The sequence below is a fragment of the Phacochoerus africanus genome, chromosome 4 (genome assembly GCF_016906955.1).
Source record: "Phacochoerus africanus isolate WHEZ1 chromosome 4, ROS_Pafr_v1, whole genome shotgun sequence".
Classification (NCBI taxonomy): Eukaryota; Metazoa; Chordata; class Mammalia; order Artiodactyla; family Suidae; genus Phacochoerus; species Phacochoerus africanus.
This window is the reverse complement of record NC_062547.1, coordinates 16,318,938-16,422,458: the sequence shown is the minus strand read 5'-3', so window position 1 is coordinate 16,422,458 and position 103,521 is coordinate 16,318,938. Positions and strand designations below refer to the sequence as shown.

The 103,521-nt window shown below is 41.8% G+C and overlaps 2 protein-coding genes and 2 non-coding genes across 5 annotated transcripts; 1 reads left to right on the top strand and 3 right to left on the bottom strand.

The window, feature by feature from the left end:
- Nucleotides 1-689: 689 nt before the first annotated feature.
- On the bottom strand, nt 690-36,576 carry FNBP4 (formin binding protein 4). Of its 2 annotated transcripts, none has more exons than XM_047775713.1 (17): nt 36,269-36,576; nt 35,196-35,288; nt 31,424-31,560; nt 30,940-31,123; nt 29,399-29,546; nt 29,166-29,286; nt 27,632-27,967; nt 24,892-25,102; nt 21,690-21,814; nt 20,703-20,807; nt 19,241-19,374; nt 18,075-18,259; nt 12,274-12,584; nt 12,007-12,151; nt 11,261-11,604; nt 3,038-3,195; nt 690-1,762 (listed from the first exon to the last, which is right to left on the bottom strand). In XM_047775713.1, the coding sequence occupies exons 1-17, from the start codon at nt 36,498-36,500 to the stop codon at nt 1,672-1,674; spliced, it is 3,060 nt and encodes a 1,019-aa protein (XP_047631669.1). In that variant the 5' UTR covers nt 36,501-36,576; the 3' UTR covers nt 690-1,671. The 2 variants fall into 2 exon arrangements, with proteins under 2 accessions (XP_047631669.1, XP_047631670.1); XM_047775714.1 differs by having other exon boundaries at nt 29,166-29,208.
- Nucleotides 36,577-42,016: 5,440 nt separating this feature from the next.
- Nucleotides 42,017-91,338, bottom strand: NUP160 (nucleoporin 160). The gene is made up of 36 exons (XM_047775712.1): nt 91,092-91,338; nt 90,714-90,825; nt 85,868-86,078; nt 84,296-84,518; nt 82,921-82,999; nt 82,043-82,157; nt 80,792-80,950; nt 75,746-75,823; nt 75,365-75,462; nt 71,928-72,012; nt 69,875-69,943; nt 67,605-67,688; nt 67,171-67,341; nt 66,483-66,582; nt 66,041-66,206; nt 65,197-65,324; nt 64,951-65,111; nt 62,455-62,588; nt 61,738-61,808; nt 60,335-60,494; nt 59,367-59,436; nt 58,298-58,396; nt 57,410-57,529; nt 55,456-55,551; nt 55,265-55,359; nt 55,070-55,166; nt 54,872-54,977; nt 52,351-52,511; nt 51,311-51,371; nt 50,209-50,319; nt 49,909-50,032; nt 48,729-48,830; nt 47,730-47,871; nt 45,930-46,055; nt 43,847-43,951; nt 42,017-42,441 (listed from the first exon to the last, which is right to left on the bottom strand). The coding sequence occupies exons 1-36, from the start codon at nt 91,189-91,191 to the stop codon at nt 42,352-42,354; spliced, it is 4,209 nt and encodes a 1,402-aa protein (XP_047631668.1). The 5' UTR covers nt 91,192-91,338; the 3' UTR covers nt 42,017-42,351.
- LOC125126619 (U2 spliceosomal RNA) lies at nt 64,108-64,298 on the top strand. The gene has a single exon (XR_007134721.1). It is a non-coding gene; the product is annotated as a U2 spliceosomal RNA (small nuclear RNA).
- LOC125126595 (small nucleolar RNA SNORA20) lies at nt 76,600-76,729 on the bottom strand. The gene has a single exon (XR_007134700.1). It is a non-coding gene; the product is annotated as a small nucleolar RNA SNORA20 (small nucleolar RNA).
- Nucleotides 91,339-103,521: the final 12,183 nt, after the last annotated feature.

Genomic DNA, 103,521 nt, shown 5'->3' with positions numbered 1-103,521 from the left:
AATCAGAGAAGAGCTCCCAAAAGTGCTCCATTCTAGTAGGATAGAGACAAGTATGTACTCTGCAGCAATTCTTGGAAGTTTGGAAAACTGTTAGGCAAAGCAAAAGCTTTAATGGCTAGTTGATAGCCTTTATTTTCAGAAATTTGCTCTCTGCAAATTGCAAGAAAAACAATTTATATACAAAATGGTCACCCTAATATTTGCATAATGGTAAATAAAAAACAACACACTAGCATACACAACACTGATCCGACAACTACATGCATATAAATATATTGGAATAAAATTCTAACTATTGTCTTTGGTTAACTTGGTATGACTATAACTGTTAAGTATTACTTTTGAAATCAGAGGAAAAAATATAAAGCACTTTTTTTTTTTCAAACTATTAGCCACATTACATCATTTCCAAGATTTAAGTAGGCCAAATATCAGTTAATATTACAGAGTACAAGATCCAAAATTGAAGTCATACAGTACCTTCTGGTACTAGAGGACTGTTTTTCTAATCCTGTCCCCAACTCCTGAACAAGATCTAGACATTCTTGACAAGATCTTGACATTCTTTTTTCCTGACAGGACATGTCTGCACATGCCTTATACTGTAGTTGATTATAAAAAAATTGACTTAAGTCTTGGTTAACATAATCATGGAGTAATAATCAAAACAGGAGCAAAAGGATAACCAATCAGAAGTATAAAAAAAGCTTTATTAGTGCATATGTACAAATTTACAAGGTCAGAAACTGGAGAAATACAAACAGCTTTAAAACACAATTTGCTTTTTCTTCAGTTTAAAGTGACTTTTACCTGATTGTGATACAATAGAAAGTACAGAAGAGTAAACTGCTTTTTAAATACTGGAATTTTATGGAGAATACATTCACACATAAAAGGGAGGTGAACTTTGGACCAAGTCAAGAAAATGGAGACACATTAATACATGGAGTGGCTCTTATTACGTTTACTGCCACATATGTAAGGGGGAAATTCTCATAATCAAAGACATGAACACCTGCTGCCGCTGCTGCCTATATTAAAATTTAAATATGTCACCTAGTATGTGAAATGACTGAGCTATAAGTTCTAGAATCTGTGGGAAAGAATACTCTGAAGAGTGTGGCCATCTGTTAGTACCAGGTGAACAACCTGCTATACTCAGTACTTCAGGCATGGCAGACTAGAGGAAGAGGTCAGAAAGAGATTCCTATAATCCCAGTTAAGCAAGGTAGAATACAGAGCTGCCTTCTTAATTGCACTTGTTCTGAAGAAGTTAATGAGAGAGAGCGCCACACTAGGAAATACATAGCCTCTACTGGGCAGGAAAATCATTCTTTCTTAGTGGGTCCTCTACAGAGGTGTCATACTCATGAGCCATATGTTCAGACTGATGAGGTTAATGGCTCTAACATGCTGAATTTGCCAGTGTAAGAATAAAGGCAGCCAGGTCAAAGCATTCAGTCACCTCACCTTTCAGCAAAATAGAGAAATTACACTTCACGAATGTGGGAATTTTGTATGTGTATGCTCTTACCCAGGAAATGCATATGCTCTCCCTCATAACATTTTAGTTCACTGACAACAGTAAAACTGGTTAAGACTCTGAACTGAATATATATATATATATATAAAAAAAAATCAATAATAAAAATTTAAAAAGAAATTAAGAAACTATGTGTTTGGAGCCATTTTCCTCCTCTTCAGTCTTGCTCGCCAATCTTCAGGAAGGGCTTCAAAATTTGCATTTCTCTCTGCCATGCCACTGTGAAAACAATATACAAATTACTTCACTAAGAAAAAAAAGAATGGAACTGTTCATTTCCTAGCAAATAAAAACTAACTGAAACCTAAAAGCTGACCTATAACATCTAAGCTTATGAAAATATCTCAAGATTCTCAGCTACGTAGCAACATACTCTTCATCAAATATCTTAATTCAAACAGGTCAACCAAACATAAAACACTCTTTCTGTTTAGTTTCACTCATGTTAGTGCTTATTTACTTTTCTATCTCCCCAGTAACAAAGCCATACTGAAGGAATACAACACATTCTTTTTTTCTTTCTTTTTAGGGCCTCGCCTGTGGCATATAGAAGTTTCTAGGCTAGGGGTCAAAGTGAAGCTGCAGCTATTGGTTAGAGCCACAGCTCTGATCCAAGCCCCATCTGTAACTGTGGCAACTCTGGATCCTTAACCCACTGAGTGAGGCCAGGGATCAAATCTTCATCCTCATGGATACTAGTAGGGTTCTTCACCAGCTGAGCCACATGAGAACTCCACATAACACATTCTTGTAAAAGTCTTTCTTGGCCCCTAGGAGTTATGATTCTCTGTCACTGATACATTTTAACTCACAGGAAGATATATCTAACCTTCAACATACCTATCATAAATAACCCACTGTGCCAAGGTGGAAACTCCAGACCTAATGTTTTTCAGATTCTCTTTCGATCAGTTGTAAATACGACTGATCATTTATGGCTTATTCAATCATTTAAAAACTGAGTAAAACTCAGATTCTAAGAGGTCCCATTGTGTCCTCAAAGATGTGGGTTTGATCTTTGGCCTTACTCAGTGGGTTAAGGATCCTGTGTTGCTGCAAGCTGCAGCCTAAGTTGCAGATGTGGCCCAGATTTGGTGTTGCCATGGCTATGGCACAGGTGTGCAGCTACAGCTCCAATTTGGCCCCTGGCCTGGTAACTTCCATAGGCGGAACATGTGACCATAAAGAGAAAAAAAAAAAAGAAAAAACTGAACAACTCAGATTCTACCTTGCAGTTACCAGAATGGACACTTTGGACCCTTTTATAAATCTAAAATAACCTACGGTAATGACAGGATCTTTGTAACTTCCCATCATCTTGAAATAATTTTCTATTTCATCACTGTAGCCTGTGCTACACCTGCAGCAATGCCGGATCCTCAACCCACTGCACCACAAGGGGACCTCTATTTATTTTAAATGTCTATAAATTTGTAAAATTTATCTAGCTACGACCACCACAACCTGCTCCATCTGTGGTCTCTTTTCTTTTACCTGACCAGCTGCTGCTGTTTCCATTCTTCAATTCGCTTCTGTGCGGTTGATTCCCGGTCTTCCTCACTGGAGCTGGAGTTCTCCTCTTCATCTAACTCACGCTGGATACTCTGCCACTTCTTTACCAGAGATGGCATTTTGGTTTTACTCTTCTTTGACTGTAACAAAGGTTAAAGGTCAGAGATGGAATATAATAAATAAAACAATGCAATGAATCCTGCAAATGAGATCAGGAGATTTCCTTAGTTCTAAGGAATAACTGAACTTTAAAATCAAAGGAAGAGTGGAGTTTCCATTGTGGCTCAGTGGTTAACAAATCCGACTAGGAACCATGAGGTTGCGGGTTCGATTCCTGGCCTTGTTCAGTGAGTTCAGGATCCGGCGTTGCTGTGGCTGTGGTGTAGGCCGGTGGCTACAGCTCCAATTAGACCCCTAGCCAAGAACCTCCATGTGCCGTTGGTGTGGCCCTAAAAAGCAAAATAAAATAAAATAAAATAAAATAAAATAAATAGTAATAGCACAGGGAACTATATCCAATCACTTGAGATAGAACATGATGGAAAAGAAGGTATGTGTGTGTTTTGTGTCTGTGTGAATACATGAATTACTGGGTCACTATGCTCTACAGCAGAAACTGATAAAACATTGTAAATTAACTATGCTTTGATAAAAAAAATTTTAAAAAAATCAAAGGAACATAAACACCAGAAATAAATACCATTCCAAGTTCTTGCCAAAAATTCCTAAGGACTATACACTTAAAAACTGATTAAAAATTAAAAAGTGTAAATGTAGTATTTTATAAAATCAGGTTAGAAAAATTTCCTTTGGCCTCATTCTATGGAATTCAAAACTGTTGCCCTTATCTCCTCAGAATTAAGAGTGTACAATTCTGAATGGACAGTGTTCATATAAAACGAAAAACAGCACTGAAAAGAAATGACCAGCTCTTCTGAAAAGAGCAACAAAGTCAAAGACAACTATTAAATATGAAAAAAGCAAAGAGGCATATCAAAACATTAATGATGAAATTAGTTCTATGGAGATAGATTAAATTTTGTTTTTCTTCTGTTGGTTTACCTTCATTTTCTAAATTGCCTATAATAAACACATAATTTTGTACTATTTACTACATATTCAACATGGCTTGCTCTATCGCTATCTTCAGACTTCTGATCAACGGCCCTCTAGCAAAGACACCTTCCCTGACCACCTTATATGAAACAGTACTATCTTCCAAAGGCCTCTTTCTGTCCTCTTTCACTGCCTTTTTTTTTTTTTTTGCCTTTTTAGGGCTGCTCCTGTGGCATACGGAGGTTCCCAGGTTAGGGTCGAATTGGAGCTAGAGCCGCCAGCCTATACCATAGCCACAGCAACACCAGATCTGAGCCTTGTCTGCAACCTACACCACAGCTCATGGCAACAATGGATCCCTACCACACTGAGCAAGGCCAGGGATCCAACACATAACCTCATGGTTCCTAGTCGGATCTGTTTCCGCTGTACCATGACGAGAACTCCTCACTTCCCCCCCCCCTTTGTCTTTTGCCATTTCTCGAGCTGCTCCTGCAGCATATGGAGGTTCCCAGACTAGGGTCTAATCGGAGCTGTAGCCACTGGTCGACGCCAGAGCCACAGCAATGTGGAACCTGAGCCACGTCTGTGACCCACACCACAGCTCACGGCAACGCCGGATCCTTAACGAACTGAGCAAGGGCAGGGATCGAACCTGCAACCTCATGGCTCCTAGTTAGATTTGTTAACCACTGCGTCACCACGGGAACTCCCTCACTGCTTTTTTTAAAACTGCATTTTTTTTTGGTCTTTTTTTTTTTTTTGCTATTTCTTGGGCCACTCCCGTGGCATATGGAGGTTCCCAGGCTAGGGGTCGAATCGGAGCTGTGGCCACTGGCCTGCGCCAGAGCCACAGCAATGCAGGATCCGAGCCGCGTCTGCAACCTACACCACAGCTCACGGCAACGCCGGATCGTTAACCCACTGAGCAAGGGCAGGGATCGAACCCGCAACCTCATGGTTCCTAGTCGGATTCGTTAACCACTGCGCCACGATGGGAACTCCTAAAACTGCACTTTTAAACAATGAACATATATTTGTTTATCTGTATCTGTAACTGAGTTCCCCCTCCACTCTCTCCAGGCCCACCAGCAAAGCTCTACAAAAGCAGAGGTTGTGTTTCATTCACCATTAAATATGAATCACCTAGAGAGAATGCCTGACAAATAATATGTATTTAAAATATAGTTGCTGATATATCTGATTAGTTCTTTGAAATTAGAGAGCCACTGTATTAGTCATTGATAAAAACCATTTTTTTGGAGTTCCCTTGTGGCACAGTGGATTAAGGAGCCAGCAATGTCACAGCAGCTCAGGTTCCATCTCTGACCCAGGACTTCCACATGCCACGGATGTAGCCAAAAGAAAAAAAACCAACCACCCATTTTTAATCCCTGTATTCTGTTTTTGTTTTGTTTTGTTTTTGCTTTTTCAGGGCTGCACCTATACTATATGGGAAGTTCCCAGGCTAGGGAATCGGAGCTATAACTGCTGGCCTAGGCCACAGCCACAGCAATGTGGGATCCAAGCCGTGTCTGCAACCTACACCACAGCTCACTCATGGCAATGCCAGATCCCTGACCCACTCACTAAAGCTAGGGATCGAACCTGCATTCTCATGGATACTAGTCAGATTTGTTCCCACTGCGCCACAACAGTAACTCCTATCGCTGTTTTGAAGACCTGGCCAAGTCACACTATAAGCATGACCAGCAGGCACTCAGGAGTCAGATGTGACTGAGTGCTGTGCTCCTATGAGGACTGAGTCTAGGGGCCCAAGCTGTTTTTCCCACTTGCACTTGAGACAAACACATTTCTTAAGTCCCCAAAGAGTCTCAAGTTTAATATTTTCAGTCTTTTAAATTACTTGGGGGAAGTTCCCTGGTGGTTCAGCGGGTTAAGGATATGGTGTTGTTACAGCTTTGATCCCTGGCCCTGAACTTTCACATGCTGCAGGTGCAGCCAAAACAGAAAACAAAGTGTATTTGGCTCCCTGCTCAAAACCCTATTTTGACTGTCATTGTTGACAGTTTTTAACTTTCTGGGGAAATGAATATCCATCTACCATGCTTAGATCTTCTGCTCCATACACCTTCCCACATTCTATTCTGTCATTTCACCTGTGGTACACCTGACCCACTGTATACACACCCTTCCAAAAGGCTCCCAACACAACTTGCTCTGAGTTAGCAGGAACCAACTGAGTAAAAAGTAGCATGAATTAATAATGGTCACCTGTGCACAGAGGGCTTAACCAAACTTTTGCAATTAGGAATAAAAAACACAGATCTAAGTAGAGTTATGATACTCCTGAATACATAATCCATTTTTTAATAGGGGAATACTTCAGTTGGAGGAATAAAGATTAAATGGCTAGAATTCTTTTTTCTGGTTTTGTTTTCCAGAAAACTGCACATAAAATGATTAGGAAATATATATGTTAAATGTAAATATTGGTCTCAAATATTCTTTTCCTTTTTATGGCCACAGCAGGGATTGAACTGGAGCTGCAGCTGGGGTCCAAGCCACAGCAACAGTCGATTCAAGCTGCATCTACAACCTACACCGCAGTTTATGGCAATGCTGGATCCTTACACACTGAGTGAGGCCAGCTATGGAACCCACATCTTCATAGCAACAACATAGGGTCCTTAATCCACTGATCCACAACGAGAACTCCCTCAAATATTCCTGAACATTAGAGGTATTAAGTATAAATTTTACAGTCTTTAAAAATGGCCCTGCAGTTCCTGTTGTGGCTCAGCAGTAACAAACCTGACTAGTATCCATGAGGATGCGGTTTGATCCCTGGCCTCGCTCAGCAGGTTAAGGATCCGGTGTTGCTGTGATTTCAGATGAAGCTCAGATTTCGCATCGCTATGGCTGTGGTGTAGGCCAGCAGCTATAGTTCCAATTGAACCCCTAGCCTGGGAACTTCTACATGCCTCAGGTGTGGCCCTAAAAAAAAAAAAAAACAACAAAAACCTCTGGGAATTCCCTTGTGGCACAGCAGGTTAAGGATCCACTGCTGTCACTGCAGCAGTCTGGGTTGCTGCTGCGGCCAGTGTTCGATCCTTGGACCAGGAATTTCCATCAGCTGCAGGTGTGTGCAAAAGAAAAAAAGAGGCCTGTAACAATAAAAAAACTGAGTCGCTGTTTTCAGATACTAGATATGTAAAACTGATATATTAACATAGAATCCTGGATTTCAAAATGATTATTTATGAGACTATAAATGCATGACTGGCTAAAAAATTACTTGTTTGAACATGAAGTTCCCATCATGGCTCAGTGGTAATGAACCCAACTATTATCCATGAGTACATGGGTCTGATCCCTGGCCTTACTCAGTGGGTCAAGGATCTAGCATTGCTGTGGGTGTGGCATAGGCCGGCAGCTGTAACTCCAATTCCACCCCTAGCCTGGGACTTCCATATGCCACTGGTGCTGCCCTTAAAAAAAAAAAAAAAAAGAAAAAAAAAAAAGAAAAGGAGTTCCCGTTGTGGCTCAGTGGTTAACAAATCCAACTAGGAACCACGAAGTTGTGGGTTTGATCCCTGGCCTTGCTCAGTGGGTTAAGGATCTGGCATTGCCATGAGCTGTGGTGTAGGATGCAGACGCAGCTTGGATCCCACATTGCTGTGGCTGTGGCGTAGGCTGAAGGCTACAGCTCCGATTAGACTCCTAGCCTGGGAACCTCCATATGCCACAGGAGCAGCCCTAATAAAGGCAAAAAAAAAGACGAAAAAAGACAAAAAAAAAAACCCAAAATACAAAAAAAAACCACCCCAAGACATATTTCAAAAAAGGAATAGTAAACCTTCCTGTATCAGTAAGTACTACAGTAACTTATTAATTATTAACGTAAATGGATTAAACTCTACAATTAAAAGACCCATAACGGAAGAATGAATTAAAAAAGCAGAATCCAACTGATCATGTCTATAAGAAATTAATCTTATATCTAAGGACATATACAAGTTTAAAGTGAAGGGACAGGAGTTTCCATTGTGGTTGAGTGGTTAATGAACCCAACTAGCATCCATGAGGACGCAGGTTTGATCCCTGGTCTTGCTCAATAGGTTAACGATCCAGCGTTGCTGTGGCTCTGGCATAGGCTGGCAGGTACAGCTTCGATTGGACCCCTAGCCTGGGAACCTCCATATGCTGCAGGTGTGGCCCTAAAAAGTAAAAAAAAAGTGAAGGGACAAAAATCCCCCACATTCCGTGAAAATAGTAACCAGAAGAAAGAAGGGATAAACAGATTAAATGAAGACAAAAATACATTTTATTTCTTGCTTTTTTTTTTAGGCTGCACTGGTGGCACACGGAGGTTCCCAGGCTAGGGGTCAAATCCGAGCTGTAGCTGCTGGCCTACACCACAGCCATGGCAACGCCAGATCTGAGCCCTGTCTGCAACCTATACTGCAGCTCACAGAAATGCTGGCTACTTAACCCACTGAGCGAGGCTAGGGGTCGAACCTGCTTCCTCATGGATGCTAGTCAGATTTGTTTCTGCTGAGCCACGATGGGAACACCCCCAAAATATATTTTAAGTGAAAAAAACAAACAAACAAACAAACCAGTTAAAAGAGATAAAGAACATTACATAATGATAAAAGGATAAACCGTACCACTTATAACAGCATGAAGAATAAAATACCTAAGAATAAATTTATCCAAAGGGGTGAGAGCTGCACAATGAAAAGTACAAAACATTGCTGAAAGAAATTAAAGACCTAAACAAATGGAAAGGAATCTTGTGCTAATAGACTGAAAGATTCAATATTGTTAAATAGGTAATATGGCTCAAACAATCTACAGATTAAATGTGATTAAAATTCCACTGGCCTTTTAATGTAGAATTGAAAAAACTGAACTATAAATTTATATGAAATCACAAGACAGCCTGAATAGCCAATACTGAAAAAGAAGCACTAAGTCAGAGACTCATACTTCTCAAATTCAAAACATAACACAAAGATATAGTAATCAAAATGGTGTGGTGATGACATAAAGAACAATGCAATCAACCCACATTTCTATAGTGAATTGATTTTAGATAAGGTCTCCCATTCAATGGGGAAAGAAATGGTCTTTTCAACAAATGGTGCTGGGATATGATATCCACACTCAAGAGAATGAAGCTTGATCTCTACCTGACACCATACAAAAATTACCTGAAAATGGACCAACATCTTAAATGCGAACAAGACTATAAAACTCTTATAAGAAAAAACAACTCACAGGATGGGAGAAAATCATTTAAAGATCATGGATCTTATAATGGACTTGTATCTAGAATACATAGATGGAACTCTTAACAATTCAGCAACAAAAAAACCCCAGTTGAAAAACAAGACAAATTGGGAACTATGTCTAGTCACTTATGATGGAGCATAATGTGTGAAAATAGAATGTGTACATGTATGTGTAACTGGGTTACCATGCTGTACAGTAGGGAAAAAACTGTATTTGGGAAGTAACTATTAAAAAATAATAATAAAATGAAAAAAAAGTATAATAAAAAATAAAAGTAAAGAAGAAGAAGAAAAAAAAAAAGAAAAACAAGACAAATGGAGTTCCTGTTGAGGCCCAGTAGGTTAAGGATCTGACTGCAGAGGCACAGATTTGATACCTGGCCTGGTGAAGTGGGTTAAGGATTGAGTGCTGCCACAAGTGCAGCTCAGATTAGATCCTGGCCTGGGAACTTCTATATGCTGCTTGTGCAGCCAAAACACAAAACAAAAACAATGCCCTAAAACAGACCACAAAGACTTGAGTAGACATTTCTTCAAAGAAGATAAACATATGAGACAAAAAACAAATGAAAAGGTACAACATTTTGACTCACTAGAGAAGGCTAAATGAGATACCACTCCATTCCTGCCAAGCCTGATATACTAATAATTTTGGGGGGGAGGGTGCATCTGTAGCATGCAGAAGCTCCCAGGACAAGGATCAAGCCCAAGCGACAGCAGTGACAACCAGGCACCCCAATAATAATTTCTAAAAGAAAATGTACAATAATAATGGTTGGTGAGCATTTGGAAATATCAGAACCCTTGTACACTTCTGGTGGTAATATAAAATAGTTCAGCCACTGGGGAAAAACTCTGACAGTTTCTCAAAAACTTATACAGAATTACCATATGAGCCAATAATTCCACTCTTAAAATATATACATACCCCAAAGAAATGAAAACAAGCACTCAATATGCATGTTCCCATAGACTGTTCATAATAGCCAAAAGAAATAAAACAATACAAATGCCCATCAACAGATGAATGGATAAACAAATTGTATATACACACATGGAAAATTATTCAGCCATAAAAAAGGAGGTCCTGGTACACATTACAATATGGATGAACCTGGAGATTAAGTGCTAAGTGAAAGAACTCAGATGCAAAAATTCACATACACACGATTCTAGAGCAGGTATACTGGTGAAAACAGAAAGCTGACCAGTAGTTCCCAGGGACTAGGGGAAGGAGTTAATGAGGAGTGACTGCTCTTTTGGAGTTAGGAAAATGTTATGTAACCAGAAAGAGGTGGTGGTTGCACCACACTATGAATATACTAAATGCTACTGAATTGTCTACTTTAAATATTACTTTGATAACACAAACCTTGTCTTTTTTTTTTTTTGTCTTTTGTTGTTGTTGTTGTTGTTATTGTTGTTGTTGTTGCTATTTCTTGGGCCGCTCCCACGGCATATGGAGGTTCCCAGGCTAGGGATAGAATTGGAACTGCAGCCAGAGGCCTACACCACTGCCACACCAGATCTGAGCCGCGTCTGAGCTCAGAGCAACGCCGGATTCTTAACCTAATAACACAAATTTTAAATAAAAATTTGGGAGTTCCCGTTGTGGCGCAGTGGTTAACGAATCCGACTAGGAACCATGAGGTTGCGGGTTCGGTCCCTGCCCTTGCTCAGTGGGTTAACGATCCGGCGTTGCCGTGAGCTGTGGTGTAGGTTGCAGACGCGGCTCGGATCCTGCGTTGCTGTGGCTCTGGCGTAGGCCGGTGGCTCCAGCTCCGATTCGACCCCTAGCCTGGGAACCTCCATATGCCGCGGGAGCGGCCCAAAGAAATAGAAAAAAAAAAAAAAATTAAATAAAAATTTAAAGAGAGATTTACCATACCTTATCTTTCTTTCCTTTTTTGGTCTTCTCAGGTGGTGGCACTTTGGGGGCTGGTGGTGGTGGTGGTGGAGGAGGAGGAGGAGGAGGAGGTGGTGGTTCTATAATGGCAGTGGTAGGCACAGCACTCCGGGCCTGAACTGGCTGCAATGTGGGGGCAGTTACTGCCAATGGGACAGAACATTCAGCATAGCTCATAATTGCAGGAGCTGATGCCAGTCCTAGATAATTTGATTGTAGATTCATTCCCCTGGCCTGATGACCCATTCCTGTTGCTGGATGGCTAACTGCTATTGTTTGGTGTCCAATTCCTGTGGTCTGGTGTCCAATCCCTGTTGCCTGGTGACCTAACAGAAAATACATGAAAAGGAACTATAAAAAGCACATTGTGAAAAAGCCAAAAACAAGGAAAAGAAAGAAAAGGAAATTGAGGGTTAGAACACCCACAAAATGATTCTAATACATCTTTTCCTCAAAAAACATAGCCACATATTCTGGTGGCAAACTATTAATTTCTGAACATTTTAACATTAAAATACTTAAACATCAAGATCACTGATGTTAGGTAAATATACAGAAAACAACATGGAAGGATATATGCCAAGCTCTTAAGAGTGGTTTTTAGTAACTGAAAGAAACACACACACAGTCTTTGTAGTGAAACACATTCAGTGTTTCTTCAATGCCTATCTTATTCTGGAAACAAAGATAATGCACTGATGAAATTACCTTGTAAACACAATGCTTACCTGTAGCCATACTTGACTGGCTGTAGAGGACTGGAGAACTACCTATGGTAGCTGATCTCTGAACTACTGCAGTACTCATTTCTGTAGCTTTTCTCTTTATTGCTTTAGTGGAAGGAGAACTAGAGATGGTAGAATCAGCTGAACTCTGAAAAGGAGAGATTCTAGTTAGTGGCTCAAGATCTGGTTAAATACCCTCTAAAATAAAACATGGTGTCAGTCATCCCCAGGTCCCCAAGACTCTTCAGAATGCCACATGGCCTTTCTCACCTGGCTAGTGACAACTGGGGTTTGTGCTGAAGGTTTCAATGGCGTATCCTCCTCTGTTCCTGGGGCAGGAGGCTCCTCACTTCCCTCATCCTCCATCTCTACTTCCTGAATCTCACCATCTTCTACTGGAGGAGGAGGGGGGGGAGGGGGAGGAGGGGATTCTGGAGGTGGAGGTGGAGGTGGTGGCATTTCCAAAGGTAATGGAGGTTGAAGCACAGGCACATTTGACTGAAGGAGGGTCCAGAATGGAGTAAGTGGCATGAGTGACGAAGAAGAAACTTGACCAGAAAAGGATTCTTTACAAAGGGAACCTATGAAAACAAACAGGAGTCAGGGGAAAAAAAAACAAGCCTAAAACTTAAATGTTCAATTGGTGAGACACAATCTGTCCCACACACATGTATTCTACACTGACGTCACTGAAATATTAAACTCAGTTCAAAAATGACTTCCACGAAAGATAAATTTATAGAATTTACAGTTAGCACTGGCCTTAGCTGTGTTGTATCAGTCTTGTTTTGGGGGGGGGGTCCAGGTTTCATGGATGAGTAAATGAAGCACATCACATTAACTCAGTAAAAAATTCAGTCATTTGAACCTGAAGTTTTTTATTTCAAAGTATACAACCAGAAGGCAACACTTGGGATCTTTTTTATGTCAAAAGTGAAGGAGTGAACGATGTGCATTTTCCATACTGATTCCATGTGTTTATTCTTCAGTGAGCGAGCTAAGTGATTAGGGATGATCCAGAGAAGTACCCCTTCAAAACACTCAAGCAAATTCTACCCATTTTAATTAATTTGGGTTACTAAGTTTAAAAAATCCATTTGCAAGGTGATATTGTCAACTCTATCATTTCTTCACACCTTTGTGTGAATTATTCACTTGCTAAATCACAGTAACAAATTAAGGAGGGTAATTTTTTATTTCTGTGATGAGAAAAGGGAAACTCATTGAAGAGAATGAATCTTCAAGGTAAACGATAATGATAAATGGTAACACACCAAAGAGGTATTTGAAGATACAGAGGACTTGAAATGGCTGTTGAAGTTAAGAAATTAATAATTAATTACTGTCCTTTCTTTGCTGGGAAAAGCTCTAAAAATTAGAGAAAATAGGAAGATATACTTACTTGTAGCCTTCCCCATCCCTCTTTATCGTCAATAGGGAAGTTTCACAATATCTGGGACTATTAGATATATATCCCAGGAATGTTGAAGGGGATTTTCTCCCTAAAATCATAGAATTTAGGAGTAGAAGAAACATGAGAAATCATCTAATTTAACCCTCTCATTTTTAAGGTAATGAAACCCAGGAGGGAAATGATTTGCCCAAGATCACACAGCTCTTAATGGCCAGTCTGACTCCTAGACTAGTACTATTTTAACAAGATGTCCTCATGAAACATCAAGGAGTCCAAGAGCTTTAGAAATTTCAAATAAATTTAACTTCTCATGGAGAAGAGATCCAGATGCAGTCACCAATCAAATTTCTTGGTCAAAGCAGGAAATTAATTAAGGTCTCTATTATAAAAGGCTCTAGGACAAGGATAAGGCTTTTCATCTTACTGTGCTCAAAATATATCACGCTGGAACTCAACAATGTAAAACCAAAGCAACCATGAACCATTTGGCTTTTACAACAGCTTTACTTTTTAGAAACAGATGAATGACACATTATGCAAAAGACTTTAAGAACATGATTCACATGGTTACTCTAATTTTTTTTTTTTAAGGCCATACCTGCAGCACATGAAGTTCCTGGGCTAGAGGTTGAATCGGAGCTACAGCTACCGGCCTACGCCACCACCTCAGCAGCATGGGATCCGAGCTGCATCTGCAACCTACACCACACACAGCTCATGGCAACGCCAGATCCTTAACTAAAGCAAGGCCAGGGATCGAACCCGTGTTCTCATGGATACTAGTTGGGTTCGTTACCGCTGAGCCACAACAGGAATCCCAACTCTAATTATTTTGAGAAATGCTTACTATCAAGTAAAAGAGCACTGAAAAAAAAATTCATCAGAAAACAAGATTGCAATTTTCTAGCTAAAAGAATTCAAATATCTCATTAAACTTTTGTATTTGGTCATATCTAATATGAATCTATACACTAACTTTTAGACAGTCTGGGTATGGTAGGCAGTCTACTATATTATATACTAGTATGTCAAAATTATATCAGAATGAAGGTAACAAACATCGAAGATTAATAACTTATTAAACTTCCTTTTACTGAACCAACCACAATATACAGTAGGTAAATAAATTCGTCAGATTTTATATACTGGTAAGTTTCTTTATCTAGAAGCATAAAGCAATACTGGTATAGTTATGATGGTGAGAAATTGCTATGCAAAATAAAATCAAGGAAACAGAGTAGGTTTAGGTTAATAATGTGGTTTACAACCTTCCACAAAGTTAACCAAAATTAATACTTTAGATAAATTAGACTTGATAAATTAAGATCACACACAGAATACTTTTAGAGTTAGTATCTGAATCCCAAACTAAATTTACTCAAAATACAAAAGCTGTGCCTTAACATTGATAATTATCTTCTTTAGCTTATTTTTCTCTTTTCTTTCTTTTTTTTTAAGGGCTGCACCCACCGCATATGGAGGTTTCCAGGCTAGGGGTCAAAATGAATTGGAGCTGTAGCCTCTGGCCTATGCCACAGCAGCGCCAGATGTGAGCCACATTTGCGAACTATGCCACAGCTCACAGCAACACCAGATCCTTAACCTACTGAACGAGGCCAGGGATCAAACCCGCGTCCTCATGTATACTAGTCAGATTGGTTTCCAATAAGCCACAATGGGAACTCCTCCTTTAGCTTAAATACTAAGAATTTTAAGAAATCTTAGCTTGAAGATCCATAGATGTCTATTAAACAGCATTTTTCTTAATTTCTAAATTTCATGCCACTTTTCTTCATTTCTAAATTTAATCCATTTGGTGTATTTTGCCATTTAAGTCTGAAGTCTAAGGAAAGGTTAAAATGGTATATACATAGCTTTTACTACATGTTAGTATTTTTTGTTTATTTTGGCCACACACACAGCATGCCGAAGTTCCTGGGCAGGGACTGAACCCATGTGACAGCAGCAACTCAAGCTGCTATAGTTACAACACTGGATCCTTAACTAGCTGAGCAACAAAAGAACTCCTACACTAATAAATTTTAAAAAGCACAAGCTTAAAGACAGAATATTGTGGTGATATAAATTTTGAACTCTCCGAGAACATACTTTTTACATGCATCTTGATTTTATTTTATTTTAAATTTAGTGCAGCATTTACAGCATACGGAAGTTCCCAGGCTAGAGATCGATTCAGAGCTGTAGCTGCAGGTGTATACCACAGCACAGCAACTTGGGATCTGAGCCGTGTCTGAGACCTACACCACAACTCACAACAATGCTGGATCTTTTAACCCACTGAGTGAGGCTGGGGATCAAACCCTCATCCTCACAGATACTAGTCGGGCTCCCACCCCTCTGAGCCACAATGGGAACTCCCTGGATCTTTATTTCTATAACATAGAAAAGCAGGCTTGCTTTCCTACAAGGGCAGGCTTTATTGTTTTCCTGTATTCTCCCCAAAAATATTATTGCTTAGTATTTTGAGCCAAGAGGCCAGTTTATCAGTTTAAATTAAGAAGTTATTATACAAATGATAGTTCCACAGAAACTTGGAAAAGCAGCTAAATTTAACCTGACAGATGTCCAACAAGACAGATACGTTGGAAATCTTGAAATATCACTTATCTTTAGAGATACAATGTTAAATTCAAACACTGAACAATGATCAAAAATGAATGGAACTTTGAAACTTCCTTGTTCTTCAGTGTAGTTTTTCTTCTTTAAAAGATGTTTTTTACCACTGTGGGACTGGTATACATCACAAACTGTCTTTTTTTTTTAAAATTATAGTTGATTTACAACACTGTCAATTTCACAAACTTTTTTTTTTTGGCCGTACCCATGGGATGCAGAAGTTCCCAGGCCAGGGAGTGAACTTAAGCCACAGCACCAACACTGAATCCTTAACTGCTAGGCCACCAGGGGAACACCACAAACTTTCTTTATAGGCTTAAAATAGTGATTGGTATTGGTCTTCATTCCAAAGACCCTAGTACAAGATTCGGATTTTACTTGGATCAAGTTTATCACATGGTTTTAGTAGCTCTCAATAAAGAGGCTTATAAAAAGAATATGGCAATAAAGAGGATATAAGCTGGTTTACCAGTGGCTTTTTCCTTGACCAGATGGTACTAACTTATGTATCATGAACAAAGAGAGAAAACAGTATTTACTCTAAGGTGTTCACACAACACTTACAAAACCAACTTACTATACATATCTACCAATGCTACCCAAAGAATGAGCAAGTAATCTAAAGAAAATCTCTTCATGAAAATGGTACATACAACCTGTAACTTAAGAAAACATTTTCCTGAAATATTAAGTAGAAAGCCACCTTTTTGCTATTTCCTAAAATTATCACTGTAGTCACTGTTGCTTTTTTATTTTGAGTGACGTGATAATGATTCCCAGACTATTTAAGAGGTTAACAAAATAACTGCCACATAACCCATTTTATTTGGTACATTATCAAAACTTTACTATTGAGACTGGGGAGCCAGTAGAATATGAAACATCATTTTTGGTAACTAGAGGACGAAAAAAATTCAACTATTTCATATATGACAAAAAAAATATTTCATCTTTTTATCCTCAAAGATTTATGACTTCGTTTTTTAAAATTTGAAATATTGTTGATTTACAATGTTGTGTTTGTTTCTGGTATACAGCAAAGTGATTCAGTTATACCTATATACCTATTCTTTTTCAGATTCTTTTCTTTATAGTATATTACAAGATACTGAATATATTTCACAAAAGTTTATGATGTTGCAGACTCTTACCTTCATATGCTATCATTTAAACAAATATCTACCAGGTTTTTTTAGATCAAAATGTTGTCTGTTCATCATAGTCTTGACTTTGCTTCACTATCCACTTATGTTTGTCATTTTGAGAAAGAGATGGGCTTGGGGGGTGGGAGATATCTTTTTCCATAATGTGGAAATCAACCATGGCTCTTCAGATTCTCAGAGTAACTGAGGAGCTATGAATGCTTTTTGTTTCTTTTTTAAATTTATAAAACAAAACTGAAGTTCTCTAAGAATATTTTAACTAGATTGAGCCACCTTAATTGTTTTATACTAGAATATTGTTGGTGATTTGCAACTATCAATTATTTGCTTCTCTGAAACAAGTATGGTCTTAGTTTCACAGCATTTATTCAGGTCATTTTGGTTCATAATAATCATTCTTCTTATCACACTACTGGAATGGAAAAATGAGGTTGCAAAATCAAGACTACTAAGTGTTCTATACAAACACAGAACAAATCTATTACTCCACACAGATACTGACAATTTAAGTCTCTGGTTCCTTAACATTAATTCCTGTTGTTAAAAAGCCACAGCTTTGTCTATGGCATGACATAGTGATTATAGGACAATCTTTTACAATCAAATATAATAGCTTTTCGTTTTATTTTTTAGCAGAGTCTGGTATCAATAGCATATTTATTTTCAACTAGCCATTGTTTTAGTTTTCTTCAACACAACCCCTGCATTCATTCTTTCTTTTTTATTAGGGCAAGCCCCTATTTTTCAGTTAGAAATTTATGTGATTAAGATTTAAATTCTTTTATATATCAATACAAGTTTGTTTTTCTTCCTCTAAAATAACTTCTCTCCAAGTAACCCAGAGTAAATCATCCCACCTGTGGAATTTTCAGAAGATTCTGTAGAATTTGAGTCAGTGCCAGTTTTGTCTTTTAAGGTCTGTTTCGACGTCTCGTCTCTACTCTCCTGTGCTTGGCTTTCTTCCTCTTCCTCCTCACCATCTGGGAACTCCCACTGAGACTCTCCCGACTGTTCGTTTACATAGAAATACCGTCTATGATCCCTAGATTACAAGAAAGAAAACACAAGTTTCAAGACCCATTCTCCTATAAAGACACTTGCATTTGGTCCTGTCCCAGGACAGCAGTCTGCTCTCACAGGGACGAACCTCTTCTTAATGGACTGCTATTCACAAAGGCAACAAAGAGCTTTGACAATTCAGGATAGAGAACCAAGGATAATTCAAAGCTATTTGCACTGCCAGCAGCTCTGTGAATACAGCCCTGAGCCCTCTTAGTACAACAGATGACTTAGAAAACACCTCTCACATCTTTTTTTTGTTTGCCAATGCTTAACAGGGTTTCAAGTTTCATTAGCAAAGGGACTCGATCTCCTAGAACACTAATTTCCCTTCCAAAGAAGAGAACAACGAAGTTTGCGAAAGGTGACTCTTCCCCTCTTCAACCGTGGAATTCACATTTCATACTCTTGATATCAAACACAGTGAAAGCTAAAGAGAGGGAGAGGATCTGGGAGCTGAAAAATAAAAGAGCAAAGATTTCAAATAACGAAAAAAAAAAAATCAAGAAAAGCCAAATATAAAAAGAAATATTTTCATCTGACCTGCTGGCAGAAGATAGTAATCTTGTTCTTCATTCACATCTTCAGCCACGAAGCTTTCCTTAACTTCACCGAGGTTAATCAGGAGTAGTTGCTTCCAGAGGTCCTGTAAAGCGCACAGAGCTCTCGCATGCGCTTAACCCCCAAGCCCGCCCTACTCCGTGCAACAACACTCTGGAGTAAAAACCAGCTTTGTCCAATCTTGGGAAAAAATCCGTTACATGGAACACTTTAAACATTGCTTTTTGTTTCTCCAACGAGTGGCTGGCTCAAACTCTGTGCGTGCGGTGCTCTGCCTGCCCAGCACCGCTAATGCAGCTGCTCTCAGTCTCCAGACAGGCTGTCAGGTCGTCAGGTGGTGGTGATCACAAATCATGTCTGAGATGTCAAAGGTGAAAGGTGAAAAGGGGAGAAGAGTGCGTACCTGTCCCAGTGGCAGGACCAGCCTTTGGGAGTGGCGTTTATTTCATACTGTTTTAGTTGTTCTGCTGCATCCTGAAGTTTTCGTTTAAGGTAGTTTCCATTAAGAGCCCCTTCCCGCCAATCTGCAATCCGTGTCTAAAATCAACAAAGCAGTAAGTTAAAGACTTATTATTATATCAAGGACTTATTTATTATGTGCCTTTTATTCTGTGAAAAGGACATAAGTCTTCTGGTCCAAGACAGTATACTCTGGCAGGAAAGTAAGACCAAAGTGGAAAAGAAATTCTATCTTAAGTTCATAAAAAATCTTGTTTGCTCTTCAGAGTTCTGAAAAATGAAACTGCCATTACTGCCAAATCTCCAGTATCCGTGAAAATGAGCAGCAGTAGTTTTGGTTTTCCCTTTAGACTACATTAAGACATTTCCTCATTTATTTTACTTTTTAGGTTCATTCAATCTAGTACTGCCGTTAATCAATATTAAAGTTGTAGTTTTTAGGAAAATCAGTTAACTTCCTACAGGGATTCCTTACCTAATCCTACCCTGTTGTTTGTCGTAAAATAAACAGGTTAAAAAGGATTCAGGATCACAAAAAGGATTTTTTTTTTTAGGGCCGCAGGTGCGACATATGAAAGTTCCTAGACTACAGGTCAAATCAGAGCTACGGCTGCCAGCCTACGCCACAGCGATGCCAGATCTGAGCTGCGTCTGTGACCTAAACCACAGCTCATGGCAATGCCAGATCCTTAACCCACTGAGTGGGGCCAGGGATCGAACCCGTAACCTCATGAATACTAGTCAGGTTCATTTCTGCTGAGCCACAGTGAGAACTCCTGATTCAGAACTTTTCAAACAGGTTTATAATGCTTTAATACTTACAAATTATTTTCAACACTATGTGGTATCATTATCATGAATAGAACTTTCATAGTTTTATTTCCTGAGTTGGTGGTTCAAGTATGTATCAAGATTAAAAATTTAAATTTTTTCTTGTCTTTTTAGGGCCGTACCCATAGCATATGGAGGTTCCCCGGCTAGGGGTCTAGTCAGAGATGTTGCCTCTGGCCTATACCAGAGCCACAGCAACACTGGACCCGAGCCGCAACTGTGACCCACACCACAGCTCATGGCAACGTCAGATCCTTAACCCACTAAGTAAGGCCAGGGATCGAACCCGCAACCTCATGGTTCCTAGTTGAATTCATTTCCGCTGTGCCTATACCAGAGCCACAGTAGCACTGGATCCGAGCCGCAACTGTGACCTACACCACAGCTCGTGGCAACGTCAGATCCTTAAGCAAGGCCAGGGATCGAACCCGCAACCTCATGGTTCCTAGTTGAATTCATTTCTGCTGTGCTACAATGGGAACTCCCAAAAATTTAAATTTTAGATTAAAACATTCCTCACAGACACAGCATTTCAGTCAAACATTGACCGTTTACACTAAAAATGGCTAAATTACCTCAGTCTGTAAAAGCAGCACATGAAAGTTGGAGATGGACTGTCTATTAATGCCTAAGAATTCAAATTTACTTGTCAGGGTATTTGCCAGTTCTCCAATCTGAAACTGTAATTCAGGACAGAAAAAAGGAAAAATAAAAATAGAGTCAATAATATTTTCTTTATAATGTATTTATCATTACAGATACTACAAAATGAGTCTGCCTATAAATAGCCTTTCCCAAATACTGCATCCAGTTATGGAGAAAATAAAATTCTAATTTATAGTAAAATAATTCACGTAATAAAGTGATATATAACTATGTCAAGTCTAGTAGATGCATTATCTACTCTAACACAACATGGAAGGTGAAAACAGATCCTAAATCACAAACTTCCAATACTGTCCAAACCATCATTTATCAATTACTAATTGCTTATACTAGCCACACACTGAACAAAATTAATTCTTCCAGTCCCACCCCTACATAGCTGTAGACTAGTTGGTGACCGGATAAACTCCTTCGAATCAAGAGAATATGTTAAGTGGTTTTTCCAACAGACCACACTTAAATGAAATTGGAACTAACTATGCCTTTGCCTAAGGACACATAGTTCATGGCGGAATTAAATTTTACTCTCATTAGTACTTCCGAATAAGAGAAGCCTCTATTTGATGAACTACTGCTTTACAATGGAAATTTATAAAAAAGTAATTAAGCACTTAGAATTTATTTTTAGATAATTTCTCTACATCAAGGCAGTCTTGCATGTTGGTTTTTTGTTTTGGCCACGCACAAGGCATGCAAAAGTTCCCAGCCAGGGAAGTCAATCTTATAAACTCCTTATTTCAGCCTTAGATGTAACTTCCACCTAACCAAATAAATGATTTACATTTAGATAGTAAGGAGTACTTCTTACTACTTGCTAAAAGAAAAAGAAGGTAGGTTAATGCTGGCCAATTTAAAAAAATAGTTATTTGTCAAGTTTCATTAGGTAATATACATACTTTCAAATCCTGTTCTTCTTCAGCTTTAGGTGCTGTTTGTACTTTTAGCTTTTCTGGAGATTCTTCAACTTCCATTTCTTTGTCTGAATTTTCATCTACTTTTTCTGAATTTTCAGCACCAACTGCTGCAAAAGAAAACACATGAATTTAAATCAAAAGGACCAATATTAACAGAACACCAAATACATTTTCTTAGCCCTGTAGTGGGGATATCTGAAGGTTATTAGTGCTCTCCTTTGCCTGTGTTTCCCTACTTGTTAAGGAAGACCTAACAACTTGTCAACTTGTCTTTATAAGGCCAAAAAACTTAATCCTTTATAATTATGCTTCTCAAAAATGCATCTACATATATGCTTTACCCAAAAGTTTCTGCTTTCCCTTTCTCCTTCCTCTATTTTCTAATCCCTTCCAGAAAACCATGGCTTCAATTACCTACAAAAGCTAGGTATCAAACCTGGAACATGTAAGGGTTCTTTATCATGTGGGTTTTGGGGGAAAAAAAAAAAAAAAAAAGCTTTCTTTTGTGTGTGTGTATTTTTGACTTTTCCAGGGCTGCTCCCTCGGCATATGGAGGTTCCCAGGATAAGGGTCTAATCAGAGCTGTAGCCGCTGACCTACGTCACAGCCACAGCCACGCCAGATCCTTAACCCACTGAGCAAGGCCAGGGATCGAACCCGCAACCTCATGGTTCCTAGTTGGATTCGTTAACCACTGAGCCACAATGGGAACTCCAAAAAAAAAGGCTTTCAAAATCAAAGCAGCTCATCAAACTACCAAATAAGTTCCTTGCTGAGCTGGTTAAGACCTGTAGACAAACATTACTGGATCTGCCAACTCTTCCGGTTGGTGTTGTCTGTTGGTAGTGGAAATCTCCAAAAGAGAATAGGTTTACCTCAAACTTAAATGGACTAAAAGATATGAACTCTGGGAGTTCCCGACATGGCTCAGTGGTTAACAAATTGGACTAGGAACCATGAGGTTGCGGGTTTGATCCCAGGCTTTGCTCAGTGGGTTAAGGAGCCAGCGTTGCTGTGAGCTGTGGTGTAGGCCAGTGGCAACAGCTCCAATTAGACCCCTAGCCTGGGAACCTCCATATGCTGTGGGTGCGGCCCAAGAAATGGCAAAAAAAGATATGAACTTTGTGTTATGTTTGCTTGATACTTGCTTACTCAACTAAAACATTTACATAATGTTAATCAATCTCTCAGGAAGATCACAGGTTAAAAAAAAAAAAAGGTTTGAGTACCTTTCGTTAGCTCTGGTTAATCTCTGATGTAAAAAAGAAATGTAACTTTAACATCACTTTAAATGATTTTTCTTTTTTTTTCTTTTTCCACTATGCCCATGGCATAAAGAAGTTCCTACACCAGGGACTGAATCTGAGCCAAACTTGTGACGAGATCCTTAACCCACTGACACACAATAGAAACTCCTCCTTAGCTTTTATTAGTCTAAAATCTTGTTTTGGGTTTTTTTTGGGGGTGCTTTTTAGGGCCTCACCCGGGGCATATGGAGGTTCCCAGGTTAGGGGTCTAATCAGAGGTGTAGCCAATGGCCTACACCACAGCAATGCCGGATCCTTAACTCACTGAACGAGACCAGGGATCGAACCTGAAACCTCATGGTTCCTAGTGGGAATTGTTTCTGCTGCGCCATGATGGGAACTCCCTAAAATTCTGTATTAAGTATTCAGCCTTATAATAACTTTGATCTTTTTATTTGGTGATTAACATTCCTTTTGCATTTTCAAATTGTCTAAAACCAAATCTTTATTTTCTTACTTGTTTATAATTCATTTGGTTGTTAGCAGACTTTTTTTTTTTGCACCTCCACTCAGAGGTTTCTGGGCCAGGGATTGAACCCACACCACAGCAGTGACAATGCCAGATCCTTAACTGCTAGGCCACCAGAAAATTCCTAGACATCTCACATTTGGTGCAAGGTTTAAGAATTAATAACTTTAGAAGTTCCTGTCGTGGCGCAGTGGTTAACGAATCCGACTAGGAACCATGAGGTTGCGGGTTCGGTCCCTGCCCTTGCTCAGTGGGTTAACGATCCGGCGTTGCTGTGAGCTGTGGTGTAGGTTGCAGACGGGGCTCGGATCCCGCATTGCTGTGGCTCTGGCGTAGGCTGGTGGCTCCAGCTCCGATTCGACCCCTAGCCTGGGAACCTCCATATGCCGTGGGAGCGGCCCAAGAAATAGCTAAAAAGACAAAAAAAAAAAGAATAATTTTAGGCACTGCTAGAGCTCTAAGACTTGATTATTTTGGAGGACAATTAGGCAGGATCTATCAAATTAAAATGGGGTGTTCCCTGGTGGCTCAGTGGGTTAAGGATCTGGAATTGTCACTGCTATGGCTTGGGTCACTGCTGTGGAGTAAGATCAATCCCTGTGCGGGGGGGTGGAGAAAAGAGATCTTACACTGTTTGTGGGAAGAGAAACTGCTGGTGCCATAATGGAAAGAAAACAGTATAGAGTCTCCTCAAAAACTAAAAACTGAGAGTTCCCATTGTGGTACAGCAGAATTGAATCTGACTAGTATCCATGATGATGCAGGTTTGATCCCTGGCTTCACTCAGTGGGTCGGGAATCCGGCATTGCCATGAGCTGTGGTGTAGGTCACAGCTGTGGCTCGGATCCCATGTTGTTGTGGCCATGGCTGGCAGGTAGAGCTCCGATTCGACCCCTAGCCTAGGAACCTCCATATGCCGTGGTGCAGCTAAGGAGAACCCACGGTCTTTACACAGATATCAAGACAATTATGGCCTCACTCAATGGGTTAAGGATCTGGCATTGCTGTTAGCCGTGGTGTAGGCTGGCATCTGTAGCTCCTATTTGATCCCTAGCCTGGGAACTTCCATATGCTGTGAGTGCAGCCCTAAAAGGCAAAAACTAAAAACAAAACAAAAAAAATTATGGTGGCAAGTGACCAAAAATGGGAGAGAAAGGACTCAATCTCATTTTTCTCTTTTTGAGGGAGAAGAAATCCCCAATCAGTAGTGAATACACAATCCAATAGATTCCAGCAGCCTCTCAGATTCTTTCTCCTCCACCAGAGTGGAGCAGGAATAGAAGCTTCTTTCCCAGAATTTCCCAAAAGAGTAACAGTGCTGTCTCCCTCTATTTGCTGAAGAAGAAACAAAAAAAAGTTAAGAAAGATTTCTCTTCTATCTTTCAAGTATGATTAAAGCACAAATTACCAGTTTCTCCATTTTCTGGAGTCTCTCGTCCAGTTTTGCTAGAACTCCGGCTGGTAGATTCTGGACTGGTAGCGCGAACAAACATCTTCCACTTTCCTCTTTTAGACATAAGTCTACGCATTCCATCTTGAGATGTTGGCTGGCTAATATCAGAACGTGGACTAGACCCTGACATACTACCATCTCCTTCCTCCAAGGCTCGCAACTCTGCCTACATCAAACATGAAAATAAAGTTATCAACATTATTTTGAGTAGCAAGAATTATAACAATGTATTTTTGGAATTTAAATCCTTTAAGAACAAGTATTTCTTAATACACTTTTTAAGGGCTGCACCTGCAGCATATAGATTCTCAGTTAGGAGTCAAATCGGAGCTGTAGCCTCAGCCACAGCAACATGCGATCTGAGCCTTGTCTGTGACCTATACCACAGCTCATGGCAATGCAAGATCCTTAACCCACTGAGTGAGGCCAGGGATCAAACCTGTATCCTCGACGATGCTAGTCAGATTCACTTCCACTGAGCCACGATGGGAACTCCTCTTAATATATTTTTGGCCGTGCCCACGGCATGCAAAAATTTTTGTGCAGGAAATCGAACCTGTGCCACAGCAAGCAACCTAAGCCACTGCAGTGACAATGCTGGATCTGTAAGCTGCTCCTCTTTATTTTTTTAATGGCCACACTTGCAGCATATGCAAGTTTCCAGGCTAGGGGCTGAATCAGAGCTACAGCTGCTGGCCTATGCCACAGCCATACAAGATCCGAGGCAATGCTAGATCCTGAACCCACTGAGGGAGGCCAGGGATCAAAGATGCATCCTCATGGATACTAGTTGTGTTCGTTTCTGTTGAGCACACAATACGAACTTCTTAATCCGCTCCTCTTAACACATTTTTCATCAAGACCAACTGAGCATTATTCTCCATATCCTGTTGTTATTCAACAAATGCTTACGCACGACTATAGTTAGTAAATATTTACTTGAGGAATAGGTTCTAAAGATCCACTAACACATTTGCCATTATAGGAGTTCCCCGTGCCATAGCAGGTTAAGGATCTGGCATTGTACTGCTATGGTGTGATCCCTGGTCTGGGAACTTCTGCATGATGTGGAAATCATGCCCCCACCCCGGCACCCGCCCAAGTTTCCCATACATGTACACAAAAGAGGAAGCTTAACTCAGCTGGTCCCTTGCCACAGCTTCACATTTTTTAAACGGCAGAAGTTTCAAGGTGACACTAATTACTGTTATAACACCTGTTAAGACTTTGATTCAGGAGTTCCCACTGCGGCACAGTGGGTTATGAATCTTACTGCAGTGGTTTAGGTTGAAGCAAAGGCATGGGTCTGATCCCCAGCCAGTGCAGTGGTTGAAGGATCTGGTATTGCCACAACTGAGACATAGGTTGTAGCAGTGGCTCAGATTCAATCCCTTATCCAGGAACTTCCATAGGCGGTGGGTGAGGCCATTAAACAAACAAACAAAAAGATTTTACTTCTACCCAGCAGCAGATAAAACTGTTTCAAGAAAAATCAGGGCAGGAGTTCCCGTCATGGTGCAGTGGAAATGAATCCAACTAGGAACCATAAGGTTTTGAGTTCAATCCCTGGCCTTGCTCAGTGGGTTAAGGATCTGGCATTGCCGAGAGCTATGGTGTAGGTTGCAGACGCAGCTCAGATCTGGTGTTGCTGTGGCTGTGGCGGAGGCCGGTGACTATAACTCTGACTAGACCCCTAACCTGGGAACCTCCATATGCTGTAGGTGCGGCCCTAAAAGGGACAAAAGACAAAAAAGACAAAAAAAACAAAAAACAAAAAAAACCACCCCCCCAAAACATCAGGGCATAAAATAGGTAAAAATCAATTTCTCAACCATTTTTCTTATATGGAAAAGTACACAAGGAGTTCCCAACGTGGCTCAGCAGTAATGAACCCAACTAGTATCCATTAGGATGCGGATTCAATCCCTGGCCTCGCTCAATGGGTTAAGGATCCGGTGTTACTGTGAGCTGTGGGGTAGATTGCAGACATGGTCAGGAACCAGCATGGCTGAGGCTGTGGCGCAGGCTGACAGCTACAGCTCTGATTCGACCCTAGCCTGGGAATCTCCATATGCCATGGGTTTGGCCCTAAAAAGACAAAAAAAAAAGAGTACATAAACTAATGGGGTTCCTCTTAATTCTTTTGTTATCTTACAAGGCCCACTAACTCTTCAAATAATGCCATAGCTGGTCACTAGAAGTCAACTTGTACTTTAATTGTTGGCTTAAAAACCAAATTATCATAGGAATTTGCAATGCTTATTTGTTAAGAAGCTATATACACTACTGTAACTATCCTTAAATCACAACAATGTTAGCCTATGGGGGTGGGGGAGGCCTGCACCCATAGCATATGAAAGTTCCCAGGCCAGGGATAGAAGCCTTGCCACAGCTTCGGCCTGAGCTACAGCAATGACAAAACCAGATTCTTAAACTACTATGCTGCCAGGGAAGTCCGTAACATTAGTCTTTTTTGGGTGTCAACTACCAAAAGCAGCATCATCACAGCATCATCAGGGACCCAAAGAACTATAACTCCATAGTTCAAGTTTTGATTACATAGGTTTAAACATGTCTAGATGAAAGGATAAGAAAAACAAAAGTCCAATAACAGCTGTCAATTGAGCACAATGTTCCCAGCGTGTGATAACATTGAAAGAAGAAAATATATTTAACAAAAACTTCAAATACTTACTTTTTTCCTTTCCAAAACCAACTCCAGCTCAAGGGTATCTTGCTCTTCTTCCTCTTCACTTTCTCCAGATTGAACAACACTGCAAAGATCCTCCTGAGTAGGGTCTTCCATATTGTCCAACAAAATTTCCTGTGGCTTTACTATCGTTGATTCTTCTGTTGTATTTGTTTCTTTCTCTTCTGAAACTGGCTCTACTTCTTTACAAATTACTTTTCTTCTCCATCTCTCTTCTTCCTCTTTTATTCCCTCAGGCAACAAAGGAGCAAGCAGTGATGCTGCCACTCCCTTTTTCTCCTCCTCATTATTTGAAAGAGCCTGAATTCCTTCATTTACTTCCTGTAAAGAATAAAATAACCTCAATTTTCAAAGAAATTTCATCTGAATATACAACATATTTAATTGTCCAGGTTAAAGATGAGCATAATTTTTAGTTACTGGATATTCTTAAAAAACCAGACTCCCATCGGATTAATATATGTTTGTATCATTTCCTTATATATCTATAATGGAGACATTTCTAGTTTAAGAAGGAAGTCATTTGAATTAAAATGTAATTCTGGGTAGGACTCAAAATATCTTCCTCCTATTCTCTGTACATCAAAAGGCAGACTAGTAACATGCAGAGGCAGATTTAAATAAGATCAGAATTTTGTCAGTTCAACGTTAAGACTGGATAAATCGCCTTGGTCTTCTGTCTGATGAGATAACTTTATATATATGTTATGATGGTGATTTAGAGAAAAGTAATATATTTCTAAACTGAAATGTGTGATTATATAAGTGTTTATTTCCTCCATCTGGATATTTATTCTACCTCCTTTAGCACTGTAAAGATTAACTTACTCTATAAAAGCACTTTTCATATATCTCACCATGGTTTAAAAATTCAAGATAAATTAAAATTCAACACACACACTCTGTAGAGGACAACTTACTTTTCTTACTGACCAGGCTATAAAAATGCTCAAGTTTCACTGTTACTTTACAATTTTTAAGGTGGCTAATTTTTTTATTAAAAAAAAAAAAAAAATCCCCAAACCTAGAGTTCCCTTGTGGTACAGTAGGTCAAGGATCTGGCATTGTCACCACAGCAGCTCGGGCTGCAGCTGTGGAGCCATCCCTGGCCTGGAGGAACTTCCATGTGCCATGGGCGCAACCAAAACAAAACAAAACTCAAGTGGAACCTCAAAATACAATTCTGAGGGAGAGACAGGGATGTGAAGCCTTGCCTGCTTGACTGTTCCCATGTACTTCACAATGAGCCACGATGTCTCTATGGTACCCTGATGCTTCAGAGAATCAATGAACTGGGTAACTGCTATAAATGCCACATAATAAACAGAAACAGTAAGTAAAATTTAAGAAACAAAATTTATTCTCTTTCGCATCTACATTGTAAAATATTAACAGAAAAAAAACAAGAAACCCCAAAAGAACAAAAATACTAACAGAAGCCCTTTACACCCCTGCCAGAGTAACATTCAAAGTTGTTTAGATATGAAAATAAGCATATGAGGTAGGTTTTAACACTGACCTTTTTAACTTCTCGCTTGGCTATGACTGGTCCACTTTTACTACTGGAAACAGAAATATTTTTCTCCTTAGTATACATGTCTGTATTTACCACAAAACTAGCTTCAGTACCTGTTACAGAACTAAAAAAAAAAAAAAAAAAAGTACTTAGGAGAAACAGAAGGCAAACATTATTAGCAAAAGGCATGATTCTAATTTCCTTTTAGGTGATTTCTCTTCCTACTCTATTCTTACCTGGGCTGGTAATGTTGCAATCCCTGTACCTGGGTGGCAAGATACTGGGGTAACTCCCAAGTCACTTCATTTGTTTGTGTATTCCAATAATAATAACAGCCTGTGTTCTCATCCCAGACCTCCTGCCAATCTCCCATCTCAATTCCAACTAGAAGAAAATAAAACAAACTTTAAGAAGCACATATTGCTGTACCAGTATGCTGATCTTATATCCCAAGTCAACTCCAAAGCCATAACAATCTAACACAGGGTTTCTCAACGTTAGCAGTTAACACTGGGCAGACAGTTCTTTGTTGAGGGGAGGCAGCAGTTCTCTGCAGTGTTCAGAGGTGTCCTGGCCTCTACCCACCAATGCATAACAATCGCCCTCTGTTGCAACAACCAAAAATCTCTCCAGACACTGTCAAACATCCCCTGGGGAGGCAACTCCACCCTCCTGAATCATGTTTGTAAACATGGTTTAAAAGCGCAGTTTAATAGCTGAAAAATGTATTTTGAACCTCCCCCCAATTTAAAAATAATGGCTTTTACTATTTACTATGCAAAATCTACTACTGGTTAAAAAGCAAACAATTATCCTTCCATAGGTAAAAATATACTCCAGTAGTTCTCATTTTCCAAATATAGCATTAAGAAGTCAGAACCCTGGGGAGTTCCCGTCGTGGCGCAGTGGTTAACGAACCCGACTAGGAACCATGAGGTTGGGGGTTCGGTCCCTGGCCTTGCTCAGTGGGTTAAGGATCCGGCGTTGCCATGAGCTGTGGTGTAGGTTGCAGACGTGGCTTGGATCCCGAGTTGCTGTGGCTCTGGTGTAGGCTAGTGGCTACAGCTCCAATTAGACCCCTAGCCTGGGCACCTCCACATGCCGAGGGAGTGGCCCAAGAAATAGCAAAAAGACAAAAAAAAAAAAGTCAGAACCCTGGAGTTCCCATTGTGGCTCAGCAATAACAAACCAACTACTATCCATGAGGATGCGTGTTTGAGCCTTGGCTCCAATCAGTGGGTTAAGGATCAGGCATTGCCGGGAGCTATGGTGTAGGTTGTAGATGCAGCTTGGATCCTGTATTGCCATGGCTGTGGCGCAGGCCAGCGGTTGCAGCTCCAACTCAACCCCTAGCCTGGGAACTTGCACACCCCACAGGTGCGGCCCTTAAAAGGGAAAAAAAAAAAAAAAAAAAAAAAAGGCCAGAATCCTAGAGTCTGGAACTAGAGTAGATGAGCTTTCATCTTTGGGACCCTCAATGCCTAGGTCACCTTTAAGAACTGCACTTTATTTATTTATTATTTATCTTTTGAGGGCCGCACCCAGAACACATGGAGGTTCCCAGGCTAGGGGTCTAATCAGAGCTGTAGCCTCCGGCCTACACCACAGCCACAGCAACGAAGGATCTGAGTCATGCTTATGGCAACGCCGGATCCTTAATCCACTGAGGTCAGGGGTCAAACCCAAAACCTCATAGTTCTTAGTTGGATTCGCTTCCGCTGTGCCATGACAGGCCCTATACTTTATAACTTTTTGAAATTCAAAGGACCCAGCTCACCTCCTGCCAGTGAACACTGAGTATCATACTGCCACCCTGCAGTCTGGGCTGAGTCTGTTCCATTTGGAGTAGTGGAAGAAAGGGCAGATGTTGATTCCTTTGGCTCTGGCCTAGGTGGAGTTGGAGGTGGAGCAGAAGCTCCCACGGGAGCTGTAGGCTGAGGAGCTGTTATAGCATCAATCTCCTTTAGAAGGAAAATAGTAACAAATGAATTAATCTCATTAAACCAGAAAACTGAGAAAATGGTAATCACCCAAAAAATCCTACAAGCTCAGTTCTCAACTTCTCAAGTCAAAACTTTCCTCTTCCCCATTTTTCTCCTCATATAACTGTTACAAAAAAGTGAAAAGGAAGAGAGATGGGGAGGGAGAAAGGAAGAGAGGTAGGGAGGGAGACACAGATTGACAAGTTGACTAACCACCCGAAATTCAGGTCACAAAGTGCCTTCACTAACTGAAAACCCAAACAAAAGCACCACACTCACTGCTAGGAAGTTGGCTAATGTACTATCAATATCAGTTGACTGGTTTCCATTTGCTTCCTTAGATTGTGCTGGTTTTTCTGAAGCGTCACTTTCTTCATCATCACTGTCAGCATATGCTCCAAGTAAGCACAGACCTCCTAGAAACAAAAAGGTAAACAATATAACAAAATGCCAACAAGTCCTAGGAAGTATCCATGAGAAAATGAGACTTTTCAGCCATTTAGTTTCCTTACAGAACATAACCTCAAAAAATCTTTAATGAGAAATAAGAGAGGTATAAATTATGCACTTAGAGCTAATCAATCTGTGTAGTAATTTGATGTCCTTTTCAAACTATATGCACAATTATTTAACCTTATACTCCCCCTGTCAAAGTAACACATGGTATATCTCAATTTTAGAATTTGTTGATTTAGGTGTCCGTCTCAAACAAGCAAAACAGTCAGGGTTTAGTAAATGAAACAAGATTTTCAAAGTGATAAACAAAGTTCCTTTGCAATGATTTTTCCCCCTCAAAAAGGAAGTAATGAATTAGGAATTCCCTGGTGTGGGAGCTCTGGTTGTGGCTCACTGGAAATGAATCTGACTCGCATCCATGAGGATACAGCCTCCACCCCTGGCCTCGCTCAGTGGGTTAATGATTTGGCGTTGCCATGAGCTGGGTGTAGGTTGCAGATGTGGCTCGGATCTGGCATTGCTATGACTGTGGCACAGGCCAGTAGCTACAGCTCTGCTATGACCCCTAGCTGAGGGTTTAGCCCTTAAAAAAAAAAAGGAGTTCCCCAGTGGCCTAGAGATTAAGGATCCAGCAATGTCACTGCTATGGCAGAGGTCACTTGCTGTGGCAGGGGTTTGATCTTTGGCTCAGGAACTTCCACATACCATGGGCTTGTCAAAAACAGTAACAACAACCACCCCAGCTAAAACCCAAACTCACACTCAAGTGGTGTTAGGTATGTCATCTATAACGCTGCAATGCCATTTCCTGTTTTTAAAAAACTGGAAATCACATTTTATTACCTGATTAACATTTATGCCATTTCCTTTTGTAGCACTTGTGTCTGCACAGGTGTAGCACAATTAAGTTAGTAGGTATACCCTCTTTATGCGTCATTTTATTATAACAGGTACATAATTTAAGTCTAGCTAGACTTTTCAGCTATTAATATGAATTTCCCAGTGCCTAGCAAAATAAATTATTTGGTAACTGAACAGATTTATCAGGAGGTAAAATCTAGTTTTCTTCATCATAATTGCATATATGATTTCATGGATTCACCTAAAAGTAAACCTAAGTTGCTTTATTATACAAGAGTTCACATTAAACCCTTAGATAAATCTTCATTATTTTTTTAGCAATGGCTAAATTGTTAAACTATCAATGTCCAAAATATTAAGCTGATTAGATTTTCTGTTGTTGTTTTAAGGGCCACACATACAGCATATGGGAGTTCTCAGGCTAGGGGTTGAATCAGAACTGTAGCTGCAGGCCTATGCCACAGCCATAGCAATGCCACACCCAAGCTGTGTCTGTGATCTACACCATAGCTCACAGTGAAGCCAGATCCTCAACCAACTGAGCAAGGATCCAACCCACATCCTCATGGATACCAGACGCATCCTCATGGATACTAGTCATATTAGTTGGTTCCTTACTGCTGAGGCACAACAGGAACTCCCTGATTAGATTTTAAGTGGATATTTATTTGACAGTGTTTTCATTTTCTAGTTACCAAATAAATAATATTTGAAGTGGGGGAGCATACCAGACAATTTCTCACATTTTCTGAAACAGATATAAGGGTAGAATGATATGACATTTCGGTACAGAAAAAAAATCTACACTTTAGTATTCAGCACTGATGGGTTTTTTTTTAGGGGGGGAAGAGGATGGGAAATTAGTTTTATTTCTACATAAAAACACTTCTTACTTTAGAGACAATCATAATCATTGGCCTTAATTCTACACCCTTTGGTAAAATGTTCCAATTAGGTAAGCCACATGGAATTCTGATGACAAAATTCCCAAGCAAGGGTAATCCCCCAGGCTTAGAGTGGGTCTCACAAGCAAAAGGTTCAGACAAGGCACCACCTAGTCCTTTCCTCTTCAGCTCAGAGCTTTTCAGAGTACACACCTACAACTTCCTCCAAGCTCCTAACAACCTGACGACTATTAAACAGCAAAAGTAAATGAAAATAACTAAACCCAGAATTTGGAGGAAAGACATATACTTAATATTGTTAGAGACACCATAAATGAATTCAATATTTACTAAGAACAATCTGTAACATATACCAGCAACTACAAAACTCCAATTTTCTTTTAGCTAGATAATCTCATCTTTGCGAATATAACCGTAAGAAATGATTTAAAATTTTTTTCATATAAAGCTTCTAGGAGTATTGTTTAAATAAATGACAATTGTAAACAATCAAATATTCTCAAACAAGCAAATTTCATCACAGTTTCAGATGCAGGATCACTTTACAATGAACTACATCATTTTGGGATGATATAAAATGATGTTAAGGAGGCAAAAAGAAATGCTAAAGGAAAAAAAGATAAGAAAATCAAGCCATAAAAGGATATAAGTTCTAATTACACCTCTGAAAATTTAGTCCATACACATTAATAAAAACAGGCATGCATTTTGAGTAACACTAAAAAAATTTCACAATATTGCATAATCTTAGAAAAACAAAAAGCCTCATGGGACCAGGCTTCTACACCACTATTGAGGAGCTGTTACTACTTGAAACCAAAGGAAGCAAGGCCATTCTTCAGAGCCACCGACTCCTCAAACCTCGACAGGCTTACCTCTAATGGACGGTGCCACACCATTTGCAAATCAGCTAATGATATCTGGCAATAAAGTATAAACACCATATTTTCCTGATAAGCTTCAAATGGTAACCGTCATACCTCTAGAATCTCTATCATTTCCTCATGACATTGTCTGAACATTGATTTTTAAATTCTTCTGGTCACAGTAACTTATCAAAATGACAAAAGCCATGGACCCTCTCCCAGGAAAACACAGTTGAGTGTGCAATTTCAGGGGATTCACAGTCCTCTAATACTCATCTATGGAACCACATTAAATTACTTTTTCGAGAATATGATTAAATACTGTTTACTATTACAGTGGTCTATTGACCTAATGTAATCTTTCAAGATACTAATAGAGAAAACTAGTATCTTGGCACATGCTGTGTGTCAGAAATTTATATGTATTGTTCAATTTTATCAAAATAACTCAGGCATAAGATTCATTTCACAGATAAATGCTGTCCTGAGGTCTTAGTATGAGTGCTGGAGTGATGATTTGAACCTAGGTTTGTTTACAAAATCGTTGTTGCAAATATTCCTTCATGCTTGAAAAATAATGATTAAGAGCAAATTTCAGCTGTGCAAACATTTGCTAAACAAAAGAGTGTGTTAGGAAAGAAACATAATGAAAAAATATTCGTTTGGTGCCCCCAGGAAGGCCAAGATAGTGAGGGAAGCTAGTAAACTAGCTACAAAATAGCATTAGAAGAAAAAGCAGTACAGAATAACTTGGGTACAGAGAAAAAGGAACAACAAATTTTAGTTAAAGTGTATATACCAGCAAGACCTCACAAAGACTTTAAAATTTCCATTTTATTCGAGAAATATAAATTAGCAACACTGAAGCATTTATCAAAACACTCTGTATACAAACCCAATTTGATCTTATTGAAAGATATTGCAGAAAAGATGGAAAAACCAACAACAATCCCCCCCCAGTACCTGTTGCTTTAACCGCAGTGGGCCTGGTGGTCATGACTGGTTTGGGAGGATTTTGAACAACTCTGGGCACCTCCACCACCACTTCCTGTTCATCTAGATTTTAAAAAACGAACAAAAGAAAACTATAGTCAAACGATGGGTCAAAGAAAACACTGCAGGTGACAAAACAATCTTTGATTTGATCTTTCAAATCTAGATTTCACCAATTTAAAAACAGGATGGCTATAATCCATCACTGACACAAATAAATGGGAGACTGGAAACGAGAAACAAGGATAGCTAGAATCTTCCATTTGCCGAGTGACTTAAACATTAAGAATCTGAACACTGTACATAAAAATTACATCTGAAATAATCCAACATCCAAACACACAAACACACACTCTTCTCGCGGCTACCATAGGGCTTTCACAATAGGCATAACTAGAGCATTTTTTTTCGCATGAGTTCCCCAATATGATTTTATTTTTTTTTTAACAGCCGAAGTGGAAGGGACTTTTCCGGCCCCGATAGTAGTATTGTCCGGTTACTCTTAACGCAGATAAACACAAGTAGTTGGGAACTCACAAGCTCCACCTCTCCAAGAATATGGAGGAAACCCGACAGCTGGCGATTGCTTATGCTTTGGCTGGCATAAGGATGGTACGCTCACTTCTAAAAGGTCGCTCCCACTTCCAACAAAAAGGAAAGGAAAAGTAACACGACATGTAGGAAAAGGGCAGGTTCCACCGTCACCAAGCCTGGGACGCGGAAACGCATACTCTCATATTTACCCGGTAAGTTATACAAAACCGAGAGCAGACGTTGAGCAGACTGGGTGGCCGGGCCAAGCCCTGCACCAGAAATGGCGCCTCTGGGTCGGCTCCGGCCGGGCGCACACGGCTCTGCCGACCCTTCCGCCGCCTAGGGGCCCACAGCCGTCCTCCCCAATGGCCCCGTGCGGCAGGCCTCGGATACAAACGCCACCAGCCCGGGTTTCTCTTCCTCCTTAGGGACCTGCTCGAGAGGCCTAGGCCCCAAGCTCCGAGCTCGTGTTTCCGACGTTCCACCTAAGGGCCCTCGTGCACGCTTACCTTCCGAAGGCGAGTCGTCCGGGGCCGCGGCGGTAGTCACCACGGCCGTCGTCTGCGGCGCTGTCGCCGCCACCGCCGCCGGGGCTGGCTGGCTGGTCGCCGCAGCCGTCGTGTCCGGCTCGGTGTCGGGTTCCGGCTCCGGGTCCCGGCCAGGCGTGCTGCTCCTGGGACCCGGCGGAGAGAGCTGCAGGATGGGCCTACGGCCGGGTACCGCCCGGGACTTCTTCCCCATCGCGAGCGCTAGCGCGAGCCGCGAGCGTCGGGAAGCCGAGAGGGGCGGGCGTTCGGCGCGGCGCTGCGTAATCAATATTCATACACTGCGACACCGCCTCCTGCAAGGATCCGCTTTTAACCGGTGGAGGGCCCGCCCGCGCAAGCGCCTGGGGCCTCTTACGCTTTTCAGGCTCCTCCCCCCATGGATGGAGGGCGGGCTTTACCCACAGGGCTAGGCTATTGGCTGTTTTAACGCACAGAAGGAGCTGGTAGCCAATGGAAAAGGAAAAAGAATGAGCGTCAAGCCAATAGTGAGGAAGGGTCTCAGTTTAGAATAGCTTCCAATTACGTCAGGCTCCGCCCATACGTTTTTTGCAGTCTTTTCTCTACCGCCTTGTCCTCCATTTTGTGTCCGTTCTTGTGTATCCGTTTGTCGTTTGCTATGTAGGGAACTTGCTGTTTTCCAGGTCTTTACCCAAGTTTCACCCAACTTATCTTGGCTTACTTTCGGTATAACACTGAATGTTAAGTAGAATAGTGAGTCTTTTAATGGTTTAGTAAATTTTTTCCTAGAGCATAAAGATGACCTCCTTGTTTATTGGCTGGAAAAAAATTACTAGACTTACTGGCATTGGAGGAAAGAACCTAAATTGTTAGGATGGGATAAGGGAGCCATCCTTATCTGGCCTTCCCAACCTGCTTTATTTATCTTCTTTTAGCACTGTCCTCTCCCCTGTCCCCTTCTGCAGCCAGCTGCTGGGAGCAGTTGTCTCACTTCCATCCTTCACACAAGCTGGAATAACCATTGCACCACGTGGGAAAAATGTTTTTTTCGAGACCCATGCAAGCTTTACATCTCAACCTTTTATGTCAATGCTGAGCCCCTCCCCAGCACTTGATTTTCCATTGATAGCTGTCTCCTCCATTGTAAATAGAGTAAGAAATCCAGTGATGGGAGTTTCCTGTGGCCCAGTAGGTTAAGGATCCCTGGTGGCCTAGGAACTTTTATATGCCAAGGGGTGGGAAGCTGTTTACATTATTTTTTTTTAAATTTATTTTATTTTTAATTTAATTTTTTTATTTTCCCACTGTACAGCAAGGGGGTCAGGTGATCCTTACATGTATACATTACATTTTTTTCCCCCCACTCTTTACATTATTTTTAATGCTTAAGCCAAGGTGCCAGCCTACACCACAGACACAGCAATGCGGGATCCAAGCTATGTTGGTGACCTACATCACAGCTCACAACAATGCCAGATCCTTAACCCACTAGTAGAGGCCAGGGATTGAACCTATGTCCTCATAGATACTCGTCGGTTGGTTACCCTATGAGCCAGAATGGGAATGCAAGAAATCTTATTTTAATAGAGTTGGAAAGTTCTCTGGTGGCTCAGCAGGTGAAAGATCCAGTGTTGTCACCGCTATGGTACAGGTTCAATCCTTGGCCTTAGAACTTTGCATGTGTGGGTGTGACCCCCCCACCCCCAAAAAAGTTGGGAAACCAGAGCGGCCAGGCAGCTCTCCCGCCCTGTGAAGATAGCAGAGCCCAATAGGAAGAGATTCCTCTTCTTTCCTGGGAAGGACTCAGCCAATGAAAAGCCACGTGCTATTTACTACAGCTCTTCCAACTTCCTCTTCCTTTCTGTAAAAGCAGTTCCTTTCTTTGCCACGTGGGTACTTGTGGGTACCTGGTTTGCCTTGGTAGCCAACCTTGAATTGCAATTCTTTGATGATTCCGAATAAACCCACCTCTGCTGGAGAAATAACTGGCAGTACATTTGTTTTAGGTCACAATCATTTATCGTCTCACGCCCAACTGCGTATACTTTGATCAATTCGATTCTGACCATAACCCCCAGGAGTTGACATCAGACACTTTAAGTTCAAGGGCTCAGTCCTCCACAGAACTGTCTTTACTTCATTAGCCAGCTCCCAAGTGAGGACCCCACCCCATTCACACTTCTGGCTATGAAATCAGGGGTCCCTGGAGTTCCTTTTGTTATCGTGGGTTAAGGCTCTGATGTAAGCCACTGCAGTTAGTGGCTTGGGCCACTGCTGTAGCTTGGACTTGACCTCTAGCCCAGGAACTTCCACATATCATGGGTGAGGCCAAAAAAAGGGGGTTCCCACCTCCTCAAATTCTATAATTCTCTAGAACCATTCACAGAACCCAGGAAAGCACTATTCTTAGGACTCCAGCTTTATCATAAAGGATACAAGGTGAGGTCTAGGAGGGAGCACTGAGCTCACACTGCCTGTGGAGTTGGCATGGGTCCTCCCAACACATCCATGTGTGTTCTCCAGCCAAAAGCTCTCTTCAGCCCTGGTCTTTTTTTACTGGACTTCATTACATAGGTGTGGTTGATGGACTCACTGGCCACTGTGACTATGATTGGGCTCAGTCTCAAGGCCCTTGCCAGATCCTCCCAGAGGTTGGACTGGCGCAAAGGTCTAACTGTAACATTCACCACCCCAAGGTGAGTCTTCCTAGAGAGACTGCCCCATTCAGAAGCTAAGGCCCTGGCCAAGAGCCACCTCTTTAGCATACAAAGACTTACTTCACTCAGGAAATCACCTGGGTTTTATGAGCTCTGTCAGTAAATCAGGGAAAAGACCATATGTATTCTTTATTATACCATATAATTTGACTTTGTGTGTTTTATAGAAGTTCATTTAAATAATGAGCCCCCATTTACTAGAAGAAATACCGACTTTTTTTTTTTTTTTTTGCTGTGTCTGCAGCATGAAGAAATTCCTGAGTCAGGAATTAAACCTGTGCCACAGCAGTAACCAGAGCCACAGTAGTGACAATACTGGATTCTTAACCTGCTAAGGTATCAAGGAACTCCAGAAATACCCACTCTTATTCCATAGAGACTGGCATAGGTCATTTTAACAATAAATTGGAACAATAAATTGGTTTTTGGATGATGGAGTTCTATGTAGACACATAAATGGCTTGGGAGTTCCCATCATGGCTCAGTGGTTAATGAATCTGACTAGGAACCGTGAGGTTGCAGGTTCGATCCCTGGCCTTGTTCAGTGGGTTAAGGATCCGGTGCTGCCGTGAGCTGTGGTGTAGGTCACAGATGCGGCTTGGATCCCACGTTGCTGTGGCTTTGGCGTAGGCTGGCGGCTACAGCTCCAATTAGACCCCTAGCCTGGGAACCTCCATGTGCTGCGGGAGTGGCCCTAGAAAAGATGAAAAGACCAACCGGAAAAAAAAAAAAAAAAAAAGAAATGGCTTGTGGTTAATAAGCTACTGATTATATTTAAAAAATAATCCAGGACTATCTTTGTTTTTAGGTAACAAAATTGGAAAGAGCTGTGAAAATCAAAATAAACTTTAGAAATTTCTGTAATATATATACTATGTACTAGTAGAAAAAAAGTATCAGGTTGAGTAAATTAGGTTAATTCTGACACCTACGATGTGTTCACTAATAGCTTTGAAGAATAAGCTTTCTTAGATCACAAAAATCATAAACTTAGTAAGAATTGTCAATATGAGACTCTTTATGCCATAAATTCTATTATTAATAGAAATGATACCGACTTTTATTGTCACAGGCTAGTAAGGTAGGAAAATATCAGTTACATTTTGTTAAATTATTTAAGAGCTGGGAAGTTTTCCTCTAATAAAAGTCACACCTTATTTTAATGGTTGTTAAGTACTAAAAAAGAAGGGAGCCATTTTAATAACAATTTATAATAAAAAAACTGCCAGAGTTGGGGGGAAAAAAAAAAGATGTTGCTATTATGGACTATTAAAATATCACATGGTCCATAAAACAAAAATACAGACCCAAAGTGGTGAGAAAAGTGAAAGAATATGGGGACCTTCTGCTCTGGTTGGAAATCAAAGTGAGGAAGGTGGAAAAAATGGATCGAAAATCTGGGTTAGGTTTGAGGTCTTGAACCAAAACAGTGAGGACAGGAAAAGCTGTTCAGTGTCTTAAGAACTGCCACCATGAAAATCTTTTTTTTTTTTTTTTTTCTTTAGGGCTGAATCTATGGCATATGGAAGTTCCCAGGTTAGGGGTGGAATCAGAGCTGCAGCTGAGCCCTTAAGCCAGAGCCATAGCAATGTCAGATCTGAGCTGTGCTGCAACTTGGGCAGCTTGCAGCAACATTGGATCCTTAACACACTTGAGTGAGGCCAGAGGTCGGACCCATGCCCTTATGAATACTAGTTAGATTCTTAACCCACAATGGGAACTCTGAAAACCACTTCTTTGATCAACAATGCAAATGAATAGGTTTTTGGAACAGGGCCAGTTTTGAGCTATTTCTTGTCCTCCAGAAATAGCTGCAATAGGGTTTGACATTTTTCAGGTTATGATCCATTAGTCACTCATGAAAACACAGTAAGTGAGGATACACATTTTGTGAAAGCTTTCTCTTGGTTATACATGTGTATACAAGTCAAAGTCTATTTCTTGCTATATTGGAGGCCACAGGTTTATGGAGCTGGGAGGGCAAGGGGTCTTGCAATACCTAATTGTACCAAACACTTCACAATAATCATGGCAGAGCTAAAATGAAAACAGAATCATATACCTTAATATCTATCTATAATAGTACCACAGGGAAACTCACATTGTTATTTAAAATATATAATGTAAATGTGGCATTGACAGTATAAAAATTAAATAATTATGAAAACCTCAAGACAGGTCAAAGGGCATACAAGCAAGTACTGTACAGATTGCTTCCTTAAAAGATAAGTTTTAATATACAGAATAAAATTCAAGAGTTTATTTTTTCACTTTCCCCCAAATTTGTGATCACAAATGCCTCTGAATCTGACCAGGAAAGTTAATATTTTGGTCCAATACATTATTAGATTACCTGTATGATCAAGTCCAGCTTGATAATTATAAATCATAGAAGTTAATGGAATTTACTTTGAAAATCTCTTACTTTTATAGATGATAAATTTTCAAGTTTTTCTTAGCTAAGAGTTTACTTCACTTTAGCCTCAGAACCAGATTCAAGATATCTTTTTTTTTTTTTTTTGGCTTCTTTAGGTCTGCACCCTTGGCATACGGAGGTTCCCAGGCAAGGGGCTGAATCAGAGCTATAGCTGCTGGCCTACACCACAGCCACAGCAATGTCGGATCCAAGCCTTGTCTGCAACCTACACCAGAGCTCACGGCAATGCTGCATCCTTTAATGTACTGAGCAAGGCCAGGGATCAAACCCGTGTCCTCATGGATATACTAGTCGGGTTTGTTAACCACTGAGCTAGGATGGGACCTTCCAAGATAAAGATATCTTCCTTAACAGCTGGTCATCGTGTTAGGCTTAATCTAGGCAAATTATTTAATACTTTATTGAAGATCATAAAAAAATTCCACAATAAATAATGAAGAGTATGCAAAATCATTAGCCTCTGTTTGCAATACAGAAAATACATGTCAGTTCTGGACCAAAATAATTCCATTGAAATACAAAAAGTGATAGGAAGAATGAAAGGATTTGCAGTGACTGCTTTTGGTGGTCAGCTACAACAAACCAACAGCCATCAGCTATTTTGGACAGTGAAAGTGGGTTTTAATTTGCAGATAAAGAATGTCTTCGGTAGTTTAAAAAAATATAAACTCTAAAAAAGCTTGTGAATCATATACAAAAGCAGCTGTTTGAGACCAAGTTTGAAAACCAGAAATTGTGTGTTAGCACCACCAGCAAGCACAGGTCCTGTGACTCATCTCCCCTTCTCTCTTGTGCAGAATGCAGACTTGACTGTCGCACACATCATTTACTGGTATAAAAATTGGCCTGGAGTACAGGTTTCCTGTAGGGTAAATAAAGTCTTAAGCCCTAAGAGGCACCAAGCGGTTACAAAGGCTGGGCAACCATCCAGATCACAAGAGCCGACGATGTAATAAATCCCTTGTTGCCTTATCAACTTTTTGCTGGTAGTCCTCCAATTTGTCAAGTATTTTCTGGGACAGCTATAGGAGAAAAGACGGGAATCATTAAAGAATAGGTCAAGGACTGAAAAAGACTAAAGTTATCAATCACTCTGACTTTGTCAACCAGATTTCCCTTGATAAAGTTGTTAGGCTGTGCTTCATTTAATCACCATTCAATTCAGTACAGAAGTCTGCTTTGTGACTCCACTGATAAAGCCAGACTTTTCTGTTATACACAATACTCTGACACTGTTTTCCTAATGAATTTTCTAAATATGCAAAAGACACCAGTAGTTGTAAATTAATTAATTAATTATGACTGAGCCTGTAACATGCAGAGGTTCCAGGGCCAGGGATTGAACTGGACCCACAGCAGTGACAAAGCTGAATCTTTAACTGTTAGGCAATCAGGGAACTCTCACACCAGTACTTTTAATTATTTTTTTATTTCTAGGGCCACACCTTTGGCATATGGAAGTTCCTGGGCTAGGGGTTGAATCAGAGCAGCAGCACCGGCCCACACCATAGCAATGCCAGATCCAAGTTGCTGCTGCAGCCTATGGCACAGCTTGTGACAACACCCGATCCTTAATCCACTGAGCAAGGCCAGGGGTTGAACCCACATCCTCTTGGATACCAGCTGGATTCCTAACCTGCTGAGCCACAAGGGGAAGTACCCACACCAGTATTTTGTTTTTGCCTTTTGTCTTTTTAGGGCCGCATCCGAGGCATGTGGAGGTTCCCAGGCTAAGGAGTCTAATTGGAGCTGTAGCTGCCAGCCTACGCCACAACCACAGCAAGGCCAGATCCGAGCTGCATCTGTGACCTACACCACAGCTCACGGCAGTGCCGGATCCCTGACCGGCTAAGCGAGGCCAGGGATCAAACCCACAACCTCATGTTTCCTAGTCGAATTTGTTTCCACTGCGCCATGATGGGAACTCCCCACCCCAGTATTTTTTTTTTTTTGTCTTTTTGCCATTTCTTTGGGCCGCTCCCGCGGCATATGGAGGTTCCCAGGCTAGGAGTCGAATTGGAGCCGTAGCCACTGGCCTATGCCAGAGCCACAGCAACGCGGGATCCGAGCCGCGTCTGCAACCTACACCACAGCTCACGGCAACGCCGGATCATCAACCCACTGAGCAAGGGCAGGGACCGAACCCGCAACCTCATGGTTCCTAGTCGGATTCGTTAACCACTGCGCCATGATGGGAACTCCCCCACCCCAGTATTTTTAATAAAAACTTTATTAGCTACCTTCCCCAAGTCAGAGCTGTTATATCTGATTTAATTAATCATTTCATAAAGAGATTGGGGCGGCATGTGAAGGGCAATAAATGGCTTCTGCCCTCCCCTTAATCCTTGAGAACCAGAAGAGCAACCTTGAGGGTGTAATTGCTAGTGCAAGGGCTTGCGAAGATGGCTCAGGAAAGGATTTACTCACTGCAATGTTGTGACTGTTGGCGCTGTTCTCTCCCAGAGCCTGGAGAAGTTGATCAATAGAAGAATATGGGAGCCACACCATTGGAGCTGTTGCAGACAGTGGAAACTGAAAGCAAACATATTATTTGAAGGAAATCTGAAAAGTGCACCAGTTCTTCTGGGTAGTTAGTTATCGTAGGACTCAATAACATGAAATGCCTTACCTTTTTTTCACAACCAGAAATTGTGTATGCATGCATACACACAGGTACACAAGCGGAAACACCTCCCCCCACCCCCCGGTCTTTTTTTACCAAGGAACTGGTCCTTTTCTTAGTTAAATCAAATGTATTTTTTTTTAAGGCTGCACCCCATATGGAAGTTCCCAGGCCATGGACTGGATTTGAGCTGTAGCTGCGATTTCCTTTTACTCACTGCCCTGGAGCTGGGGATCAAACCTGGGCCTCTGCAGCAACTACAGTCAGAATCTTAACCCACTGTGCCACACTGGGAGCTCCAAATCAAATGTATTTTAAAATACATTTTAAATTCATATCTTTTGTGTGTGTGTTGTGTGTGTGTGTGTTTAGGGCCACGCCTTTGGCATATGGAGGTTCCCAGGCTAGGGGTGGAATCAATTGTAGCTGCCAGCCTATGCCACAGCCACAGCAATGCCAGATCCAAGCCGTGTCTGCGACCTACACCACAGCTCACAGCAACACCAGATCCTTGACCTGCTGCGTGAGGCCAGGGATTGAACCTGCAACCTCATGGTTCCTAGTCATTCGTTTCCGCTGCACCACGATGGGAACTCTAATTCATATCATCTTTGATGTTAAAGTAGCCCTAAGGCTGATTAATGATAAACACACTCAACAAAACTCTTCTATAAATTCTCAATGAATAATATTATTTCCAGTCTGAAATTTAGATTCAAATTATCTGGAAAAACCTTTTTTTTTTGGTCTTTTTGCTATTTCTTTGGGCCGCTCCCGCAGCATATGGAGGTTCCCAAGCTAGGGGTTGAATCGGAGCTGTAGCCACCGGCCTACGCCAGAGCCACAGCAACTCGGGATCTGAGCCGCGTCTGCAACCTACACCACAGCTCACGGCAAGGCTGGATCGTTAACCCACTGAGCAAGGGCAGGGACCGAACCCGCAACCTCATGGTTCCTAGTCGGATTCGTTAACCACTGCGCCACGACGGGAACTCCTGGAAAAAACCTTTGTTAAAGTTAAGTTTAGGAGTTCCCCTCATGGCTCAGTGGTTAACAAATCCGAGGAGGAACCATGAGGTTGTGGGTTCGATCCCTAGCCTTGCTCAGTGGGTTAGGGATCCGGCATTGCCGTGAGCTGTGGTGTAGGTTGCAGACTCGGCTTGGATCCCGAGTTGCTGTGGCTCTGGCATAGGCCGGCAGCTACAGCTCTGATTCAACCCCAAGCCTGGGAACCTCCATATGCCGCACGAGCGGCCCAAGAAATAGCAAAAAGACCAAAAAAAAAAAGTTAAGTTTAACATTTGAAGTTCTGAATATTTTCCTGAGAGTTTAAGAGCTTGGGTCTAAGTTAACTAGATCTGGATTTTTTTTGGCCATGGGAGGATCCCTCCAGGGATCAAACCTGTGCCACAGCAGTGACAACAACAATGGATCTTTAACCCGCTAAGCCTCCAGGGAACTTCAGCACCTGGAGTTTTAATTTATCTTTTGTGTGAGCCTTGGCAACTTGACCTCTGAGTCCCTTTTTCCTCATGGGCAACAACAAAAAAAAGAACAGTCCCTTATAGGCTGTTATAAGGATTAAGTGAGAAAACACAGACTCAGCCCAGTCTTCAGCACACACAAAATACCATTTTGTTCTTACTTCCCTCACTCTTCCAAATACTACCTAAAACCACATTCCTTTAAAGGAGAATGAGATGTATTTCCCTTTGATAAGCAGGAAACTGGAAATACTTAGAGTGCCAGTCCCTGCTCTTGGAGAAAACTAGTTGTGTAACTACCCTCAGTAAAGGTTAAACCTACTATTCTACAGTTCAATTTACTTTCATATCCTGACTTGACCCAGTGTGATAATATAGAATACATACAGGTATTCGAGCCTACCTCAATTCCAAAGTACTGATGTCCTTTTCCCAAGACAGCATCCACATATTCAGACACCAAGTCCACAGCTTCTTCTAAAAGGTCGTAGTTTAAGTATAGACGGAGCAACTCAGCTGCATCAACCTTCTGTAAAAAGTCAGTGATTAAGAACATTTACTTTTTTCCATCCTACCTAGGCACCGACCAAAGGATGCTGTCTGATTCCCTGGCATTTATACTTTTCACGATAAGTAAACAAGTGCCTTGGTTTACTTATCTTGGGATGAAGGTTGGATTCCCAAGAGCCAGTTACCTCTAGGCACCTCGTAAGCCCCTTTCTGTTAAGTGGCCTTACTACCTGTTTCCGGATCTAAGACACATTTTAATTCTTTCCTATTTCAGCTTCCATAGTAGTAAAAAGTCAACGACCCTTCCCCAAATGCTGAGTACAAGAGATAACATATTCACATTAATTCTCAGCAATATATGAATGACAAGTGCAAAAGAAGTTAAAGGAATCACCAACTTGAAATGCTTGAATTATATTTGTACCTAACTCAGGGTGAGAGGAAAGGAAAGTGACCACAGCCTTTGTTTGGAACAGCTCTCCTAATTAATGTCAGTTATGCTTTCCATATTCTGATTTGATCACAATCTTAACCTCTACCATCTTAGTTGCTTTCTCTACTTTCAAACTCAAAAAACAATAGAACTTTCTTGATTTTAAGCTTTAAATTATTTTCCTATTGTGCCCAGTATATTTCAGATATAGTAGTTCTCACACTTAGTCACAGATCAAATCAAATTAGGATCTTGTTAAGATATAGATTGTGGATCCTAATTCCAGATAATTTGATTCTATAAGTCTGAGACGAAGCCTAGGCATCTATATTTTGAAGAAGCCCACCACCCAAATAATTTTTCTTTCTTTCTTTTTTGCTTTTTAGGGCCACAACCAAAGCTTACTGGAAGTTCCCAGGCTAGGGGTTGAAATGGACCTACAGCTGCTGGCCTATGCAACAGCCACAGCAACGACAGATCCAAGCCCTGTCTGCCACCTACACCACAGCTCACGGCAATGCCAGATCTTTAACCCACTGATCGAGGGATTGAACCCGCATCCTCATGGATACTAGTTAGGTTCTCATGGATACTAGCTGAGCCACAATGGGAACTCCCACCCAAATAATTTTGATACGGGTGGCCCAAGAAACTAATTTTGAAAAAAAAATTGAAACACTATTATAGTAACTACTCCACCCAATCCTGTGAATTTTTTGAGTAATGAAAAGTAAATGCTAGAGTTCCCGTTGTGGCTCAGTGGTTAACGAATCCGACCAGGAACCATGAGGTTGCGGGTTCGATCCCTGGCCTTGCTCAGTGGGTTAAGGATCTGGTGTTGCTGTGAGCTGTGGTGTGGGTCGAAGATGTGGTTTGGATCCCGAGTTGCTGTGGCTCTGGCGCAGGCCAGCGGCTATAGCTCCGATTAGACCCCTAGGCTGGGAAACTCCATATGCCAAGGGTTCGGCCCCAGAAGAAAAAAAAAAAAGGAAATGCTGTGTCACACAGATCAAATTGTTCTAAATGCATGCTTGTGGTTCAGTAAGCACACAAGCCTGCATTAACATAATCAACCCAGAGAACTTTAAACACCCAGTACTTCACCGGGACTGTTTTTAGCTAAGATTGAGGTATTAAGAACATAAGTCAGTATATGTCTATAAATTATCATTCTGTCTTTTCCTTTTTAATCATCTCATAAAGTTGTTCAGGATGATAAAGACCAGGTTCTCACTCTCTACAAGTTAAGAGAACACTTACCTTGTAACTGTTTATAAGCCAATTAGGCAGAGGCACTCCATGAGACAAGAGCTTGTTAATGACACAGTGGTGATATAAATTATTCTGGACTTTGTATCTTTCCAGGTAAGTTGATAACAGTCGCCATGCTTCATCTGTAGCACTTGATAAAAGCAGAAAGGACTAATGAGTTCCAGATTCTTAATGAACAATGATAATACCATTCAAAGAATGTATTTAAAAGGAGAGCATTTTTAGAAGCTCACAACTGAACTGATAATCTAGCTAAATGACAGATAGTATTAGGGCCAATGTGACTTAGGAGTGGTACTCGAAACTAAATGACTTGGATTCTTGTATTTTTTAACTGAAGCATACAATTCATTTAATGTCTTTGTTCCAGATTTCTAAAATAATAAGGAAATCGGCTCAGATCAGTTTCTAAACCTGAACAAGTAATCATACAGAAATTCTCATTTAGAAGACTAGAGTGTTATCTTATAAAGTGTATTTTAATAATAATTTTTTAAAGATTTCTAGGGCCGCACCTGAGGCATATGGAAGTTCCCAGGCTAGGGGTTGAATTGGAGCTGCAGCTGCTGGCCTATGTCACAGCCATAGCCACACCAGATCCAAGTTGCGTCTGAGACCTACAGTGCAGCTCATGGCAATGCCAGATCCTTAACCCACTGAGTGGGGCCAGGGATCAAAGCTACATCCTCATGGATACTGGTAGGGCTCATTACTGCTTGAGCCACAATGGGAACTCCTAATAATAATTCTGATGTGCTAATTTAGGGGTTGAAAAATAATGTTAGAGGACCTCAAAATTCTAAAGTGTTAACCTGAATAATACAAACTGTAAATGCAATTCAGAGAAAGCAAGTTTACTGAGGGTTAGGGTTGTCAGAGAAGGATTCTGGAGACACTGAGGTACATTCAGGCAGCCGCTACTGGGTGCACTGGGCAAGGACATGGAGGGGGAGCCCCAGCAGGGTGGGATGAAGACTGGGGCTGTACCTAGACTCCTTAGTGGTGATGACTGATGACAGCTGGTTGGCTGCTAGCCAGGCCCAGGCTTCTGCTTGTGCTGGTTCTCCTCCAAACTGCAATTTGATACATCTGCAACGAAAATGGTTCCATACACAGTAAACTAATCTGTGGAAAAGCACTACCTTATTTTGTTACTAAAAATGGAGATGACAAAGTTGGCTCTAGTCTTTGGGTGACTTCATTACTACGCTCTTCCTTCTCACAGCAACACAACTAAGTGGATGACCCACAAGGCCATTAATAAGAGTTAAAAGACGGGGGAAAAAAAAAAAAAAACAGTGAAGTGTTCCTTTGTGGTTCAGCGGGTTAAGGATTTAGTGTTGTCACTGTGGAGGCTCAGGTCCCTGCTGTGGCATGGTTTTGATCCTTGGCCCAGGTACATGCCACAAGTGTGGCTAAAAGAGAAAAAAAAATTGCAACTTACAAACCACTTGACTATTATTTAGGTATCATATAGCTTCAATAAGAAGTACTTTTGGGGGGGGGGGTCGTCTTTTTAGGGCCACACCTGTGGCATATGGAGGTTCCCAGGCTAGGGGTTGAATCGGAGCTGTAGCCACTGGCCTAAGCCACAGCCACAGCCACACCACAGCTCACAGCAATGCCAGATCCTTAACCCACTGATAGAGGCCAGAGATCGAACCTGCAACCTCATGGTTCATAGTTGGATTTGTTTCCGCTGCCCCACGACGGGAATTCCAAGAAGTACAGGGGCCTGCATGGACACCACTCTTTATCCCAGGTTATAGACTGTCATGTGGGCATGTGGGCTTGGGAATGCCAGTTCTGATTTCTCAAAAAAAGCTATAAATCAAGATGAGACACATTAAAAATCAAAATCGACTACAAACAAACAAAAAACAACCCCAAAACACTGCGTAGACCACACAAAAACACTTTTTTAAAGTTGACTTATAAGCAAGTTCCCTTATGATGCAGCAGGTTAAGGATCCTGAAGCGCCACCACTGTGGCACAGGTTCCTTTCCTGCTCCAGGAACGTCCACGTGCTGAGGGTGTCCCTCCCTCAGAAAAGTTGGCTTATAGGATACTGGCTCATGTGACACTGCTTCACACCAAGCAACTAATAAGCAAGTATGATATCTCTGCATTAGAAAATTAAGACTATAAAAAGAATTTCATACGTACTTGAAAGCAAGTCCCTCAAAGACTGGCGTTAAGGGAAGCTTAAAGGTTTGACAGAGTGATATGGCAGTGTCAAAAAGGCCGGCCTGAACCAAGAGAGTGACCATCTCCTCTGCCGACGAACTCCCTGTGGGAATGGAAAAGAGCTACTTAGGGCAACCAATGGTATATACACATGAACCGAACCCAAAGACTGTTTTGTTGAGAATATCTCAGAATAACAGACACGCTTTATGCCCACCTAGTATACTACGTCCAGTGCCTAAAATGCGCTGTTGGTACTGACAGACCGCTAATGCCTACCTGCCACTGCGACTGCTGAGGGATCATGCTGAGCCAGGGTGAGGCGAATGCGAGCCAAGGAACACTCTTTCTCCAGATCTTCTAGTTCCAGGATTTCAATTTGTCTATTTGCTATATGCCAGAGAAAAACATTTTCAATTTCCAAAGTACAAAGGAAGCACCTATTAGACTAATTCAACCTGTCAATTTCCACTAAACATTAAGTAACCTTTGGTTTCATTTCATGCCACAGGCATGAAGATGGGGAGAAAACAAGGGGCTCAATAAAAGCTAAATGAAAAATAAAGCAACAGCCCTGCTTCATGCTACAGCTGAGTCAAATCAATGTATTCCAATAACAACAGCTGCAGACGGGGAGGTGCCTGCAAGGCATTTCATGTATAACTTCAATTAACCATTACAACTGTGAACTACTACCATCTGTATCAGTAAGAAAGGAATGTGCCCAAAGCGAGAGAGGCCGGATTAAAACTAAGTGTGTCCAAAGCAAGAGCCCAGGCTCTGTTAGGAAAGGGACCATGCCTCTGTGGTGGTCATACCAAAGGAGCCTGATAAAACAAGACATTTGGTTACTAAGCTGATTTAAACACAAGCAACAAAAAAAAAACACACTGCACTTTTTTTTTTCTTTTTCTTTTAGAGCCGCACCCGTGGCATATGGAGGTTCCTAGGCGAGGGGTTGAATTGGAGCTACAGCTGCTGGCCTACATCAGACAGCAACGCCAGATGCAAGCCATGCCTGTGACCTACACCACAGATCATGGCAACCCACTGAGCGAGGCCAGGGATAGAACCCAAAACCTCATAGTTCCTAGTCAGATTCGTTTCCACTGCGCCATGACGGGAACTCCTACACACGCTCTTTTTTAAGCATTTCCATTTCTCACACAGGCATAAAAAGGTTTTCAAAGGACTACCAGACAACCTTTCGCAAAACAATGAAAATAACAAGAAGGAACTTTACAAAATTTTGATAACTCCCATACATGTATAATACACTGAAATACAATTATAACTACCATATAAAAATATAAATAATAGTACTATAATGGACAATATAATTACAATTCAGCAAAGAATAAGCCTGAGATCCTTGACTCACTTGGGGCAGCTGTGCATTCTCCATCATGATTCCTCTTAGGGGAAGCTCCAGGGCGATCATACTGAGAAGACAAAACAAGTGATTATGAAAAATTAGTATTTTATTTTAATATCATTAACAATGATCCAGGAGCTTTCATGCTTAAATTTTCTCAACATAAATTACGTTTATTTCAAATAGCACAAACAATCTCATAAGGTCGACATTATTATTATTATCCTATTCTATGCAAGAGGTTAACTGGACAGTAAAAGATGAAGTAATCTGTCTGAAGTTAGGTTGTTTAATGATAAAACACTCTGCAATACTTGTTCCTTCAATAATTCTGAACTTGGAAACTAAAGGGAGTAACATACAACAATGAAATGCTGCAAAAATAGATTAAGTTCACAAATATCCCAGTGGAAATTTTATTTCTTATTTGTTTTGCTTTCTAGGGCTATACTGCAGCACATGGAAGCTCCTAGGCTAGGGGTCAAATCAGAGCTACCGTTGCCAGCCTACCCCACAGCCACAGGGGATCCAAGCTGCGCCTGTGACCTACACCCCAGCTCACAGCAACGCTGGATCCTCAACCCACTAATCGAGGTCTGGGATCAAAACCTTATCACAATGGATCCTAGTCAGATTAGTTACCGATGAGCCACAGCGGAAACTCCATCCCAGTGGAAATTTTTTTTTTTTTTGGTCTTTTTAGGGCCACACCTGAGGCATATGGAAGTTCCCAAGCTAGGGGTCAGATTGGAGCTACAGCTGCTGGCCTACACCATAGCCACAGCAATATCTGATCCAAGCCGCGTCTGTAACCTACACGGCAATTGCTCACGGCAATGCTGGATCCTTAACCCACTGATCAAACCTGGCCAGGGACCAAACCTGTGTTCTCATGAATGCCAGTCAGATTTGTTTCCACTGAGCAATGCAGAAATTCCCCAGTGGAAATTTTAAATGAAATGAGGCAAAATGAGGTAATAGTTTTAAAAGGACCAAACCAAATAAATTAAATGATTCCCCAATTCCAGGATGGAAGGTTCTCATACCACTGCACCAGATGCTGGCTGAACAATCCATGCGTATTCTGGGCGAATAAGTCGTAAACAATTAATAGCAGCCAGATAACAGTTGCCTTGCTTCTCAAGTCCCCGCAGAGTTCGAACTTCTCTGCCAAGGCGCATTCCATACTCAAACATGACTGTGCCAGCTACGAGGCAATAATAAATATTAGAATTTCAAAAATGTGTCTCTTTTGGGATTACATGGAGAGAATTTGTTACACTTCTCAGATATCAAAACTTAAAACAAAATTGAGTTTAACTTATAACTACAAAAAAACCATGTGCTGGTAAGAATGCGGAAAAATTAGAACCCTTGTTTAGTGCTGGAGGGAATGTAAACTGGTATAGTCACTATGGAAAACAATATGGCTGTTCTTCAAAAAAATAAAATAAAATTACCTTATGATTCACCAATTCCACTTTTGAGTATATAACCCCTAAACCAAAGAATTACTTGTGTATCCTTGTTCATGGCAGTATTATTCACAATAGGCAAAACATGGAAGCAATCCAAGTGTCCACTGATGAATGGACAAACAAAATGGGATACAGTCATACAGTGGAATATTATAAATTCTGACACATGCTACCACATGGATGAACCTTGAAGACATACGAAGTGAAAGAAGCCAGTCACAGAAAGACAAATACTGTGATTCTAGTAGCCAAATTTATAGAGAGAGAGCAGAATGGTGGTTGCTGGGGCTGGGGGGAGGAGGGAATGGGAAGTTGTTTAAGCAGAGTATATAGTTTCCATTTTGCAAGATGAAGAGTTCTGAAGATTGGTTAAATAGTAATGGGAAGGTTACACAGTAACCACAGGTACTGCTAAAAAGTGGTTAAGGTAATAAAGTTTACATTATGTGTAACTTTACCATCTCTATAAAGGCCAAAATCCAAAAAAATGTAGTAATACCCCAAACATCTCAAAGGTTATTTTTATGTTTTATTCCTTTGGCTGCAACCATGGGCATATAGAAGTTCCCAGGCCAGGGATCAAAACCAGGCCACAGCTATAATCACAGCCACAGCAGTGACAAGTCTGGATCCTTAACCCGCTGCACCACCAGGGAACTCTAAGTTGATGTTTAGATACTACATTCATGGACGGTATAGAACACTATCTTAGAGAACCTGTCTCAGCCATATTTGTTCCCTATCCCCACCCAAGTTTTTGAGACTAAGAAATGTTTGAGTGCTCTGTTCAAGAACATAGACTCTTATTTTTATAATACTTTAGTGATACAGATTGAATGAAATATTGAAAAAACACTGTTCTGAGCCAGCATGGGACTCCAGAAACTGAACAGCATTTAATAATTCTCTCAGTTTTCAAATCCAACTACTTTTCATTCCCAAGAAATATTTGTGAGTGCCTGCAATATGTAAGACAAAATGTCAGAAAAACAGCCTTGCTCCAGAAAAGATCTGAACACTGACCTAGCTAAGCTGTCTTTTATTATTATTATTATTGTTATTTTTAATGGCTATAACCACAGCATATGGAAGTTCCTGGGACTGGGATTGAATCCAAGCCACAGCTGTGACTTATGCCACAGGTGAGACAGTGCCAGATCCTTAACCTGCTGCACCACAGCATGAACTTCTGGCTAAGCTGGTCTTAATCAGGATGTAATGGGTGACGTCACTATGAAAGCACTGAGAGATCTTGAGTCACATAAATGACTCAAGAAAATAAATATGCAAACATATTTTACCATAGGAATGTTAAGAACATGCCTAACAAATTACTTCCACCCATTTTTCCCTGAGAAAATCAGTAAGAAACCTAATGAAAAAATCTGAGGGAAAATGGTATAAAAGCATTAGAAGTTCCAAAGGGAAACCACAATGGTTATCTTGTAAAATATGATCTTAAACAGACAAGTAATCCCTTCATCTTAGTTGACTTGAAAAAGACTTCATTAGTCATAAAAATCCAAATTAATAAACATTCTATAGGAGTTCCCCTTGTGGCTCATTGGTAATGAACTGACAAATATCCACAAGGACTCCGCTTCGATCCCTAGCCTTGCTCATTGCATTAAGGATCCGGTGTTGCCGTGAGCTGTGGTAGGGTTACAGACACAGCTGGTATCCTGTGTTGCTGTGGCTGTGGTGTAGGCTGGCAGCTGCAGCTCTGATTCAAATCCTAGTCTGTGAATTTCCATATGATGTGAGTGTGGCCCTAAAAAGACAAAAAAAAAAAAAAAGACTGTCCTGTTCTCTTCAAAAATATCAATGTCATCAAAGGCAAAGTAAGGCTAAAAGAATGCTCCAGATTAAAGGAAACTAAACAGAAAGGACAATTACATGCAAGATGTGATCCTAGATCATGGGCTAAAAACAGTATGGGGGAACATACTGCTAAAAAAATGCTTGTAGAGAACACCTGTCTAATGGTAAAAATAAGGCATAATTACATTAAATCAAACACATATTTTTGTAAAACAGGATAAAACTGGTAAGGCTGCCTCCACAGAGACTGTCTGCTTCAACTGCTCACCCTTTCGGTAATTGTGACGATAGATGTGAAAGGCGTACAGAAGCTCATAGTAATTGTGAGTCATAAGGTCCACAGCTCTTGCACGTGATTCAATTATTCCCACAACCTAACGAGGGAAAGCAATCAGATACCAAAGTTAGTAGCCATCATGACAAGCACCACAGTTGTGCCTGGGCATCAGTGGCTAAATAAAATTACCTCATTGTGCAGATTCACATAGGGAAACTCTACAAGATCCTGAAGCTGTGAGCGTTCACAAAGAACTACCACCAGCTGCCGTAAACAATCTAACTGCCTAGAAGGAAAAGAAAGGGATACGAAAGTAAGTGGTCACCATGGATTACAAAGATCTGGTAAACTGCCTTCTCTAAATAAGACTGTAAGATTGACTACCTGCTAGAATCAGGAATTTGGGTTAAGGCTTCGTATGCTTGGCTATTGTGACCCAAATCCAAATGATGTTTGAAAATGCATGTCCTTAAAGTAGCCTAAATAGCAAACAAAGGAGAAAAAAAGAACAGCAGAAATTAAAATGCCGCATCCATGACAAACCTCAATGGAAATAACTAGATGACAGTTCTTACCTGACTTTTCCAGTCATCACCCGCTTCAGTTATTGCTGACGTAGCCAATTGAATAACCAGTTCAGGCAAACCAACCACATCTAGCAGACGCAAAACCTAAGGGAAAGAGAAGAAATGTCCATTAACATGGTGTAGAACACTCAGATTCAAGTATGACTTGAAATCACTTAGCGGGAGTTCCTGTCATGGCTCAATGGTAACGAACCCGACTAGTATCCATGAGGACGCAGGTTCCATCCCGGGCCTCGCTCTCTGGGTTAAGGATCTCGTGTTGCCTTGAGCTGTGGTGTAGGTCGAAGACTCGGCTCAGATCCCGTGTTGCTGTGGCTGTGGTATATAGACCAGCAGCTATAGCTCGGATTTGATCCCTAGCCTGGGAACTTCCATATGCTGTGGGTAAAACCCTAAAAAAAAGACACCCCCCCCAAATCAATTAGAAAGATAACCAGGTAAGACAAAGATTAAATCAAAGGTGCTGACTACAAGACGGACAAGATTATTTTGTTAATATTTAACATTTTCCTTTAGAGTCTATTGTTAAGTAAGACACTTGATGTAAAATTCTCTATTGGTCTTATTACATTTTCCTTTTTTTAGGGCTGCACCTGTGGCACATGGAAGTTCCAGGCTCAGTGTCAATTCAGGGCTATAGCTGAGGTCTCTGCCACAGCAACACTGGATCCAAGCCACATCTGTAACCCATGGGAAAACTTCTGACAACTCCAAGATCCTTAACCCTTCTCATTAGTAGGATGGTAGGGGGTTATTAAGAGATACAAAGTTATTTCCATAAAATTTCATTTATCTCTCTCTTTTTTTTTTGGTCTATTCCATGAAATCACAAATTATGGCATGTGGAAATTCCTGGGCCAGGGATCAAACCCACCCTACAGTTGCAACCAGAGACACAGCAGTGACAATGCTGGATTCTTAACCCATTGAGCCACAAGGGAACTTCTCATTTATCTCTTTAACAGGTAATGAACAGGAGTGCCTGCTGTGGTGCAATGGGATCAGAAGTGTCTTGGAAGTGCTGAAACTCAAGTTCAATCTCTGACCTGGCTCAGTGGGTTAAGGATCCAGTATTGCCACAGCTGTGGCATAGGTCACAACTGCGGCTCAGATCTGATCCCTGGCCTGGGAGTTCCAAGTGCCAAGGGGCAGCCAAAAATGGAAACAAACAAAACAAAAACAAACAAACAAAAAATCAAGTAATGAACAAACCAGCGAAGGCTCGTTTGTTGCACTGACTTTTTGGTAGGAAATCTAGATACCAAATAACATGGATATCTAAAATATAACACCAAGCTCGATTACATGTCATACAGAAGAATAAAGTGGGGTAAGGGGAGACTGCCCACAGTGCCTCACTCTGTATGCAAAGGGGAGAGGGAGCAGGTGTGCACAAGCGCATGTGCCCGACAGCTCTCTGCATAGGGAAAGGTGGTGGAACTCTCAGGAGGTGACACGGAAGCAGAGGCCTGAATGAGGGCCTGAGAAATCCAACTATCTGGAGGAAGAGCTTTCTAGGCTTGGGCACCTAGAAAGGAGGAGGAAGGTCCTCAAGAGAAGTGAGTATGTGTTTGGCTTGCATGAGACAGTAAGAAGGCCACTATCATTACTACTGAGTGAGTAACTAGAGGAAAGAGGAGAAGGGAAAAAAGGTCAGGAGGGGTCCCCAGGGACAAATCATAAACTAAGGCTAAATACAGCAATCCAAGGTAATTCTTTGATATGCTGGCAAGCAATAAAATTCTATGATGATAGAGCTAATAAAATGATATGATGGAACTGCAAATTCATTTCCCTCTTTACCTGGAAGTTCAGAGAATGATTAAATTTTTGTTATTTCTCTCTCCAAATACCACAGCAATGTATTTCAGAGTTTTTTTTTTTTTTTTTTTTTTTTTAACATAGGGTGGTAAAAGAAGGAGCGAACCATGACACAATATACCTTATCATAATACTGCAGCCTGGGGGTGGACACAATCTCCCCATCCTCTGATCGGATCAAGCGATCTAAGAATTCCTCTTTGCCCACTTCAGATGCTGCCTGGCAGAAACATTCCAGAGCCTGGAGAAATGGAAGAATACCAAATGACTTATGATAGACTGTTCCTCTTCTAGGTGATGTAAGTCAAGGGTTCCTGTACCATGGAAAGCCAAAAAAGAAAGAAAATCATTTAAGATATTGACTGCATTTACCATTTCTGCCATACCTATATTCTCAGTTTTCGTCGTATCTAAATTCTTTCTGATATTTAATATTTCTTTTAAATTTATCTTTGTAACTTAAGTGCTGTTAATTCAAAAGTAAACTTTAATAAGATAATTGATGGATAAATACGTAATACAGCAACAGTGGCAACTGTTAACATTTACAGAACTTAAGTGGGGGGTATATGACTGTTTAGCATAAAAGTCTTTAAACTTTCCTGTATGTATGAAAATTTATGTAACAGGATGTCAGGAAAAATCAGAAATGTAAACTACCAAAAATGAGAAGGAAACCAGCATTAAAAAAAAAAAAGGACATAATAAATACAACGCAATTGGGAAATCAGTTCTATTCATAAAAATCCATCCCTAAAAACACCTGCAGAGGGGCAGGAGGGTCTTAACATTTTCCTCTTATTTCCCATGTCCTTAGTCATCTGCAAAGTACACGAAACTGAACAGTTCCCACAGGTATATCATACCCCTTGTTGGCACTATGAGGCGTCTCCCTTCCTTATCTGGGGGTGGGGGGGCGGTGGTTTCTATGCCTCTCATCCCCTCCCTTAGATGGAAACTAAGTGTCCTCTTTGCACTGAAGTTTGTTCATCTTTCAAATACAGTTTACCTTCTGTCCCTCTCCGGTCACCAGGTAACACCGTCCCAGCATAAATCGACAGGAACCAACATTGACTTGGCACCAAGGATGTAGCAGCTGAATATAATCCTGGAAGGCATAAAAGGTGCTTTCTGATTTGAGGATAAATATTACTTCAGAAGATACTCATTTCCAAGTTCTTCACCGAGGGAGAGAAGATAGTGGTCAATTAACACAAGTTTTATTTCCAAAAGTAATCCAGAGATTAAAGACTAATCCTGTTAGTCTATTCTTATATTAGGTTATTCACTTTAAGAAGGCAAAGGAGTTCCCATTGTGGCTCAGTGGGTTAAGAACCCAACTAGCATCGACGGGAGGATGAAGGTTTGATCCCTGGCCTTGCTCAGAGGATTAAGGATCTGGCATTGCTGTGGCTGTGCTGTAGGCTGGCAGCTACAGCTCCAACTCAGCCCCTAGCCTGGGAACTGCCATATGCCGCAGGTGTGACCCGTTTAAAAAAAAAAAAAAAGTTAGGAATGATATGTTAAAAGTCCTAGTAAAGAAAACCTCCGGGAGGAGTTCCCGTCGTGGCACAGTGGAAATGAATCCGACTAGGAACCATGAGGTTTCGGGTTCCATCACTGGCCTCACTAAAAAGACCAAAAAAAAAAAAAAAAGAGAAGAGAAAAGAAAATCTCTGGAATGTGTTTCAGTGTAATCAAGTAAAAATTATTGTGGTTCTTCTTATCGCCCAATTAAAATGAAGGAAATGTTTACAAAGAAAATGTTCCAGAAATCCCATTTTTTTAAAAAAGTCTTTTTGTCTTTTTAGGGCTGCACCTGTGGCCTATGGTTCCCAGGCTAGGGGTTGAATTGAAGCTGCAGCCTCCGGCCTATGCCTATGTGGTGTAGGTGTCTTTGACCTACATCACAGCTCATGGCAACGCTAGATCCTTAACCCACTGAGCGAGGCCAGGGATCAAACCTGAGTCCTCACAGATGCTAGTCGGGTTTGTCAACCAATGAGCCACGATGGGAACTCCCAGAAACCCCATTCTTTATTAAGAATGATTACCCTGAAACATTCAACAGTACTCACCTGCAATTGTACATACTGACAATTTCCCATCAAACATTCTAGAAAGAGACAACCAGGATTGCTAGGCCATCTAGTCATTGGTTAAGGAGATTATTCACTGTTCTGGCAAAATTTAAATATACACCTTGGGCATCAGACTCCATGACATGGCTTAATTTTTAAGAAGAAAAAATTTAAAAGATGATAAAGAGAAGGTGGCAGGGCACACGTTCTTTCTACATATCTATATAACTTCCATATTAGACACAGCGAAAAGGTTATTATATACTAGGAGTCTAGTTATCTAGGTTAGAACTCAGTTGACAATGGGCTTAAGCCAGTATTCCATCCCTGGGTGGTTATTTCAAATTCTAGCTAGTATTTTGCACAAGCGTACTGTACTAATGGACATCCAGCACCTAACACAGTGCCTGGCATATAGAGCCATTCAATAAGTATTTGATGAATGTAGTTTTAAAAAGAGATCTAGGTATTAAATGTGTGAGCACCAATAAAATCTGGCTCAACTCCAGGGCAAAGATAAATAATACATAATAATATAAAAATTGGGATCATATCTGAAAATAAATACTATCATCTCTTTTTGAGAGGATATGCACCCAACTTCATTAAAAATCTTTATCAGGGAGTTCCCGTCGTGGCGCAGTGGTTAATGAATCCGACTAGGAACCATGAGGTTGCGGGTTCAGTCCCTGCCCTTGCTCAGTGGGTTAATGATCCGGCGTTGCCGTGAGCTGTGGTGTAGGTTGCAGACACGGCTCGGATCCTACGTTGCTGTGGCTCTGGCGTAGGCCGGCAGCTACAGCTCCGATTCGACCCCTAGCCTGGGAACCTCCATATGCCGCAGGAGCGGCCCAAGAAATAGCAAAAAAAAAAAAAAAAAAAAACTTTATCACACTGGCAGAATAAGAGCCTTAGACTATTTGGATAGAAGAAAACTTTCAACTGGCTTTTAAATAAAAGGATACAAAAGCTGCAATAAATAACTGGTAATTGCAGTAATCATCTCAGGCCAATTCAATCCAGTTTGGCTTAGAGGTGCCTTTGGTTGAGAGAAGAGATGAGATATAATGTGTTTTCTTGCAACTTCTTGGAAGAATAATTCCACAATTGTCTGAGGGCTAGATACTTAAAAATAAAGTTATGACAATTACCAACTTGTGAGAGTAGTATCAACTTTCAATTAAGACAGTTTATCAATTCATTCTATGCCTATAACAGAGAACATTTACTATTTCAAAATGTAAAATGCATTGCTGGTATACTCAGTGGCAATATAAATAAAAGCAAACTATAAACTATGAAGGCACTACACAAATAGAATAAAAAAGCCACTTTAGTCAACACTGTAGTCATTCCATTTCTTTAAGTGTTTACAATAAATACAGTCCAAAGGTTCTAAGTTTTATACTAAAACAATACAAAAGAAATTCTCCAGAATGGTTAAGCATGAGATAGGGCTCCTTTGGAATATTTGTTAAGACAAGATTACAAAAGCTACATAAACTTAGTAAATTAAAAAAATAAGGAGTTTCCATGGAGGTCCCTTCGTGGCTCAGCGGTTAATGAACCTGACTAGGATCCATGAGGAACTGGGTTTGATCCCTGGCCTCATTGAGTGGGCTAAGGATCTGACATTGCCATGAGCTGTGGTGTAGGTCACAGACGAGGCTCAGATCCTGAGATGCTGTGGCTCTGGTGTAGGCCGGCAGCTGCAGCTCTGACTGGCCCTCTAGCCTGGGAACCTCCATATGCCTCAGTTACGGCCCTAAAGACAAAAAAAAAAAAAAAAAAAAGGAGTTCCTGTTGTGGTTCAGCGGTAATGAATCTGACTAGCATCCATGAGGCCACAGGTTCGATCCCTGGCCTCGCTCAGTGGATTAAGGATCCGGTGCTGCCATGAACTGTGGTTTAGGTCAGAGATGTGCCTTAGATCTGATGCTGCTATGGCCTGTGGCGCAGGCCAGCGGCTACAGCTCCGATTCAAACCCTATCCTGGGAACCTCCATATACTGTGGGTTCGGCCCTAAAAAGACAAAAAAAAAAAAAAAAAAAGATTTTGTTGAATTAATCACTGAATTATCAATATACAATGGAAAAGTGGCAGTGTGTGTGTGCATAGGTAAATATATATATATGCATATACACATACATATAACATTCTTCACTTATGCCTGATCTTAGGGCTACAGTTTCAACAGAAAAATCCTTTTCAGAACCAGAGGTCAGGAGGCAGCATGCTTATACTCTTTCAAAGTTAGAGCATAGCCTAGCCAACCTTTCCAAAGTGAAGGTGGCAAAAGACCACTTTAATGAAAATGCAGTAAATGCCAAACTTAAAAATCAAATGCATACACAGTCCAGTCCTTACCGAACTTATTTGCTGTTAAAGTCCCAGAGTCAGTTAGTTCCAGTACCGATAAATGCTGAAGATTAGACTCTCTGTGAGGAAAGGGGGGAAAAACCCAGCTGACTAAGTTCTCTTAGGCCAAACATTACCCCAACAAGTTATCCAATCAAGAACACTTTTAATTTTATTAATACATTACACAGGAAAGCTCCACTGAAAGCACAAAAAAAATCTGAAAAACAAGACATGGTGTAGATTGTTCCCTGTATCATTCAGTGATCCTTCAGTGAGAAGCCAGAGCAGAAATTTCTCTTTGACCCCAAGGCCATGAAAAGCCTTCCCTTGCCAGAAAAAAGTAAAATGGCTTATCTAATGGAAATATAAGATTTATAGTTATATATTGATTTTTTTCTTTTTTTTTGGTTAAGAATCTCAGCCTACCTTAAATAACTACATGTTTTTGTGTGTGGTCTAATTTTCCCTGTGACCTTCTCTTATTATTTTGCCTTCGACAGGATTTGTCTTTATATTTTATATACATATATAATAATAAAAACACACTATTTTCACTCTTATAAGTTGCCTTTAGCCTTTAGAAGATGGAATATCTCAAAGCTCTGAGTTTTAAAGGCTAATCATTCTATGGCATAATATTTAGATTTTTTTTCTTTAAGACAGTGGAAAAAATAAATTACTCTCACAATTTGCTTTAAAAATAATTAGAATAATGAAACTCACAGTGTGTCAACTGGAACATCAGTTGCTAAACACTGACTTCCCCACTTAATGAGGTAATAGGATAAGAGTAGGGGAGCTGTTCGGTGTAGTAGGTCTTGCTGAGCTTGAAAGAGCTGACCAGCTCCCAAAATCACCTGTACATGATGGGTGGGTGGGTGGGTGAAACAGTAAACAGCAATTAGCAATGGCAATTCTTAGGGTTAGGTATAGATAAAATAAAAAAACACAGTTAAAAAGGGCATTCATAAAAGCAACATACCTACAAGCATACACAAAAGCAACACACCTATTACATTTTGGGGTGGCAGATGGCAAAAACATCTACCCGTTTAGCAGTACAAAACAATCAGAAAAAGCTCACAAGGTCATGTGAGCTGATGGTGAAACAGAACAACAACAACATCAAGCTTAACTTTCATTAAATCTGTAAGTCCAGAACTCAAGAAGGGTAATAAGGAAATCTAAGTCCTTTCTGAAGCCTCTGGTCTTGGGTAAAAATAGATATTACCATCAGAGGAAAATTTGATAAGACAACCAAAGCCTCAAACATGTGGGTAACTTGGGACCAATCAATTCTAGTTCTTGGAATTCATCCTGGGGACATAGTCAAAGGAGTAAAGAAAGTTCTATCAATAAGAGGAAAACTGGCCACAACCTGGATGGCCACAGGATTGGTTGAATAAATTAAAATTGTACTAGGCAATTATTAAAAATAATGTTGTACAAGAATACTTGCTAACACGTGAATGTGCTGGTGAGATTTGTAAAGCGAAGGAATAAAAATAACCAGATTACAAAAACGTACTATATGGCATATCCAAATTTTGTAATTAAAATTTAGAAACTATCTGCAGAGAAAATGAGGGTATATACGAAAATGTAAATAGTGGCTAAACGGTTACAGATGAATTTTTATTTTCTTTTTGTTTATAAATACAGGATTACCTATAAAGATTCTACAATGAATATCTATTTCGTGTTTAGAAAACACTGACAAAGATTATAATTAAAAACAAAACAGAACAAAACCCAAACCTGAAGAAATGGAAGAGTCTACAAAGACTGAAAAGAACTAAGCAAGGGCTGCCCTGAGTGAGACTCTCAGGAAGCTTCCTGTTTCTCCCTGGTTGTCCTAAACAGATCATCTTCCTAACTGTTTTGTCCTTACTTTTACTTGAAATCCTGCCACCAGCAAGGTATTTGAGTAAATATATTCTGACTTGAAAAGTATATATACGTCTTGGGCTCCAAAAGCCTATCAGTTATTTATATATTAACATGAATTAGTTTAATCAGATTGCTTCCTTATGAGGCTTGGATAAAATTACTGAGTGAGAGACAAATGGGCCTTCTGCCGGTGGGCAGAAAGGGACATTTTTTTTTTTTTTGTCTTTTTGCTATTTCTTGGGCCGCTCCCGCGGCATATGGAGGTTTCCAGGCTAGGGGTCCAATCGGAGCTGTAGCCACCGGCCTACACCAGAGCCACAGCAACACGGGATCTGAGCCGCGTCTGCACCCTACACCACAGCTCAAGGCAACGCCAGATCGTTAACCCACTGAGCAAGGGCAGGGACCGAACCCGCAACCTCATGGTTCCTAGTCAGATTCGTTAACCACTGTGTCATGGGACATTTTTTTGAACATAAAACATTCATCGCTACTTGGCCTGTTGGCTAAGATCAAGTGTAGTATCTGTTCTTATCAGTTTAATATCTGATACGTCCTCTATCTGAGGACAATATATTAAATGGATTTTGGGGGCTTGGAATTGGAACAGGAGCTTGCTCCATCCACTCTACGCATCGACCTGGTATTGTAGTACTTCCAGGAACGGTGCACCCCCTCTGGGTGGTGGTGGGGGGGAATTCAGCAGGGTGGGAAAGGACAGGAGGAAGGCAACAAGAATCTGGTGGCCTTAGAAGAGGATGGAAAGGAAGCACAGAAAGGAGCTAGGAGGACCCCTAAAACAGACTGTCATCTCAAAACTTCTTAGGGTAAATCCTATACTGCAGAAATAGAGTTTTTTTTCTTCTTCCTTTCTTTTCTATACCAACATCCAACGTTGAACTAATAACACTAAACTTGGGAGCTCCCTAGTGGCTCAGTGGGCTAAGGACCCGGCATTGTCACTGCAGGTTCGATCCCTGGCCCAGGAACATCCGCATGCCACAGGTGTGGCAGAACAAACAAACAAAAAAAACCCCCCTAAATCTGCACAGAGCCGACCTAGGAAAATTTCTCACTATTATACATACAAAGATTAAGAGTAAAACAACCTGCTTCATAGATGTTCTTACTCTGTAATTGTAGGTTATTATGCGTACTCATTCTTAATTCGACATGCATTTTATACAGTACTCACTATGGGCCAAGCCTGGGGGAGAGAGCAGTGAACAGAGACAGAAGTCTATGCACAAAAAGCTGGCATTCTGCTATTGTGCCCATAGGTCTCGATGGGATTTAGATTTCACAAGCTCTCCCCTGAGTAGTACTTACTGCATCTCCCAGTCTCATTAGTAGCTGCTGTAAGATCAACAGATCTCGGCAGATGAGGAAGCGAGTACTGGCAATCTTACACACATTTCTGCACACAATATACCCAGCTGTGCTACTACCATAGAGCTGGGAAAGATTCATTCGAATATTCAAAGGCTGAGCTGTAATTCAAAAAGAAAAAGTTAAATGTATTACTGTTTTCTCTAAATCAAATGAAAAAGGCATGTTTGTTGTTTTGTCATTTACCTGGATTGAATCCCTTTTCCATTTCCACTTCTGTTTCATAATCCATTTCCCGTATAACAAGTCCAATGGCATGGATTGGGTTCCGAATCTCTTGCAGTTTACTGCAAATATCCTCCATCACATTGTCTCTATGAGGAAATGAGAAAACTCCTATTACTACTGAGACCACATAAGACAGATTCTACACATCCTGTAAGCTAAATGCTCTACGAGACAGGAAAACCAACCACATAATAAAAGAGTGGAAATAATCACGATAGCACACAACATATTTTACTCCATGTAGCTAATTTTCCCTCTATTTTTCAGAAATGACAAACAAAATCAATGTGAGAAAAATGTTTTAAAGTTTACAGCTTAGTTAATAGCCAGGCCATAACTTATGGGTCTATTTCCAGACCCAAATTAATGTGTGAGACTTTCTGGTTAAAAGCTGCAACACTGGAGTTCCTGCTGTGTCTCAGCAGATTAAGAACCCAACTAGAATCTGTGAAGATATGGGTTCCATCCCTGGCCTCAATCAATGGGTTAAGGATCTGGTGTTGCCAAAACTGAGGTGCAGGCCACAGATGCGTCTCAGACCTGGCACTGCTGTGGCTATGGCATAGGCCAGTGGCCACAACTCCAATTTAACCCCCAGCCTGGGAATTTCCATGTGCAGTGGGTGTGGCCCTAAAAAAAAAAAAAAAAAAAAGCTGAAGCACCTACTTAGAATCACAGCAACTCATTTTAACTTTAAGCCACTACTTTGTACCCACTTGAATGTACATTAAAAACCTGATTTTAGCACTAAAAACTGCTAAATTTCCATTAGGAAATGGACTTTACCCTAAATTCTCCTTACACATCAATAGTGATCAAATCTTCCAGAATCTGTTCTGCAGCCTTTTCTGGAGACTGTAGGTTGTAACAACTCATTTCCATCATGACAGACATATCCATAGTTACTGACTCTCCAATCAGTCGAAGGCATTTTATAAGACAAATGACATCCCGAGCAACATCCACATCTATAAGTAAAAGAAAGCTGACATTTAAGTCTCAAGCGAATGAAGAGTTAGTGATTAACATTATATTAAAATAACATATTAATAACTAAATGCCAGTATCTATCTGAGGTCTTAGAGACACTTAGGCCTCTTCAGTTTTCCTAAAAAAATATCCACAATGAGGAAAATTGACCAGGAGAGGTCACAGTGGCAATCATGTTTTTTGCATCCATTTGAAAGCAAGCCTAGAGTTCATGCATGAAGAGGCTTAAATATGGACATAACAATTGCTGTTACCATCAGATATGGTTGTCTCATCCTCTGTCAAAAGGTTCTCATCAGGCAGGAGATACAAATGATCCACTAAGGAGGAAGGCACAAGGAAAGACAGGTACCCCTGGAAACACAAATCTTCCAGTGAATATTTAAAGGTTTAGAATAGCTGAGAGCTGAATCTCATCATGAGAAAACACTAGACAAATTGAGGGACATTCTACCAGACAACAGGTAGTCTTCAAAAAAATGTCAGTGCTGGAGTTCCCACTGTGGCTCAGTGGAGACAAGCCTGACTACTATCCATGAGGACGTGGGTTTGAATGCTGGCCTCGATCAGTGGGTTAAGGATCCAGCATCGCCATGAGCTGTGGTGTAGGTCGAAGACACAGTTAGGATTCCAAATTGCTGTGGCTATGGCTGTGGTGTAGGCCAGCAGTTGTGGCTCTGATCCGACCCCTAGCCTAGGAAAGTCCATATGCTGTAGGTGCGGCCCTAAAAAAAAAAAAAAAAAAAGATGCAAAAAAGTATACATAATGCAGTAGACTATCTAAATATCTAAATACAAATGAATTATAACTATAGGAACCCTCCTCTCTCGCCACACAAAAACTCTACCAATGTCCTAAAAACTAACCACAATATGCAATAGATACATCCTAAAAGGCCCACTGAACCATCTAAAGAAATTCTGCATGCTGCAGTCCCTTACTTTTTTCAGCAGGCACACCATGTTTGTGTGTGGATTTAAATGGAGGGCAAGAGGATGAGAAAGAGCTTCTTGGTACTGAAGACAACAGGCATAGAACTTGCACCAGAATTCCTGTTGTAAATTTCGAAACTCCTCCGGGGAGAATTCATACTCTGTTACACTTCCTTGGAGCTGGCAAAGAAAAAAAAAGAAACTCTTGATAATACCATTTGGGATCTTTCTCCCCCCAAAATGTAACTGCCTAACATCATTTTACTATAACTACAGGAATATAATGAATTTTCCTTATATATATCTAAGTTTCTAGTTAAAAGATTTAAATATGAAGACCTCCTGCTTACAAGGCCAGTGAACAATTTGAACAATTTCTCAATACCAATCTGCCCTATATTGAGGTGGAAGAAATTATCATTCTTTCTTTACCCAAACCATACCTCACTTTCAACAGCTAAAGTAACTTCTCTCTTTAGCTCACTCCAGGAAAGATCTAAATTCCTCTCAGTTCCTCGACAGAAAATCTAAAAATAAAAGAAACATTTTAAAGTATCATATAATACCAAAAACTGAATGAAAAAACACTCCAGTTCAAAGACACTGAGGCAATATACAACTATACAGTAGAGACTGGACATGCCATAAATATATATACATTTACCTTTAACACCCTGCGAATAATTTCTGAATATGAAACCACAGCAAGCTGAGGCAGTTTCTATAGACTATAATAAACTATAGAAATTCACGAATCTGAAAGAATCATAATAGGGTACATTTGGATGATTACACAAAGCAAAAGGAGGCCTCAGTGCTACTGCTCAGCTGGAAGGAAGATAGAGGATGATGCCAAAAATACACATCCTGAGACTGGCACAAAGGTGAGCTAGAGAGGTGGTGGGGACAGATCACCCCACTAATGGAGAGCATGTGATAAATGCCTTGCTGACTATTCAGTATCTCAGTGTGCAAGAGATTCTATGAGAAGCCATACTTAAAAAAACATATATCTAGTTGATTTATAATATAATGTTGTGCAAGAAATCATACTTTTGATCACTGTTAAAAGACGGGCTGATGAAAGAAATAATGTATGAGGAGAAAGTGACCGTGTCATCCTTGAGTTTTATTAGAGAGAAAGCAGAAAACATGGAAGAGTCAGATATTCAAGAATGTACCTAGAATGGATATTTTTATATGTATGGCTGATTCAGTTTGCTGTACACCTGAAACTAAAACAACACTGTAAGTCAACTATATTCCAATAAAATAAATTAAAAAAAAAAAAAAAAAGAATGTACCTAGAAGAAAAGTCAAGAATCTGGAAACTGTAACACCTGAGAGAAAGTTAAGGAACCGCATGTGTTTAGCCGGAGAAAGGTAACATGGAAAAAGTTCTTAAAATATTTGAAGGGTTGTTTTATAGAAAAGAGACATGTTCTATGAAGTTTCAAAAGAAAGATGCCACCTAAAAGATGGAGGTTAAACCTGATCCAATACTGAGAAGAACTTTTAAATGAAGTTTGGAACAACAAGTCTTAGAAGAGCTGATGAGAAATCTGTCATGGAGGCAGAAACAACTAGATAGCTATCTGTCAGAGAAGCCTCAGAAGATACTTTTGCTTTGTGTGGGAGGTCAGATCAGAATCTAAGGAACCTGTCAATTCCATGGTGACTGTTCCATTTTAAAAATGAAGCTGGGGAGTTCCCATCATGGCTCAGTGGTTAATGAATCCGACTAGGAACCATGAGGTTGCAGGTTCGATCCCTGGCCTTGCTCAGTGGGTTAAGGATCTGGCGTTGCTGTGAAGCTGTGGTGTAGGTTGCAGACGCGGCTTGGAACCCGCGTTGCTATGGCTGTGGTGTAGGGTGGCAGCTACAGCTCCAATTAGACCCCTAGCCTAGAAACCTCCATATGCTGCGGGAGCAGCCCTAGAAAAGGCAAAAAGACAAAAAAAAAAAGCAGCTAGGGAGTTCCTGTTGTGGTGCAGTAGTTAACGAATCTGACTAGGAACCATGAGGTTGCAGGTTCAATCCCTGGCCTCGCTCAGCAGGTTAAGGATCTGGCATTGCTGTGGCTGTGGTGTAGGCCTGCAGCTACAGCTCCAATTAGACCTCTAGCCTGGGAACCTCCATATGCTGTGAGACAGGCCCTAGAAGAGGCAAAAAGCCAAAAAGCCAAAAAAAAAAAAGAAGCTAAGTGGTAATTTAAGGAAACCTAAGTGACTTTAAAGAATCCCTTTGGAAAGCATTAAGCACCTCTAAAACCACTGGCTTTGAAGGCTTCGCCTGAACCTGATCCAAGTCAGATCTTCACTATACTAACAAAAGAGTTAAAACACAGTACCATTAAAACTATCCAAGAAAACATTTAAAATTTCTTTCATGTATAGAGATTATATGGGGTGTAGCATGGTATCTTTTTACAATGGTGTAGGCACAGGTTTTTCTTTTTTCTACTGGCATGCTTCACTAGTCATTGGAAAAGTGCCCCCAATCTTATCTCCTTGCTGGGAGTCTGATTTTAATGGACAGAACATTAAAAAAAACCTTACAATCATATCTATAAACACATGTACATGCAATTGCAAAAATGTGTGGTGTTTAGTATATGCAAAACAATAAAAATTAACAGTAATCATGGGTTATGTAATTATAGTAATAAAATAAGAGATAGTCTTAAATAAATACTAAATATTTTCTTATTTACCTGTAAAGCTTTACATAAAGCTGCATTTGTGAATCGTCCTGGTGTAAAAAGACTATGCAAATACATTTCCTGTTAGAACATTGAAGTAAGAATTAGTATCATTCTAAAAAAATAAAATTTGGAAAAACCCAAGAAAGAATTCAACACGTTAGCACCGAAGCCTGCATTTCTATTACATGAACATGGGAATTTTGACCTGTTGCATTTGAGCAGCAAGTGGTAGAGCAGTCATATTTTCATGCTGAGAGTGAAGCCTCCAGTGTCTTTGAATCAACCAGATGTACTACACTGAAAATTGTGTGTTTCTCATGGAGCACTTCAATGGGTTCCACTGGAAAACACAATTTGTCAAATGCCAATCTACTGGTGAATCTAGTTTATAGCTGATAAACAAGAGAATAATTAAACTAAGCTGGGTCTACACCGTCCACAAAAGAACTCATTTTATGGTTCACATATAAGGAGTACCCCATTGTGGCTCAGTGGAAATGAACCCGACTAATATCCATGAGGACATGGGTTTGATCCCTGGCTCAGAGGGTTAAAGGATCTTGTGTTACTTTGAGCTGTGGTGTAGGTAGAAGACGTGGTGTAGGCAGAAAAACAAGAATTTATTAATTAGCATTCGGTTTTGGCTTTTAAACAAAAGTATCAATAAACTCTTGGGATTAAGTTTAGTAATATTCAAATGGAGTATAACCTTTAGAAATTACAGATCATTATGTTGTATACCTGAAATTTATGATATTATACATAAATGTATTTCTTTCATTTATCTTAAGGATGTCCCTAAAAAACTGGGAGATTGGCCTGTTTTGCTATTTACTGTATTATCTTACAAAGTTATGCTCTTCACAGCACATACCTCTATCAGAATTTATCTGATCTCTAGTTTACATGCGTGTACTCCCACGGGTGGTATACTGTCGTGCCTGGCCAGAATCCACTTCCCCTTTGTTATTATTAGCAAATCCCTCAACTCTCTCCGGAGAATCATTCCTCCCCTACCCATACTCAACTGACTTCACCCTCCACAATAGTAAAGCCCAGGCTGGACATGTTTCTCATGTCAAACCAGAATATTCTATTCCTTCTGACCAGAGGGACTATGTCAGGAATTAGCACTTGATCAAGCCAGGCCAGTGTCAACTCCAGGACTTAGGACAGAAGTGTTCTCTTTCCCCCGGGGCCGCTAAGTTCACAGAAGGCAAGTTCCCTTGGACAATAAACCCAACAAGGAGGAAAGCAGGAGAAAAGGAGAGATCAGGCCCCAAAGGCACTGTTCCAGCCTTGGCTGGAAACAGGTAACTGAATTTCTCAGCTGCACAGGCCAATACGTTCTCCTTTTAAGCTTAAGTCAGTTTGGCATTCCCACTGTGGTGGAGGGGAAACGAATCCGGCTAGTATCCTTGAGGATTCAGGTTTGTTCCCTGGCCTGGCTTAATGGGTCAGGGTTCCAGTGTTGCCATGAGCTGTGGTATAGGTCGCAGCTGTGGCTCGGATTCCAGGTTGCTGTGGCTGTGGCTGGCAGCTATAGCTCCAATTCGACCCCTAGCCTGGGAATTTCCATATGCCAAGTGTGGCCCTAAAAAAAAAAACAAACTTAAGTCAGTTTGAGATGGGTTTCTTTTATCTGAAGCTGAAAGAGTTCTGCTAATTTAACTGGTTCTTTTCAAAGTAATGATCAGGGTAGATCACCCTCCTTAACGTAAGATCCTTACATAAGACTTGAGCACTGCTGAGTTCCTGTTGTGGCTTGGGGCGGGGGCGGCGGGGGGGGGGGGGGCGGTGAAGAACATGACTAGTATCCACAAGGATGTGGGTTTGATCCCTGGCCTGGCTCAGTAGGTTGAGAATCTGGCGTTGCCGCAAGCTGCAGCACAGGTTGCAGATGTGACTTGGATCTGGCGCTGCTGTGGCTGTGGAGTGGCCGGGCAGTTATAGCTCTGATGCCACCTTAGCCTGGGAACCTCCATTTGCTGTAGGTTCAGCCCTAAAACAAACAAACAAACAACAAACCCTCCAAAACATGAAAGTCTTGAGCATTGCTTACTCTGGGGTCTTGATCATCTCTGATAATGATTTCTTCCTCTGGCAGAGGCTGTATAAAAACTGGATTCCACTGACCTGCAACATTACTACAGAGAGAAAAAAAGCCATCAGTCTACTGAAAGATGATGAATAAAAACGAAGCTTCTATTGTTGACAGTATCTGGGCAAGGAGGGTCCCACCACTGAATCTCTGCAACTATTGCTTGGTCAATTCTATTACAAATGTTTCCGGGAGTTTCCGTTGTGGCACAGTGGTTAACGAATCCAACTAGGAACCATGAGGTTGCGGGTTCGGTCCCTGCCCTTGCTCAGTGGATTAAGGATCTGGCGTTGCCGTGAGCTGTGGTGTAGGTCACAGACGCGGCTCGGATCCCGCGTTGCTGTGGCTCTGGCGTAGGCCAGGGGCTACAGCTCCGATTCGACCCCTAGCCTGGGAACCTCCATATGCTGTGGGAGCGGCCCAAGAAATAACAAAAAGACAAAACAAACAAACAAACAAACAAACAAAACCAAAAAACAAATGTTTCCGAATTCCCTGGTGGTTCAGTGGGTTAAGGAACCAGCATTGTTACTGCCTTGGCTTGGGTTTGATGCCTGGCTTGAGAACTTCGGCATGCCGTGAGCAAGCCCCACCCTCCTAAAAACAAACAAGATCTTGGATTACAGAAGCACTCTCACCTCTTCTAATAGGTACCCTGAAATTAAAACTCTAAATAAAAATCTACAAATAAAAAATCTTCATTCTGCATTTACTATATACTGGACATTACACTAGGTGCAGTTCTGGATATTACCCACGTGTGCCTTAGGATAATTCTTTAAAGGATGCATGACCACATTTCAAAGATATGGAAAGTGAGGTTTAGGGTCTCATAACTAGTAAGTTGTACAATCAGGATTCAAACTCTCACTTGATCTCAGATTCTTTTTTTTTTTCTTTAAAAAAAAAAAAAAAAACCCACTTTGCTTGAATGCCATCTACAAGGAGTACTCTGTTTTCTAAGGTGTGGCTCAGGGCCAATGTGGGAACAACCATTTTTTTTTTTTTCTTTTTAGGGCCACACCCACGGCATATGGAGGTTCCTAGGGCAGGGGTAGAATCAGAGCTGTAACTACTGACCTTCGCCATAGCAACGCAGGATCCGAGCCACATTTGCGACCTACACCACAGCTCATGGCAACACCGGATCCTTAACCCACTGAACAAGGTCAAGGATTGAAACTGTGTCCTCAAGGATGCTAGTCAGATTCTTAACTGCTGAGTCATGACAGGAACTCCATATTCCTACAATTTTATTCTAGAATATAGGGTCATGAGGGACCCTTGGGTTCAATTAGTTTACTGCTGACTCTTGAAAAATTCGGGGTCAGGGATGCCGAGCCTCTGTGCAGTTGAAAATCCATATACAACTTTTACTTGGCCTTCTTCTACCTGAAGATTTAAGCAACCACATAACCAAATAGTAACGTTAATACTTCCTATTGAAAAAAACCTGGAAGTTCCCGTCGTGGCACAATGGTTAATGAATCCAACTAGGAACCATGAGGTTGCAGGTTCGATCCCCGGCCTCGCTCAGTGGGTTACCGGCATTGCCGCGAGCTGTGGTGTAGGCTATAGACGCAGCTCGGATCCCAAGTTGCTGTGGCCCTGGCATAGGTTGGCGGCTACAACTCTGACTAGACCCCTAGCCTGGGAACCTCCACATGCTGAGGGTGTGGCCCTAGAAAAGGCAAAAAGACAAAAAAAAAAGAAAGAAAAAGAAAAAACCCTGTTTATTAAGAGGACTCATGCAGTTCAAACCCATGTTGTTCATGTGATGGTCAACTGCAGTTGCAGAGATGTCAAGCTTTGTTCCAGGTAATATTCCACAGGTGTTTCAGGGATTATGCAAGTGTTTGATTCAAAATTGATTTTTTTCTTTTTTTTGTCTTTTTGCTATTTCTTGGGCCGCTCCCACGGCATATGGAGGTTCCCAGGCTAGGGGTCGAATCGGAGCTGTAGCCGCCGGCCTACACCAGAGGCGCAACAACGTGGGATCCGAGCTGCATCTGCAACCTATACCACAGCTCACAGCAACGCCAGATCGTTAACCTACCGAGCAAGGGCAGGGATTGAACCCGCAACCTCATGGTTCCTAGTTGGATTCGTTAACCACTGCGCCACAACGGGAACTCCCAAAATTGATTTTTAAAATATATTTTGTAACTATTAAAGTTTTTAAATGGGAAGTTCTCGTGTGGGTTAAGGATCCCACATTGCTGCAGCTGCGATGCAGGTCACAGGTGTGGCATGGGTTTGATCCCTGGCCCAAGAACTTTCACATGCTATGGGTGTGGCCAAAAAAGAAAAAAAATTTAAAATACCATGCATGTTATAAAAATCAGATACCAAGTATAGCTAATATTAGAGATTACCAACATGTTAAACTGTTATCATTTTATTATTTATTTATTTATTGTCTTTTCTAGGGCTGCACCCGCCACATATGGAGGTTCCCAGGCTAGGGGTATGTAGCCACCAGCCTACACCAGAGCCACAGCAACGCCAGATCCAAGCTGAATCTGCGACCTACACCACAGCTCACAGCAATGCCAGATCCTTAACCCAGTGAGTGAGGCCAGGTATCGAACCCAAAACCTCATGGTTCCTAGTTGAATTCATTAACCACTGAGCCATGATAGGAACTCCGTGATATTGTTCTAAACTAATAAAATGTTGAGTTTGTTACATATTAGAGTTGATTATCTTTTAGAAAAAAGGGTTTCCTGCCCCCCACCTTTTATGGTCTTTTTAGGGCCAAACTTGAGGCATATGGAGGTTCCCAGTTAGGGGTCCAATTGGAGCTGTAGCCATTGGCCTACACCACAGCCACAGCAACAGGGGATCTGAGCCACTCTGAGACCTACACCACAGCTCATGGCAAAGCCAGATCCTTAACCCACTGATGGAGGCCAGGGCTTGAACCCACATCCTCATGGATGCTAGCTGGGTTTGCTAAATGCTGAGCCATGACAGGAACTCCAGTGTTCTGCTTTTAAAAAAAGTTTGAAAAGCATGTTACTCGTCCATCTATTTCTTATGATGAGGAAATTGAGACCCAAAAGGGGCTACAGTATTCTATGGAAGTTGTGGGTGCCAGAATCAGTCTTTGCTCAGAAGCAAACACACAGATTAGTAGTATTTTGTATATGTGCTATCTCTCCCAAGAAATACGGTATTTTTTTGACCTCATTCCAACTCTAAGAATCCTTACTTTGTCTTAACACCGTAAGATAACAACACAATGCAAAGGAAGGTTTGTCAGAAAAAAGGCAAGCCAGGGGCTGAATCTTTCAAATGAGAACATTTGACCTTGGTTCTACATAAAGAGCGCTACTGTTTTCTAAGTATGACACTGCCTGGGGTAAGGTAGGATGACAGAGGTAAGGGACCCTTACTGTTCAAAGTTGATGTATTTCACAATTGTTTGGTTCTCAGCATCATGCCACAGGGCCCAGATATCCGTAGAGGTTAAGGCAAAGTCAATCAGTGTCTCCTAGAAGGAAATGTGGAGGGTGGGGGCGGGGGTGAACAAATAAACAGGTAAAAATAAGAGAAGGTACTAATTTATGGTGACCTAAATTTTTGTCAGTAGGAAAGGTAAGAAGCATGAAAACAAAAGATAGTACATGAACTTGGTACAATCCAAATGAAATTTTGTTTGCATGAAATTTCATTACATGTTCCATCTTCAGATTTCGATCCCACTACAACATACATCAGTCAGCCAATGCTTCTTTCTTGTACTTGTGTGATATGCAAAGGATGATTCAACCTACCTGAGAAGTGAAAAGTGAGGAAATGTGATCTAGACTATAGCGGCTGTTCTCAGTGCTCACCAACTGGAAAACGCAGAACTGTTAAAACAAGAGATAATTTAGTACTTGAAATAACCAACATGCTATTTTCCTAAGCAAGACTCATCAGCATTCAGAAATCAATTTTGGTAAAATATTTGTTGCATTTACCATCTTCATCATTTTTAAGTGTACCATTTAGTAGGACTAGGTACAGCCATACTGTTGTGTGACCGATCTCCAAAACTGTTTTCATTTTTCAAAACAGACATTTTCTGTTCTGACAGTGGAATTAAATACTAAACATGAATTATTTTATGGAGTTTATTATTATTTTTTGTCTTTTTAGGGCCGTACCCACAGCATATAGAGATTCCCAGGCTGGGGGTCAAATGATAGCCACTGGCCTACACATGCCACAGCCACAGCAATGTCAGATCCAAGCTGCACCTGTGACCTACAACACAGCTCATAGCAATGATGGATGCTTAACCCACTAAGCGAGGCCAGGGATTGAACCTGCATCCTCATGGATGCTAGTCAGATTTGTTTCTGCTGAGCCATGACGGGAACTGGCCTCATTCAAGGTTCTAAGGATTTGGCATTGCAGTGAGCTGTGCTGCAGGCCACAGGCATGGCTTGGATTACAGCTCCAATTTGACCCCCAGTCTGGGAACCTCCATATGCTCTACGTGTAGCCCCTAAAAAGTAAAAATAAACAAAAACATATCAAACTCAAAAACAGTATTTTTTAAATCAATACTTTAATAAGTCCACATAGAAATTCACTCACTGCCTTGATTAAATCCTTCTTATGTAGGATATTTAGACAGAAGCAATGTCTAGACCATGCAAAATAGATGAAACAGTTACTCCATCTCAAGTTACAATGATCCAATGTTATTTTATCCCATGCGTATAACTGCTCATGTCACTGAAAGACCATAGCAGCAAATAAATGGGAAGAAAAGAATAACATTTGATAGATAATATTAAAAAAAAATTGGGGGGGGGGTGCCCACAGCATGTGGAAATTTCCAGGCCAGGTATTGAACCCAAGCCACAATAGTGACCTGAGCTGCTGCAGTGACAATGGTGAGCCCTTAATCTGCTGCACCATGAGAGAATTCCTCAAATAATTTTTTGAAAAAGTAAATGCAGGAGTTCCCGTCGTGGCGCAGTGGTTAACGAATCCGACTAGGAACCATGAGGTTGCGGGTTCCATCCCTGGCCTTGCTCAGTGCGTTAAGGATCCGGCGTTGCTGTGAGCTGTGGTGTAGGTTGCAGACACGGCTCGGATCCCACACTGCTGTGGCTCTGGCGTAGGCTGGTGGCTACAGCTCCGATTCGACCCCTGGCCTGGGAACCTCCATATGCTGCAGGAGCAGCCCAAGAAATGGCAAAAAATAAATAAATAAATAAAATAAATGCACAATAAATTGATAAAAATGATGATGAGTCTGTCCTTATAACGTAAGCAACTATTCACAAGGAAGTACTAAAAGAAAAATATACAGTGAGAATCCTTTTGAGAGAAAAATAGGCGTGTATAAAATATGAGATATACATGTAGTTCTCATATTCATCCTAGCCTAGGCTAGAGCTCTATGTTACAAGCTGCATATCTCAACCAGTAAGTGGAACATCAATCAATTTACCACAATGGGAACTCCTCTTTTAATTGCTAATCTGTTCCAGACTGATACTTATGCAGGATCCGAGCTGTGTCTGCGACCTATACCACACAGCTCAAGGCAACGCTGGATCCTTAACACACTGGGTTAGGTAAGGGATTGAACCCGCATCTTCATGGGTACTAGTCAGGTTCGTTAACCACTGAGCCATGATGGGAACTCCCAGACTGACACTTTTATAAAATACAGAAACCTTGCATATGGATGTATGTGGCAATGTCAAGTCACTATAAAAGCAGGGGGTCAGTGAGGTGAAAACTCTTTTCGTAATAATACTACACTATTTGCTCTTTTCACTGTGTTAATATTTGCACTGATAATGCAAAACCAATGGTGGTAAAATTATCGGTGTCTTAATGTGAATTGAAGCAGTGGCACCAAACTGCATACTCTTTCGTGATAAAAACACTCAACAAACCAAGGATAGAGAACTCCCTCAAAACAACAAAGGGCATTAATGAAAAATGCACAGCTAACAGCACACTCCATGGTGAAACACGAAGAGCTTTCTCTCTTAGATCAGGAACAAGATAGGATGTCAACTCTTTTCCCTTCTATTCAACACTGTACTGGAGGATCTATCCAAGCCAATTAAAAAAAAAAAAAAAAAAAGCCATCCAGATTGGAAAGTATGTAGTAAAAACTATCTTTATTTGTATGTGATAGTGGCCTGTAAATAGAAGGTCCCAAGGATCCCACTATAACACTGTTAGAACTAATAAAAGAGTTCAGTAGGGTTGCAGGAATCGAGTCAGTGTAAAAAAAATTAATTACATTTCTATAGACCCCCAATGAGCAACCTGAAGTGAAATTAAGAACATAACTTCATTTACAATAGTATCAAAAGGAATAAAATACATAGGAATAAAAAACCTGCAAAACTTATACTCTGGAGTTCCCGTTGTAGCTCAGTGGTTAACAAATCTGAATACCACCCATGACATTGTGGGTTCAATCCCTGGCCTCACTCAGTGGGTTAAGGATCTGGCGTTGCCATAAAAAGCAAATAAATAAATAAATAATAAAAAATTAAAAAAAAATAAAGGCAATCTAAATAAATGGAAAAGCATCCCATGTTCATGGACCAGAAAACAATATTGACAAGATGCGGGAGTTCCTGTCGGGCTCAGCAGAAACGAATCTGACTAGCATCCATGAGAACAGAGGTTTGATCCCTGGCCTCACTCAGTGGGTTAAGGATCTGGTATTGCTATGAGATGTGGTGTTGGCCAGTGGCTACAGCTCTGATTCGACCCCTAGCCTGGGAACCTCCATATGCCTCGGGTGCAGCCCTAAAAAGACAGATACACACACACACACATTTGTCTTTAAGATGGCAATATTCCAATATGATTTACAGAGCCAACAAATATCTATCAGAATCTGTGAAGTAATAATGTATGTATATATTGGCCTCTGGCTCCTGACACTGAGCTCCTAAAACTCTTGCAGTCTCCTGAGTGATAGGGGTGCCATGATCATCTTTTGTTCTAATACTTGGTCTTTGACCCTGGTTCCTGACATAGAGCTCCTAAGTCCCTCTGATTTCCCTGGGTGACAGGAATGCTTTTTATTCCAATGAGGTGACTCCAGAAGAGCTTCAGGATGGGGGCTGGTTACCAGAAACACTAAGCCTGATTAGACGTTCGAACATTTCAGCCCTCGCCTCGTCCTTTGGAAAGTGAAGAAAGGTCAGAAACTTAGTTAAAACCCTTCATGCCTATGTGATGACGCCTCCGCAAAAAGCCCTATGGTATGGGGCTTGGAGAGCTTCTAGATTGGTGAACACAGCCCCATGCTGGGAGGGTGGTGTGCCTTGACACCACGGGACACCTCTGGACCTTGCCCTACGTACCTCTTCATCATTTATCACACAGTAAACCAGTAAATGGAAGTGACGGTTTCTCTGAGTTCCATGGGCCATTCTAACGAATTACTGAGCCCAAGGAAGGGGTTGTGGAATGGACCAAGAACCCAAGGTGAGAAGTGTCTCCATGTTTGGGAATAGCCTGGCTTAGGGTAACGAGCATGAGCAGGGTGGGTGGGTATCCACACACACAGAAGGTCTGGTGCAGTGTGAAAACTCAAGCAAGATGAGGAGTGTCCAACAGAGTGGCAGCCTGCACTGGGACTAGAGTCCAAGTAGGTAGGGGGCGGGGGGTGGGGGGGTGTCCACTGCATGGTGGTGGACTCAAGCAGACTGAGCCCAAACAGCGCAAGGAGAGCATCCCATGTGGAAGGGCAACCTGAAGTGGAAAGCCCAACAGGAGTGAGGAAGGCACCCAAACAAGCAGTACCCAGCACGGGGAATCAGAGCCCCCACAGGTGAGGACAAACCCTACCTCAGTGGAATGCTATTAGGATTTTCTTTTTGGTAATAGCTACGCTCACAATGTATGGAAGGTCCCAGGCCAAGGACAAATATAATACAGCTGACCTACAATACAGCTGTAGCAACACTGGACCTTAACCCACTGCAACACACCAGGGATCCAACCAATGCCACCACAGAAACAATGGCAGATCCTTAATCCACTGCGTCACGGCAGGAACTCTAGAATGTTATTAGGAGTAAATGGATGATATGTGTAGTGTGTGAACCCAGAGTAAGCATAGTTCAAGTCTTTGCTATTAAGGTACAAAAAAAGGCCTGCCACTGTGCCAGAGACACAACAAATGGCTGTGTCTTAGACAATGTGCCATTATACTGTATTCTAAATACCTCATTGACAAACAACAGCTAGTGTTTGGATGATGAGCAAAATCTTTTCTAAATGTCCCCTCCACCACTACATTAACACCTACATTCCTTTCACAACTCCATTCTTTCACCCAGACTTTCAAATTGGCTTGTTCTTGTTTAGTTCTGATTAAACTTTCCCTTCATATTCTTTTAACTCTCTACTTTCTTTCATCCTGACTTTTATTTTTCTTTTTTGTCTTTTGTCTTTTTAGGGCCGCACCCGCAGCATATGGAGGTTCCCAGGCTAGGGGTCTAATCGGAGCTGCTGCCACTGGCCTACACCAGGGCCACAGCAATGCCAAATCCGAGCCGCATCTGCGACGGCAACGCCAGATCCTTAACCCACTGAGCAAGGCCAGGAATTGAACCTGCAACCTCATGGTTCCTAGTCAGATTCGTTTTCGATGTGCCACGATGGGAACTCCATCCTGACTTTTGGTTCAAGTTCTTTAAAATCACATATTAGCACAAAACCTATCACCTCCTGGGAAACAACACAGGAAGAGCTTAAGGAGACTCAGGGAGTCTATGGCTACTTCCCCACATCACTACACACAGAACAACTTGACACGTGTCTTATTTGTTTCATACCTGTCCTCGCTTTGGTGCATGCATGTATATCCCTAGGTAGAGGCCCATGGAAGGGGAATAAGCCAGTCGCAATTTGTGTCCGGTCCCAGCAGTGAGCCGAAGATCTTTATTCACAGGGACATACTCCAGCATGTCAGCTACCATCAGGCACATCTGGTCCTGCCCAAGAAAAGAATTAATAAGTAGTGCTAAAGAACATTCAGGATAGAAAAACAAACTCCTTCCCTTTTTATTTATTTTTTGGGGTGTGAGCACGTCTACAACATACAGAAGTTCCTAGGCCAGGGACTGAACCTGTGCCACAGCAGTGACAATGTCGGATCCTTAACCCACTGAGCCAGTGGTACAGCCATTATACCTAGCACTGAAGGGCTATTCTATATGGGTTTTTTTTAAGGGCTGAGATGAATCCGATGAATCTCTTGAATCTGATAGGTAAAATTGCTATTTTGTTGGTGAATCTTGAGAACTATTTTATCAACTCGCATTTTAAAAACAATTTGTTCCTCAGTGAAGAGTATACTTTGTACCACTTTCCTTTCCTAAAAAAATCATATAATTTTCTTTCTTTTTCTCTTTTTAGGGCCACATCTGCAGCATATGGAAGTTCCCAGACTAGGGGTCAAATTGGAGCAGCCATAGCAATGCAGGATCCAAGCCGCATCTGTGACCTACATTGCAGCTTGCAGCAACACCAGATCCTTAACCCACTGAGCAAGGCCAGGGATTGAACCCTCATTCCCATGGACACTATGTCAGGTTTTTTTTTTTGTCTTTTGTCTTTACAGGGCTACACCCGAAGCATATGGAGGTTCCCAGGCTAGGGGTTTAATCAGAGCTGTTGTTGCTGGTCTACGCCACAGCCACAGCAGATCTGAGCCGTGTCTGCAACCTACACTACAGTGCACGGCAATGCCGGATCCTTAACCCACTGAGCGAGGCCAGGGATGGAACCTGAAACCTCATGGTTCCTAGTCAGATTCGTTTCCACTGTGCCATGACAGGAACTCCTACGTCAGGTTCTTAACCCCCTAGGCCACGATGGGAACTCCAGGACTCATAATTTTCAAAATAAAAATACAGAAAGGGGAGAAATATATGAAAAATATGTTAAATCAATCTGTCTGAACCAGTTTGATCTGGTTTCCAAACTAAGGGATCTGATAATCAAGAGGAAGCAAGATTTACTTTAAATCTCTTATAATTCACAATCCTATTTTAACTTACAGTAATTATAAAGGTACCATTTACCTTATAAGACCACATTCGTAGTTTATGATCTTGACACAGAGCAAAGATGAAGGCGTCGTGCTCGACACAGTGAACAGCAAGACTCAGGGGACGATCTGAAGGCCCCTGATCACCTCTAAAAACATAAGGCCAACTTTCAGTCTTACTGTTGCAAGTTATCTGATCATTTGAATTTACAATTTAAGAAATAAAACAAAATTACAAATGCACACTCTTAACAGAAAGAGTGCGGCTTTTTTAGGGCCACACTTGTAAGCATTTGGAAGTTCCCAGGCCAGGGATCGAATAAGAGCTGCAGTTGCTAACCTACACCGCAGCCACAGCAATGCAGGATCTGAGCCGCCTCTGCAAGCTACACCACAGCTCATAGCAACACCAGATCTTTAACCCACCGATCAAGGCCAGGGATCAAACCCACATCCTCATAGATACTAGTTGGGCTCTTGACCTGCTGAGCCACAATAGGAAATTCCCAGGAGCAGGAGTTTATAGGCTGTATAACTACTATATTTTGATTCTGATTTATAACCAATTACTACGATAAACTTTAAAAGACTACATATACATCAATGGAATACTATTCTAGTCATCAAACTTTCTGCTTATAGTATTACATGAAATTGGGTGTGGTAAGTGAGAGCAGAGCACTCAACCTGGACATTGTGAGAGAAGTACAGTAAGCCAGTTTCTGTGGTCAAGATGTCTAGTCCCAAACAAAGTGGGCTCTTCTCAGATGGAATGTGATGTTGGGAAGACCCTTCTCCTTTCCAACACGGTTTATCTGCCCTGGCATAAGACTGGAAGCACTTTTAGGTGCTGATCAGTGCAAAAAGATTAAATTACCAGGCCCTCTGATTTAGTGACCAGAGACCACTCACCTGATAGCTGTTGGCATCCAGCCTATAAGCAGCCGCTGCATTACTGAACTCTGTTTCAGCTCTACAACTGACACCATTCCTATAAGATTGAAAACAGACCAATGTTCTCCAAGACAACTCTTGATCACACTTAGTGAAACCCAAAGGCAAGAAGGATGCAACCATGAACACGGAATTTATGACAGGTGACAGGTTTCTACATTTCTAAAGTAAAGAAGTCTTAGGCTGTATCTCTCCACATATTAACACACTGAAAACATTTTGAATCATTATGGATCAGTAAAAACAGCATTTTTCTATTTGTCAGGGAAATTTTTGCTATTTACAAACTATAATTCATATTTGCTGCTCGGAAGAATCACTTCATTCCTTCTGAAAGAAACACTGGGTACCTTTCATGTGCTAGGCACAGTTCTAGGTGCTGTAGACACAGCAGTAAATGCAGCAAATTAAAACACTCCTGTCTTCATGGAACTTGCATTGCATTGGGAGGAAGGGCGAAGCAGAGATAGTTAACAAATTAAGTGGAATGTCAATAAGTAGAGAAAAATAAAAGACAAGAAAGTGTACAGTGAATGTTGGGCCAGGGCAGGGGGGTTGTTGCAATTTTTAGAAAGAGGTCAGGGAAGGCCCCAGTGAAGCGACAGTGAGTAAGGACATAAAGGAGTTGAGAGAATGAGCCACACTGCTAGCCGGGGAAAGACTATTCCCTGCAAAAGCCCTGGGGTAGATGTGCCCGCTATGTTCAAAGAACTGCAAGGAGGCATGTGGTTGGTTCAGAGAAGCAGAGGGGAAAGAATAAGAAGATGAGGTTAGAGAAGCAGCAGGGTGTCACCATAAGGACTTGAGATTTATTTGGAGTGAGATGAAGAACAGCTCTGATTTGAGGGCTTTGAGCAGTGGTTTAAATGTATTGGTCTACTCAAGAAGTTTCTGCAGGAGGATAAGGACAGATCTGGGGAGATGTTTAGGAAGCAGATGTAATAACCCAGGTAAGAGGAGTGGTGACCTGGAACAGGGTATCAGCACTGAACTTCCTTGGTTGAGTTAACTTTTTTAAGTTAACAGTACCTCAGGCTAAAGGCAGATAACAAGTCAACTCATCTCTACTAAGGCCTTAGCACAGGCTGTCTTACAGTTACCTGTTTTCCCATATTCAATAAGCTATACAGTTCCTCATCCACTGTGTGAAATCCCACCCTCTTGGAAAAAAAACAGGGACTTGGTAAACTATCAGGGACTCACTAGGCAAGCACTAATGAATGACCACTTTAGGGTGGTACAGAAGCAGTTTCTGCCTTGGACTTCTAACATCTGTTTTAATGTCAATATTCCTTTGTTTAAAATTAAAGCCAAGCTCAGTTCCCATTCTTACCAGGTACGTCATAAGGAGGTAGTTTAAGCACAAAGATTCCCCCCGAAGCAGACGGGAGAGCAAACAGAGCCTCCCCATCATTGCTAAGCCAGGCTGCAGATGTGGTGGAATTAGGAGAGAGTCCAGGTGCTGCTGGAATTAACTGATAGTTGTATGGATCCCTGAAATCAAATTTTCCGATGTCGGTGAATACTGACTGCATCTGACTTTCAATTACCAACTCCTGTGGAGTGATTATAAAGAAAAATCTGTTAAACCAAAATAATGAGCTGTATTTTACTCAGTTCCTCTCAACTGCTACAAGTTTTTAAAGCAAAAAAAATTGTTGAGCTTAAAAAGAAAGCTATTCTTTTTTTTTTTTTTTTTGTCTTTTTAGGGCCAAGTCCCCAGGCTAGGGATAGAATTGGAGCTGTAGCTGTTGACCTAAGCCACAGCCACAGCCATAGCCACGTGGGATCCAAGGGATCCAAGCGGTGTCTGTGACCTACACCAAAGCTCACCACAACACCAGATCCTTAACCCACTGAGTGAGGCCAAGGATGGAACCCTCGTTCTGCGTGGCTACTAGTCAGATTCATTTTCTGTTGAGCCACAATGGGAACTCCAAGAAAGCTATTCTTTTTAATGAAAACTGTTTTTTCAACTTAAAATGGGCCCGATTATTTTATTTAATTAATTAATTAATTATTTTTTCATTTGTGGCCACCCCGAGGCATATGGATTCCCCAGGCCAGGGATCATATCCAAGCCAGTCTCAACCAATGGCAGATCCCCAGCTCACTGTAATGGGTTGGGGATCAAACCCACGTCCCAGTGCTCCCAAGATGCTGCCAATCCTGATGCACCACAGTGGAAACTCCTGTCCGATTATTTTAAATAGTAACTATGAAAGGATACTTGGTTAGTGCTAGCAAGGAATCCAAGTTTCTTTCAATTCCAAAGGACACTGCTCTAGGAGTTCCCGTAGTGGCTCAGCAGGTTATGAACTCGACTAGTATCCACGAGGATAAGGGTTTGATCCCTGGCCTGGCTCAGTGGGTTAAGGATCTGGCTTTGCCGTGTGCTACAGTGTAGGTCAGAGATGTGGCTGTTCAGATCCCACTGCCTAGGCCAGCAGCTGCAGCTCTGACTCGACCCCTAGCCTGGGAACTTCCACATGTCGTACATGCAGCCCTAAAAAGCAAATAAAAATAAAAAATAAAATAAAATAAATAAGTAGGAGTTCCCATCGTGGTGCAGTGGAAACGAATCCAACTAAGAACCTTGAGGTTGTGGGTTTGATCCCTGGCCTTGCTCAGTGGTTTAAGGTTCTGGCGTTGCCATGAGCTGTGGTATAGGTAACAGATGCAGCTCGGATCTGGCATTGCTGTGGCTGTTGCGTTGTCCAGCAGCTGTAGCTCTGATTCGACCCCTAGCCTGGGAATCTCCATATGCTGTGGGTGTGGCCCTAAAAAGACAAGACCAAAAATAAATAAATAAAATAAAATAAAACAAAGGACACTGCTCTAGCACTAAATTTGTGACCATCAGAGTTAACTTGGAAATAGAAGACATTCTACTTAACCAACTTACACTCCTATACATCCGGGAAGGGTGTGGCAAAAGTAACCTGTGCACTGTTTGATTGGTTAATATCAAGAGTATCACATGATTCTGAGTCTCAGCGACATGAACCCCTCCGGGTAAGAGGCTGCAATTTTGGAATTTGAGGCGAACTGCATTATTTAACAGATTTACGTCCAGTGACTCTTCTACCAGCTCCAGTGTATCTCCAGAGGTCTTCCTATTAAAAAAAATAATAAAAAAAAATTTTTTAAACATTTGTTTAAAAAGTTTATGCCTTTCTTTCTGATTATTGCATTGATATGTTTTGCAATAGTTTCCAGGGGAACTCTCCCAACTTAGAAACTACTGGAGTTCCTGTAGTGGCGCAGTGGTAAACGAATCCGACTAGGAACCATGAGGTTGTGGGTTCAATCCCTGCCCTTGCTCAGTGGGTTAATGATCCGGCGTTGCCGTGAGCTGTGGTGTAGGTTGCAGATGCGGCTCAGATCCCGCGTTGCTGTGGCTCTGGTGTAGGCCAGTGGCTACAGCTCCGATTGGACCCCTAGCCTGGGAACTCCACATGCTGCGAGAGCGGCCCAAGAAAATGGCAAAAAGACAAAAATAAAATAAAAATTAAAAAAGAAAAAAAAAAACAACTACTGAACAAACTCAGACCAATTTTGACATTCCAAACCATCAAACTATATAGTATACAAAACACAGCATTATACAAAATTCAAATTATATGATTCCCTGTTAAACAGAGCCATTTCCAAACTTGATAGACCTTTCTTTTTTGTCTTTTTAGGGCGGCACCCATAGTAAATGGAGGTTCCCAGGCTAGGGTTCTAATTGGAGCTACAGCTGCTGGCCTACACCACACAGCAACACCAGATCCAAGGTATGTCTACAACCTACACTGCAGCTCATGGCAATGGTGGATCCCCAACCCACTGAGCGAGGCCAGGGATTGAACCTTATGGATACTAGTCAGATTCATTTCCACTGAGCCACAATGGGAACCCCATGATAAACTACTTTTTAAGAACTAATTAAACTGTAATGAAAATTCACCCACACACTCTCATTACTTACGGTATAATGTGGCCTCCATGTATTGTCAAACAACAGTGACCTTAATATAAGTGGGCATTTCCCCTTCTATAGCTTCTTCCTGATAGGATGCAGGGCAGACTCTTCTTCGGGCACAGCTCTGCCATGTGGTGGCTTTGGAATCATAGAAAGCACCATGCTGGGCAGACCCTAACTTCCCATCACCTCATCTACCATACGACCTGAATTCATTTTCTCGGTGATCTCCTTCAATATGACAGCTTTTTTTTCTTCTTCTCCAATTTCTATGGCCAAACCCTTGGTATGTGGAAATTCCTGGGCCAGGGACTGAATTCGAGCTGCAGCTGGATTCGCAGCTGTGGCAACATTGGATTCTTTAACCCACTGTGTCAGGCCAGGGATTGAACCTATGTTCCCAGCGCTACTGGAGCCACTGCAGTCAGATTCTTAACCCACTGAGCCACAGCGGGAATTCCAGAACACCAGCTTTAAATGCCGTCTAATGCCAGTGATTCCTCAAACTAAACCTGCCCAAAACAGAATTCCTAGACACAGCAAACCCGGCGGGGGGGAGGGGGGGAGTATGAAGTACCTGCTTCATCTGCATTCTTTTCCAACTTTTTAATAGCATCTCTATACCTTCCATTTGTTTTTTATATTCTCTCCCCCCACCCTTTAGGGCTATACCTGTGGCATATGGAAGTTCCTGAGCTAGGGGTCAAATTGGAGCTACAGCTGCCGACCTACACCACAGTCACAGTAATTCCAGATCTGAGCTGCATCTGCAACCTACCCTGGAACCTTAACCCTCTGAGTGGTCAGGGATCAAACCTACATCCTCCTGGATATCAGCTGGGTTCTTAACCCACTGAGCCACAACAGGAACTCCTATACCTTCCATTTGTTTAAGCCAAAAACCTGGGGCTCACCCTTGCATCTTCTCTTTCTATATACCCTACATCCGATCCAACAGTAAATTCTAACAAATTCTCCTTTAAAAACATATCCACAATCAGAACATTTCTCACTGCCTCTACCAATACCAACCCCAGTCTAAGCCATTTTTTGTCTGGATTGTGACACCAACCTCCAATTGGTCTCCTGCTCCCGTCTTTACCTGCTACACTGTTCTCAACACAGCAGCCAAGCAACCTTTTAAAAACACAGTTTAGGAGTTCCCATTGTGGCTCATGGGTTAAGAATCTAACACAGGCTCTGTGAGGATGCAGATTCGATCCCTGACCTTGTTCAGTAGGATAAAGATCTGGCATTGCCGCAAGCTGTGGTTCAGATCTAGTGGCTGTGGCTGGATGTGGCTGTGGCATATGCTGGCGGTTTCAGCTCTGATCTGACCCCTAGCCTAAGAACTTCCATATGATGCAGGTGTGGCTATAAAAAGAAAAAAAAAAATTACAGCTTATACCATGCCATTTCTGTATTTAAAACCCTCCGACCTCACTCAGAGTAAAAGTCAAAAACCTTAAAATAGCTGACAAAGCCCTAATCCGGCCCTTGGCAGCCTTATTCCTCTAACATTTATTCTCTCAGCTGCAGTCGTGTAGCTCCTTACCATTCTCTGAAAACAACACATAAGCTCCTGTCTCAGAATTTTTGCACTTTTTGTACCTTTTTCTTGGAAGGTTCTACCTAAAATTCTCATCCTGCAGATATTCTTACTTTCTCTGCTCAAATGTCAACTTATCACTGGCTCTTGCCTGAATACCCTACATGAAACACTAAACATAATAATTCCCTTCTTCTTCCCTTGCTTCCCTGTTCTCTATTCGACTTATCCCCTGACAAACTATATTGGGTTTTTTTTCTTTTTGTCTTTTTTAGGGCCATACCCGCGGCATGTGGAGGTTCCCAGTTTGGGGTCTAACCAGAGCTGTAGTCACTGGCCTACGCCACAGCCACATGGGATCCGAGCTGCGTCTGAGACTTACACCACAGCTCATGGCAACGTCCAGACCCTTAAGCCACTGAATGAGGCCAGGGATCAAACCCACAACCTCATGGTTCCTAGTCAGATTCGTTTCTGCTGTGCCACGATGGTAACTCTTATATTGGGTTTTTTGGTTTTTGTTGTTGATTGCCTGCCCCTCCACCAGAGGAGGGGCTGTCTGCTTTGTTTCCTGCTATGTCCCCAGTCCTAAACATTGACTGGAACATACTAGGCACTCAAAAATATTTCTTAAGTAAATGAGTTTTGTATCTCTAACACAGGTCTTTCTTCTAAGCCTATAAATTTCAATGATTACTGGACATTGCCAAACAGCTACTACACAGATACTTCAATAGTATGTCTAAAAGAATTATTTACATCTCTTCCAAACCCATATTCCATATCTCAGTATCTGGTTAGTCACATGGGAAACCAGGGAGTTGTCCTTGCTCCCTTTTTCCCTCACCATTCTGTACCCCATATTCAGTCCACTACCAGGTCCTAATGAAGCTACTTTCTAAGTGTATCTTTTTTTTTTTTCTTTTGGCTGTGCCCAAGGCATGTGGATGTTCCCGAGCCAGGGAATGAATCCACACCACAGCAGTGACAACTGCTGGATACTTAACCTGCTAAGCCACATGGGAACCCGGGGGCCTGTCAAGAACTCCACGTGTGTCTTGAGTCCATCTAATTCTCTTTCCCTAGCCACTCCCACAACCAGCATATCTTACTTGGTTCACCATGAAAGCAAATTCCTTCATACTGTACCCATCCAATCCAAGTCTACTTTCCACAAAGTAGACTGATTATTTTAAAGTGTGACTATGACCATGTTAATAACACTTTAAGACTCTCCAATGACTGCTCAATGTACTTAGGATAAAAATCCCAAGTCCCTGAAAAGGACCTGAGGGTTCTTCTTGATCTGAGTCCTGCTTACCTCCCTAGTCTCAGCATCACTCATATCACTTTCCATTTTGCCCAATGCACTTATGTCGCACAGAGCTTCAGTCAGTTCTTCAAATTTGTCAAGTTCTTTCCACCTTGTGGACTCTCCATTTGGTGATCCCACTTGCTGAACTGCTCTCTCTCCCAACTCCATGCCTAGCTAACCTTTCCTCCTTCAGATGAAATGTGACTTACTTCAGGCCTTCCCAGACACGCCAATTACATCTGATTTTCCCATTAGCTTCTCATACTTTTCCTCTGAGGGAAGTATGAAAAATTTCATTTACATACTTATGTGGGGTCATTAGCTTAATGGCGTTTTGGGGGTCACACCTGAGGCATGTAGAAGATCCCCAGCCAGGGAAAGAATCTGTGTCACAGCAGCAACTTGGGCTGTTGCAGTGACAATGCCAGATCCTTAACCTGTTGCACTACAAGGGAACTCCAGCTTAATGTCTTTTTCCTTCTCAAAACTGCCCCACGAAAGATGTGTCCACATCTATTCTTACACTACTATATCTTGCAGGATGAAAATGGAGACTTTGTTCATCCCTGCACTCCTAGAACACCTACCAGTGCTTGACATGTAAAAACTCAAGATTAATTTGTAGAATGAAGGAAGCTTAAAGCACTATAAAAATATAACGGGTTCATGCTTAGAACTGATCTTTGGGGCTTTACCCTCGAAGCTACATTTCTTCTTTTTAGTGCTGCCAGGGAGGGCACCTCTTCCAGAACTCTGTGCCTGCTTAATTTTCCACTGACTCAGATATCAATAGGAAACAGTCTTTCTCTTTTCCTGTCTATAACCACTTCGGAGAATAAACGACACCTTGGGAACAGTCACGAAAATTCGGCCGCCAAACAAAACGCCCTTTCGGGAGATTTGACAAACACAGCACTTACCAATGAATGAACCTGTTTCTGGTGACGGAGAACAACTTGCCACTTTCCACGTAGTAGAAGCCTCCCGCGCTCTCACTGTATTTCACAGCTCCGGCCACTGCATTTGCAGTTCCTGCAAAAGAAGAGTGGTCACCCTTGCACACGTGGTTCTCAGGGGATGACACGGACTGAGGGCGCTGAGAAAGCAGAGGGTGAAAGACTGAAAATCCATGCAAAAAGGGGAAGAAAACAGAAAGAAGTAGAACACTAATGAAGCTCTGAATCAGGGGGTGGAGGCATGTGGGCTCAGGAAGATGAACTGGAGGTCAGAGATTTAGGGATCCACGGGAAGATCCCGAGGGCAGGAACTGCATCGTGCCCTACTGGATGCTTCCGTACCAATGTCGCAAACTGCGAATTCCCGAAAGTGCCTTGGCCTTTCGCGCTCAGCTCCGCTGAGCTCCACGAAGCTCCGTTCCATGGCTCCCGCCGCCGCCATCTTCCCGCCGCCGCTGCCGCGAGGCCCGACGGGACACCAGCCCAGACGGGCGGCTGTCGTCACTTCCGGGGGCGGAGCAAGCACAGATGCGGACAGGTGAAGAAACCCGGAAAGGTCTAGGGCCTGTCCGACCCACCGTTGTAAGGCTTCCACCGAGCTGGCCGGAGACAGGGTGGGCAAGGAGGAAGCCAGATGAGAAGGAGGCAGGGGGAGCTTGCAGGATCTACCTGCGGGAACCTTTGCGTGTCCGGCCAGGAAGCCCCAAGGGGCGGTGCCATTTTCCCGGCGGCCTCAGGGAAGGGGGCGGAGCCGGGTTTGTTTCCATTTTAAAAACTCCGGCGCGGGCAGCCGGCTGGGCAGAGCCTCCAGGGAGGGGCGAGGTCCTAGGAGGCTACGCAGATAGGCGCCATCTGCTGGATTTCGAGCTTTTGATCGCCTCTCCTTGCTTCCCCGTGTCACTCAGTGAATCTCCGCCTGGTCTCCTTTTCTTCACCTTTCAGCGACGTGGGTTGGGGGCGGAGTGAAGGGCAGAGTGGCCTTTTGTGTTGGGTTTTTTCGAGAGACTGTATTCGTGTATTCTTGTATAATGAAGCATAATATGGGTTTTTTTTTTTTTTTTTTGCTATTTCTTGGGCCGCTCCTGCGGCATATGGAGGTTCCCAGGCTAGGGGCTGAATCGGAGCTGCAGCCACCGGCCTAAGCCAGAGCCACAGCAACGCAGGATCCGAGCCGCGTCTGCAACCTAAACCACAGCTCACGGCAACGCCGGATCCTTAACCCACTGAGCAAGGGCAGGGACCGAACCTGCAACCTCATGGTTCCTAGTCGGATTCGTTAACCACTGCGCCACGACGGGAACTCCCAGCATAATGTGTTTAATTAAACATTGATGCAGTTACCTGCTTGAATCCCCTAAATGCTACTCACTTGCATACGTGAAAAAAATTTCCTTTATCTTCCATTTGTGATCTGTTTGGAAGGTCTTGTGCTTTACCTGCATTTAGGGCAGAGTAGATGCTGGATTTGGAGGAAAATGCCAGTCTTCAAGGGGAAAGTTAGTCTAAATATCATGTATCAACATGAGAGATTAAAGACGACCACAAATTCTTTGGCTTTTTCCCATCAGGAGGTGGGTCTTTGTCCCTTCCTCTGGAATCTGGGAGGGCTCTGTAACTGCTGTAACTCATTGAACACAGCAGAAGTGACTCTGTGCCAGATTAGCCTTTTAATTTTTTTTTTTTTTTTGGTCTTTTGTCCTTTTTAGGGCCGCACCCACGGCACATGGAGGTTCCCAGGCTAGGGGTCCAATCGGAGCTGTAGCCGCCAGCCTATGCCACCGCCACAGCAACACCAGATCCGAGCTGCCTCTGCGACACCACAGCTCATGGGAACGCCAGATCCTCAACCCACTGAGCGAGGCCAGGGACCTAACCGGAAACCACATGCTTCCTGCTCATATTTGCTTCCGCTGCACCAGGACAGAAACTCCCAGACTAGCCTTAAGAGAGTCTGTTTCTCTCTTGGAGTGCTAACTAGGAGGGAAGCCATCTAATAAATTCAGCTATCCTGGGGTTGCCATCCTGGAGGAATCATGGGGAGAGACCACATGGAAGGGCTCTCAAGTTACTTAAAGTGAGAGATGTCTGGTGAGAGAGTCAAAAGTCACTAAGTTTGGGGTAACTTGTTAGCCAGCAATAGATATCAGGAACATTCTCTTGTCTTTCCTTTACATTCATACTTTTCCTCAACAGTCTTCCACATTTCATTCTTAGATAATGGAAACAACTCCAGTTGATCTTATTTTGCGGTTGTTCTCCCTGCCTCTCCATTTTACAAATACACTCTAACTGTTCCTAAACACCATTTATATTTTGTTTCTTCTTGTTTGGACTGCCGTCACAAAATACTATATGCTGGGTGGCTTAAACAGCTAACACGTACTGCACACAGTTTTGGAGCCTGGGAAGTCCAAAATCAAGAGACCAGCAGATTCAGCGTCAGGTGAGAGTCAGCTTCCTGATTTATAGACAGCCATCTTTTGTGCTGTGTCCTTAAATTGTGGGGATTTTTTTGTTGGTGGTGGTTTGTTTTTGCTTTTTTATGGTTGCACCTGTGGCATATGGAAGTTCCCAAGTTAGGGGTCCAATTGGAGCTGCAGCTGCTGGCCTACACCACAGCCACAGCAATGCCACATCCAAGCCGCATCTGCGACCTGCACCACAGCTCATGGGATAAAGTGGGTCCTTAAACTCACTGAGCAAGGTCAGGGATTGAACCTGCACCCTCATAGGTACTCGTCAGGCTCTTAACCCACTGAGCCATGATGGAAACTCCCTGTAGGGTCTTTTTTTAATAGGGCACCAATCCCTTTTTCGTGAGGGCTCCACCCTCACAATTGAATCCCTTGGGATGGTAATTTATAATAAGAACATTATATTTGGTCTTTGTCCCTCTTCCTGTCACAGAGAACCTGAAACTCTTGTAATTCCCCTAGTGATAAGAGGATGACTATCCTATGTTATGTTAATGAAGTCATTTTTGGAAAGTTTCTAGGTAACCTGAGGTTGGGGGCAGGGGCAGTGATTGCCAGGGGAAACAACCACTTGATTAGAGGTTTGGAACTTTTAGCCCTACCACCCCAACCTTTGGCGATTAAGTTCAGTTAACAGTGGCCAATAATTTAATCAGTCTTGCCTCTGTAATGAAGCCTCCAAAAAGCCAGAAGGATGGGGTTTGGAAAGCTTCAAAGTTGATGAACCAGAATACGTCTATGTGCCAGGCCCTAAACTCCATGGAATAGAAGCTCCTGCATTTGGAAACTTGCCTTACGTATCTTTTCATCTGGCTATTCATTGTATTCTTTAATTCCTTTTCTGATAAATTGGTAATCCAAAAAAATAACCTGGTTTCTTGAGTTCTGCAAGCTGCTCTAGCAAATTTACCAAACCTGAGGAGAGCATCGTGGGAACCTCTGATTTATAGCCAATCAGAAGCAAAGGTGAACACCTGGACTTGTGATTGGCATCTGAAGTGGGGGCAGTCCTGTGGGTCAGTCCTTAACCCACACAATCGGAAGTCAGAATTGAATTAAACTTGTGGAACACCTGGTCACTATCCATGGGGAATTGAGTTAGCTACTTGTTAGTGCGGAACAAACCCACACACCGGACCTCCTCAAAGCCCCACCTTCAAATACCATCATACTAAGTTCAACAGTTTCATCTGGGGGGAGTGGGTAAACATTCAGTCTATAGCACTTCTTAAAAACTTTCAGGGACTCCTGTTGCCCTGATTTTCAAGGTCTTTGTCCCTAATTAACTTTTCTTCTTTTAATTTCTGCAGCTTCTTGACGGAGAAGCCCTTTTTTGGTCCCCACTATATACTGCTATCTTCATACAGCGGGAGTCCTAACCTGAATCCAAGTGAGAGTCAGTCCTGTCTGAGCACATCTGTCAAACTGGTGCTGATGGACATGCCAGGAGACTGAACAGAGTCTGGGGAAACTTTTTGCCTGAGGGGAGAAAGCACCTATTACAATCTGATGCCCTGAGACTGAGCTGTAGGTGGAGGGATCATTCTAAGTATAGTGAGATTTATCTCCCTGTCCTCTCACACTGGAGTTGACTCTGGAGCCTATGGATGCAGAAAAGGAACTATATTGAAAAAGAGGCAAGTTCTATGAAACAGCAAGGGCCCAGAAGTGCTGCCCTGAGATTGCTCTCACCGAGCATGCAGGAGAAGGCGAGAGCCAGCACTCCCTCCTACCCCCTGTGCACATGACCCCAGAGCAGGTCAGCCTGTTTAAAGGCTCTCGCATGAAGCCTGAATATCAGAGGGATGTCAAGAACTGGTGTTCAGTAGAGCAGGGGTGGCCTTTCAAGGAGCCCGGAGCCTGGCGGGCACAGTTGGTGGAGTTCCTTACACTACTTAGAAATGGATTGTTTCATAAGCAGATTATTTCATGAATATAGACACCCCTGGATAATCCCAGAAATGTTTGAGGGACTCTTTAGCAGGGACTGAGAACCTGTCTGAGTGGGTGGGGACAGAAGTAAGCCGAATTTGTTCACGTTTTTAATGTAACTGTGCTTTTACTCATGGGTTGGGGAAATTTGGGTTTTACATATTGAGCTATTTCACGTGTGTGAGATCATCCTCCTTTTGGAGGTCTATGTGCTTTATTGATTCTTTTTCTTTTTTTTTTTTTTTTTGGCTTTTTAGGGCCGCACTTGCAGCATATGGAGGTTCCCAGGCTTGGGGTCGAATCAGAGCCTCAGCTGCTGGCCTATGCCACAGCCACAGCAATGGGCTGCATCTTCTGAGCTGCATCTTCGACCTACGCTGCAGCTTGTGGCAACGCTGAATCCTTTAACCCACTAAGCGAGGTGAGGGTCCAGACCTGCATCCTCATGGATACTAGTTGGGTTCTTAACCTGCCGAGCCCCAACAGGAACTTCATGAACGAGTTTTCTATTGCAGCTATAACAAATTACCACCCATTTAGTGGCTTAAACAATACTGTGTTATCTCACACGGGTCTCCTGAGGCTAGTGTCATGGTGTCTGTAAGCCTGTATTCCTCTGGAGATGGTAAAGGAGAACTTCTTTCCTTGACTTTTCCAGCTTCTAGAGGCCAACACATTCCTTGGCTAACGGCCCCTTTCTTTCATCTTCAAAGCCAGCAGTGGAGTTCCCGTTGTGGCTCAGTGGTTAATGAATCCGACTAGGAACCGTGGGATTGCGGGTTTGATCCCTGGCCTTGTCCAGTGGATTGAGGATCCCGCATTGCCATGAGCTGTGGTGCAGGTCACAGACGTGGCTCGGATCCCGCCTTGCTGTGGCTCTGGTGTAGGCCAGCGGCTACAGCTCCGATTAGACCCCTAGCCTGGGAACCTCCATGTGCCACGGGAGCGGCCCTAGAAAAGGCAAAAAGACAAAAAAAAAAAAAGCCAGCAGTGTCACATCTCTGATCTCAGGGAAAGGATCTCTGTATTGAAGGACTCAGGCAATTAGGTTGAGGTCACCCAGGTAATCAGAGTAATGTCCTCATCTCTAGATACTTAATCACACTGCAGGGTCCCTTTTGCCATGTAAGGTAACATAGTCCCAGAGTCCAGGGCTTAGGATGTGGACATCTTTCTTGAGGGGGGCATTTTTTCTTTTAACCCATCATATGTGTGTTTTACTGAATATGTCACATTTCAATTTCATTCTCATAACATCCTTGTAAAGTAGGATTATCCTTGTAATGCAGACACTTTTCTGAAGCACTTGTTAAAAATATAGTTTCTAGAGTTCCCACTGTGGTGAAACAGGATCAGTGGTGTCTCTGCAATGCCAGGACACAGGTTCCATCTCCAGCCCTTCACAGTGGGTCAAGGATCTGGCATTGCTGCCCTGGCCTGGGAACTCCATTTGCCCAGGGGTGGGCAAAATCAAACAAACAAAAATTAGTTTCCATCTGTTGTCCTCATCTTAACCCAGAGTTCAATCTTAGCTTTACTCACTAATAAGGACAACAAGATATAAAGTGCCTCCTGGTGTGATACAAAGTAAAGGATACACGGGAGTTCCCATTGTGGCTCAGTGGAAACAACCTGACTAGCATCCATGAGGATGAGGGTTCAATCCCTGGCCTTGCTCAATGGGTTAAGGATCCGGCGTTGCTGTGATCTGTGGTATAGGTCTGCAGCTGCAGCTCAGATGCGACCCCTAGCCTGGGAACTTCCATGTGCCGCAGATGCAGCCCTAAAAAGACAAAAAAAAAAAAAAAATATATATATATAATAAAAAAATAAAGGATACAGCATCATCTGTAAGGCGGTTTTAAACTTTATTAAGATATTATTCACATCCCATAAAATTTCCCCCTCTAAAGCATGCAATTGAGTGATTTTTGAATTTTCACATACCTGTGTAACCATCACTGCAATCTAATTTTGGAACATTTTTATCACCCCTAAAAGAAATCCCATACCCATTAATAATCACTAACTATCCCCCCTTCCTCGGCCCTTGGAAACTACTAATCTACTTACACCTCTGTAGATTTGCCTCTTCTGGACATTTCCTGTGAATGGAATCATATATATACAGTCACTCATGTCTGACTATTTTAACTTAGCGTAATGCTTTCAAAGCTCATTTATGTTATAGCATGAACCAGTGCTTCATGCCTTTTTATGGATGAATGATATACCATTTATGGATAGGCTACATTTTATATACATATTTATTCATTGGTTGCTGAACATTTAGGGTGTTTCTTCCACTTTACGGCTATTATGAAAATGCTATGAACATATAAAGTATTCTTTTTTTTCCTTCTTCTTTTTAGGGCTGCCCCTGTGGCATATGGAAGTTCCCAGGCTAGGGGTCAAATTGGAGCTGTAGTTGCCTGCCACAGTCACAGCCACAGCAACACCAGATCCAAACCCTGTCTGTTACCTATACCACAGCTCGCAGCACCGCCAGATCCTTAACCCACTGAGCGAGTCCAGGGATCAAACCCTCAGCCTCATGGATACCCCGCTTATCCCGCTGAGCCACAACAGGAACTCCCCATACAAGGTATTCTTGCCACAAGTGTTTAATCCAGATTGTAGTAGGCAGGATAATGCACCCCCTCCAAAGATGTCTACTCCCCAATTCCTGGAAACTTGAATATGTTACCTTACACGGCAAAAGGGACTTGGCACCACCTGTGAGTAAGGTCAGGTCTGGAGATGAAGGGATGAGCCTGGATCATGCAGGTGGGCCTTGTATATTCATAGAGTCCCTAAAAGGAGAGAACCCTTCCCTGCTGAGGTCAGAAAGAGAAGTGGGGGAGTTCCCTTTGTGGCTCAGTGATAACAATCCCAACTAGGATCCATGAGGATGTGGGCTTGACCCCTGGCCTTGATCAGTGGGTTAAGGATCTGGCATTGTTGTAAGCGGTGGTGTAGGCTGCAGTTGCAGCTCAGATCCTGTGTGGCTGTGGCTGTGGTGTAGGCCGGGAGCTGTAGCTCCAATTCAGTCCCTAGCCTGGGATCTTCCATATGCCAAGGGTGCGGCATTTAAGAAGGAAAAGTGAAAAAAAAAAATCTGGTGTTTTGTGAGCTGTGGCATAAGTCGCAGATGAGGCTCGGATCCCGCATTGCTGTGGCTGTGGTGTAGGTCAGCAGCTGTAGCTCTGATTTAACCCCAAGCATGGGATCTTCCATATGCCTCGGGTGTGGCCCTAAAAAAGACAAAAAAAGGAAAAAAAAAGGAAGGAAAAACTGGGCTGTAGATCAAGGGATGTGGTCAGCCTCTAGAAGCTGAAAAAAGCACAGACACAGCTTCTTCCCTAGAGCCTCTGGAAAGGAATGGAACCCTGCCAACTCCTTGATGTTAGCTCACTGATTTTTGCTTTCAGCTGAAGGAAGTTGCTTGTGTGTGGTTAAGTCCCCCTGCATCCAGGGAGTGATCGCTGTGGAAAATCTGAAGGTCTTGCCCCCTTGCCTGGGTCTAGAACATCTCTGAAGGCTCTAGAACATCTTGGCTCCAGGGCACCGTGTGGGATGGTCTGAGGTCTCAACGTCTCTTTCTGCCCTGTCTTGTCTCTCCTAGTCCCTTCCAGGTGCCCTTCCTGAGAGCACTCTGCAAAAAATCTCCTGCCTGCAAATCTCTCTCTCTCACAGTGTTTTGGGGGAGAGGGAGGGGGAGCCTGTGGGGGATACACACATCGCATCCTGTCTAGGGATGGACAGCTTCCTGGGAGCCAGCAGGGAAAAAGGAGTTGGACGGGGAAAGCGTTTAGGGGTCGACCTCTTCTTAATTCCAAAACCGATGATCAGCCAAGCATTAGAAGACTTGAATTCACGTTCTAACTAACCTCTTGTCACCTAGGAGGTCCCCCAACTTCTCTGTGCCTCAGTTTCTTAGGAGAAGGTGTTGTATTTATTGACTTTCAAGCTCTTTTCTGGACCCAAAGCTCTAGAGCATGTGGCCTGAAAGTCAGAGACAGGCTGGATCTTTACCTTTGTCTCTCCTTAGTTTCCAGACTCGGAATCAAGCCACCCACACACTCCCTATGACTGAGGACTGGCCTGAGGATTGGCCTGTCCTCCTTGAGTCAAAATTGACTTATATTTTTTTGCTTCTTGGAGCTGCACCCGCAGCACATGGAAGTTCCCAGGCTAGGGGTCAAATAGGAGCTGCAGCTGCCAGCCTACACCACAGCCATAACAACACAGCCATAGCCATGTCTACGAACTACACCACAGCTCACGGCAACGCCAGATCTTTAAGCCACCGATTGAGGTCAGGGATTGAACCTGTGTCCTCATGGATAATAGACAGGTTCGTTTTTTGCTGAGCCACAGCAGGAACTCCCAACCAAGGTTGACTTCTGAGTCAATAGCCTTTGTGCCATTTAGTTCAGACCGTGATAATTTCTTAGGTACTTTTTTTTTTTTAATTAATCACAATGCTTTCCATACACAGTTATTTTCTCATTTCTATGATGTGGAATTTTTTTTTCTTTTTCTTTTTGCTTATCCTGTGGTATATGGAATTCCTGGGCCAGGGATTAGATCCCAGCTGCAGGTGCAACCTATGCCATAGCTACCATCCTGTTACATTGCAACTGGAACCCCCGTAAAAGTTATTTTTCTTACCAAAAAAAAAAAAAGGGATTTAAAAATTTGTTACATGATAGGAGTTCCCGTCGTGGCGCAGTGGTTAACGAATCCGACTAGGAACCATGAGGTTGCGGGTTTGGTCCCTGCCCTTGCTCAGTGGGTTAAGGATCCGGCGTTGCCGTGAGCTGTGGTGTGGGTTGCAGATGCGGCTCGGATCCCGCGCTGCTGTGGCTCTGGCATAGGCTGGCAGCTACAGCTCCGATTCGACCCCTAGCCTGGGAACCTCCATATGCCACGGGAGCGGCCCAAGAAATAGCAAGAAGACAAAAAAAAAAAAAAGTTACGTGATAAATGGCTTAACTGAGAAAAAATTAGTCAAAATATTTAAAATTTTAAAAGAAGAGGGGTTCCTGTTGTGTCTGGTTGTGGCACAATGGTATCAGGGGGCGTCTCTGCAGCGCCTGGATGCAGGTTCAATCCCTGGCCCTTCACAGTGGGTTAAAGGATCCAGAGGTGTGGCACCTGCCTCGTAGTCATAACTGCAGCTCAGATCTGATTCCTGGCCTGGGAACTCCATATGCCTCGTGGGGTAACCAAAAAAAAGAAAAGAAAAAAGAAGAAGAATGTGGGAGTTCCGCTGTGGCTCAGTGGTAGCTAACCCGACTAGAAACCATGAGAACTTCCATGTGCCACAGATGTGGCCCTAAAAAAAAAACAAAAAAAAAACAACAACAGCAACAAAAAAACCCACAAAAAAACCTCACCAATGTGTCATTGCAATAAATTATGCGTATTTTATGTGCTAATGTTTATTTTTCCTTTTTTTGTCTTTTTGTCTTTTTCTGGGGCCGAACTCGCAGTATATGGATGTTCCCAGGCTAGAGGTCCAATCAGAGCTGTAGCTGCTGGCCTATGACACAGCCACATGGGATCCAAGCCGTGTCTGCGACCTACATCACAGTTCATGGCAATGCCAGATCCCTAACCCACTGAGCGAGGCCAGGGATCAAACCCGAAACCTCATGGTTCCTAGTTGGATTTGTTAACCACTGAGCCATGATGGGAACTCCTCTTTCTTTTCAAAAAAAGTGGTTGTTAAATTGATGGGTCATCTTTGTTTCCCAGGATCCAGGAATTATAGGTTTTGACGGTGAGCTATCTCATTCCTCTTCTTATTTTCAGCATTCATCAGAGTTCTCAGAAGTTAAAAGTTCCTAATAAGTGTTTGAAGGAATGACTAAAAGAACGAACAAATCACACATGCTTTCTTAGAAAACTCAAAATACCGGGAATTTCCGTCGTGGTGCAGCGAAAACAAATCCGACTAGGAACCATAAGGTTGCAGGTTTGATCCCTGGCCTTGGTCAGTGGGTTAAGGATCTGGCATTGCCGTGGCTGTGGTGTAGACCGGCGGCTTCAGCTCCATTTGGACCCCTAGCCTGGGAACCTCCATATGCCTCGGATGTGGCCCTAAAAAAGAGGCAAAAGACAAAAAAAAAAAAAAAAGAAGAAAAGAAAGCTCAACCACTACTTGAACTCAGCATAGTGGCATGCTATAGTTGTAACATAAATGGAATTATATTGCCATCTAGTGGTTTGGTGGTGACTTCATTTAGAAACAAAATGAGAAATATTACGAAGATTATTGTTTGTGGAGCAAGTTTTATTTACAGATACTTTCACAGGAAAAGTATGTTTATTGCCTGAAACTATCATCTTGGTTTGTCTTGAGAATGTCTTGGTTGGCCAGGTCACCACTAATGCATAAGTACAAGTGAAGGATACTGTAAATTGAGCTTTAAAGCAGAATTTCCTAAACTAACGTAATAGCTATTCCTTGAAAGAAGAATTTGGCGGTTGAAATAAGCATGGGAAATGATGATTAAATTCAACATATTTCTTCCCTGCAGAACTTTTTGGAGATATTATTATGATAATGTGCTTTGTGAAGCTCCAGGAAGGGCTTATGCATGATATGTTCCCCAGACTGTGCTCTTTTCAGGGAACAACTTACTGGACTCCTGTTATGTGAGGGAAAAAAAAGAGAAATACTGCTTTATTGTCATTTTCCCCATATGGTTAAAAATATCTATTAGTGCACAGTGTTTTCCTGACTACGAAAACTTTGACCTGCATGTCCTTGTTCTAGAAACAGGGAATTCAAGGAGCATAGTAAGAAATCGGAATTGTCAGAACACTGTAAACCAGCTATGATGGAAAAAATAAACATCGTTTAAAAAAAAAAGAAATCTGTAGTTATGCCTTACATGTACAAGGATCTTAGTTAATGTTTCGGTAATAACTTCTTTAATTGAAATTACGATTTTTTTACACTGAATACTTTTTATGTAATCTACTTGGGTTATGTGTGTTCAAGGAAGGTAGTTTCCTGCTGTTTGGACAGTTACTTTCAATAATAGCTGTTAGAGATAGTAGAAATGACTTGGGATAAAACCACAATGCAAATGACTTAAGATTTTCTATTTCTGTTCAGGTTTTCTGTAACGCCTTTCACCGTTGTGTTGTTGTGTTAATCACAGTGGCTCAATTTCAAATTCCTGGAAGGAGCTTCATTTATCCTTCACTTCTTTTTTTAAAATTATTTTTATTTTTCCCATTATAGTTGGTTTACAGTGTTCTGTCAATTTGTACTGTACAGCAAAGGGACCCAGACACACATGTGTTCATACACATTCTTTTTCTCACATTATCCTCCATCACAAGTGACTAGATATAGTTCCCAGTGCTATATGGCAGGATGTCATTGCTTACCCACTCCTAAAGCAATAGTTTGCATCTATTAACCTCAGACTCCCAGTCCATCCCACTCCCTACCCCTGGGCAACCACAAGTCTATTCTCCAAGTCCATGAATTTATTTTCTGTGGAAAGATTCATTTGTGCCGTATATTAGATTCCAGATACAAGTGATATATTTTATTTGTCTTTCTCTTTCTGACTTCACTTAGTGTGAGAGTCTCTAGTTCCATCCATGTTGCTGCAAATGGCATTATTTTGTTCTTTTTTTTTTGGCTGAGTGGTATTCCATTGTATATATATACCACATACGCTTAATCCATTTATATCTTGATGGACATTTAGGTTGTTTCCATGTCTTGGCTATTGTGAATAGAGCTGCAATGAACACGCGGGTGCATGTGTCTTTTTCCAAGGAAAGTTTTGTCTGGAAATATGCCCAAGAGTGGGATTGCTGGGTCATATGGTAGTTCTATATTTAGTTTTCTAAGGTACCTCCCTACTGTTTTCCATAGTGGTTGTACCACTTTCAATTCCCACCAACAGTGTAGGAGGGCTCCCTTTTCTCCACCCCCTCCATCATTCGTAATTTGTGGACTTATTAATGATGGCCATTCTGACAGGTGTGAGGTGGAACTTCATAGTAGTTTTGATTTGCATTTCTCTAATAATTAGTAATGTTGAGCATTTTTCCATGTGCCTGTTGGCCATCTGTATATCTTCTTCGGAGAAATGTCTCTACAGGTCTTTTGCCCATTTTTCAACTGGGTTGTTGGCTTTTTTGCTGTTGAGTTGTATAAGTTGTTTGTATATTTTAGAGATTAAGCCCTTGTCATCGCATCATTTGAAACTCTTTTCTCCCATTCTGCAAGTTGACCTTTTTTTTTTTTTTTAATGGTCTCCTTTGCTGTGCAAAAGCCTGTCAGTTTGATTAGGTCCCATTGGTTTACTTTTACTTTTATTTCTGTTGCC

What these genes read in the sequence shown, in the direction of transcription:
- FNBP4 (XM_047775713.1), bottom strand. Translation starts at nt 36,500, where the DNA reads ATGGGGAAGAAGTCCCGGGCGGTACCCGGCCGTAGGCCCATCCTGCAG. An exon ending in CATTAGCCAACTTCCTAGCA is followed by an intron (nt 31,124 to 31,423) that starts GTGAGTGTGGTG and finishes TTCCTTCTAAAG; the next exon opens with GAGATTGATGCTATAACAGC. An exon ending in CCCCAGTTGTCACTAGCCAG is followed by an intron (nt 12,152 to 12,273) that starts GTGAGAAAGGCC and finishes TCTCCTTTTCAG; the next exon opens with AGTTCAGCTGATTCTACCAT.
- NUP160 (XM_047775712.1), bottom strand. Translation starts at nt 91,191, where the DNA reads ATGGCGGCGGCGGGAGCCATGGAACGGAGCTTCGTGGAGCTCAGCGGA. An exon ending in CTTCCCGGATGTATAGGAGT is followed by an intron (nt 84,519 to 85,867) that starts GTAAGTTGGTTA and finishes ATCACTCCACAG; the next exon opens with GAGTTGGTAATTGAAAGTCA. An exon ending in GATTTGATCACTATTGATGT is followed by an intron (nt 65,325 to 66,040) that starts GTAAGGAGAATT and finishes ATTTCCTCATAG; the next exon opens with AGACAATGTGATGGAGGATA.